The sequence below is a fragment of the Gymnoscopelus microlampas genome (assembly GCF_963454915.1).
Source record: "Gymnoscopelus microlampas genome assembly, chromosome: 15".
Classification (NCBI taxonomy): Eukaryota; Metazoa; Chordata; class Actinopteri; order Myctophiformes; family Myctophidae; genus Gymnoscopelus; species Gymnoscopelus microlampas.
In genome coordinates, this window is record NC_139952.1 from 39,267,099 (window position 1) to 39,411,277 (window position 144,179).

The 144,179-nt window shown below is 41.9% G+C and overlaps 4 protein-coding genes across 5 annotated transcripts in view; 3 read left to right on the plus strand and 1 right to left on the minus strand.

The window, feature by feature from the left end:
• Positions 1-10,565: 10,565 nt before the first annotated feature.
• fam131ba (family with sequence similarity 131 member Ba) lies at positions 10,566-61,524 on the plus strand (the record flags this gene model as incomplete). Its single annotated transcript, XM_084080485.1, has 10 exons — positions 10,566-10,675; positions 35,050-35,087; positions 42,563-42,668; positions 49,365-49,583; positions 50,739-50,879; positions 53,360-53,515; positions 54,330-54,499; positions 57,598-57,732; positions 58,650-58,790; positions 61,240-61,524. The coding sequence occupies exons 1-10, from the start codon at positions 10,648-10,650 to the stop codon at positions 61,522-61,524; spliced, it is 1,419 nt and encodes a 472-aa protein (XP_083936611.1). The 5' UTR covers positions 10,566-10,647.
• A 15,289-nt stretch (positions 61,525-76,813) lies between these two features.
• Positions 76,814-87,001, plus strand: LOC311061264 (glyceraldehyde-3-phosphate dehydrogenase-like). 2 transcript variants are annotated; one of them, XM_084079819.1, is made up of 13 exons: positions 76,814-76,856; positions 77,242-77,289; positions 80,891-80,993; positions 81,445-81,554; positions 81,922-82,012; positions 82,361-82,476; positions 82,670-82,751; positions 82,932-83,083; positions 83,261-83,339; positions 83,582-83,665; positions 84,308-84,405; positions 86,095-86,166; positions 86,702-87,001. In XM_084079819.1, coding segments are annotated over exons 2-13 (1,011 nt in total). In that variant the 5' UTR covers positions 76,814-76,856; positions 77,242-77,266; the 3' UTR covers positions 86,703-87,001. The 2 variants fall into 2 exon arrangements, with proteins under 2 accessions (XP_083935945.1, XP_083935944.1); XM_084079818.1 differs by lacking the exon at positions 86,095-86,166.
• A 1,752-nt stretch (positions 87,002-88,753) lies between these two features.
• iffo1a (intermediate filament family orphan 1a) lies at positions 88,754-117,088 on the plus strand (the record flags this gene model as incomplete). Its single annotated transcript, XM_084080486.1, has 10 exons — positions 88,754-89,161; positions 90,312-90,973; positions 104,668-104,728; positions 109,239-109,334; positions 111,003-111,143; positions 112,335-112,525; positions 113,089-113,209; positions 115,151-115,240; positions 116,653-116,783; positions 116,947-117,088. 10 exons carry the CDS (start codon positions 88,754-88,756, stop codon positions 117,086-117,088), a joined length of 2,043 nt encoding a protein of 680 aa, XP_083936612.1.
• Positions 117,089-141,754: 24,666 nt separating this feature from the next.
• The window catches only part of LOC311062036 (C-type lectin domain family 6 member A-like), a 2,742-nt gene continuing 317 nt past the window's right edge, over positions 141,755-144,179 (minus strand). The window contains exons 2-5 of the mRNA XM_084080795.1: positions 143,715-143,879; positions 143,171-143,322; positions 142,208-142,332; positions 141,755-141,919 (exon numbers count right to left, since the gene is read on the minus strand). Of these exons, the coding sequence (XP_083936921.1) occupies positions 141,769-141,919; positions 142,208-142,332; positions 143,171-143,322; positions 143,715-143,862 (576 nt within the window). The 5' untranslated portion in view covers positions 143,863-143,879 and the 3' untranslated portion in view covers positions 141,755-141,768. The remainder of the gene's footprint in view (positions 141,920-142,207; positions 142,333-143,170; positions 143,323-143,714; positions 143,880-144,179) is intronic.

Consider the following 144,179-nt stretch of genomic DNA (forward strand, 5'->3'; position numbering starts at 1 on the left):
CTGGAGGCAGTTCACATCGCTCCACTTCATAAGTTCCTCATCACAACGTCGTGCAGCCTCATGCAGCCGAGGACGCCAATGTCGTAGTAGAACTTCTGGAGGTATCTTTGAGGTGAACAGGAAGAATGACTGCACAGTGCCCTGGGGAGAACCAGTGTTGCACATCAGACCAACGTCCCTGCAGTCTCACGTATGCGGTTTAACTGTAAGATAGTCCGTGATCCATGCCACCATACTGCGGTCCATCCGCAAGCTTCTCCGCTAGCTGTTGTGATTGGTTGGTGTTGAAGGCACTGGAGAAGTCTAAGAACATGATTCTGACGGCGTTGTTGCCCTTGGTGTCAAGATGGGCGTAGGCCCTTCTTCAGAAGGTAGGTGATTCTCAAATGTCTTCATGACCTGTGATCTAAGAGCGACTGGCCTGTAGTCAATAGGGGCAGAGGGACGACGTTTCGTGGGTATCGGGACAATGCAGCTAGGGCACCTCCCCCAACCTCAGGCAGAGGTTGAAGAGGTCCCTGAAAGGGACAGAGTTAATGTTGTCTGGTCCAGCTGCCTCCCTGGTATTGGTCTGGGCAAGCTGACGCCGCACTTGGTCGGGGGTGAGGATTAGGGATGGAGGAGCTGATGGGTCATCGCTGGTCCCGCTCAGATGTCCGACTCAGCCGTTGAGAGGCAGCCCCCCTGGTCCCGTGGGCATTCGGCACGGCCGCTGCAGATTGGGTCGTCTGCTGAGAGAGAGATGAAGCAGGGATCCCAGCCCACTGTATAAAATTGGGATGCAAATTTAACTTTTTCGTTGATTTCGTAGACGGCTTCATAGACTTGTTGGACAGCACTATCATCAGTGTAAATTAACGCTTTGCTAATGTGTATTTTCATACATGTATCCACCTAAACCCTCAATACTCAAGTAAACTTTTCCCTTTTTTCCCTGTACACCAAATCTCTTTGCCAAAAATAACAGATCTACAAGCTCACAACGCCTCGCGCTTTTAGATCTGCTATTTTTGGCAAATGTACCCCCAGAGCAGGAATGCCATAGCACTGAAGTGGTAAATGTAAAAAAAAGAAAGTTCCTATCACACAAAGACTTGGCGGCCCCCCATGTTGTAACTCTGAGGAACAGTTGCATGATATGACACAGAATGATGAACATGCACGGAGTGCCGAGCCTGCAGTGCACCGTTCTGTGTGCATACAGTATGTGGGATGTCTATGTGTGCGTGTGTGTTTAGACTTCAGAGTGGTAAGATTGTTCATTATTAAAGCATTTAATTAGTTAAGCGAGTGCTCCGGTTTTGTCTTTGGGTTCACTCGTTAAGAAGTGGCCCACACAGACAGATGTGCTTTTAGTAGCCTGCTTTCTGTTTACGCCTCTGTGTTAACAGATGAAACCAGTGTTCATTGGAGCGTTTTTATATGTGACTAATACTTTACGAACAGTCAAATAGTCATTGTGCTCTGCATTAGTTTTTATAACTCACTAGTTACAGGTCTGTGGAGTAGAAGGAGAAGAGGATGCAGAGGAGGGACAGAAGAGGTAGACAGAAAGAGATAGACAGAAACAGCTCATGACAAAAACTAAGCAAACAAGCAAAAGGCCCCCCATGCCCAGAGGATTCTGACACCTGTGATGATAATTTCTCAGTTTACGTTGGCAGTTCCGGGCCCACGAGCCACAAAGCCTGCACCCCAGCCCGGGGCATCCATCAACATTTTCGTGTGACAGTGATTGTCACTTTATGTGACGCTTACCCATTCAGGAACAGTACACACACACACACCCACACACACATACACGCGCGCACGTGTGTGTGTGTGTGTGTGTGTGTGTGTGTGTGTGTGCACACAGAGTATAAATTGGATAGTGTGGATCTTATTTCAGTCAATTACCTCTCATTGTTACATCTATCCCCAGCTAGTGTTACACCTCAGCCCACAGTAGGTTGTAACAGCGAGACTCTTTGTATTTCACATTAACTCACATGATCTGTGATTGTGTAGTAGACATCCAGGGAAGATTTATTATCTAGCACGGGCAACCACAGAGTTACCGATACTTGAACAACAAGTGTTGCCACCATCTCCTGTTTCCCTATATCCACAGTGCGGCAAATGAGTGTTTAATCAATTTCAAATATTCAGAACCGTATTGAAAAACTCTACTCTAACTCTATGATAGCATTAGGCGTCGTTGGGGCTGGGCATCCCAGACTACTAATGTTTTATGAATAGACCTGGATCTTGGAAGAAAACAAAAAAAAACGGTATGTTTTTGTTCTTTTTACATACAAAAAAACCCAAAACAAACTCAAATGAGATTCCTAAAAAAAATAGGAATATATCTAATTCCTCTGTCATTCATATCTAGCATTAAAGCTCTCGAAAAAAAAGTAGGCTACGTTTTGGATCCTCCCTGTGTCATTCAAGCAGCAGATCTACTTCACACTACTTGGCATGCATGCATGTTGTCTTCTGTGAGCAGCACGTAACAGAGAGAGATAGAGAGAGAGACAGAGAGAGAGAGAAACGGTTACAGGGCATTGTCATTTTGTTGTTGGCATCTGGTGGTACAGGGTGTAGCTACTATCGCCGGCTAATTTGCTTAAGCACGACTTCAGGGATGGATATAAGAAGTTATTTCAAAAAGAAAAAGGAGGAAGGCTACGAATGGCATGAGATGCTAGAGGAGGTGGAGGATGAGTTGTACGCTGTAGCAGCAGATGAGTCCAGACGGCAGAGTTCCACTGTCTCATCTCCAAGCTCAGGTTGGTGAAGAAGAAGGGCTTGTTATGTAAGAGCCATATGATGATATTATGTACTTACTGTCTTAGTAGCCCATAGATATGCTCCTCTACTTATGTTAGTACAGTAATTAAGCCATTGAGACCTTACAAATGCCTTCTAAATCTGTAGTTCTCAAACTTTCAAGATTTTTCAAAAAATGTAAGGAAATAGCAGACCAGGCAGCGCGGGCACGAAGTGACGCGCTGTGAGCTTGTAGATCTGCTATTTTTTAATAGCCAACGCAAAAATCTAACATGACACGGATGCTTTCCCTGTTTTAATGGGTTAAGTTAGCATAAAACAAGTGAATCTTGGAAAATGTAGCTCCTGCCTCTGCATAAAACTTATTGCCAACACAGAATGTAAGATTTATGGACAGGTTGTAAAAGGAAAATTGTCACGAGGGACACCATTATGTTTTATTGAAATAAGTATTTCCAAGTCACACCATTACATGTATGTAAATCAGAGGTGGACAAAGCACTCAACCCCAGTCCTTGAGTCAAAGCATACTCCTTTTCAAATATTACACTAAAATATAAGTTGTCAGATTTGTACTTGACTGAAAGCACTGGAGTACTTGCTTTAGATAAATACTTAAGTATTCAAAAGTACAAATTATAAAGTTGTTTTAATATCAATGCATTGCTGTATTAAAATGACATTTTCCCCAAAACATCTAAGCTTTTCCAGTAAATGTATATCAATACTAAAAATAGCAGATATACTAGCTCACAACGGGTCGTGATGTGACGCGCTGTGAGCTTGTAGCTATGCTATTTTCACTATATTTGAAATGGGGCTTAAGTGGGTTAATTCATATAATGTTGAAGCCATTTGACGATTTGCCTTAATGATTTATAATTATTTTTGCTGTGAATTATGCCTGATCATGTGTTGAAATGTCTTATGTTGGGGCTTGTTGTTTTGTTTATTATTTATATGATTATGTTTTTTTGTTTTTTTTGATTGAATTCTTTATTTGTCAGAAATGTTGGTACAGTAAGACATTAAGGCTAAAAGGATAAACACAAGAAAGTCCTGGGGATTTTTTTCAGGGCAGATATGAAAGAAGCCTGTGATACACATCCTTTACTAGATGGTGTCAGGGCAGGGAGTAGTAGAATGAGAATCTTCCCATGTTTGTTCTAAATTTAGGTGGTACCAGATCATGGCCACTCCCTCTAGTTTTGTGGCTGTGGGTGTCACTCACACTGGTAATGATCTGATGTCCAGTAGACGTTATTTATAGAGTAAGTCCTGACATCACTCGATCATCCCCTGGGACACGGAAGTAATTTCTCTGGAGAATAACATCTTAGAATTGTCTAATATAAGAATTGTGGTCCAAAAATAAACAAATTGTCCCGGCGCTATTGTCAGGGAGGTGGCTCTGTATCATTTATGATAGCTAGCGTTTTTTCGCCGTCAGTTGATGCTTTTTATCCATATGAGTCAAACCGCCGTGCTCATTTGTTTATTTTTGGAAAACAGTTCTTATATGAAGCGGTATAGACGGGTTTCCTGTTAGTAAACATGAGAGGAATATGACCGCGCAGAGGAGGGGGAAGCCTATGGGTGCGTTTGGAAATTACGCACCGGAGCACACTCGCCTATTAGTTTGTATTGGCCAGTGCGCTCACTGCCGCTCAGGGCAGTATTTTCGAACGCGCCTTTCACCCGGGCATGCGCAGATTGCGCATTCTGCTCTGTGATGACGTCGCGCGGAAATCCGTCTATTAAACACGTCTCTATATCTGTGGCACTCAGTGAAGAAACACAGGTGAATAGGTGTTCACAAGAGAGCGGTATAGGGCAAACAATGTTCAACCACATAGAATACTATTACTTCATTGTTGTCAGGGAGAAACCTCCATATTCTAACTTTTTGTGTTTTTTCTTAAATTAACGGTCTACTTGATCATACTACAAGTATCAAAAGAAGCAGATATACAAGCTCAAAACACGGCGCGAAAGGGACGCGTTTTGAGCTTGTAGATCTGCTACAAAGAAACAATTTTGGACATCTGAGGTTTCCACCCGACAGAGACGATTTATCACTGTATTTTTTTATTTACCAGGGACAGTGCACACCAGTGAACATTTCAGTTGTCACATCAATGTAAATGTGCGAGTTAGTTAAAAGCAAATTTGTGTAGTCCCTGTGAGCAGGTTGTTAAAATTGGTGATAGCTGTCAATACAAAACAATATAAATACAAACAAATAAAACATATAACATTAAGACAACTAACAACAATGACATTAGGTGATAATTATCCATGATTGCGCAAGTTGGGTTTGGTTTGCTTTAAGCCAACTCTTGAGTTTGAATTTGAAAGTGAAATAATTGGTGCTCTCTCTCGGTCTGGAGACCAAAAATAAACGTGGGAAAGCAGCATTTCTGGATCAAACTCCCAGAAAACTGCAGGTCTGCTGCCACTCTTATTTATTTTAAAACACATCTAAAGACCTTTCTGTTTGCTGCTGCCTTTGATTGTGTTACTTTTATTTTCTGTTCTGCACTGTAATTGTAGGCCTATCTGTTATTTTTTACTTCTTTTGTTTTATGCATCCTAATCCATTGTATAATTGTGTTTCCTTTGCTTGATTCTCTGTGTAAAGGTAAGCACATTGAATTGCCTTGTTGTTGAAATGTGCTACACAAATAAAACTGCCTTGCCTTGCCTAACAGAGAAGACTGTTTGTCCAAACGTACTATGTCTGTATGGTCAGCCTTGATGCCCTTGTCTCCCTGGTAGTTACCCTTGATGTGACAGAGGGGGGACACATTCTCTCTATACTTCATATTTTATTGCACAGTATCTGTTGTGTGGCGAAGGAACTCCTTTTGAACTGCGACAAACTGTAACTTTCAAACAGCGTTAAACTCTGTGTCTTATCTGTCTATCTGACACTCTATACTCTTCTTCACCTCTCCGGTAGCTTTTTGGCATCTTGTTTGTCTGTCGCTGTGCCCCTCTCCTCCTCTACTTCCTGTGTACGGGGTCTTTAATATCACAGTGAGTGCAGGCTAGAACAGTGCTTCACAAACTGTGTGCCCTCACCAGTGGTGCACTGTCACGAAGATCTGTATTACAAAAATAAAAAAAGTTAAAGTGAACGTGGTTAAGTCATCTGTGGGGTTTATAAATATTGAACCAATGAAAAGTATTAACAAGAGGTTGTGACTAAATAAAGTAAGGGTTTTGAACATACGGTACTAGGTTTACACATAGACAGCAAGGTGCCAGGCCATTAAGCTTTTAGATAGATGTTAGAGTAATATGATCTCATATTTGGGGAGTTCTGTGATGATCCAAGGAATTAGGGGGAAAAGTTTTGATTGTATGACCTACGGTTCAAGAGTTATAGGCCAAATCGTGAATCGGCCTGTTATAGCGCCACCATGAGGCCTATTTGAAAATTGTAGGGTGGCATGTCTTCCTCGGCCTAGTGGGAATGTGCATGCAAAGTTTCACGGCAATCGGGTACTGCGTTCATGATATTGTTCAAAACCAGGCCACTCCTGCAAACTTTGGAAGCTAATCTTGGCTAATCAGGATGGCATATGAAAAATCAGACAGATCCGTATTGATCACATGACTATAGAGATATTGTGTACCGATTGGCGTGATGTTTGGACAAAATCTGTAGGAGTAATATAAAAACAAACTTTTAAAGGCTTTTAGATAGATGTTAGACAGCTAGAGTAATAATCTCTTCCCTTACTGCTAGTTAAATTTCTCCCTGCATGGTTGAAGTAGCTGTAATTAGTGGGATGGTTGGGGAGTGAGCGTGCTCAATCACCATGATTGTGTACTCTTTGCTTTTTATTTATTTATTTATTAGTGGGCATGCTGGCAAGTGGCACACTCATGTTCTCTTCTCTTTGTATTTATTATTTATTCCCCCAAATGTATTGCGACTCTTAACTACTTGCCAGTGGTGGACACAGTAACGAAATACATTTACTTGAGTGCTATGTACTTCTTCTGACGACAGTGTTTGTTTGTGTTGTCACAGGAACATTGATCACGGTGTGTACGGAGCCTGGAGAGCCTGAAGGTGGCGCTCTTCTGCATCGGCGACAGAGTGGAGGAAGAGATCAGCTTCAGCTGGAGCCATCACAACACCGCTGTCCTCGTCAAGAGAGACATGTACACAGTGAGTTATACACTTAAATCAACCATTTGAATAGTCAGTCGAAGACCCCTCAGTCGACTGAAATGATTTGATTCGAGCGGTGGGGGTGGGGGTTAGTCTCTGAGTTAGTCTTTCCAATATGTACTACTTACATTAGGTAAAAAAAACCTACAGTATGTTGACTAATCATATTACAGGTTTCCAAACATAACATCATATGCAGTTGTCTTAATGGATTTATTGATTTTAAGTGCTTCTGAATGATCAACTATTTAACTGCCAGAGTTAAAACATTGTCTATAGCTGCCCTTGCCAGCGATTCCGAGCGTTTTAACTAACCTTTGAAAAAGCATAGAAAAGTATTCTTCACAACGATCCACCCGGCGGTCGCCTCAAAAGACGGGGGGAAAAAAGTGTGCTGTCGCGATAATCCATTCCATAGTTATGGTCAGTTGAACGTGGCTTGTTTTCGCCAAAAATCCTATAATACTAAACGAAACCATCTTCATTTTGTTGTGATCGCATGATTTCTGGGTGTACTCATCATCATCATAATCATTCACAGGTTGCGGAAGAGCTCCCTCTATCGTAAACCACTGAAAACACCACATGACGAGAATCTCGTCATTGGCGGTGTGAGCCCTGTGTGAGCCTTGGAGTGAAATGACGAGAAATCTCGTCATTGGCTGTCAATGAGTAAAAAAGAAAAGACTAAGCAAGGGATAATGCATGGGGAGGCAGTCATTATTGAAATTTAAAGCCCGACAGGGCGATGCGCCGAGGTGGTTAATCGCCCTGAAGGGCTTTAAATTTCAATAATGACTGCCTCCCCATGCATTATCCCGCTTATTACACGGCTACTTAATAAATACATAAATAAATTTACCCAAAAGTAACAACAAAACGAAGTATTTCCTTGCTTACGGCAATGAAAGTATTCCATAAGTAGCCTATTGGGCTGGGCGGAGTTTGCCTCGGAAAACAAATGACAAAATAGAAAAAAACTCGCCCCAAAACACACTCGCCCCCCATTCTATATACTGCCGATTTGCCTGTAATACCGCCGGATTTGCCCCGGGGCGACTGTGTTTTGGGGCGAGCGTTTTGGTATTTCCCCCGTAGCCACGATAAACAAGGAAGTGCAGTGGATCAAATAGAATCACTTTTCGGTCATTGCATCGTCTATTTCTCACTTCAAATGTTTTCAAAAACATTCTTGAGAGCAACGTTTAGTTGTAAATGACATTGGTTGTTTGTTTACATGGCTGTCATGTTGGATAAAGCATAAAACAAAGCAGCGGAGGTTGATATGAGCAGGTGTTCTGAGTCTCGGTGTGTAATGTCCTTAACATGGCCTAAATCAGAACTGAAACGCTTGCAAATGTACTACTTTCAAAGAAAGTCTCATGACATCAGCATCTAAACGATGCCCAAATATGGAGATGATTGATGTCAAGGGCCTCCTTGGAAATCTCAAAAGTGTTTGTGGCCCACCCATCTGACCACATGGTGTGGTTTAGTGGTCAGACGGTTGGGACGCGTACATTTTCAGAGTAATGTTTATTTTAATGATCAATCAATTGATTGGGTTCCGGCTTGGATCAATGGAACTAATGTAGTACACTTTAAGTCCCTATTTGTCTGTATCACAAAGACGACTCATTTTTCTAATATTATTTTTTATATTATTAAAGGTCTGTGTAACTTTTAGCCACATTCTTATTATGTATATCAATATTTTAGCCATCATTTCCCTCTATCAGCCTCTAACCAATGAATGCATCAAAGACAGCCACCTGTTTGATGTCTCTCAGAGGGGGAGGGAGTGTGTTTAACAACACACACCTTCCCTGTTTGTACACACACAGACCAGACATCTTGCATAGTTGAGCTTTAAAATTATATTATTAATAAAACCTTAGTGTTTTACCAATTAATTGGGGACCCACTGTAGCAGTGGTCGAGAACCACTGAAGTAGCCATTATCAGAATTCTTTAAGGCTCTAGTAAGGAGCCAGGTGGAACTCCATTATTTTGGACTATAGAGCAGTGGCTCTCAAAGTTTTTCATGTCAAGGACCCCTAAATTGATATGTATTTGGCTGCGGACCCCCCATTTGAAAAGGTTTTACCAGGGACCCCCAGAAGAGAAGATTTATGTGAAAGAAATGACCAAAATTATTCAAATTCTTCCAAACATTTCAATATTAAAAAAAAAAAAATCCAAAAATAGCAGATGTACAAGCTCGCAGTGTGGCATGAAGTGACAGCTTGTAGAATTCAAGCTCAAAGTGCCAAATTGTAAAATAGTAAGAAAGAGGCCAACATTGTAAAAAATAGCTAAAAGCTTGTAGATCGGCTATTTTCACAATTTTTATCTGTGGAACCAATTGTGAGTCAAACTAATTGTAACGCCTACAATTCCAAGTGTTTGTCAGGGTGGGGGGTCCCCAGTTCAAATATTATTATCATGGGGGTCGCGGCCTGAACATTTTGGGAACCCTTACTCACTTACTTACTTACTTTGGGTCACAGTCGACCAATTTTTATGGGCCGTGACTCTGACCAACCTGTAGGAGGCGCTAATGCAGCGACAGAGATCACCCTCCCCGCCCGGCTTCCCATCCCATGTTGGATGTGCACACAGTGTGTGACCCGGCTTCTCACACACACACACACACACACACACACACACACACACACACACACATTGAATCACTGACTGACTGACTGGCTGGGATGCTCTGATATCACTACTGCACTCAGTGTGTGTGTGTGTGTGTGTGTGTGTGTGTGTGTGTGTGTGTGTGTGTGTGTGTGTGTGTGTGTGTGTGTGTGTGTGTGTGTGTGTGTGTGTGTGTGTGTGTGTGTGTGTGTGTGTGTGTGTGTGTGTGTGTGTGCGTGCATGCGTGCGTGCTTGTATTATTATACCTGTGAGGGGAACATTTCCCGACATGTGAGGCCAATTTTCCTGGTCCTCCCAAGACAAATGGTTTATTATTTTGGGTGCTGTTCGTTGCACCCAAAATAGCTGATCTACATGACGCGTTGTGAGCTTGTAGAGCAGCTATTTTGGTTGTGTGACACCAGGTAGCATGCAATTAAACTCAGGCTTTAATGTTACCGTTAAAAATGCCATTTAAAAAAATGTAAAAATGACATTAATAAAATGACTCCTACCAAAAACTTTGATATCCTCACAAGTGTGGTAATACACTGTGTCTGTGTACAGTGTGTGTGTATGTGTGTGTGTGAGAGAGAGAGAGAGAGAGAGAGAGAGAGAGAGATAGTGGCGAGAGGCGGTGACGAGAGGCACGAGAGAGAGGGAGGAAGAGAGAGAGAGAGGGAGAGTGACAAGGCGGTGGAAGCAGTGAGGGAGAAAAGCACACAAGAGAGAGAGAGAGACTGGCTCTGACGACAGTATACTAGCTGCCGAGACGGAGCAGCCAAGCAGCCAAGCGCACACACACACACACACGCGCGCGGACACACGCACACACAGACAGACGGGGCGCGCCACGCACACACACTCTCCTCCTCCCTGTCACACACGGGAGCGACACACAGCAGGACAGGAAAAAACGCCGGCCGCTAGACGAGAAGAAGAGGAGAGGAGAGTAGAGGAGGGGAGAGAAGACACGAGGAGAATGTGTTCTGGAAGAAGGTTGTGGATATTCCCTTCCCCAGCAGAGCCACAGTGAGGAGACAGACACCATGGGCTGTATCGGCTCCCGGGCCATCAGTAAGACAAACCCGTCCTCTTTTTATCTCTTTTTTTTTCTCTTCTAATTTCCCCGCGTCTGTGGCGAGATGAGAGAGAGAGAGAGAGGGAGAGAGAGGGATGGATGAGAGGAGGAAAGGAGGGGTACTCAAAACGCGCGGCGGGGTGTCTCCGGTCTGCGCGCTTCTTCTTCTTCAGCATGTGGCCACGTCAGCGGCTAATATACAGTACTGTCTAGTTGGACCAGTGGTTCTCAAACCTTTTAATTTCCCCCCATATAACTCCGTCAGACGGGTCCATTTGGTTCCATTTCTACACTCACAGAGTTACAGACCTGTGAGCTGCATTTTTGGACCCCACTTTGAGAACCACTGGCTAATATAATGAATGTGAAGTACCAATGACCGCTATGGATATACCAGTTTGAGAACAATGACTATAAGAAAACTGACCCCCAAAAAAACAGAAGATAGGAGCGGAAAATAATACACAGACAAAGTATAGGGAAGCAGATATGTGGAGACAGAGAGAGACAGAGAGAGAGAGATGGAGAGAGAGATGAGGGAAGAGAGGCGGCATGTGACGGAGAGGACAAACAGTGGCAGACAGAGAATTGAATGTGACGGCGGGCTGGAGGTCTGATTTGCACTTGGACGACAGCTATAGGCACTGTGTGTCCCTCGATGAGAGGCAGTGGGTCAACGCGTGCGCGTGTGTGTGTGTGTGTGTGTGTGTGTGTGTGTGTGTGTGTGTGTGTGTGTGTCTCCACTGGCAATCTTGAGGTCACACCGATGATGACAGGTGATGGGGTTGATATATGTGTGTGCGTTGTTATTTCGTGCGAAGGTTGATTTCACGTGTAGAGTGTGTGATGCTTAGTTTGAGTGTGTGTGTGTGTGTGTGTGTGTGTGTGTGTGTGTGTGTGTGTGTGTGTGTGTGTGTGTGTGTGTGTGTGTGTGTGTGTGTGTGTGTGTGTGTGTGTGTGTGTGTGTGTGTGTGTGTGTGTGTGTGTGTTTTGAAACAGACGTACAGGAGTCAAACAAACGGGGTGGGAGGTGAAGGGAGGCTACGGAACAAAACAGAGACGGGGGCGAGAGGAGAGAGGAGAGAGAAAGGGCAGGATGAGAGACCAGAGTCACTCTGTTGCGCGTATAGGCTACTGTGTGAATTGTGATGAGTGAGAGAGAGACCTAAGGGGACTCAAGGGAGAGAGAGGGAGGGAGAGTAACAAAGTACAAAGAGAACAATCGTGTGTGCACGCTGTGTGTGTGTGTGTGTGTGGGGGGGGGGGGGGGGGGAGAGACAGCTAGAGAGAGCTCTCCCTACGTTAACCACACCTCTGCCGTGACAAAAAACTAAGGTCATTGCAAGCTGTGTTTTGGAATATTGCCCCTTCTCTCTCTCTCTCTCTCTCTCTCTCTCTCTCTCTCTCTCTCTATGTGTCTCTGTCTCTCTGTGTGTGTCTCTCTCTCTCTCTCTCTCTCTCTCTCCCCAATGGAGTACGTCATGTGGCGACGCATTAACTTGAAGATGCAGACAGTGCACAGGCACCAGTTTAGCCTGAAGTATGAACACAGGCAGGAGGAGACACAAACACACACTCACACACACATAAATTGCAGGCACGTGCATAGGCTGGCGCCCAGATGCAGAAATAAATGGATGCACATATACTTACACTCTTACACACACACACACACACACACACACACACACACACACACACACACACACACACACACACACACACACACACACACACACATAGCTAGTGTCTTAAGGGGGTGAGTCAGATTTTGGCACAGTGTTAAGGACAGGTAGGGGCCCAACGCAGCAAAGACAAAGTCACGTGCATGTGTGTGACTTATTTGAGAAAGCACACACACACACACACACACACACACACACACACACACACACACACACACACACACACACACACACACACACACACACACACACACACACACAGTCACACGTATACACAACAAGAACACACCTTGAGCGCACTCAAGGTGTACATAGTACATAGTAGTATAGGAACCTACTGACACACATCCACACAAACCTGCAGTGGTTTTCAAACCTTTTCATGTCAAGGACCCCCAAATGACTGTACTATATTTGGCTGTGGACCCCCATCTGAAAAGATGTTGTGCCTGGGACACCCAGAAGAGAAGATTTGTGTAAAAAAATAAAACACATTTCTAAATTATTCTTTTTTGTTTTTTATATTATTTATTATTATTTTAAAGAAATAGCAGATCTACAAGCTCATGACGTATCACACTGTGTCACATCGTGATCTGGTTAAAGCGGTTCAACAAATGCGATGCTGTATAAACTAATTTAGCTGGGAACCCCTTCAAGTAGAACCCCTGGCGGGGGTCCCCGGACCCCACTTTGAGAAGCACTGATCTACAGAGCGTTTTTAAAGATGAAAAGAGTCTGTCATAATGAGAATGACAATCAGTGAAACTCATCTGTTAGCAGCACAAGAATGACCATAATTATATCAGAACCATTGAGCCCTCTGGCATCCATGTATTCTTGAACATTTTCAAATTGTTTTCAAACTTGAAACATTTCCAAAAAAATAGCAGATCAACAATCAACATCGCAAGGCTTTGTCAGCTTGCGTATCAGCTATTTTACGGTTGTTTTCTGTCATTTTCTGACAAGCTCATAACGTGTCACTTTGTGACACGTTGTGAGCTTGTCGGTCTGCTAACTTCTGCCAAAGCTTTCCCCACAATACGGATGCTGGGGTTCAAGTGGTTAACAATAGTTGCACGACAAAGTCTACAGGGTTTAAGTGGCTTAAGTTAGTGGTCTGCAGTCACTAGTGTGTGTGTGCGTGCGTGCAAGCATGCATGCATGCATGCACAAACGTCTTGTGTGCACCTCTGTTGATGTATAACCTACTGATGATGCATGAGTAGGCACAGACAGTGAATGTGTGTCAACTACTGTACTGTATTTATGGCTACGTGCATGACATGTACACATCTGCATCTATGTGACAGCTCTGTCATTAGAATTAACCGACCCCCCCTCTCTTTTCTCTTTTTATAAGCACTCCATCAGACGCACGTCGATGCCTTTATGAAAACAAATGGAGTGTGCCGGTATGATTCAATAAATAACACAGGCAGGGAAAAGAAAAGTTTGACCTTTCCTTGTCATTGAGCCTGGCCGACGCCAAGCATGTGTTGCTAGCAGAGCAGGGGGCCGTTGGATGAAGGCTAGCCAGGCAGAGCAGACACAGACCGTGGTTTAGTGTGTGTGTGTGTGTGTGTGTGTGTGTGTGTGTGTGTGTGTGTGTGTGTGTGTGTGTCACAAGAGAAATGTTTTTTGTACTTTCTTACGTGCCGGTGTCATACAGTACATCTGCTATTATTGGCTTTAGTAATACAAACGTGTGTGTGTGTGTGTGTGTGTGTGTGTGTGTGTGTGTGTGTGTGTGTGTGTGTGTGTGTGTGTGTGTGTGTGTGTGTGTGTGTGTGTGTAAAGGGGAACCACGAGAGGCATGCATACCTACAGTATGTTTTGGCTGGGGTTTGTTCTTTCATTTTGATGGTGTTGTTTACACCCATCAGGCTTCTTCCTGCGCTCAAGGAATGTATAGTTGTGGCTATCGGTCTCATAGTTCACAGTAAACAATCCTTTAACACAGAGGGGGAACAAAAAACATTGAACCAATGCATCCGTAAGGGTCCATTTGGTTACATTTGTATACTCTCAGTAACAAAATGGAAATGGATTTACTGTGTCGTTTCAGTGGGTCTGTTTATTTGTTCTGGCGTCTCTCTCTCTGTCTCTCTCTCTCTCTCTCTCTCTCTCTCGGTTTCCTCGCCTTGTCGTCTCACTTCCTCCCTCTGTTCTTTGCCTCCTCAGAATTAGATCAGATCATGTTAGCCGTTGCTGCTACTGTACGTGGCCGTAAGCAGAACCCATTTTACAGTTTGACATGGTCGTGTGTGGGCGTGTACAGTATACACTACGGCTCCTGAGAGCACAGGCCCCTGAGTTTAATTGTGTTTGACAAAACCATGTTGTGTGGTGGATAATTATATAGGCTATATTAGTGTTTTTTTATGTGAAGGCTGCTGGACCCCCATCTAGCTGAAAATAGTTTGTACCATGCAGGGCATGGCACAAATAATTCCGAGATTTATGTTGTTTCAAAAGTATTCAAAATATGCCAAATGTTTTACACCCATTTATACCGGGAACCCCTGTCCATAGCTATACCTTTCAATCTGGGAACATCTTTTGGGGTAGTTGTTGCTATGTACAGTATTTAGCAACATACATTTTTTTGTTTTAATATAGTTTTAAAGTGGTTGAACTGATTTTGATGCTAATCAACTAATCTTGCTGGGGACCCCCTGGAACCCCCTCAAGGACACGTGGAGGTCCCCGGACCCCACTTTGACAACCTCTGGGTTATATACAGTAGTATGAAAGCTGGGAGGGAGACAGCGTCAGAAGGCCCTGGGGAGACTGACAGCTGGAGTAACGATGGATCCAGAGATCTGTGTTTATCCCTCAGGGGACTTTTTTGTTTCAACTTCACCCAGCAGCTGATGGCTGCTCAGATGGTTATGATGAGTGCTCGGTGGGGGAGTATTTAGGGGATCAGTGTCTTGGACACTTAGTAGTAGTTGTAAATTAATCGTTTTCTAATGGTGATCTTTATTCTGTCAACTTTTCCCCGCTCTTTCGAGTGCCATGACTTGGTATGGAAAATACATGTTGAACTCAGTTCAACATGTAAAGGGGCATTTAGGGGCATCTATTTGGTTCCATTTGTGCACTTTTGAACACTGAGGATTTTACAGTGTAGATTGGGGTTCAAGAGATAAAAACGAAAAAAACATGTTATCAAATGGGGGTCCGTAGCCTAATGCATATCAAACTGGGGGTCCTTGAAATGAAAAAGGTTGAGAATCACAGAACTACACTATACTGGAACCGCAATTTACACTGTAAAATCCTCAGTGTTAATTTAACTGTTACGGACCCCCAAGGGGCCCATTTGGACCCCTGGTGGTCCAAGAACCCGACGTTGAGAAGCAGTGCTCCAACCATAGGTCATGTGGACGTCCTATAATCATAATCTGTGGGGACAGCATTTAGCTGTCAGCCTTTAGACTTAGACCAGAGCCAATAACATTTATCGGAGGACTGTCTTTTCTTCTCTGAGCCGTGTGTGTGTGTGTGTGTGTGTGTGTGTGTGTGTGTGTGTGTGTGTGTGTTAGAGAGAGGGCGCAGCCGGCTATAAATAGACATGGGGTAAAACGGGGAGGTCAGTGGAAGAGAGGGAGAGACTAAATTGGTTTGATAAATATGGGTCAACATCTCTGATGCGCACGCGCTCACGCATGCACGTGCACACACACACATACAGTACTGTATGTGTCACATACTGTACACATGCAGCCATGCAAGCATGGGCATGCAATGTCATGCACACATCCAATTATAATGAACAAGATCCATGCACGCACACACACACACACACACACACACACACACACACACACACACACACACACACACACACACTACTGTACTTGCGAGTACATTATTTTAGGATGGTGATTTTACGAATGCCATTTTGTAAAAACAAAGAAGCCATTTCTAACACTAATTCTAAAGCCGAGTACAGCCTCACATTGTGAGCTTGTAGATCTGCTATTTTCGGTGCATGACACCGACTTGCAACTAATCAGGCGTAACTCCAAACCTCAAACCTAATCTCTAATCTTCTAACCCCTACAGGCTTATATATATATATATATATATATATATTTTTTTTTTTTTACCATAAAACAACCTTTTATTTTGTGAGGACCAAGACAATTGTGGGGACATTTGGTCCTTACAAGTATAGTCTAGTTTTCTAGAATTCAGCCGTAAGAGCATTTTGATCGAGAGCTATATACGATAGCTTACTTTATCCTTTTACCGTTTGAAAGAGGTATTGAGACTAGAGAAGTAGAACAACACTCTCTTGAATCTATTCTGTTTTATCCCGTTATCACAGTTATATTTAAGCTTGTGTTATTATTCCACAGCGTGGCAGCTCTGTTGTTTCGGTGGACTGCTATGTTTTTTTTCCCTCCATGGAGAGTGCCATTAAATTAAAGCATCGCGGCCTGCCATTACAGCCAATTAGCTTCCAGTTACAGTAGAATTGATGTTTAAGGGTCATCATTACTCAGCCAGGCAGTCAGTCATTCAGCCAGCCAACATGCCAGACTGCTGGGCCGGGGAGCAGACCACTTAAAGGGGAAATCCACCCATTTTCAATATTTAACTATGTCATTAATATAGCATAAAGGAGTTGTGTGGAAATAAGAAAAAAGTTCCCCCCTTTCTGTGTTGCCTTGAACTGGAGGATTGATTGTGGGTTTAACATTGCAAATTACGACATGATGACTCATCATAATGACATAGTTAAATATTGAAAATGGGTGGATTTCCCCTTTAACATCAGTAACTTTTTTGTGCCATGGACCGCCATCAGATTTTTAAGACAATATCTTTATACTGTAGTTATACGAATATTGTTTATTGTTTATTAAATGGATGCCACTTCCTAGGGTCCATAGAATATACATGAAAATACGTACATAATATCACATGATTATTTATTTATAATTTTTTGTAACCCATTTTTTCACCCAGTGCCAATTGCCTGAGCTGTAATCCTGGGCGCTGCTCTCCCTCTGCCAGCCTGGGGAGAGCCCCGAAATGAGCTCATGCTTCCTTCAATGCATGAGGAGTGAGCAGGCCGCTTCTTACCGCCTGACAGGGGAGAGTTTCCCCGGCGGGAATCGAACCCATGGACCTTCTAACTGTGAGGCGACCGCGCTACCGACTGCGCCACCGTGCCCCATAATATGACATTATACAAAAAAAAACGAATAGAACATAAGATTAACAGCTGTGTTCCAGGCTCTGATCCAGAGACATGATAGTGCTTGGTTGTGAATGGCCCTTTATCCTGTGCCTGAATTATTCTCATTATAATGAGACGTAAAAGCAATGGTGGTTGGTTTTCATTGTCTGGCACAGCGGCACAGGGTGATGGAAATGCACTGGAACATGGCAAAGAGAGATCTTGTGCCAGAAAAGGCTGCCCACCCCTGGTGTGGTAGATAAAAGGTGAAGACATACACTGGTGTGTTCTACCGTGTTACGCTATATACAGTACATATAGCGTACAGCATACAGCACATTTTAATTCAGTTTTAGTCAGTATTTTGAATACAATTCCATTTAGTTTTAGTCATATTTTTGTCATCTGATGTGTTTTACTTTTAGTCTAGTTTTAGTCGACTAAATATCATAATATTTTAGTCAACTAAATCTACAGTTGATTCAGTCGACTAAAATGTATTTTGGAGGGCCTTGATGACGTCGTAATGGCTGATTTTACACTTGGTTGCAAGCTGAAAATAGCTTGTAGATCTGCTATTTTCAGAGCGCAACACCCGAGCGCAAACAATCATAAAATTATATTTTAGTCTAGTTTTTATTTGTTGACGAAATTGTCAATATGTTTAGTCTTAGTTTTAGTCGTCATAGCTTAGTTTTTATTTAGTTTTTGTCAGTTTAAAAAGGTAGTCGACGAAAATTTTTCGTCATAGTTTTAGTCAGCAAAATCAACACAGGCAGGCAGGCAGGGAGGCAGCTGGACAGGCACATAGTCAGCTACTGTAGAACGGCAAGCAGCAGCAACAGCAGCAGCAGCCAAACTAATCAGCAACCCACTCCAGTGGAGCAGACAGTCAGACTCACAGTCCGTTCCCACTGTCTCCAGAGAGAGAGATGATGAGGAACAGCTGAGTTATGTTGACAAACACAGACGGAACAACACACACATCCCAGAGAGGAAGCCATGCATGTCTGTCCCAGCCATGAAAATACGCTATATATCACAAATTAAGCATTTAAAGCATTTATTTTGTGGCTACTGTAGCCTATATTGTCTCTGTCGGGCAGAAACCTCCCATCTCCATGTTTTTAACTTTTTTAGTTGTTTCTTAAATTAACGCCCTACTTGATCATACAGCGTCACACAAAAGCATCAAAAGTAGCAGATCTTCAAGCACACGTATTAAACAGTCCTTAAATTGTCACTTTAGAAATGTGAAGATGCATACACTTATACTGTATGTTGTTTTGTTTACTGTTGAGTGAGAAAACAATGTTGCACAATTATTAAGCTAATCATCTGGGACCCCCCCAAAATAATTTGGGGACACCCCTGGGGGTCCCGACCTCCAGTCGGAACCAGTGCTCTACTTCAGTGGTTCTCAACCAGTGGTCCTTGGACCACCAGTGGTCCTTGAGGGGATACCAGGGGGTCCCCAGCTAAATTAGTTAACATAGCGTTACAATCATTTTAACCACTTAGCTTTGGCTATTCAAAAATAGCAGATATACAAGCTCATAGCGTGGCTCCGAGTGCCGCGCTATGAGCTTGTATATCAGCTATATTTGAAAAATATTGAAAATGTTTGCAAATCTTTGAATTAGGGGTGTGCCGATATATCGTCCCGCGATATATCGCGATACGTTTTCGCGACGATATGTATCGTTTTGGAAAAAAAAAATATCGTTTTGAAAAAAACACCAATCAAAATAATCAGGCATGCAAACAGCCCCGAGGTGAAAAGGGTGACAACATGTTGTTTTTTTTTCGGGTCAGGTGTCACACTATTGCCCTATTTGGATTCAAAACGGCTGAAAAGCTACAAGTTTGCATGTCTGAATAATGCAAAAACAGAATTATTTGTTTGCATTTCCTTTTTTTTCTCCCCCATTTATTTTCATAATAAAAAAAGTGCGTATCGTATCGTATCGAAATCGTATCGAAGTTGTGAGCCAAATATCGTATCGTATCGTTTCGTGAAATTAGTGTATCGGCACACCCCTACTTTGAATATGTAAATATTTTTTAAAGCGAACATTTTTAACTCAAATCTTTGCTTCTTAGGGTCCCTGGCACAAAACCTTTTCAGATGGGGGTCCGCGTCCAAATGTATATCAATTTAGGGGTCCATGGCATGAAAAAGGTTGAAAACCACTGCTCTACTTGACAGACAGCCACAGTACCCCCCCCCCCCCCCCCCCCCCCCCCCCCCTTAGTCAGTGACTGATGCAACCCTGACAGAGGGCCAGATAATGGAGCTGCACTGTGCACTCAGACAGCCAGGATATGTCATGGTGTCACATTCAGTTCTAAACATTATTGGCCTTTCGTTCCTTCATCAGTCAGAGAATTAGAACGTTGGAAAAATGTCCCCCACTGCCTCGTGTGATTGAATCCTTTGGAATGGACTTGGTAAGAACAGATTACCTGCCGTCTGGCCTCGGCGTAAGACGTGTTGGTCTTGAATTGTGTGTGTGTGTGTGCGTGATAAGGGGAACTACAAGAGACATACATAATGTTTTGGCTGGGGTTTGTGTGTGTTTTTTTCTCCATCCCTCCCTTGTATTGATCGGCAAAGACACGACAATGTCTTTTATTGCAAGGAGCCGGTTTTTCAGCAACCCAGACCCTGTATTTTATGGCAGTATATACGGTAGCTATAAAAAGAACAAGTCAATTCACATCAGCTCTCTCAGTCCTCTGTCTTTCTTAAGTACAGTACATTCAATTTAAGAAGCTGTGTTGACAGGCTACTGTTACAGGTTTGATTTGTCTCTGTCAAAACATTGTATGTGTGTGTGTGTGTGTGTGTGTGTGTGTGTGTGTGTGTGTGTGTGTGCGTGTGCGTGTGCGTGTGTTGTCATAAATGTAGTTAGCTTATTAGATCTGCTATTTTAGCGTCACGTGACACAGCATAAATTAGGCATTATACTCATTTATAATGGCATTATACTCTTTTGCCTCCAATCTTTTGAATGGACTCAAGGATTAGACAAACCAGACGGTCGGAGCATTGGGCACTTATCTACAAATAAAAAGGTGATAGTTCACCATGGCATGTGCCTACGCTCTCTGCCAGCCTCCACACCCACATCTGTCAACTAGTTCACTCACTGCCTGTCCGAGGCCTCTCATTAACTGCCTCACTGCAGGGAGAACAAATATTGGATGTCAACAACACGGCATAAAATGATTGCAGAGAAGTAGACCCACAACTGATGCGATCAGTGGCTAGCTGGAGTGCTGGTGGTGATAATATTTGCTAAAGTTGAGAATGCATTGCATTGTAGATGACTGGACAAAAATGATTACATGTCAGATACATACCTAACAGATACAGGTTTAGACAGACATAGTAGGGAGTAGGGAGATAACACATTTCCCATGGAGACATTTAGAACCTACATCTGATAATGGTAATGTTATATGCTTTATTTTGCTTGATATGCTGAGTACAATGCTGTACTATATTGACTAACCCGCTTGTTGTTTTCATAGATCTGGTTGCTTGTTTCTCTTGCAAAATCTGGCAACACTGTATTCATCATTCAGCACACCTGGGTGAGAGCAGATTTGGTGCATCCGGAGTTGACACCTTTTATCATGTTTTGTTATAAAAATATATATACATTTAAGAGAATGTTGCTGCATGAGGCCCAAAGTCTGTCTGTGCTTGTTATATCATAAACGGGTTGTTGTTTTTGGTCTCTCTAATTCAGTAGTTCTCAAACTCAAGCGACCTTGAGCCACAAGAGGCACCGCGGAGCTAGCTAAAGCGAGCGAGTCGCCGTGCCGAACGTTGCGAAGTTCGCTTGAGCCGACTGTCCGGGACTTGTCAGAATCTATTTGTATGAAAACATCCCTCCTCCCAGTGCCATGGCCACTAGTCTGACAGGTGGCGGTCCTGTTGTAGCGTTTAGCACCCTGCCATGTTTGTTGTTGTCAGGTGTCTGTTTTGACGTATCGCCTTACAGATGAGCGCTCTCCTCCTCCTCCATCCCTCTGTTTTCTCATCCCTCCTTTCACACAAAATATTGATTTCATTAGCCGCCCTGGCAAACACACTGACAGATGTGTGGTGTACTAAACAACAGTGTGTGTGTGTATGTTTGTGAGAAGTACACGTTGGCATTTTGCATGTGCATGCTTGCACGCGCACACACACACACACACACACACACACACACACACACACACACACACACACACACACACACACAAATGACCTAATCTGATTAACAAGTCACAAGGTGATGGATACATGGGGTGAGGTGATTTGGTCGATACTTTGATTGACAAGTGACCGTGAGCCATCCCGACCCGTAATGGAGGACTTCAAAAAGCCAGAGACAGACAGACAGACAGACAGACAGACAGACAGAGTGAGAGATACAAAGAATGACTTGAGAGAGAGAGAGAGAGAGAGAGAGAGACACGCGTAGGCAGGAAGAAAGAGAGAAAGAGATGAGACCAAAGAGGGAGGAATAGAGAGATATGACAGAAGGGACCGATATCTTGTAGATCTGTTATTTTTTGCATACAAGGGGATATAACCACACACGTGAGGACGAGCGACCGTGCCTTTGCTGTGTTGGCACCAATGTCGTGGAACAAACTTCCTTTGAGGATCAAAGCTGTCCCCACCCTATAGGGACGTTTTGTGGGTGTGTGTGTGTGTGTGTGTGTGTGTGTGTGTGTGTGTGTGTGTGTGTGTGTGTGTGTGTGTGTGTGTGTGTGTGTGTGTGTGTGTGTGTGTGTGTGTGTGTGTGTGTGTGTGTGTGTGTGTGTGTGTGTGTGTGTGTTTACTTAGCAGTGGTGGAAAAAGTACTCACATTTTTTACCAAAGTAAAAGTATCAATACTGCAATGTAGAAGTCTGTTACAAGTAAAAGTCCGGAATTCAAAATGTACTTGAGTACATGCAAAAGCATTGGTACCAAAATGTACTTAAAGTACCAAAAGTAATCATTATGCAGGATGTCCCATTTCACAACTTTTCAAATGTACTGTATAAAATGAATACAAATCTTTTGCAAATAGCAGATCCACAAGCTCACAATGTGTCGCATCGCAACGCATTGTGAGCTTATAGATCGGCTTTTTTCAAATGGCCGAAATGTACAGTATATAGCAGGGCTGAAGTGGTTAATGTATGTTTTGTAATAATCATCAAAATCTACAAAATAACTAGTAACTGTTGTTTTCAAATAATCTGGAGTAAAAGTATAATATTTGCCTCTGAGATGTAGTGGAGTAGAAGTAAAAGTACCGAAAATTGGAAATACTCCAGTAAAGTAAAAATACAGTACTTGAGTAAATGTACTTTACACCACTGGCGTTTAGCCTCTACACTCCCTCCTGTTGTGACTGACTGACCGTGTGACTGAGTTCTTTGTTGTCCTAGCCTAGTCTTCTTTGTCTTGTCTTATGTTTTTCTCTTTCTTTCTTCGGGCTGCGCCCCGGGCCAGTGTAACAACTGGATGTGGTGCGCACTACAAATGCCCAACCTATGAACCTACAGCCTCCTTCATGCTCCACAAAAAGAACAGATTTGATGTATTGAAGCATTGAAGTATAAATTAGTGGTTTAGTTCCCAAACTTTTTCATGCCAAGGACCTCCAAATTAATATGTATTAAGCGGCTGCGGACCCCCCCCCCCCCCCATCAGAATATTGTTTGTGCCAGGGACCCCCCATACAAGATTTATATTGTTAAAGTATACACTCTGATGTCCACAACAGAAACGCTAGGGTTCATGTGGTCAAGAAATCATGTTTATTTTTTTCTGTTTATTGAATTGCCGAGAGAGAGACAGAGAGACATACAGAGAGAGAGAGCGAGAGAGCGAGCATGCAGATGGATTAGGAGACGAGCCACGTTAATCCGGATGGAATTCTTCATGGTGGCGAGTGGCGACGGTCTGAGCGTGAAGCCAGATCCTCAACATGATGTTCTGCTTCTATTTATAGGCCCTGGGTATGATGATGATGATGATGATGATGATACTAATTATACCAATGAGGATAATTCACCGTTAATGTGCATGTGTCACATGTATCACCAGGAACCACACATCCTCCTCCTCAGCGTTCCATTAGCTGTACTGTATGGAGGCTATCTGTCACTTTTGGTCCAGATCCTACACTGAAGTGAGAATAAATCAAGATATTATCATTTCTTTCTTTCTGAAATGAATCATTTCTAATTTTAAAACTTTTTTAAAACCGGGAAAGCATCTGTGTCATTTTAGATTTGAGCTATATACAGTATATATATTGTAACATATGTTTTTCAGAAAACTCCTAGGATTTAGAACAGTCGTTTAGAACAGGGGTTCTCCAAAATAGCAGATATACAAGCTAACAGCACGTCGCTTCATGCCGTACTGTGAGCTTGTCCATCTGCCATTTTTGAACAAAAGAGGTTCGGGCCGCGAACCTCTTGTGTTGTGTCTTGTGTCTGCGCGATTCAATGCGTTTTGAGCTTGTAGATCTTCTACTTTTGCCATCTTTGAATCCTGAAAAGTAACAGTTTTGGACATATGAGCTTTCCAACCGACAGAGACAATTATGTAACCCATTATAATTGGAAGAAAACATTGTCGTTGTAATGAATAATCTTTCCTTGGTATTTCTTTTGTCTGGTGGTGGTGATTCATGCTCACGGGGGGACAACTTAATCGGGACTATGGCAATTTGTCAATCTCTGAGGACCTTTGTTATCAAACCAACCAAAGTCTATGTTTTTTGCTTTGTTTGTGAGGGAGGACGTGTTCTGTTAGTCTGGAACATATAAGCCATTAAGGCCCTTTTAGATCCAGGGTGGCTTGCGGTGAGTCAGCAGCCAGGGACTCTAACCACTTAAACCCTGTCTACCCTTTTCTCCACCTGTGTGTGCTGCTGGGACCCAGAGTTACGTCAATGAGGGGGCAGAAACAGCACCAATAGAAGGCTATGTAGAAGACCTGGCCCGATGAAGTGAACGGAGGTGACGCAACTCTCCTTATATGGCTCTGTTGGGACCCTCTGGACCAGGGTGCACTTGAAAATGTATTTTTTTAATTTACTGAATACTTTATTTACAGAAAAACTGTGGGGTTAAATTCTTTTGGAAAGCTAGAAGACTTGTCTAGGTCCAGTTGTAAATTGCAGACAGGTGCTCTTTTATGGCGGTTTTGAAGGAGGGTGTGTTAGATGCTCTGACCACCATGTCACTGAATGACGCAGCGCCGCCCGCCACTGTGCGCTATGGGAAGCTGCTGACCCGGCAGCAGCTGACCTGCAGTTATTATGGAGATCATTATAATTAGCCTGCTATGGGAACAACAGGGATTTTGTCTAAAAGGTGTGTGTACTGATGAGGGCACAAAGCCCAGTTTTTATCGCAAGCACCTGCGTTGAGCAATAAGGCACTCAACGCAGGTGTGGGGGGAGACCGGACTGACTCAGCGTTTTGCTCTTACCATGGGAGCCATTAGTATGTGCTGTGTCAAAAATGGAGTGCATGTTGTAGTCTGTGTTGAAGTTACAGTTACATTAACCAGTCCAGATCATAGAGATTCATAATGCAAGCACTGCAACGCTGCAACTAGTGTACTGCTGTTGCTCTGCTGTGTCCAACAGGAAGTATTTGGAGAGTTCCAATTTCCTAAACATTAGTTACAATAGAATTCCTTTTGTAATGTTTCTTTCTTATCGAGAAAAGTGCACCCTGTGTTTTGTTACATCCCATATCGTCTGTCAGGTGGAAGCCTCATATGTCCAAAACAAAAATAGCAAAAGTAGCAGATCTACATGCTCAAAACGTGTCACTTTACACTGCGTTTCGAGCTTGTGGCAGATCTACTTTTGATGCTTTTGTGTGACACTGTAGTATTATCAAGTAGGGCGTTAATTTACGAAAGAACACGACACGTTAGAATATGGAGATAAGGTTAGGTGTCATTTCATTATGGCCCCCATTATAACCCTAACCCTATAACAACACTAAGCTCACACTAATCTCTCAAGAACAGATTCAGAGCTGCGCTAAATGCAAAAGTGAAAAAACGCTGGGGGTGCTGTTTTTCCTTTTTTTTTACCTGGGATCCCAGATTGACCTCACACTAACCTAATGGTCGGAATAATGGGATGTTGGAATTATGAGCGGACCCCGGAGATGAGAGGTTTCTGCCCGACAGTAACAATGTACAGTACAGGTGTACTTTGGTTTCAGTTCCTCAACATTGCAGCAAGTAGACAAAAAAAATAACAAGAAGGTAACAATAGTAATAACAGTAATGAAATAATAATACAGTAACCTATAATCTATGTAAGCAGTCAAAACAAGTGTATTTTAATTGTGTTAAAAACCAGAACAGTTTGGTAGTGAATGTTGAAAACCAGGTCATGTTTGCGTTTTAGAGATATTTGTCTCTGGACTCTGGACACCCAGCTTTGAAACCAGGACAACCCTGGCCAAAACCAGGACTTCTGGTGACCGTAGGCAAAGAGAGAGAAGCAAAGGGAGAGGGAGAGAGGGAGAAAGGAGAGAGAGAGACTATTTCAACCACTCAATAACCCGGCCAATGCAGGGTACCAGACAGTGTTGCTACGTCCGCCTGCTTATTATAAGTGACTTTGGGCTTGTTTTTCTGTAAAGTCTCTTGTAAATATTGTGAGTTGGTTTGTTTGGGGCTCAAGTGTAGTTGCCTATTTGGGTTTGTTTCCTAATGTTGTTTAAACCAGTGGTTCTCAAACACGGACGCCCCCATCAAAAAATATGTTGTGCCAGGGACCTCTCTACCAGATTTGTGTAAAAAAAATATATTTTTTCAAATAGCCAATGTATATTGGTTTAAAGTGCTCTTTGGGGCTTGTTTTCAGAGACCTGGTTGCTTATTTCTCTCGCACCAGAACCTGACCACATGGATCGTCGCTTTGTGAAACGTCAGCGCAATAAGTGTGTGTGTGTGTGTGTGTGTGTGTGTGTGTGTGTGTGTGTGTGTGTGTGTGTGTGTGTGTGTGTGTGTGTGTGTGTGTGTGTGTGTGTGTGTGTGTGTGTGTGTGTGTGTGTGTGTGTGTGTGTGTGTGTGCGTGCGTGTGCACGTGTGTGTGTGTGGGCTCACAAAAGCTCGCTCTGAATCAGCGGTGAATCACAACTTGCACTTTTCACTTTGGATCACAGTCACAGAGCTGCGTGTCACTGCATGTCACCTCACTCACACACAAATACACGTGTACACACCGCAGACACACGTAACGGTAGGAACACACACGCACACACACACACACAGGCAAAAAATAACAGGCACGTGCTTAAGCTGGCACCCAGATGCAGAAGCACACACACACACACACACACACACACACACACACACACACACAGATTGCCCCGAGTGCCACAGAGAGCTGTCAGAACTGATCCTATAGTACCAAAGAACAATGCCCCCTTCCTAGTGTGTGTGTGTGTGTGTGTGTGTGTGTGTGTGTGTGTGCGTGTGTGTGTGTGCGTGTGTGTGTGCGTGTGTGTGTGTGTGTGTGTGTGTGCTTGTGCACACATGTTCTATATGTGTACAGATTAGTGCTTGTGCCTACATGCTACAGGTCCACATACTGTACACGTCCACACATGTAGGTATGTGCGAGTGTACAATCCTGTGTGCCTAAGACTGTGTGTGTGTGTGTGTGTGTGTGTGTGTGTGTGTGTGTGTGTGTGTGTGTGTGTTCTGCTCGTCTCTTGCGTCACACTGTAACATCTTGTGGATGTCGTCTCCTGTCTTCCGCATGACTGACCACCGTAAAGTACCCTCTACACAGTCAAATCCACAGTCTTAAAGGGCAACTTTGCAGAGTTTGCATCCAAACCCTATATTAATTAAGTTGAGGACATAATAAACATGATGTTGGAGTGTTTTGTTTTGTTTTGTGTTTTTTCTGTATTTTGATATTTTGAACATGATTTTGACACAATACAAATGGCTATTTACCTAATACAGGTTAAAACAAATGCATAAAGAAATAAAGACAAAAGACAAACCAACAAAAACATACCATCTTCCCATACCACTTGGTACAGTCTGACTAGGTGTTTGACATCAGCTGGAGGAGAAGGTCTGACTGGAACTAGCTGTATAGGAAACATGGGCTGTATTCTATTGTAGTCCAGGAAGAACTGACATTCTGTACGATGATGTCACAATCTCCAAAGTCATGTTCAAAATATCAAAACACAAAAAAACACAAAACTCACTCCAACATCATGTTTATTATGTCCTCAACTTCATTAAAATAGAGGTTGGGGGCAAAATCAGCAACGTTGCCCTTTAATTTAGATTTGAGTGTTTTGCCCTTTAATTTAACTCTGAGTGTGTACAATTTACATGTACAGTTTAGGCATTTTAGAAGACGCTCTTATCCAGAGCATCTTACAATAAGCAAGGCAAATAATCACATAAATAGATTGCAGAAAAGAACAGTGTAAGTGCCTCAAAGAAACTATAGGTTACCAGGTAATGTAAACCATGAACCTAGCATCTGTCTAGAGTAGACAACATGCTACCTATAACTGAATGCCAGTTAAACAATGAACCTGACAAATGTAACCAAATGGACCCTTAATTAGCTTCAGCTGTCTCCTTTCGCTCAATAAGTGGATTTTCCCCCTGATACCCGTTGTAAAAACGAATCTGGCTAAATAATAGTTGTATTTAAACAACTTTCACCTACCGGTAGTTAACTTTTCCTCAGTCATCTTCTGTCATCCCCTGTCAGATGTCTTCTCTCTCTCCACCACTCAGAGGCCGTCTCGGTTCAGTGAGCCTTATACGCCTGATTTATAAATGAGTTGTGCATCGTTTTACGTGCCTAAAATAGCAGATCTACAAGCTCACAACGCGTCACAGCATGATGCCTTGTGAGATTGTTTGTAGCTTGTGCTGTTTTAGGTGCTTGATACTGGTGCACAACTAAGTACAAATCAGGCCTTAAATTAACAGCCCCAGTTGGTTATGTGCCATGTCAGTGAGCGCTTCTCGCTTTGTACAGTACTTTGAAGTGGCAGAGGCACGGCCGTAGGACCTTCTGCCTGAGCACCATCAAGATGAGGACCTACTGGAGCTACTCCAGAGGCCTATTGTAGCTCTTGTCCCAGTGTTATGCATATCAAAGCGAACCACGACCCCCAGGGTTTCACAGTCAGATGGAGCGGAGGTCTTTCCAGGCCACTATAACAGAGGCAGACCATGCTCAGACCAGGTCAACTGTAACCTAACAAAGACCATGTTAACTTTGTTTGATTGTCTCCACCAGGCCGAAGCCGTGGCCGAGACTATGTTTTGCCCCCTGTCCGTCTGACCGTGTGTCAGTCCGTCTGTGGTACCGTTGGCCCAATCGACGTGAAACTGTGCACTCACAGTCCCTAGAGGCCAAGGAAAACCTCTGCCCTGCATGTTTCATATCGGCCTGTTATAGCGCCACCAGGAGGCCGATTTTTGCACACAAAAAATGTGGATATTACTCCTGCAGATTTTGTCCAAACATCACGCAAATCGATACACATTATCTTTATGTCTATATTTTTCATATTCCACCCTGATTGGCTAAGAATGGCATCTAAAGTTTGCTGGAGTGGCTTGTTTTGAACAAAATGCCTCAAATCATGAACGCACCATCCGATTGCCGTGAAAGTTCACACACGCCTGTTTTAGCGCTGTGTTTGTGCAATAACTTTATCAACATTAATCCCTCAACTTCTATAGATTCCACTCACCTCTATAATGACTGAATTCCGAACATTGCTGGCCCACAATAACTTACCTGGCCTGGTGGAGACCTGTGCTCTGAGGAGCACTTTTTCTAGTTTACTTCTTTTTCACTCTCCAATATCAACTACATCAATGGTTCTCATATTGGGGTCCAGGGACCCCCCTCCTTGAGGGAGTTCCAGGGGTTCCCCAGCTAAATAATTGATTTTTAAGATCCAAATAGACCCTTACGGGTCTGTAACTCTGAGAGCGTACTGTACACCCTTATGGTTAAATGTTTACACTATCAGAGTTATGGGGCTCTGTGACATAATGAATTCTAAACTAGGGGTCCTTGAAATGAAAACATTTGAAGACCAATGAACTGCATCATTTGTTGTTTGCCAGCGGAGCATATAGAAGCTTTGGCTGAAGTGGCAAGGGGGGGATTTCCCCTTGGTCTGAGCGGTAGATATTTTCTTTCCTGTGCGATAGAGCGGGGGTTCAAATCCATGTGGTTACACTGCGGCTTTTGTTTATGCTCCGTATCATGTGAGGAAATTTGGTCTTGATGCGTGCACAACCTCGGAAAAAAACACAAAAATGTTTTTGTTAAAGGTCAGCTGAGACACACATACGTATCGTTGCTGTTGGGAGGAAGCCTCTTATCTCAATATTTAAACTTTTTGTGTTTTTTGGAAAATGAATGCCCTAGTTACTACATACTACAGCTTCACAGAAAAGCATCAAAAGTAGCAGACCCACAAGCTTGAAACGCGACCCGAAGCGACACGTTTTGAGACTGTAGATCTGCTACTTTTGAATTTGAACCCTGAAAAGTAACAGTTTTGGACATATGAGGTTTCCACCCGACAGAGACGACATACTGTATAAATACCCAGAGCAGCTGGCAAAATCCGGGCGAGGAGAACGACTATGCAACACTTCATCCTCCCCCAGGAAGCGCTAATGTGATGCCCTTGGGCAAGGCACTTTAAACCGCAATTGCTCCCACAGAGCTTCTCAGTGAGTCCCAGCAGAAGGCTATGGTTGTAGTGGGCAGCTCCCAGGTGTGAATATGTGTAACTATAATTATGAAACACAGGGGGTGCATGCGGATAAAGAACGTGCCTGCTCAGCAAAAATCCTTCTCTGCATAAACAAAGGTTAAATGTGTAATAATGAGACCTACGGATCAATGATTTAGCCTGTGTACTACCAATTAAGTCTTAACCCTGTGAACCATACTGTAGTGTCCCTATTGTTCTGGGGGCGAACATTTGACGCGTTGCGACCAACACACACTCATTCCCCAAACAGCCTATCGTGACTTCTTGGGACAAATGTGACCAAACGTCAAACTTTTGACTCCAGTCATCTGGTGCCGTCCCGGGCACTTCCTCGCTCCAGGAATGCGGAAGGGCCGTTCACAAACCCAAGACGTAAAAGGGTGAAAAACTGTTAAAACGACAGAGGCGAGTTTAAAGCAGACTTTATCCACGAGAGGCACCACAGAGTGAGTCGTCAGGCGAGTGAGTCGCCGGGCCGTGCCCTGAGAAGTCCGCTTCAGCCGACTCAGCGTAAATAAAGTACACAACTGAAAATAAAGTGCACAACTGAAAATAAAGTACACAAATGAAAATAAAGTACACAACTGTAAATAAAGTACACTACTGTAAATAAAGTACACTACTAACTAAAGTACACTACTGTAAATAAAGTCCACTACTGTAAATAAAGTACACTACTAACTAAAGTACACTACTGTAAATACAGTACACTACTGTAACTAAAGTACACTACTGTAAATAAAGTACACTACTGTAACTAAAGTAGAAATGTCTCGGTGAGGGACAGAGAAGGAGGTAAGATGATTCTCGGGGTACATTTGGTCATTACAGCGGCAGCAGTAACAGTATCCGCACACAGTACAGACCCAGCTGCAAAAGAAGGAGGAGGATTTTAGCCGCAAACTATAAGGTTATATGTCTCAAAAATAAAGCTCAAAATGTCTAAAAATAGAGGAAAGTAAAAGTATGTATATAGGAAATTCTTGAGGATTGAAACAGCAGTTGTGCAAGGCCCGGGGACAAGGACTCACAGCAGGGGGTTTGGGCACAATATGGAGTCACAGTATGTAGGCAAAATGTTGCAAACAGGTTATGATCCATCATGCAGCCTTATGGTTTGAAACCCATTAAGACCTGAGGCCGATTCTATACCTATGCCTTCTAAATCAGCAGTTCTCAAACTTTTTCATGCCAAGGACCCCCCAAATTGATATGTATTTGGCCGCGGACCACCATCTGAAAATGTTTTGTGCCAGTGACCCCCCAGAAGAGAAGATTTGCGTAAAAAAGTGTACAGCATTTATTCAACATTTTCCAAATGTTTTCGATATTTTTCAAAAAAATCTAAAATAGCAGATCTACAGTACAACCTTGCAGTGAGCTTGTACCCTGGGGAACCGCCGGTAAACAAAGTACTGTATGTAACGTTTAAGTGCATAAAAGTGAATACTCAGTCCATATCATTTGACTCAATAGTCTCGCTGGCAACTGCTCGACAGACAAAAAATGTAATAAATGTAATTGAATATACTGTAATATAAAGTAATATAACAGAGAGAGGCAGGGAACAGAGGGAGAAACGGAGGATTTAACATAATCATGTGAAATTGGTCAATGGATCAAAAGAAAAGAGCCTTTTAACCTCTTCAGGTTTTCTTACTAGTACTACGCAACTCTATATATCGTCTCTGTCCATTTGGTTCCATTTGTACACTCTCAGAGTTACACACGCACGCACGCACGCACGCACGCACAGAGAGAGGTGACTAATACACCTACTGTACACAGACCTCATTAACACCAGTCTCTGTGGGTGTGCTTTTGTAGTCATAAAGTATTTTGAAAGATAAAAATCCTGCAAAGTGAGGACATTTTGCTTATGCTCACATTACAAGGGGCTATTCTTAGCTGTGCCCACACAGTTACAGTATGTAGTGTAGAGTAAACCCCTCTATTGGTCAGTGTGTCTGTTGGACCACAATGTTCAGGCACAAACCCAGAGCTTAGTCGCAAACTTCACAGATTAACGTTGCTTGTTAAGGTTATGGTTTGGCCAGAAAGGGTTAACCACTTAAACCCTCAGGGCTCTATACAAGTATCTTTTCTGTTTGCTTGTTATTGTGGGGAAAGCTTTGACTGAAAATAGCTGATGACAACGCATCGCATCGTTGTGAGCTTGTCGATCTGATATTTTCTGTCAAAGCCTTCCCCACAATACGGATTCTGGGGTTTAAGTGGTTTTGGCCAAAATCACTGGAAGCACTCATTAGTGTGTGTGTGGGTGTGTGTGTGTGTGTGTGTGTGTGTGTGTGTGTGTGTGTGTGTGTGTGTGTGTGTGTGTGTGTGTGTGTGTGTGTGTGCGACACATTAACAAATCTTCAGCAGTGTGTATTGATTGCCCAGGGGTGTGTGTGGGAGCTGTCATTTTCTGTCCTTTCAGATCAACCATGATAGCGACTTGTGGGCCGTGAGGACATTGGAAGTTGGCCCCCAAATAATTGGCTATCGGCTATTTTCACAATTTTCAACAATATGGTTTCAGCACTGTACATGGGGTATGAAAGCCAGACTGGAATTGCTCAAGAATTGCTATTTCTGCATCTAATGCTCGTTTAATTGAGTAGCTTTTCAAGCATTCTGCTGAGAAACGTAGAATTGATGATAAGTGGGGCTGTAACGGTTGATACGAGTGCAAGAACAGAGTGCTCTTCTTGTGAAGAGGATTGTACTTTGGCAGTCAAAAGGGAACGCTTTACATTACAACTCCTCCTCAGACGGGCAAATAAAAACACTTACGATGCTGAGAATGGAAGCACTTGCTGAAAGCGCCACACAACAGAGGATATTTTGTGTTTGCAGCTAAGCTACAACATAATCAGGGGTGTGCTGGGGGTGGGGCGCGGTGGAGCATAGAATAACATTCGATATATACTGTGGGTTAATAAATAGGCCTACATATTAAAGAGGTTATTTCAATCGGCGATCGCAAACGTGCGTGTGTACGCGCGGCATAGCGCTTCACTAGTAAAAGAATCCCCAGTACACTGAACATAATGCTTTCTCCCTTGTTTTACGGTGTGGCTCCGCGAGAGTCTAGCTGCTTAGAACAGGGGTCTTCAGGCCAAGGACCCCTTAGCTGAGAGAGAAATGAAGCAGGGAGCCCATATTGTAATTTGTAGAGATTTCACACATTTATAGTAGGAGAATAAAATGAGTCCAGTCCACAACCATGTGCCTTGCTGAGTCATCCTGGTTGTTTCCTGTGTGTTCCAAGGCTCGGCCTGATGGGTAATTAGTCTAATTTTAGCTCGCCGTCAGAGTGTCGGCACAAAATAGCGGACAGCGATGTCATTTTCCACTCAGCTAGCCTGTTGCAGGCAGCATCAGCTTTGACATAATGTTGCCTGTTTCTCTTTGCGTGGATCCTTCACCGTTTCTGTCTGTCTCTCTCTCTCTCTGCCTTGCTTTGTCACTCTTTCTTTGCTGTTAGGCAGAAACCTTATATCTCTTTATTTCAACTTTTTATGTTGTTGTTCTTTTTGTTAATTATTGCCCTACTTCGTCATCCTACAGTGTCACACAAAAGTAGCGAAAATAGCACATCTAGATGTGAAAGAGTGTCTGTGGGTTTGACCCGATGAAAGGTATTAACAAGAGCTTGAGACTAAATAATAACTAAATTGGATCCATTGTAACAGAGGTTCTTTATTTCCATCTCATGAAAAGTAACGGTCTTGGAGATGCAGTAGGTTTCCACCTGACAGCAACGCTATGCATGTTCAATCTCTCACTTTCCATCTCCCTGGCTGCCCTAACCACTTAAACCCCACGCAGCATCCTTATTGTGGGGAAGGCTTTCGCAGAGAATAGCAGATAGACTAACCCTAGCCCTAACCCAACTGAAAATACACTAGTATAGAGCCCTGAGGGATTCCGGTCAACCATATAAAGATTTATACTTTGTGTCGTGTCACGATGATCTGTGAGTTTGTCTATTTTTGGCGAAGTGATGGAGTATAAACCAACGTTTTGCTTTTTTTGAAAGATCTTAGCTTTAGTTTAGGTTCCATTAGCTTTAGTGTTACTATCAGTTTTATTTAGACACATTATGAAAATAACTGATCTACATGTTCCACCGCCCCGAGGTGCTGAGCTTGTAGAAGATCCTGCGTTGACGCCATACTTTAGGAAGAGTTGTCAGCCTGATCCGACCAGCCTTTGACTTTCATTATGAAATTAAAGCGAAATATATATAAAACCTGTGAAATTACAATGTGTGGAGGTGGTTCTTTTAAAGGATTAGCCCCGGACACTTTGACGAGTAGATGGGAAAGCCGTAGGTATTTTCTTTATATTATTTTTTATTTTGTATTAAAAAAAGGAACAGTTTTGGATATATACGGTTAACACCGGACAGCGACGATATATACTATACTGTATTTCGTCTCTGTTGGGTGGAAACCTCATATGTCCAAAACTGTTGCTATTCAGGATTCAAATAAAAAAATTGCAAAAGTAAGCAAGCATCTGCAAGCTCGAAGCTTGTGGATCTACAACTTTTGATGCTTTTATTAAATAAAATAACTAATAATGTCACTCTGTCTTTTCCTTCGTCTCTCTCCCTCTCTCTCTCTCTCTTCACCCTCTTGTTCAGCGGCGGATGCTGTGCCGGTGCGGAAAGATGGGGATCAGGTAACATAAAACAACTCTTCTTTTTTTCTCTCTTACTTCCATTTTACACCTTCAATTCCCTCTCCTTCCCTCTCTCCGCTAATGCATTTTTCTATTCTCCCGCCCGCCCCAAAAGCCACTATAATAGAACCTGAATCCTCTGGAGGCCAGCCATGTCCTCATGTGTCCTCTGTGTCACCCGATAGCCCCCCCCCCCCCTTCCATATCTGATAACACCTCTGGCCACAAAGGGTGGGGGTGTAAAGTGGCCTTTCGTGTAGTTTTTGTTTAGGCTTTTGGCAAACGTTTTAGAGGTGAGAAACAGAGGCCCTGAGCGCTGTTGTACCCGACCGACCAGAGCCCTTCCCCATGCGCTGGCACATCCTCTGTATACAGTGATGGACTACATACTCAACCCCACTAACTGAGTATCAAAGTATAGATGCTCCCTGGTCAAAGTTTAAGTGAAAGTTGCTTTGAATGATCTATTGAGTTCTTCAGAAATGTAAACAGCACGTGGTACAGTGAGACATTAAGGCTAAAAGGATAACACAAACAAGTCCCGGGGACTTGTTCCCATTGTGGTCCTATGTATTCAATTAATCAAATATAGCATATCAAATTTACACAATAATACATCAACAAATACAAAACACTTTATGTCAGAAAAAGGAAAAACGGCGGCAGTGAATGACACCTCCTTTCGATGGGAATTTACATTTACCTCCCCTTGTGGTCTCCTGATAGATGTTTTTTCAGGCCATTTAGAAACCAGTGATTCACATCTTTTAATGGTATATATCAAATATGTACTTGAGTTAAAGTACTGGAGTACTTGCTTTAAAAAGAATACTGAGTATTCAAAAGTACAAAGTACATTTTTAATATTGATGCATTTCTGTATCAAAATGTTGACATTATCCCCCAAAAAGATTTTCCAGACATTAAACAATTTCTGGAAAAAAGAAATTCCCTACATTTGAAAATACGGCTTAAGTGGTTAATTCATAATGTACTTTTTTTACCTTCCTAGAAATGTAGTGGAGCCGAAAGTACAATATTTGTCTTTGAAATATAATGCAGTGAGAGTCAGAAGTGTCCAAAGAATCTACAGATACTCAAGTAAAGTATACTAAAAAAATAATGATTTTGTTACTGTCTAGTCTACCACTGGTGTTAATTTAATCCAGAGCAGTGTATAAATGTAGCCAAATGGACCCGTACATTTGAACCCTTCTCTTGGGTTACAAATGGATACATGAACACAGAGGATTTCACTATGTAGGCGGAACGGGCAACAAAGGTCGCCTGGATTGAAACGTTGACAAAATTATGAGAACAAAAAGTGCCAAGATGAAAAATGGGTGAGGAGTTTTTATTAATATGTGTGTTCTGACTTTATGAATATGTGTGTGTGTGTGTGTGTGTGTGTGTGTGTGTGTGTGTGTGTGTGTGTGTGTGTGTGTGTGTGTGTGTGTGTCTTTGCAACGGTGCATGCTCCAAGGGCCCTATCTTGCGTGTCGCCTTACCCCTTATGCTTAAACTTTGTAGACATTTTTTTTTACAATTCTGAAAAACATGTTTAAATGTTTCAAATAGCCGATCTACAAGCTCACAACGTGTCAATGTAGATCGCCTATTTTCACTATTTTAAAATGTTTTTCAAAATAGTGTGCATGCCCAAATGTCATAAACACACATACCCGGTAAGAGATTGTCTATGCGCAGTGGTGGATAGTAACTAAGCACTCATTTACTTGAGTGATCCTCTACATTTCAAAGACAAAAATTGTTCTTCGAATCCCCTACTAATTAATTAATACATTATAAATTAAATATTTAAGCCGGTGTGCCGATATATCGTCTCGCGATATATCGCGATACGTTTTCGTGACGATATGTATCGTTTTGGAAAAACGTTTTGAAAAAAAAAAAAAAAAAAGTTTAATTTTTTTTTTTTTTTTTTTTACAATCATAATAATCAGGCATGCAAACAGCCCCGAGGTGAAAAGGGTGACAACATGTTGGGTTTTTTTCCCGGTTAGGTGTCACACTATTGCCCTATTTGGATTCAAAACGGCTATTGTAGCTGAAAAGCTACAAGTTTGCATGTCTGAATAATGCAAAAACAGAATTATTTGTTTGCATTTGCTTTTTTTCTCCCCCATATATTTTCATAATAAAAAAAGTGCGTATCGTATCGAAATCGTATCGAAGTTGTGAGCCCAATATCGTATCGTATCGTTTCGTGAAATTCGTGTATCGGCATACCCCTATTTAAGCCCTATTTCAAATATAGTGAAAATAGCTGATCTATAAGCTCACAATGTGGTACTTTTAAAAGCAAGTACCGACAGTACTTTAATTCAAGTACAAATTTGACAAAGCAACTTTCTCTTGTAGTTAAGTAATATTTGACCCGGTATCTATACTTTGACTCAAGTACAGGGGTTAACTTTGTCCACCACTGCCTATGCATGACAGCATGTGCGTGTGTGCGTGTGTGTGTGTGTGTGTGTGTGTGTGTGTGTTTGTGCACACCTGTTTATACTCATTCATGTGTCTTTGTGCTCACTTGTGCGTGGCCATGTGTGTGTTTGTCAGTGTTTTTTTGTGTGTGCCTCTGTAAATCCTTATTTATTTGTCTCCATGCTTACCTGTGTGTGTGTGTGTGTGTGTGTGTGTGTGTGTGTGTGTGTGTGTGTGTGTGTGTGTGTGTGTGTGTGTGTGTGTGTGTGTGTGTGTGTGTGTGTGTGTGTGTGTGGTTTTGTGAGCGCTTGTCTGTGTTTTCCTCAGCATTTGTGGGTCTGCAGTCAGTGCACAGCTGTATTTTTGTGCTGCTGCGTGCATGTGCATACGAGTATATGCGTGTGTGCGTGCGTGCGTACGTACGTGTGTGTCCGCGTGTGTGTGTATGCGTGCGAGCATATGCATGTGCGTGTGTGCGTGTGTGTGTATGTGTGTGTGTGTGTGTGTGTGTGTTCACACAGAGCCTCACACTAAAGACAGAGTGAGAGTTGCTGTCCCGATGGCTTTCACTGTTACTGAGCCATGCATCATCAGAAAGAGAGAGAGAGAGAGAGAGAGAGAGACACACATCGATCAACTGTCTTACTGTTTTAACACCTATGACTGGTGATGGTCTTTACTGTGCACGCGTGTGTGCGTGTGTGCGTGTGTGCGTGTGTGCGTGTGTGCGTGTGTGTGCGTGTGTGTGTGTGTGTGTGTGTGTGTGTGTGTGTGTGTGTGTGTGTGTGTGTAAGGAGTGGGTGGTAGTATATTATTCTTACCTCTCGTTTAAGTTTTTGTGCAAATATAGCATTAGCAAACAGACAGTAGCCTACTACATACATATCATAGCGGCTCCACTCCGCCAGGTTGCTGACTGAATTAATTTGTTCAGTCAATAAGCTCCCCAGGTCTAAATGATCTACAGTGTAAACCAGCAGTAGTCTGGCTCCCCCAAGGAGAGGAGGAGAAGACCCACTGGCCTGAGATCAACTAGATAAAGTCATCCAAGCATTGACACAAAATAACACAAAAAAACAGGTTGCTTGAATTTGTGTTGTTTTTAAACGTATTCAAACTGAAAAGAGTTGGAAGGACAGAGGGGGTGAGAGAAGGGGGTTGTCGGGCTGCTGATTGGTCAGCTGCCGTATGTTCCCTTGGGATAATATGGCAGCTGACCAATCACGACAAGCTAAAGCTGTATTCCCATGGGAGGATACGCCGCAATCTAAGGTGCCACCTTACATGGTCAACTGTGGCTGTGAGTGACCTTGAAGTCACTGTGTCAAACATGGATGAAACTCATCAGCCAAACACTTTGCTGCAGTAACTGTCCATGGTAGTGAAGCTGTGGGCCTTAGAGCTGTAGTATCTGTCCATGGTGCTGAAGTAGCTGTCCCTAGTGCGTGATTTGGGAACGTACGGGACCGGTTGGCAAACCCGTTAGTGACAGGACACTGTTACTAAAAAAACACAATATAAAAAACAGCTTTTGTGCATTTGTGCAGTAGGAGAGGCGTTCTCACATGTAACTGTCTATGGCGCTGAAGTTTCTACCCCTAGTGCTGCAGTCACTGTCTGTGGTGCTGAAGTTCTTCCTTATGCTGGCTTCTGTACTTAGACTCGCAGCAACACACTTTACTGGGAACCACTGCTATAGAAAAACATGAACCAAACACCAAAGTCAAAGTTATATGATCTGGACCTCATGAAATGAACACCATCTGACCGTCTGATAAAATGAATATCAAATATCTATACTGAATCAAGCAACTGTCTGGGGTGCACACAAAAGCCTGAGTAGACGTTAAAATGACCCCAAACATGTTTGAAAATGAATTATCCCTTTAAGAACAGTACTTGAGTAAATGTACTTTCCCAAATCCATGCAACCACTCCACCACGCTGACACTGACAAATATAAAATATATATTATCATTTTTGGGGCGGTGTAGCCGCCCCCTATAAGTGAGTTTTGGACACCGACCAAAAAATTTGTGTACCCCCTAACCCTTCCATTGTTAATGCAAATCGATACTTTTTTCATATCAGCCAATCACATTACAGCTAGTGTCATCACCACTAACTGTAATGTGATTGGCTGACTTTGCAAATTCAGGACTGTGATTGGCTAGCGAAACACATGACACATGTGCAGCCCTATGAATAGCAGTATGGACTTTAAAAAAGTAATTTATCCTTTTTTTAAAGTGAGTCATGTTGTGATGACCACACACCGCCCACTTCACACTGGGTGTGATTTTTTAAGTATTTTGCCTGCAATGCCATTGAAGTTATCGTGGTTAAAGGAGCACCTCACCAATTTTCAATATTATCTTCATGTAATTGGTTCTCACTAATGCACATTATAACTAACTACTATGGAAGTAACATATTGCACTGTAAGTTGCTATTTCTCGGATCACTAAATGATATATATATATATATCTTTTAAATGTTATATTATCATTAAAATTGTAGTGTTTTACCAATTATCTGGGGACCCACCTGCAATATCCTCACGGTCCACCACTGGGCCGGGGACCAGTGGTGGTCCTAGAGTCTACGTCCAATACACAAACCAAGGTCTGTATCGCAGGTAGACACAATCATGCATACATACAGTAGACACACGCACACCCCCCACCCCCCCACACACACACACACACACACACACACACACACACACACACACACACACACACACACACACACACACACTGATGCAGCCATACACACGTTCCAAGGACAGTGATGACGTCATTTACTGCTTCTTGCTTTATCACATCTGACCATGATAAATAACCCGTAGAACCTCTGTCTCGTGTACGTACGCGCGCGCACACACACACACACACACACACACACACACACACACACACACACACACACACACACACACACACACACACACACACACGTCTTAATAATAACCTGTACTGCAGTGCAGAGGACATTTGTGGTTGTCGGACTGAAGCTCAGTATCTCCATATTTCAACTTTTAACCACTTAAACCCCATATGGTTGACTGGAGTCCCTCAGGGCTCTATACCGAGTTTTCTGTTATTGTGGAGAAAGCTTTCGCTGAAAATAGCTGATGGACAAGCTGGTCGATCGGCTATTTTCTGCGAAAGCTTTCCCCACAATAAGGATGCTGGGGTTTAAGTGGTTAATGTTGCGCCGCCTTGTGAGCTTGTAGATCGGTTATGTTTGGTATTTCTTTTCAAAGAAAAATGAAGTGAAGGTGAAAGTTGTTAAGTCGATTTTATAAATATTGAACCAATAATGAAAAGTATTAACAAGAGGTTGCGACTAAAATAATAACTACATTTTTCCCCCCATTTTATTTAAAGTAAAAAGGTAACAGTTTAAGACATGAAAGGTTTCCTCCCAACAGTGACGTCACATTTGTGAGGAGACATTGAGGTTCACATGACCACTCCACTGTCCATCAAGACACTGTGTCCTGTCAACACGTCCTTGAACAAGGGACAGTGTGTGTGTGTGTGTGTGTGTGTGTGTGTGTGTGTGTGTGTGTGTCTGTGTGTGTGTGTGTGTGTGTGTGTGTGTGTGTGTGCTCGTGCACGTGCACGTGTTGGATGCCACCCATCAGTCTCCGCTGTTGCCACTGGCAACAGGGTCACACCGTGCTGTATCCGTTGGTTACCTACTCCTCCGGCATGGAAGAGAATAAAAAAATAACACACACACGCACGCACGCACGCACACACGCACGCACGCACACACACACAGTCACACACACACACACACACACACACACACACACACACACACACACACACACACACACACACACACACACACACACACCAATTGTCAAGCTTACTCTGCCTATATCTTCGCTATATATCTTCTCTCTTCCTCCTCTGCTCCCCTCCTCTCCTGTCTCCTCTCTTCCACACCCATCTCCTCTCCTCTCTTCTCTTTTCCTCTCCTCTCACATTGCCCCTCCCCCTCTCCTCACACTCAGCATGGCCGTGTCGAGTTTTCCTGGGAAGGAATCAATGTAAGTCTCCTTCGTTAAGCTCTCTCTTGCTCACCTCCCCGTCTGTCAAAATCCCTTCTTCAACTTTCAAGTTCAGCTTCAAGTTGAAGTGCCCCATGCTCGCAGCCCCCCCAACCCCCCCACCTGCCCCGCCCGGCGGCTGCCACCTGCATTTAGCCTCTCGGGAGACGGGTCAGAATTCTTTAGGTGTCTGCCACTCTCTCTCTCTATCTATCTCTCTCTCCACAGCACTCTTTCCCAGCCACTCTTTCTCTTCCCCTCTTTCTCAGTCTCTCCATCTTTCTTTGCACCCGTGTCTTTCATTCCCTTCCCTCCTCCTCCTTGTCTTGTTCTGTTGTGGCTGTGTGTCCTGTGAGCTGGGCCCCGACCCACAGGTTGGGAGTCACTGACATACAGTCATGCCTTTTGTTTACATTTTCTCCACCACTTAAACCCCCAGCATCCGTTTTGTGGGTAAAGCTTCCGCAGAAAATAGCAGATCAATAAGCTCACAACTTGTCCATCGGCTATTTTCAGCGAAAGCTTTCCCCACAATAACAGAGAAAACTGAAAATACACAGGACACTAGTATGGAGCCCTGAGAGACTCCGGTCAACCATACAGGGTTTAAGTGGTTAAATCCAAACTTGAATAATTCAGTCAATAACTGAGTCTAAACATCATTGCACGATTAACCAGTCATTTGAATTTGGTTGGGTTGGGTTATTATCATGCACGTGTTCCCATGCGCATGTGTTTCCAAGCACGACGCGGCGTTATGTGGCGCATTGTGAGCTTGCAGAAGGGTTATTATTTTCTCTATTTTTCCAACAGATTAATTCGTACAGACGAATGAAAGCGATTCTGATGATAATGCAAAACAAATACAATTGCGATTATCTGTAATTTGTGATCAGGCGATTCTATAATAATTGTGAAAGGCCTAACTACTCACACCCTGACCTCTCCCTCCCTCCCCCAGCTCTCCGTGGAGGACACCACGTCCATGCTGCCGCGGTTGAAGAAGAACCAGGCCAACACCTACGGCATCGGAGCGCTGGCTAAGTCCTCTCTGTCAGGTGTGTCAGGTGTGTGTCTGTTGCTGCTGCAGTAGAGCCGGTAAAAAACAAACAAAACGACACACTCTCACTTCCCAAATGGCCTATATCGTGATTTCTTGTGAGACAAATGTGACCAAACGTCAAACGTTTGACTCGAAGGTGGGGGGTTGACCCTTCCGGTCAAACGGTGCCGTCCCGGGCACTTTCCGCACTCCAGGAATGCGGAAAGTGCTGTTCTCAAACCCAAAGGTTTCATGACATACATTTTTTGGGGGGGTTTTCTGACCTCTATTACACCCAAAAAAACTTTGAATATTCAGTAGATTTACTGTGGTCTGGGGTTTTCGGAATAATTAGGCTCAGAAAAGTGCTGTGATTGGCCCGTAGACTGTGATGTCACAGATGTCCCCCACTCTTCCCCGCCCCTCCCCTCCTTTATACTTCTCCTTTGGGGGGGAAGAGCAGAGGCGATGACTGACAGGCAAAATCCATCAGCAGCGACACCCGCAGGCAAATAGGGTTTTTTTTCATTGCAGCTGAAAAGGCCTCAGAACACGGAGAGAAAAAAACCTGCCATGGCTCACTGGAGTGGATTTTTCAGTTAAAACCTTTTAATACACGTTTGAAGGACCATGATAAAGACTTCAATGTTTTGTAAAACCAGAACGTCATGAAACCTTTAACGTTTGGTCAAAACCGTCCCAAGAAGTCACCCGTTTTCCATCTTGAGATGGTGAGAATGCGTTGAACGAAAGCAAAAAAAACACATACAAGCCCCCATGTTGTCTCCTCCACATGCTCCGTGATGGGGTCATATGGGTCACTGTTGTCCACAGGCAAACAGGATAATAATCCCTGTTTTGTTTTGTTTTGGTCTCTTGGTGATGGTTTGGTTCCGTAGGTTCTTTGGCGCGAGACAGTCATATACTGTAGGGTTGCCAACCGTACCTTTGAAATAAAGAATCGTCCCTTATTTGTAAATGGAAACTAAAAGACGTGTCCCTTGTTGAACCGATAAGGGACACACTTTTTTCCTTATGTTTTGGGAATCAGTCAATGACACAGATCTTACAGTTAAACAGCCTCATACATATATGTACTGTATACATACTATAATACAGGTTGTAACCACTTAAATAGTTCATCCCAAAAAAAATGTTTTTCTATCGATTAGTCACCCCATGGAGACTTGAATTAATGGGTATTTTTGTTTTTGTCGTATTCCCAAGCCAATAATTTGATGACCAGCGGATCGGGCAGCGGTTCCGGTAGGAGACAAAAAGGAGGCTCTTTTTTTTTTTCTTTTATATCCATGAATTCAAGTCTCCATGGAGTGAATGAAGTGAAAAAAGTCATTTTGGGGGTGAACTATCCCTTTAAAGCCTCTAGACTTAGTAACCGACAGAGACGATAAGCTACTTCTCTTCAGTAGTACACATGCCCAACACTTACTGATATACTGTACACTTCACCAGGTGGGTCACCTGAATTCTTATTATTTCTTTGTTACAGATGGATAAAGTAACCGAGAATTTGACTGTGTATGACACTCATAATTAACTTTTTATAAAATTATAATTAATAAATACTGTGGCCATAATTTGAACAGATCTTTGTCCTACCATTCATTAAGCATTAATGCTGGCCAAAACATTTGTGGCTTTTTGTCTGGGTATTACCAGGAAACAAATGACTGTAGATTTGTGTTTTCATTTGGGTCTGTGTCAAGACTTATTCTCTGCTCTCGGGCCAAACCGCCATCTGGTTATCATCAGGGGGAAAAACCAAACAAACAAAACAAAATGAAATAACAAGAAATTATCCTTTTGACATTAGCCATTGCTGGGGGGGATTTGGAAAGCCATCTCCTCCTGTCACATCTACCATATGTTTCTATGGACAACTTCACCCATCATGAGAAGAAGGAGGAGGAGCTCGGAGCCAACATGGCCGCCCCCTGTGGGTTCCCTCTAGCTTTTTTCTATATCACTTCATTAGTTTGCCCTCTCTTCTCCATTTTAATATCAATGACAAGTCGTCAATGGTGAGCACATTCCGCTCATATAGCCATTGACAGGGAATGAACAATCGGACACCTTGTTTTGACTTTGAGAGACAGTGCGTTTAACTGGATGCATGTCCACCGGCGTGTTGGGAGACGCAGTGCGTGGTTCTGTAAGGTGGATGTGGTAGCGCTGGTTGTTGCCTTCCGTATTTGTGAGCCAGTGATGGTTTTAGCAGTGGTTTTCAACCTTTTTCGCGTCAAGGACCCCCAAATTGACACATATTAGCCCACGGACCCCCATTCGAAAAGATGTGCCAGGTACTCAACCATTCTGATTTATTGGGGGGTCCCAATCTACACTGTATCATCATCATTAATGTTCATTTAACTCTGAGAGTGTACAAATGGGACCAAATGGACCCGTTAGGGTCTATTTGGTCCCATCTGTACACTCTCAGAGTTAGAGACACATAAGGGTCAATTTGGTTCCTAACTACTGTATTAGTTTGGCTGGGGACTCCCTGGAACCCCCTCAAGGACCACTGGTGGTCCCCAGACCACTGGTTGAGAACCACTGGTTTTAGGGCTGCAATTATTGAAGAAAAAAAAATAGCAATTGTCCCATCAATTACTTTTTTGAAAACAGTTTGAAAATAGCAGCTCTACCTATTTTCACTATTTTTGAATATTTTGTGAAAAGTATTTACATTTTTTTGTCTATAATGACATGCCCAGAATATGAATCGATTATTAATCAATTATTTTATAAATGATCATATTATCAATTATAATGTTTTATAATCAATTAAATGGATTGTTGCAGTCCTAGGTGGTTTTATGAAATGTGTTGACTACAGAATGTGTGTTGGCTTCGCTCCCTGCAGTGTGTGTGTGTGTGTGTGTGTGTGTGTGTGTGTGTGTGTGTGTGTGTGTGTGTGTCACAGTGCAGTGTTGTGTGCGTCGTCGTGCAGCAGCTTTATTCTGCTTGTGCTTGTCTGTGAAGTGCGTCTGCTATTTTCCAAGAATATTCTGAAAATGTTGTTTATTTTTAAATATTGCACTGCGTTATTGTTATTTAATTTAATTTAATTTAATTTAATTTAATTTCTATAAACGGTATGATACACAGTATGATACATATACTGTAATAATATATGTATTTTATTCTGTTGATATAATCAAAAGTTAATACCCCCAAACAGCTTCCTCATCGCCCATCCTCAGCGCTCTCATTTCCCTCTACTCCTCCAGTAAGGCCCATGGGGATTGGTTGTTTTTCAGCGTGGTCCATGGGGATTGGTCCTCCAGTAAGGTCCATGGGGATTGGTCCCCCAGTAAGGTCCATGGGGATTGGTTGTTTTTCTAACAAGGTTTGACGTCGTCCGCAAGGAGACCTTTTTTCTTCTCCTTCTATTTGTACCCATGTGGTCCCCACGCTGTGGGAGCAATGTTCTAGTGGTCCCTGTAGTCAGTGCGTACTTACTACTGCTGTACTTACCCATTTGATTTACTTGCACTGTTAGTCAATGTTAGGCCCAGGGACCACCAGGGAGTGCAAAGTGGACCCTTACAAGTCTGTAGAGCGGATAAATGGAACCAAATGTACCTTTAAGGTTCCATTTGGTTCCATTTGTCCACTCTCAATGACCGTGTGGCTGGTCAGTACAGGAGACTCAATAGGCTCTATGCACAGCAGCCATATTGGAAAAAGATTGGGCCTCTTCTTACTTCCTTCACAGGTGTTACCAATGATACTAATGAAGCTTCTGTTCCGTTCTGGTCAAACAGAGTCAGGGTGCTGATATTGTGCATGTTGGCTCACTGGAAACACTCTGCTACACCATTGGGTCTCACATTGGGGTCCAGGGACCATCATGGTTCCTTCAGGGGGTTCCAAATGGCCCCTTAGGGGTGTGTAAAGTTGCGGGGGACGGGGGTCCTTGAAATTAAAAAGTTTGAGAACCACGTTGCTACACAAAATGGAACAGAGCCTTCATTAGTATCATTGGTAACACCTGTGAAGGAAGTAAGGAAGAGGCGCAAATTCCTTCCAATAAGGATGCTGTGCATAGAGCCTATTGAGTCTCCTACTGGAGACTCAAATATCCGTCATCAAATTATTGACTCAGGAATGCGACAAAAACAAAAACATCTCCATGAATTCAAGGCTTTGTGGGGTGTGTAATTGATAGAAAATAAGTATTTTTTTGGGTGAACTACTCCTTTAAGGTTCCATTTTGTTCCATTTGTCAGAGTTAAATGAACAGTCTTTCAGTGTAGATCGGGGTCCCAGTACTCTACGAACATGTTTCTAATTACTGATGAGTCGTGTTTCCTCGGTCTGTCCGTCCCGTGAGTAATGGATCTAATGATTAATGTGGATTTGTCGGCGGTTTTGTGCTGTCGTCACCTCCCTGTGATCAGCGGGGGAAAGTAACTAAGTATTGTACTCGTACTTAATAAGTAACATTTTTAGGTCCTTTCACTTTTCTTGAGCGTTTCCATTTTTATGCTTCTACTCCACTACATCTCAGAGGCAAATAACATTGTTTACTCCACAAAAAATATTTGAAAACTTTACTTACTGGTTACTTTGTAGATTTAGATTATTATTATAATATAGAACATACATTAAACAGCCCTATCTGTCTTATGGGACAGATACAGTTGGGATCTGCTTGTCCATAGAGGCCAACTTTGCCTTGAGCTCATATTTTACATCGACACTCCTAGCCTGGCAAACCGTGCCGGTCACGTGAATTCACATTATTATTATATATTATGTGTCTTCTGCAGACCGGTCTCTCCACCGCCACACGACCGCCCAAGCGCTGGGCGGGCGTTTTTTGCAGAAACCAAAAAGTGGAAGAGCCAATCAATCTGCGTCTGTCAATCACATGGGCCCTGAGCGCTTGGGGTCAGACTGGTCTGACACATGATAATGTGAATTCATGCAACCGGCATCATGGTTTACCACCAGGCTACAACACCTCCTAACCAGAGGAATATATGAGTGAGCATGAAGGGGTCTCAGTGTCTTTTTCTCAAGGACACTTCAACAGGATACGTGTCAGCGATGGGGATTGAACCTGGGACCTTTAATTACAGGAGGATTATTACATCCGCTAAGCCACGCTGTCACGCCTATAAAGCTACAATCAGATGTAGCAGCTTCCCCACAGTTTTTACATGCTTAAACAACGCACAGGCTGCTGCACCCGCTGCTCTTTACCACCCTCTAGAGGAAACTCACGCAATAGCAAACAGTAAAAGGTTTTCTTTTTTTATTATTATTTATTATTATTATTATTATTATGATTTTTAAGTGAAAGTAAGAATACCACAATATAAAAGTACTTTACTTGCACAAAAGTATTGCCATCAAAATATATTATAATAAAGTTTCAAAGTATGTGAAACTTTTTAGAAAATAGCCTACAAGCCTACAAGTGTCACATTGTGAGCCTGCTATTTTTGCTGTTTTTGAATAGCCTAAGTATTAAATAGGGTTTTGTAAACCAAAGCTGTCAAAGAAATGTAGTGGAGTACAGTATTTGCCTGTTGTGGAGTAGAAGTATAAAGTCTTGAAAAAATGGAAATACACAAGTAAAGTAAAAATACCTAAACAAAAGTACAGTACTTGAGTAAATGTACTTAGTTACTTTTCAGCATTAATACTACTACTACTACAACTACTATTGCTGTTATTATTCTGTCTTAACTCTGTTACTCTAGTAACACAGGTTCAGTGGTGGGTGAGCATTATGTGGTGGTATCATTTACCTCATATTCATTCACAACACCAGAGTATCAATACAATGCATGTTATACCATCATCACACCCTCCATAAGCATTCTCAGTCATCATGTATCAATTCTGTCACGTTTTCATCATGCTATGCCACAAATCACTCACATACAGTATACCTACACAGTAAAATCCTGAATCTTAATTCAAAGGAGAGTGCCGGTCATTTTAGGTTGTATGTTTGATGTGTCGCTAATCACTCACCAACATACAAAGGAACGTTGAATATTTCCAGATCTGCCCCTGTTGTCCATTCTGCAGACCCCTTACAGCGGCATAATAGGAGACGTGTGTAAGAGTGAAAATCATCTATTATAACCGATGCAAAGTAGTTGTTTTTTCTACTACTGCTCATCGTGGAGTCTCATGATACTCAAACATGCGCTGAATGTCCCGCGCAAGCTACCGTTCGTGCAGAACGACATGACGCTGGTTGCTTGTTTCTCTCACAGAACCTGGCGTCTGTGACACATCGGTTATAATAGACGAGTTTCACTCTTACACACGTCTCCAATTATGCCGCTGTAAGGGGTCTGCAGAATGGACAACAGGGGCAGATCTGGAAAAATTCAGCGTTCCTTTGTATGTTGGTGAGTGATTAGCGACACATCAAACACACAACCTAAAATGACCGGCACTCTCCTTTAACTTTGAGAGGGTACATTTTTAGTTTTTTATAAAATGGACCCATTTCATTTATACAGTTGTGTCCTAAATAATTAACATTCAGGATTTTACAGTGTAACCATACAAACATTTTTACTCAAATCATTCCATTTTCCCTCATGTGCTTCAAGAGGAGGCATGGCCAACAAAAGAAAAATAACGACCCTAGCTTTGACACTGTGTGTGTGTGTTCGTGTCTGTGTGTGTGTGTGTGTGTGTGTGTGTTTTTACCATACCTGTCCAGGTGTGAGCCGTTCCATGAAGGACAAGGTGACCAAGCCCACAGCCATGGCACAGGGCAAAGTGGCACACATGATAGAATGGCAGAGCTGGTCCACGCCGACGGCGGGTCCCGAGGGGGGGCCCGGCCGCTCCAACCTGCAGCGGGAGAAGGAGCGCAGGCTGGAGAACGACATCTACAGTGACCTCAGCGATGGCGAGAAGGAGGCTCGCTTTGCTGCAGGTATAGGATGATCATCTCAAATGGTTCTCAAACTGTTTCATCTCAAGGACCCCCGAAATGATATTGTTCACTTATGAAGCCCTGCATGATGAAGCCCTTCATGGGCGAAACTAGGGTGACCACCTTCAAACAGACCCATTGAGGGACAGACATACCCGTTCCGCGGGACATCGCAGGACGCGCGTGCATGAGGACCTCCTTTTTTTGCGCGGTTCTGGGCGGATTGGGTTCGTTTTTTTCCAGTTTTTGGTTTCTTTATTTCGGTTTTAGGGTTAAAATTAGGGTTAGGTTAGGGTTATGTTATTGAATTCTTATTTTTGCCTGATTTTACCGATTTATTATCAAAAAAATATCTTCTTTTTTTTTTCATATCTTTTTCGATTTTCGGGACATTGCTCTGCTTGTGCGGGACGCGGGACAGAGGGTCCAATTTCGGGACTGTCCCGCGAATTTCGGGACGGGTGGTCACCTTAGGCGAAACGTTGTTGTTTGGTTAAAATAATAAAGAAAACACAGGAGAGCAACCTATCGTGTGTGCGGACATTTCCTTTTTCCTCACTTGATTCTGCCCAGCTCCCAACATTCAGTTGAGCAGTTTTGTGATGTCAGGAGTGGAGAAGAAGTCCAACCTGGTAAACTCACCCAAACTCCCTGTAAACAAATTCAAGGATACTTACCGTATATCATCAATATACATTTAATTTAACCTTTTACAGTAGAGGGACTGGGAGGCTCCCATACAGTAGCATTGTAAAAATATCTGGTTTTGGATGCTAGACATTTACAATGTTAATTTATAGACCAATATTCTACTGGCAAGTCCTGGCAATACAGTGTAAATGTAGCAGATTCCTCCACTGGTGATGAGATCACCGTGCAGTTCCATTCTGCTGTGAAATCACTTTTTCAAAACTTCTCATTTGAAGTCATGTCCATATAATGATATACAAAAATAATAAACTGATATTGTTGTTTAGATGTGGACTAGTATTTAAATATCATAGGTTGTCCCTGATCTGTTGCCCTACCTTTTAGTTGTGTGAGTGAGTGTGAATCAGGGCTCACTTGAAATCTCAATGTGACATGGTTAAACGAATGGGTTTCCCAGATTACTATACAACTTCACTACAGTACTCTTTCTGTGCGTCCTGGCAGGCATCATGCAGCAGTTTGCCATCTCGGAGGCCACTCTGTTCGGCTGGAACTCCCTGGATGGGGACAGCATGGGGGCGGGGTCCAACCAGGGCAGCGTGGCGCACCTCAGTGAGGTCAACCAGGAGAGCATCACCAGCAGAGGTACTAATACTGGACTACAAACATGGCCGCTGTACTGTCTGTCGTTGCTGCCAGGCAGAAACCTCTTATATTTTAACTTTTTTGTGTTTTTTTCCTAAATTAACGCCCTACTTGATCATACTAGAGTGTCACACAAGAGCATCAAAAGTAGCAGATCTGCTTGTAGATCTCATATCATATCAGCTACTTTTGCTATTTTAGAATTTGAATCCTGAAAAGTAACAGTTTTGGACATATGAGGTTTCCAGGCCAAAGAGACGATGTTAAACCATGAGTGTTATTATCTCTCCAGCTCTTTAGTAAACAGAAATGCATTTTCAGATCGGCATTCCAATTTCATACAATCAGGAGAGAGAACTCACACTGGATACAGATTAAACCAGTGAAATTGAAAGTGATGACATAAAGAAATGAGCAGACAAAATGCAACTGGAACACTATAAAATTGGAGCTGATAAATGGGTACTCTCTCCTGATTTTCTTAGTTATTCTTGGGCCTTTTTTTTCTAAGCCCTGAGTTTACCTAGTTTTTAAAATGAAAATAAATGAAAAATGAATAAATACAATTTATTGATTGGCTGAAATCAGCAACCCACCTGAAAATACATGTTCTGTTTATTAAAGAGCTGGAGAGAGAGGGAGATCTCTGTAACTCTATAGCAATGGTTACTCTCAGAATATAGAGCTTTAACCTTTTGACAAAAATGGGAAAAAATCATTTACACTTATTTTAAAGACATGCCCTTTAACTTTTGATTACTCAGCTGTGTTATGCAGTTCAGCAGACTACATGGTGTCTTTAGATCGTGATTAGACTCAGCTGTGTTGTGCAGTTCAGCAGACTGCCATGTTTTCTATGCTCTGGCTGGTGTTGAGCAAAGCACAACCGTGTTCAAACCCCCCGAGGGATCCTGTAGGTTAATGCAAGGACTCTCATTAACCGCGACATATGGGATATGCTCTCTCTCACACACACACACACACACACACACACACACACACACACACACACACACACACACACACACACACACACACACACACACACACACACACGCGCCAAGTGTGAAGACAGCCCTATGTACTGTAACTGTATCCATTTACAAACAACATTCTATAGTGATGCACTCATAGTCACGTATACCCCAAACAATGGTTTGGGACCCATTTTTGGGTTATGCAACCATTGTTATGGGTTGTGAGTAAATATCCCATTATTTTACCTATTTCCTATGCTAAAAAATGTTAAACAAGAAAAACATTATTCAAAATCATTTCAAAAAGAAAAAACTAGAAAATAGCAGATCTACAAGCTCACAACACATTGCAATGCGACCCGTTGTGAGCCTGTAGGTACAGGGCTTATGTTATCAATTAATTGTGTACTTTTGTAAGTTTACTTTTGTAAAGATTCCTTTACACCAAATTATCAATTTGGGTCTCAGCTGAAAAGGTTTGAAAACGCCTGACGTATGCAACTAGAAAGATTGCACTCAGCAGAGACCTCTACCAATGATATGTAATGTCATTACAACACTGGATAGTTCAGCACTGTGTTACTGTGTTAGTGGCCATAAATGAGCTCTCCAAGCTCCAAAAAAAGGGAGTTCCGCACACTGTCTTCATTTACAAAAATGTATTAATAGGGAAACAACATTTCAGTCACTCAGACCTTCATCTGGCAATGATGAATGCCTCTTCAAGTTCATTAATCCGACACACCTGTCCGTCTCTGTAGGTGTGCAAAAGGACGTTTTCTTCTGTCTTTAATAGGCCAATAATATAATAACACTTGCGTTCTGAAGTTCTGTGCCTTTTCGGGAGAAGCCAGATTTAGTTAAAGTTATTTCACAGATTTAGTTAAAGTGTGATGCGTTGTTTTAAAGGATTCTCAAACGTGCATTCTTCTTTTTAGTGCTTATTTACTTATTTAGTAGTATCAGTTTCAATTCGAGGACGGTGAAACTTTGCACTCATTCAGCATGTCAGTCAATTTACGAACCAAGATAAGCAACTCTGTGGGTCACTTCTCTAATCAGTACAGGTCCAGTACAGGTGGTGTCTTTAGCTTGCATTGTATTTCAAGTTTAGCATAAATGCAACCAGCTTACCTGATAAATTAAGTAAATAACTTATAGCTTTGTGTTTACCTTTGAATGAACTACTGGATCTCTTCTCCACGAGTCCGTCCCTAACATCTTCATCTATGTGCCAATATATTTAGTCATAGTTTTTTGTCATCATTGCTTAGTTTTTGTTTAGTTTTTATTCTGCTATTTTTTAACATTTAAAAAAAATCTAACACAACACAAATTTAACACAACTCTTCTCTTCTGGGGGTCCCTGGCACAAAACATTTTCAGATGGGGGGGTCCGCGCCCAAATATATACAGTATCAATTTGGGGGTTGTAGCCCATGGCAGGAAAAAGTTTGAGAACTACTGCAATTAAGGTCTATCTATATATCTCTGTCTATTCAGACCAGATGCTGCACCAGTCCTCTGCAGACGTGTGGCCCCACACCTACGTCTCCCAGGGTCTGTACTGCCTGTCGTCGTCTGACGCCTGGGACCCCATCACCAGCCAACCCTCTGGCATGGCCTCGCCCGCCGCTGGGTCATACATCATGGCCACTGGTGAGCAGTGTTGATTTCGTCGACTACAACTATGGCGAAAAAACTAAAACTATGACTAAATATACTGACAATGTTGACAACAAATAAGAACTAGACTAAAATGTTAGGGAGGGACTATACAACTAAGATATGTCATTTTATGTTTGGTTGCGCTCGGGTGTTGCGCTCTGAAAATAGCAGATCTACAAGCTCAGCGCGACGCGTTGTGAGCTTGAAGATCGGCTATTTTCAGCATGCAACCAAGTGTAAAATCAACCATTAAGACGCCACCAAGGCCCGCCACAATACATTTAAGTCAACTAAATCAGCTTTAGATTTAGTCGACTAAAATCTTATGATATTTAGTCAACTAAAACTAGACTAAAACTTTTCAGATGACTAAAATATGACTAAAACTAAATGGAATTTTGTTCAAAAGACTATGACTAAAACTAAATCAAAATTCGCTGTCAAAATCAACACTACTGGTGAGGCTGGAAACTGCTGCCTATCCAATGGTGGAACAAATCAACACTGTCTCTCTCCCCAAACGCCAACACGTGACCTGAAAGGGGGGGGGGGCATATGTTTCACGTCTCATGCAGACTTGAGCCACAGGCGGCACCGCCGAGCGAGCCAAAGCGAGCGAGTCGCCGTGCCGAGCATTGTGAAGTCCACTTTGAGCCGACTCAGCGCCATCCGAGTTATGATAGGCACAGAATCGTAAATCATATATTCCCCGAAACCCAGCATATAGCAGAAAATATGTTTTAAATAATCGACTGAATCTATTAGTTGGATGAAGTGTTGCACCCCTATGTGTGACTGTTTGCAGGCGGTAGCAGTGGTGCGGGAGGAACCCCAGGAGGAGAGGGCTTCGAGGGCACCGTGGGGGGCTACCTCCAGCAGCACCAGGCACAGCTGGTCCTCCAGCATCAAAACCAACTCCAGCAACTCCAGCAAATACAACAGTATCAGCAGCAGCAGCTCATGCAGTTCCAGACGGTTAGTTCCGTTTATTTTATTTGACCTTTATTTTTTACTAGGCGGTCTCATTGAGATCACAAATCTCTTTTACAAGAGAGTCCTGACATGGCCAAGATAGCAGCCATAAAAACAACTGAAATCACAACCGGTGGTGGAAAAAGTACTCAAATGTTTTACTTAAGTATCAATACTGCAATGTAGAAATACTCTGTAAACAAGTAAAAGTACGGAATAAAAAATGTACTTGAGTAAAAGTACAAGTACCAGTACAAGTATTGGTATCAAAGTGTACTTAACTCATTTTCTGCCAATAACGCATATATGCGTTCTATAGAATCCATCACTTGCCTGCCAATAACGCATATATGCGTCTTTAGAAAAACAAATTGACCCAAAGACCAAGGAGATATGATTTTCCGAAGATCTAGACTCCTATCCACTTCCTTGTTAACTTAAAACTTAAAAATTCTGTATCTCGGCTCCTGAGTACTTTTTTAATTTCAATGAAAAATCTCTGGCAGACAACTGCAAAAAATCTGAAATAACTCAGGCAGGTTAAGTGTTAAAGTACCAAAAGTAGAAAGTACTCATTATGCAGAATGTCCCATTTCACAAGTTTTCAAATGCATAAAAATCTGTTGAAATAGCAGCTCTACAAGCTCACGATGGAGCTTGTAGATCGTCTATTTTCAAATGGCTGAAATGTATATAGGGCTGAAGTGGTTAATATATTATAGTTTTAACCTTTCTTTTTAACTAGTTTGTTTTAATAAAGTTGTTTTTATATCTGCTCTGTAAAGCGACTTTGAGTACCTAGAAAAGCGCTATATAAATTGCATGTATTATTATTATTATTATTATTATTATTATTATTATTATTATTATTATTATTATTATTATTATATGATTTGCATTAATAATCAAAATCTATAAAGTAACTAGTAACTAAAGTTTTCAAATAATTGTAGTGGAATAAAAGTACAATATTTGCCTCTGAGATGTAGTGGAGTAAGCAAAGTAAGCAAAAAAGTAAGCAAAAAAAAACAATAAAACCTTCACTGCTTGTCATATTCATAATGCGAAGGTGAGTAATCTAAAAGGAAATGAAAAGCACTTTCCAAAACCTCCAAATAGTGTGGCGTGTCATAAATCAGGCAGAAGTTGACAGCTTAATTGTACAATAATTAATTGATGGTGCACATAATTGTATCCATTAATCACAGTGCAGGTAATCTATCTGTCCGTATAAAAATGATTAATTTGTGAGTGTGACTAACAACTTTAGTGTGAACATTGGCTTGGATTTGTGTGAGTATGACTCACCTGTTGGCTATCGTCGGGCAGAAACTGTGTACAGTATCTCCATATTTCAACTTTTTATGTTTTTTTTTGGTAATTTTATGTCCTACTTCAGGAGTCTTCAACGTTTTTCAGGTCAAGGACCCCTTAGCTGAGAGAGAGATAAAGCAAACCCTCACTATATTTTGGATTCATGTTAAATATGTTAAGTATCTTCTGACATTTTAACAATACCCTCAATACTTTGTAAACGTTACCTTTGGCTCGGTACTTGGTCAGCTCTTTTTTCTCTCTACACCGAACCCTAAATAATGTGAATTTTAACTACTCTGTTTCCATTGGAACGCAGGTTCTTTCTTCCATTTCCTGGAACGTCACGGTTTTAGAGATATAAGGTTTTCAGTGATGCCATCAGAGTGCGTGTCACAGGGAGGAGGATTTATGCAGATGAGTCTAAAACACACTTTCTCTGCTTCGGTCGGTGCTCTTGACCCGGCAGCTCTCTGAACCAATTAAAGCCAGGGTTATGGAAACAATCAGCTCAGTGGTTAGAGTGTCCTTCCTGAGACTGGGAGGTCGGGGTTCAATTCCCTGGCTGAGTCATACCAAAGACTATCAAAACTGGTACCCAATGCCTCTCTGCTTGGCACTCAGCATCAATGGATGGAATACTTGGTCTGCTCTTTTTTCCCTCTACACCTTGCTATACCTCTTTGCCAAAAATAGCCGAGGCGTTGTGAGCTTGTAGATCGGCTAATGTAAAAAAAAAAAAGGTTCTTATCACACAAACATTTAGCGGACCCCCTAGAGTAGCTCTGAGGACCCCCTAGGGGTCCCGGACCCCAAGTTGAAGTTCCCCTGCCCCTATGGGCCAAGTGGCTCGGGAACCGTTGGTCCCCAAAGGCTACTTACTTGACTTATTGTACTTGTGGAAACCAGAGGAAGTCATGGATGTCAGGGGTTTTGTTGGTGGAGTGTCTGAGAGCAGCGTGGTCTGATCTGAGGAGCAGATACAGTAGACTCTGCTTTATCACTTCTAATCTAACTGCTCTGTATCCGTTTGCACTCTCCTCTCCTCCTCTCTCTACTCCTCTTTCTTCGTTCTTCTCCTCTGTCCATCAAGGTCATAGTATAGTTTTGCATTTCGTTCGTTTTTATTATTGTTTTGACTTTTTGTTTTCAATTTAAGTTTTAGTGTTTTTTTTGTGATAGGTAATTCTATTTTTTTATCCGCAAGCTTGTAGATCTGTATAGATCTTGATCTAGATGTTTGACAATTTGAATTTTCACAACAGGGCTTAAAACTGGCACAGATAAAACGTGCATTTATGGTGCATTTATATAGCGCTTCTATCCGAAGCGCTTTACATTGATTGTGCCATTAACCCATTCACACACACATTCATACACCGATGGCGGAGGAAACCATGCAAGGCACCAACCTGCTCATCGGGAGCAATTAGGGGTTAAGCGTCTTGCTCAAGGACACTTCGACACTAACTCTCGGGGAGCGCCCCAGCCCGGGATCGAACTGGGAACCTTGTGGTTTTCCAGTTCACTCTACCCGGCCACTCTACCCCTGAGCCACTGCCGCCCCAATTCTGGTTTTCGTTACTCTAGTAACCCTGCTGTCCTCTCCCATTTCTTCTCTTCTCTTCTCTTCTCTTCTCTTCTCTTCTCTTCTCTTCTCTTCTCTTCTCTTCTCTTCTCTTCTCTTCTCTTCTCTTCTCTTCTCTTCTCTTCTCTTCTCTTCTCTTCTCTTCTCTTCTCTTCTCTCCTCTCCTCTCCTCTCCTCTCCTCTCCTCTCCTCTCCTCAGCCAATAGAACACAGGCTCCACAGTGCGTCTCACTCCCTCCAGGCCACGCCCAACAGCACCATCCACAGCCTGGGTCCTCCCACTCACCCGCGCCTGGCTGACCTGTGGGGGTCCGCCCAGATGGAAGCCCACCAGGTACACAACAGAAAAGCACAGACAGATAAATACAGCCAAAGACAGCATCTTCAATAGACTGTGCATAACTGTAGTCCCAAGTTACCTGTTAACCTGTTCCGGTTCATCTTCCCACTAGGGCATTAACAGAATAATCGAATATTCGAATATTCGACTATCAAACCGACTATTCGACTATCAAACCACTATTCGATTATTCGATAAAAAAAAAAAAAAAAAAAAAAAGTTTTTTTTTTTTTTTTTTTTTTAGATTTTTTTTTTTTTGTGGCTTTTCTGCAGCAGACACGCAGCTGTGAGCTCTGGTGTGACGTCAACTCGCATTCCTTGAGTCCAGTCATCAATGTCATTGAAAAAAAAAAAAAAAAAAAAACTTTTAATTTTTTTTATTTTTTATTTTTTTTATTATTTTATTTTTTATAATCAAATCGATTAATCGAATATTCGAATACTTATAGGTCGAATAATTCGAATACTAAAAATCACTATTCGTGAATGCCCTACTTCCCACAGCTTCATTTGATTGGCTCTGCCGCAGGTTTGAACCCGAAACACACAATCAAAGATGGTTGATTTAGAAAGATATACCATCCCAATTGGAGCCACTAGAGGCGAAATGGTACACAACTCCTACAAATGACGGCAGATCTCACAAACGTCCAGTACTTTTACTTTTGGTACTTTTAAGTACATTTTGATGCCAATACTTCTGTATTTTTACTCAAGTAAATTTAGAATTCCGGACTTTTACTTGTAACAGAGTACTTCTACAGTGCAGTATTGATACTTCTACTTAAGTAAAACATTTGAGTACTTTTTCCACCACTGCGAACGTCCTAAGCAAAGCTATGGGGAAATTAACAGGAACAGAAATGGGTTATGCCACCTTCTGACCACTTCTTCCCCCCCACTGCCACCAGGTGGAGCTAGCAGGACAGCTGGGTGGGCTGATGGCCGACATGGTAGGTGGCGTGGTGGTGGAGACGGTGGGGGAGGAGCCAGAGCTGGAGTCTGAAGGAACCTCGGAGCAGCCCGAGGAGGAAGAGGAGGAGCTGACGAGGGTGAGCTACGGCAGGGGTTCTCAAAGTGCGGCCCGGGGACCCCCAGGGGTCTGTGGGGGGGTGGTTCCAGAGAATCATTGAGCTACACAAAGTTCTGTGACACAGGACTCAGTATTGTTGCTGTCGGGCAGATGCCTCCTATCTCCATATTCTAACTTTTTGTGTTTTTTCGTAAATTAACGCCATTACTTGATCATACTAGCGTCACAAAAAAAAGCATCAACAGTAGAAGATCCACAGGCTCGAAAAGCTGCGTGAAGTGACGCATTTTGAGCTTGTAGATCTGCTACTTTTGATATTTTTGAATTTGAATCCTGAACGGTTTTGGACAACAGGTTTCCACCCGACAGAGATGATACTGTAATAGCAGTATACACATACAGTATTATAGTTTCTCGTATTTTATGTAAAGCGACGTTGGGTACTTAGAAAAGTGCAATATAAATCTGACCTATTATTAGTATGTAATAGCAGTATACAGTATTATAGTATGTAATAGCAGTACTGTATTAGAATTTGTGCATATACTGTAGCAATATATACAATATTATAATAATACATACAGTATTCATGCATCTGCTGGAGAGGAAGCACAACTTCAAGTGCAGAAATGACTGTGTCTTGGCTACACATTTCTTTCTACTTCAGGTCTGGTTTTGTGGTGAAAGTGCCTGATTGATGTGAAGCACAGTGCTCTGTTCAGGCAAAGCTAATCGCCACCTGCACCTGGTGCTTAACATTTGAAAATTAAAAATAGGCTGTTTACGCCCACTCTGTGCATGTGTGAGAAAATATGAGTGTTCGCAGAATTAACAGGTAAGATATGCTCGATAGAGGCTATGATGAAGCCATGAAATAAGAATCAGCCATGGTTTCATTAATTACAGTTGTTTATGGAAATCATGTGTTATCATGTGTCTGATCAGCACGTCTGAAACAAGTGGATTGCAAAGTGGTTTTGTTGATTACAAAGTTGTGAACGGCAACGGCAGCATTGTTTATGAGCTCATTGGCTTGTGTAGAGAATGGGTCTTCAACAGGGTGTCCGGGACCCCTAGGGGGTCATCAGAGTTACTACAGATCTTTGTGTGATAGGATAATGTTTTTACATTAACCACTTGAACCCTAGCATATCCCTATTCTGAGGAGAACTTTAGCCAAAAATAGCAGATCTACAAGCTCACAACAAAAGGTCCATCGCCTTTTGAAGGTGTGATAGGGCTATGTGGAACATCCATATCAGTAAACTCAATCTAAAAATAAATAATTGTTCTCTTCATTGATTTGTACCATATTTTTTACCCGTAACCAAAAGGCCTGCAGGTAAAACTCAGAATTGAAGGTACATTTGGGGCCTGCACATCACTAGTCCATGTGGCGTGGTGCTGAAGTGAAAATAAAACCCTGATTGACAAAAACTTGAGATGAGTTTTAGTCAACAGTTCCAACAGATGTTGGCTCTGGACAAATCTTTAGATTTATCTAAGAAAATCAAACTTTACAATTACAATTTAGGCATTTAGCAGACGCTCTTAATCCAGAGCGATTTACAGTAAGCAAGGTAAACACGAGGTAATGCATCAAGTGCATAGAAATAGTCAGTATAATATCAACAACAACAAAAGATCTGTACATTAAAACTATACAAACTCTCCCAGGTCAGCCAATGAACCTGACATCTGTCTACATAACATAAATTACATTACATTATTTTTGCTTGGGTCTCAGATGCATGTAAAATATGAAGAGATGCATTTCCATTACTTTACAATGTCCACAAATCGTTTTGACTATTAATGCATTTAGCAGGCGCTCGTAATACCAAATGTTGACCAAGTGAAATGTAGAATTTGGATGTGTCCTGTTTCCTAGACTGTCGATATTGCAAGCATCCGAGAACAAGTGGTGTACAAGGTCACAAGCAAGACTGCTCAGGAGATGTTCCTGTGATCTCAGAGGATCAGATAAGCTGGAAGTGGCAGTAATAGGGACAGGAGCTGAGAGAAGAGGTGGAGGGGGTTTCTTTTCATCCACACAAGACTCAATTAGAGTTACCAGAGGAGGAAGAAATGATGTGGAAGATCTGATTGGAGCAGAGAGGGATATACTGCTAAGGTCGCTTTTTTGAAGAGAGGGCTTTTTTACTGCGTGGCTGTTGGTCGAACCATAGAACAGTATTCTACTGTATCTAACTATAAATTATGTCAAATCTCTCCGTGCAAGTGAGTGAGTGTATCTGTCCTTCACGTATCTCGAGAACCGTCTGACCGATCGACCGAAACTTGCCGCGTGAGTCGCTGAGGACCTTAGGGAGTGTGGTTCCCGGCGTCAAGTTGGTCGGAAAAAGGCGCTTTGTCGAGAACCGCCGATCCGACCGATGCATACGTTTGATGAATTGTTGCACCCCTTTCTATCCTGCTCATTCTGACTTCCTGTTTCTCTTCGACAGCTAGATGAGGTGACGTTAACGCTGGAGCCCGAGCGCTGCTCTTTAACCCCATCCCCCCTGAGGGAGGTGGGCACCGTGGCAACGGCCGGAGGGGCGGGGCAGCTGCAGCAGCAGACTTCCGCGGAACTCGGCGAGCGGACGTCGAGTGACGTCACGTGCTACATCGTCCAATCGACGGCGGAGAAGAAGAAGGGTGAGGAGGCGGAAACGACCACGGTGGCGGCAGTGACGGGAATGATGGCGACAGCAGAGGATGGTTCGGTCGTTGTCATGGCAACCAACTGAGAGGGGGAGGGCGGGGTGGGTTGGTGTTCACCCATCGGGGCGGGGCCTAAAGTCACGGAAAACCAGGAATTAAATGCTCCCAGTAATCAACTAATCAAAGATCTTATAATCCCTATACCCTCCCAACCCCCACACCCAGCTCCGCCTAGGGCTGGGCCATATGACTTCAAATCAAGATTCACCATTATTTTTCAAACGTTTCCCTCAATTGCGATTAATGAACGCTATTTTCATACGCCACCATTACAGTACAAATAAGTACTATACAGGATTAAGTGGTTAATCAGGCTAATCGATTTAGTCAATTATTTAATAAATCAATCTATTACATTTTTTTCACAAGGAATTAAAAAATATATCGTCCCTGTTGGGTAGAAACCTCATATGCCCAAAAATGTTACTTTTCAGGATTCAAATTCAAAATTGCAAAAGTAGCAGATCTACAAGCTCGAAACATATCTCTTCGCGTCGCGTTTCAAGCTTGTAGATCTGCTACTTTTAATGCATTTGGGTGCCACTGTAGTATGATCAAGTAGGACGTTAATTTACGAAAAAACAAGAAAAGTTATAATATGGAGATAAGAGGTTTCTGCCCGACAGCAACGATAATATATTTTAAAAAAACTGCTTCTCAGTATGGGATTAACCTACATGAGCAAGAATAAGTCGCTTATTGGTTCTAAATGTGGGTTTCAATATATTTTCAGTGAATTGCCCAGCCCTAGCTCCGCCCCTACTATTAGTCACTTTGAGATGAAGGAGTTGAGGGAAGACTTTCTCAGAAAACATGAGCTAACAGAGGACCAATCAGAAAATGTGGACAATACGGGAGGTCACGAGAGGACCAATCAGAAAACGTGGACATTATGTGAGCTCACAGATTACCAATCAGAAAACGTGGACATTACGTGAGCTCACGAGAGGACCAATCAGAAAACGTGGACATTACGTGACCTAACGAGAGGACCAATCAGAAAACGTGGACATTACGTGAGCTCACGAGAGGACCAATCAGAGAACGTGGACATTACGTGAGCTCACGAGAGGACCAATCAGAAAACATGGACATTATGTAGCCTCACAGAGGACCAATGGCAGCAGGAGGTAATAAGGCCCATGAAAAACTGAAAGAAGAATCATGGGATATTAACATACTAAACCTTGCGTCACCAGTCTTTCCACGCGGTGGAAACAAAGCCTGGTTTTCATTCCGATAACTGACCAGTTTGATCCGGTCTAGGCCACCATGCCTACTCTACAGAATTGAACAAAGTGGTTTTCCGGTTGTGGTTTCGGGTTGCCGCTGCTTTGTTTTTGTTTCCCCACCTGAACGCTGAAACGAGTACCTTGTCTAGGCTTTGCCAGTCGCTAACGAGCTGGAATAAAACATGTTTATACCAGACAACGTGTTCCAACGTGTTGGAGGAGAATGGCAGTGCCGGCAGCCGCTCTGCACCGAATCATAAAACTGCAAAAAGGAGTTGATCCCAGGCTAATTACATGCTATTATGTGACAATGGAACAATCAAATACAAGGGCACAGACTCACGAAACTTAAATTGCTCACTGACTGCTGAAAAACTAGGATGTTCACAAGGTTTGGACCAATCACACTCAATTACCCATCATGTCACTGTCACACTGAAAGGAAAACTACAATGGAGGTTGTGGTCTAGAGGTTTGGGTCGCTTCTCTTTTGGTTAAATGGGCATTTAAAATTACTTTTCTCATTTTTTCCAACATCATCTCAATGGGTCTTCAGTAGTGCTCACCAAAAGCCATTTCTGTCTACGTGCTCTGTGTCTCAGAGGTGGACTGTGAGTAATTGCAGACAGATTCAGTTTAGTTTATTTTAGTTTATTTACAAAGAACAGTACATGGTAATTGAAGACTTCACATCATTTCAAAACTTTTCAATAAATTGTTTGATGCAACAACAGTGTGTTCTATTTCAGTGTGTTAAAGCTGCACTATGTAACTGTCCTCTTCCACCCCGGATTTGAACCCGGTTAAAAAAAAAAATACCATTGAGCTAATAACGGCTGCCCGCTTGCTCAGGGCATAAATTTAATGTTGACCATCAGGTCAAAATTCGTGTCAGATCCTGTGTCTAGGTGAGACATGACCTTTGAGACGATATAAATGTCTCAATAGAAGAGCACGGAGACAAAATACAACCACCCCAATTGTATAAGTTATTAACATACTCTACCATACAGATTGGGCAAAATTACATGTAATTCATTAAAAAGGTTACATACTGTCGCTTTAACTTTCCAGCACTGTAGTATACAGTAGTCTTTGGAATCCCCACCAATGTCATTCATTTTGTAGGCAAAGTTCCAAACTATCCACACCTCTGAGACACAGACCGACTGGAGACAGAAATGGTGGCATCTTATAATGAGCATTAGTGTGGTGGACCAATTATTATTGTCTCTTTCGGATGGAAACCTTATATGTCCAAAGCTGTTACTTTTCAGAAGTCAAATTCAAAAATAGCAAAAGTAGCAGATCTACAAGCTGAAAACGCTTCGCGCCGCGTTTTGAGCTTGTAGATCTGCTACTTTCGATTTTGTACGACGCTGTAGTATGATCAAGTAGGGGCGTTAATTTACAAAAAAAACACAAAAAGTTAGAATATGGAGATAAGAGGTTTCTGCCCGACAGCAACGATATGAAAGATGAGGTTGAAAATAGGTGGAGTGTTCCTTTAACACCATGGCTGCTGGATGAAAGATTCAGTGCAACGCAACGAACCTGGAGACAACCGCACTTAAAGCTGCACTCTGTAACTTTCAAGTTCTACCCCCGGATTCGAACCCTAGCTGGTCTCCTGCGCAAGTGCGGACATTTTTACCATCTGATCTAATAGAGCCTGCCTGCTTGCTCAATGGGAAAATGGACAGAGTTTTGACCTTCAGGCACTACTACCACTTGTCAACCAATTGTGTCAAACCAGACACAGGATATACTGTATACGTGTCTCAATAGAAGGGTAGGGAGACCAAATACAACCACCCCAATTGTATGAAGTTATATTGTATTAACATACTCTACCATGACACAGATTGGACACAAATAACATCGTATTCACACACAAAAAGTGACATGGTACAGATGTAATGTCAAATAGTATTTGCAATAAAAAAAGAAGAAAGCAATCCTGGTGGTGTTGGCGGATCACGTTGAGAACCAGTGATCTAAAATGCAGTGGTTCTCAAACTTTTTCATGTCAAGGACCCCCTTCATTAATATGTATTTGGCTGCGGACCCCCATCTGAAAATATTTTGTACTAGGGACCCCAAAAAACAAGATGTGTGATCTTGTTTTTTTCCGCATTTTGCACATATTCCACATTCTTTTCGAGATTTTTTTTTTAAATGGCCATTTCATAAAGAAGTGCACCCATCTGGTGCTCTTCTTATGGATTTCTTAGGGATATTTCACTTTCGAAAAGTCTCCTCGCGCATTAGAAGGACAATATCACCAGAACCAAGGACAAGTGTTTTCAATGAATCTAACATGGTTATAATGGAGTTTGAAGTTACAATGGGTTTGTATAGGCAGGGGGGTGTCTGATAAAATGAATATCAAATATCTAAATACTGAATCAAGGAACTTAAAAACTGTCTGGGGTGTTCACAAAAGCCAGAGTAGACCTTAAAATGACCCCAAACATGTTTGAAAGTGAAATACCCCTTTAACTACTTAAACCGGGGTTTTGCAGAAAATAGCAGATCGACAAACTCACAACGCTTGTCGAACTGCTATTTTCTGCTAAAGCTTTCCCCACAATACGGACACTGGTGTTAAAGTGGTTAAGCAGTGTCAAACTAACACAGAATGATTTGCCAATACTACTTGAAATAGGTTGGGTGTACTACAACAACAACAACAACAACAACAACAACAACAATAAAAGGTGCATGCTATTAAACAGTGACCTAGCCCAACAATTATAACAATATACCACAGCATACAAAGTAGTTATAATATATCCTCCTTTTTTATATTAAACAAAAGTAAAAAAAACTAAAAAAACAATACTATTTGTATGAAAGTTAAGGAATGTATGTATAGTGTGTATGTGCATTTGTATGAGTGTAGCCGTTTGTGCGTTCAAATATATATTCTGGGAAAAAGATCCTCCTTGTTCTGTTCTGTTCTGACCCTTATAGCAGGAGTGAGCACGCACCCATGTGCACACGCACGCACGCGCGCGCGCACACACACACGTTTGTATTACTATAGTTGTGAGGACATCAACATTTTATATCAAATAAATGACTTAACTGTGTGTGTGTGTGTGTGTGTGTGTGTTAGGGCATTCACGAATAGTGATTTTTAGTATTCGAATTATTCGACCTATAAGTATTCGAATATTCGATTAATCGATTTGATTATAAAAAATAAAATCATAAAAAAATAAAAAATAAAAAAAATAAAAAGTTTTTTTTTTTTTTTTTTTTTCAATGACATTGATGACTGGACTCAAGGAATGCGAGTTGACGTCACACCAGAGCTCACAGCTGCGTGTCTGCTGCAGAAAAGCCACTAAAAAAAAAAAAAAATCAAAAAAAAAAAAAAAAAAAAAACTTAATTTTTTTTATTTTTTTTTTATCGAATAATCGAATAGTGGTTTGATAGTCGAATAGTCGGTTTGATAGTCGAATATTCGATTATTCTGTTAATGCCCTAGTGTGTGTGTGTGTGTGTGTGTGTGTGTGTGTGTGTGTGTGTGTGTGTGTGTGTGTGTGCGTGCGTGCGTGCGTGCGTGCGTGCGTGCGTGCGTGCGTGCGTGCGTGTGTGTGTGTGTGTGTGTGTGTGTGTGTGTGTGTGTGTACGGAGAGGACTTGCAGTACAGTACAGTACACACACACTTGGGTGCATGGGACTTGGAACACAATTCTTACAGTTATTGAGAGTTGTCACTAGAGGGCAGCAGTGCAGCATTATATGAATTCTTCATAGTTGTATTGGCTGATGGGACATCACATCTTCATGTCTGTGCAGCACTCCATTCTGGCTTGACAATCAACTCCTTAACCACTTAAACCCCATATGGGTAACTGGAGTCCCTCACGGCTCAATACTAGTGTCTTTTCTGTTTTCTGTTGATATTATTGCTTTCCCCACAATAACGATGCTGGGGTTTAAGTCACTTATGCTCTATTCATAAATTACAAATAACAATCTACAAGCTCATGCGTTGTGTGCTTGTAGACCAGCTATTTTTGGAGAAAAAAAAATATGATTAACATTTCTGGAGGAAAAAAAAAAAGTTTTTGTCTCTCAAGACATATTTTGCTAACAGCAGAACCTGTCTGCACCACTGCCTTAAACATGTTATGTTGTTGTTATTAGGAATAAACACAGAAGCACCCGTGAGGAAGTGGACTAAGAAAGGGGAGGAGCCAAATCCAAGTTCCTGTTTTACACAAAAAGGAGGTTTCTTTCTTTTTTTTTACCGAATGGGTTCCCAGATTGGGGTCGTAACTGAAACATTCACCTTACTAATGACAGCTCAATTTAAGTCTCAACACTAGTCTTAACACTCACTCACTGTCAGTATGTCAGTCAGTCACACACGCATGTACTGTAACTCTCAGTCAGTATCAGATGTTCATAGATCACTACTTTTCCTAGATTGGATTGTAAGCACATATCAATCCCTGGTGGCTCAGCAGGTGGCTACCATACCCAGCAGCCACTTGCTGGCTCACCATGATTTTACAATCTGTCTTGTGACCCATTGTCACATTTCTGAATGATCCGCATCAGAAATTAGATTGATCTTTATAAAAAACTGTTAAACATTATCTAGTTGGAAGTTCACTCTCCTTTTAATGTTAGCTTACCTAATCCCTATTTACTTTTCAAGTACAGACCCGAGTCTGTACTTGATCTCCTCCTTTTGTGACACGTTTTGAGCTTGTAGATCATCCATTTTTGCCAAGTGTTCGCCTATTATGACATGACAGGTTCCTTGTGCATGACAGAATGCTGAGTGGGAGACAGCAGGCGAGACACAGAAGAGAATCTGATGATTTGATTTGATCGGGGGACCTGTGGTTTCAGGAGCATCTTAGACAATTAGTAATGAATGACTACTGAAAATGACCTTGTACTTAATTATACCTAATCAAAAGACAGCATTTCTACGCAGCATTGTAGTAATGAGTGAGTAAAAGTTAAATTGAAACTTTTGCAAAAGGTAGATTTCTTTTTTACATTCTAAAAGTTTAATTGACACTCACACACTGGATTTTGCAGTGTATGAAAAGAGAATTTATAAGTCTAAGACAAGTTCTTGTTTGTCTTCATTTCTGTCATTTGGTTTGTTGGGAGGTGAGATGTATTTTTTAAGCCTCATTTTATCTTATGTACCTTTCATCATGTGATCCAATCAACACGTATAGCCTACTTTTAAATTAATTCATTCATCATTGCTTTATTATGCTTTAATTATTCATATACCGGTAGTTTAGTTACATATTATCTAAAGCTATAAAGCTTTGCATTTGTAGCCATCTTATATTGAACCACAAACTTCAGGTAATGCTTCCCAAATTAGCCGTGTGGTATCTTGTATTACAAGTTTTTATGTTGCCCCAGGATGGGGAAGGTGTGAAGGTATCTACTATTATGAAGTTCAAGTTGTCTGTCTGTGTGGCCAGGTTATGGCAAAATGTAGACATGCAACCAAGTGCAAAATTAGCATTGTTTGGACCCCATCTGTCCCTTGAGTATGAACGTCGTCTACTCTATGAGTACAGTTTCTGGGTCTCTCATCATGTGGTACAAACACCAGCTGCATATAATGTTTCTCAGGCCTGAGGTTAGTGTCTGTCTGTGGTCAGCTGTGGTTTCCAGTCACGCCACTATAGCTGTCCACATGAACGTCATAAGTCACAGCCAAATGTCACTTAATCACTAAAATAAAATGTGTGTAGCTATACTATGTCTTCTCCTCATCAGCTCCACTTCTACGAGCATCTCTCAACAAGTGAGACAGAAGCATCAAGATTCCACACTGGGGACTGAATATTGTGTTGAGTATTAGGTGAGAATCCAATGTATTTAATAACACTACTATACACTGGGGTGCGCGCACCCAAACTATGTGCAGACATGATATTTGCACTGGCACGACAGATCCTATACCCTGAGGCAAAAAGTATTTTCAGGAGGAGAAAAATGCATGAGAACGGCCACGTAATCCTTATATATAAATTGCCAAGAGGATGGGTCAACCGTTGACGTCACAAACGTAACATCTGGAATTGCAAGGCACACCGTTGAGCCAATCCACACAGCACCAAACTTGGCACAAACACTGTCCAGGAGTCTGCCATGACAATAGTCACACCAGGGGCCCCTGGTGATAACTAAAACTAACACTAGAACTAATAAAAACTAAACCAAAACCTTTTCAAAAACTAAACTAGCAAATCCACTTTAAAAACAAATTAAAGCTAAACTCAAATTTGAAACAAAGTCAAAATGAAATAAAACTAAAAATCTAAACTATAACAACCTTGCTGTGTATCCTATGTATTTCCTAGATGTCAACGTATTTCTGTGTGTTCGTTTCAGTGTCCCGAGTGTCACCTCAGTCCACAGTCTTGTGGCCCCCAAACAAAATGTCACAGCCTTTGGCATATTGGACGTACGTACATTGGAAAGCTCTCTGACCATCCCGGTGTGTACTGTATGTATACATGTATGTACGCTGTATGTATATCTGGGCTTGTAACAGAGTGGGAGAAGGTCACCTATCATATTTTTAGTTTGACCTTTACTTTACCCTATCCCTGCTTGACTCCCTGACTTTATGTTGGGACAGCCTGGTGGCTTTGTGGGTCAGGGTCACATACCAGGTACACTGAACCCCTCTCATGACCTGGGGGCATGTTGTCCCCTCTTTGCTTTTTGGCTGCTTTTTCCATGTCTCTTGTTGTTGTTGTCCAGTGAAGGATAAAGCTTTTCATATATTTTATTTGACTGAAGCATGGGTCTTTAACTGGGGGTCCAGGACCTGTAGGGGGGCTGCCATAGGAACTTATTTTTTTTACATTTTTTACATTAACCACTTGAACCCTATAGCATCCCTATTCATCCCTGTCGAGAATAGCAGCTTACAACTGCGACACGTTGTGAGCTTGATGAAGAGATTTGGTTTAGAGGGGCAAAAAAGAGCAGACCATGAAGTTCAGAGCCAAAGGTCAAGTTAACTAAGTATTGAGGGTTTAAGTGGTTAAATGGAATACCAAAACGCTCGCCCCAAAACACAGTCGCCCCGGGGCAAATCCGGTGGTATTCACCTGGTACTCCTAAACTTAACCTCAGTAAAACGGTGCCAAAACCTAACCTTATTCCTAAACTTAACCTCAGTCAAACTATGCCTAACCCTAAACTTATTTCTAACCTTATCCTCAGTAAAACAAATACAAGAACCGCTGGTCCGCGAAACAAATGGGGGTGAGCGTGTTTAGGGGCGAGTCTTCCGGTTACCGTTAAATGTCTGAACATACACATTCTCTGATGAAAGTGCTGTCAAGCAAGTCTATGAAGCTATCAATGAAAATGTTTAATCTGCAACATAATTGCATGCAATATGTTGTCGGGGTGCCTGCTTTCTCTCTCAGGAAAGGGGTCCTTGGCCTGTAAAACGTTGAAGACCCCTGAGTTAGGGTTTTACGTTGTGTAGTGGTTATTTTGATGAAAAGGTCACAGGTTCAGCCATACATGTCACATGTGTCCTATAACAGGATCTCCCTGCTCATCCTCCCAAAGGTTGTCAGATAAGTACCTGAAAATGACATTCAGATACTGTTTCAATGAAAGTTCAAAATACTGACCACGCTCACATAAAGGCCACACACCCTTAAAGCGGCACGCACAGACCCCCTAAAGCGGCATGCAAAGCCTACGCCAAAACCCAGGCCTCACTCCCCCAAAACGCCATGTCACGCCCATGAAACAACAGCCCAAACATGGCATGTCAGCTACATGCCGAGGCCACAGCGTGAGATGAATGAATGAGCGCCATCTCCCAGACTACATGTAAACAAAAACATTGCTTTGTCTTTATTTAAGCACTTAAACCCCATATGGGTAACATTGAGTCCCTCAGGGCTCATTACTAGTGTATTTTCTGTTTTCTGTTATTGTGGCAATAACAGAAAGCTTTAGCTGGAAATAGACGATCGACGTGTAGCTCAAAATGCAACGCAGCACGTCACGTTGTGAGCTTGAGCTATTTTCAGGGAAAGCTTTCCCCACAATACTGATACTGGGGTTTAAGTAGTTTAAGTAGTTAAGTAATGTACCCGGGCTATGCTGGGTACATTGCAAACATATTGTTGCTGTCGGGCAGAAACCTCCTCCAAAAAATCTCAGAAAAATCTCCATTAACTTTTTGTGTTTTTTGTGTTTTTCACAAAAACATCAAAAGTTGGGCACAAGTTGGGCACATGGGTGCGTGCTCACTCCTGCTATAAGCAGATCTACAAGCTCGAAACGCAGTGCGAAGCGTGTCAAGTGACGCGTTTTGAGCTTGTCGATCTGCTACTTTTGCTATTTTGGAATTTAAATTCTGAAAAGTAACAGTTTTGGACATTTCCATCCGTTTTTGGAGGTTTCCACCCGACAGAGACGATATGGTCTGTTACATTTTGTGTTTCGCTAGAGGTTACCAACCTTTTCTGGATCAGGGCCCACATGGAAATTTCAAAAGCATTCGTGGCCCACCCATCTTACCACTTAACACGTGATAAGTGGTCAGATGGGTGGGCTGCGTGCATTTTCAGAATGTTTATTTAAAAAAAAAACAATACCATGACATTATTTTTAAAATATTGTGTTTTGCCAATAATTTGGGGGCCCAATTACAATATCCTCATGGCCCAGCAGTGGTCCCACAGATTGGGAATCACTGCTGTTGGATATCCAAGGTTTGCTTGTCTGTTGAGGTTTCCATTGATCAGTGGAATGACTGAGAATATCTGGGAGGAAACACTGAACGACTATGCCTCCGACCTCTCCAAAGACGCTGATCTGTGATTGGACCAGTGACATAAGCACACATGCGTGATGGCAGGGGAGTGGCTAAAGGACACGTCAAAGTTCAACAAAGTTGAACTGCACACACAATGTCACGCGATTAACGTCACGATGCTTTGCAGCTGGAAGCTCCACCCCCTCGCTCGCATAGAACGGGACCCGTTCGGGAGTAGTCGTGCATGTGTGAACGTACCCTAGGGGCATGGAGACCTTAAGGCAGTGGTTCCCAACCTTTTTTTATTGGGAACCCCCCTCCTAAGTAAGTAAGTAAGCCTTGCCGAGCCATGAGGCCCATAGGGCAGGAGCCTATCTCCTGTTTCTGTAGCGTGAGGCAGCTTGACGTACAAGTACACCCCCTGGACATGACGCTAGTATGTTGCAGGGACTTACCCCCAATCCAACCCTTGATGCTGAGTGCCAAGCAGGCAGGCATTGGGTCCCATTTGTATAGTCTGTGTCAAACCCCGACCTCCCAATCTCAGGGTGGACACTCTTAACCACTGAGCTGGTCAGCCCCCCCCCCCCCTCTTACTTCTGATAAAAGCTGAGACACCCCTCACACATGTGTCCACGCACAAACTTGTGTTTTTTCAGACACGTCAACCACTTTTAAGCCCTATAAACTTCTCGTTCAACGAATAGCGAAAATTGCACATCTACAAGCTCACATCGTTTTTGAGAGGGGGAAATGACATATAATGACATGTCCAAAATATGGATGCCAGGTTCAAAGTGGTTAAATTATTTTAACAAAGTTATTACAATGGTGTTGCGGATGTGGGAGTAAGCTATGTCAGAGTTACAGGATAACATGATTTTGTGATGACAAGTTGGACTGATGGCACATTGAGAACATACTGTACAGGCAGGATGAATACGTAATGAAAGCAAGTTAAGTTTAACCCATTAAGACCTGAGGCCAATTCTACAAAATGCCTTCTAAATCCTAACCGTTTTCTGAAAAACTGAATCGTTGCTGTCGGGCAGAAACCTCTTATCTCCATATTCTAACTTTTTGTGTTTTATCGTAAATTAACGCCCTAGTTGATCATACAACGTCACACAAAAGTGTCAAAAGTAGCAGATCCACAAGCTCATTTTGAGCTTGTGGATCTGCTACTTTTGATGCTTTTGAATATGAATCCTGAAAAGTAACAGTTTTAGACACGATATATAGCTAAAATCTAAAATGACACAGATGCTTTCCCGGTTTTAATGGGCTAAAAGGTGAACAAGTTCGACATGCCCAGAATAGGGACACTTCAAGGAACACCTCAAGTGTTCAAGTGGTTAATCGGTTCTTCCAGCTCTATATCTCAAACATGCTTCCAAGCTCTATCTCAAACATGCCACCTCTAGTTTTGCCCTGGTCATTGTCTGTAGTTGCTGTCTGGCTGGTGTCTTCTCTGTGTGATCCGTGTCTCCATTGCAGGAGTGCCAGCCGAGAGCCGGGAGTGGCAGCAGAGGCATTGACGGACCATGGAGAACAGCTGTGGACAAGCCTGCAAAAGCTCTGTGGAGCTGTGGAGCTTACTCTCTCTCATCCTTCGTGGGCCTGTTACAATTGTGACACAATCGTACATTGTGTACATTTTCTTTTTTTAATATCAATGCATTGCTGTATACAATTTATTTTCTGGAAAAAAAAAGATTTTCCATAAATTCAAAACAATATATTATCAATATAGTGAAAGTAGCTCACATGTCGCATCGCAACACATCGTGAGCTTGTAGATCGGTTATTTCCCTTTTATTTGAAATTGGGCTTAAGTGATTAATTCATAAAGTACTTTTTCCCTTCCTGGAAATGCAGTGGAGTCGGTAGTACAATATTTGTTTTTGAAATGTAGTGGAGTGAAAGTAATAAGTATCCAAAAATACAAACACTCAAGTACAGATACTGTAGGCCTACAAACAAAATGTACTTAAGTACAGTATACTTGAGTGTACTTCATCACTGTCCATCCTAAACTTAACCTCAGTAAAACGGTGCCAAAACCTGGAAAGTGGCTGTGGCTTTGGCTGTGACTTATTGCTGCTGGTCTGGTGCATAGCCAGTATGATGACATATAATGGGTTCAGTAAGATGACAGGTACCATTGGGTTAAAGAAACTGTTCTCGTGCATATAAAAGGCTTGCTCAGTGTAACTGTAACCTCATCGGACTCAATGAATGTTGCTAATGAGTGGCTTACTAATGTGCTGACAGTATAAACTATCCTGAGTTGTGATCTGCAGAGTTGTGCTTGAGGCAGGGTCAACACTGGACCAACTAGAAATAGTCTGATAGATGGGACACCACCATCACCACGGCTACCAAAACATTTCCCCTGGTTGCACTGCACTGCAGGGGTGTACCTACAAAATACAGAACTGCTTAACAGTATTTTCTATATGGCGCTAAATTCTAAGACAGCCAAGGAGAGGGGACGTGCTTTTGATGACAACATAAATATTGGCAGCCATCAGTCTGCTGCAGGTGTGAATGCTATACTGTAGGTGCTGTGTGTTGCACTAGATACAAGCCAGTATGGCTTAGTACAACCCTTGCTATACTGTACGTGCTATACTTCACATTGTGTGAATTGCATGAGTTAAGTCTTTGATCCTGAAAAGCAGGACACCAGGATCCCCCCTTTCACCCCTCCTCTAACACACACACACTCGCACATGCTCACACACACACACACACACACACACACACACACACACACACACACACACACACACACACACACACACACACACACACACACACACACACACACACACACACACACACACACACACACACGTACAGTACGTTCTAATTCCAGAAGCTGCTGCCCTTCTCCCTTCTCTGTTCCATGCTATGGTTCACGTATGATATCACATGCACAGACATTCAGTGAACATGAGACAGACCATGTGACCACTGCAGGAACTTTGTGTGTGTGTGTTTTAAATGTCAAAGGTCATGACTACGGTCTAGATTTCATATAAACAAAAAAAAAACAACTGAAAATGCATTACTATGGAAGCCCATTCTGCCCCTGAATCAAATTAAAAAGCAGAAATTCAGTTGCAGAAATGTACTGACAACTGATCAACATTTATTTTATTTGTATTATTAGTATACTTAAATCCTACCTGTAGTAGTCGGGCTGTTACAGAGACCAGGTGCAGGCTACAGTGTAGCAGAGATACAATGTTTTATTAACTTTCACTTCATGTTCTGTTATGTTTCATGTGCCTTGTGTGATTTTCAATCTCCGAAAGGTGAAATGACTTGCATGAGCAAATTTCAACGTGAAAGATAAACGTGATTTTGAGTCTGAATGTGATTCTGAATACCAAGTAGTCCATTAACACTTTCATCATTTTGTTTCACTGCTCACCCTGTCTTTTCACAAATTAGTGCAGGGTGCTGATGCTACCAAGGTGAGAGGTACTGGCAGCACCCAGGCTTCCTTTTCATCTCAACAAAGTGATGAGGTTGTAGCATGCCAGTAGTAGGTGACAGGAAATCTCCACAATGTCCCCAGTTTGATTCTGTCTGGAGGCCTGTGTTGCATGCATGTCATTCCCTCTCTGTCCTTCCAGCCTTTCCTACTATTCTATCAAAGCAAATTAGAAACCGACGAAAATAAATGATGTTAAAGTAGATAGATCACTTTAAACCAGTGGTTCTCAAACATTATTCATATCAAGGATCACCAAATGTATATGTGTTTGGTCGCCGACCCCCATTTCAAAATATTTAGTGCTAGGAATCCCCATAAGAGAAGATTGGTGTTCAACTTTTTTCGAAAATAGCCGAAGTATAACATAGGCTTAAAGTGGTTAAACTACTACATTGATACATTTGTTTGGGACCCCCTGGAACACGCTCAAGGACCCTTGGGGGTCCCCGGACCTCTTCACTAAACATTTGACTATAATATTATTATTCATAGGGCAGCTATTACAGCTCTTACAGTACATCATACTTGGGGGGGTGGGGGAGGGCGGATTTCCCACACTCTCTGTGTATGACATAAGAGCAAAATGGCAACCGTGAATATGGTAATGTGCTACTAGTATCCACTCATAGATGATATACGTTTCAGGCTCCGTACGTCACAGACTCTGTATGTTAGACTCTGGTCTGGGGATCAACTGGAACTAAGAATACTGTACCTATATCGAGGAAAGTTTAAAAGGAAAATAGGAAAGGTTTCTTCAGCCCACCGGGCCCCCACTGAACTTTCTTTTTTCTTTGAAAGTATTGAGTTTCAAAGCAACTTGCCAATATCTGGCCACAAAGACAAATGTTTTTCATTGAGGTAAATTTACCAAGAACTTTTACATAAAATGATGAAATACACTCTAAATGTATTGTAGCCTACAAGGTGTCTCCCCGACTCTCCAGCTCTTTAATAAGCAGAAAATACATTTTCAGGTGGGTCACCAATTTCATCCAATCAGGAGAAAGAACCAATATTTATCGGCTTACATTTTACAGTATTACAGTTCCAATTTTGTCCGCTATTGTTGTGTTTCCTCAATTCCAATCTCACTTGTTTATGTTGTGTCCTGTATAAGTTCTCCTCTCTCCTGATTGGATGAAATGTATCCCAACCTGAAAATGTTTTCTGATTAATAAAGAGCTGGAGAGTCGGGTGACTCCTGTTACTGAACAAACACTCTATACAGTAGCAATGATTACTCACTAAATATTAACAAAACAAAAATCACTTAAAGCACCTTTTTGTTGGACTGTTTTCTTTTTTTCCCTTTTCTTTTTAATCAAGCTGGTGCTGTACAGTAAGCCACATGAGTAAACATAATGCGGGAATGTTTCAATAGAGAAAACATTATGACCAGCTGGTCAGACAATACTACAACACTAGGTACATTATGTACTTTGTGTATATAAATAATCACATATAGATTATGTATTTTATTATGTACATTATGTATTTCCGCACTCAACTATAATAGTCTATCTGGCCTAAACTACATGCATTAACTGTCCATTTACATGCATGTAACAGATACAACTGTAGGCCTGCCTGTCCCATAAACTAGCCTGTCTGGACTGACAGCCACAATGACCTTGACATTCTCAGGGGGGCGTGTTTGCGTCGCAGGGTGCCCACACGTGGGCATGTCCAAGTCACAGACACGCCCACACGTGGGTGTGTCCGGCAGTCCTCGGACAGGATAAATTGCCGTGGCACCTTTGCTCGTCACCCCTCACTAGCTCCTTCTAGGACAAAGACTGAGGACTTCCACACAACCGGTACTAGCCTACTTCTACTGTATTTCTGATGGCTTGGAGTTGCGATTTAGCCTCTATGGTGCCGAGATGTTGCCTTGTTTTGTGTGCATTTTACGCACAGCTTTTGACGCATGGCTAAAGGACCGGTAGAACACAACATGACCAAATATGTGTTTGGTAATTTGGGGAAGTTTAAGTTTAATACATTTATATAGACTAACCTGCAGAATCCTGGACTATAGCTACTTGCTTCAGTGTGGTATGGTACTTGTAGGTTCATGGGTGGGGGGGGGGGGGGGTGTACTGTAATTGTCACTTCCATTGCTTGGTGTTCTGCAACACTGTTTTCTCTGTGTGACAACAATGTGATCAAATGTTAATTAACTCATTGTTTTTTCCCTTCCAGTGAGGAACTGACCTATTCTGGCAAAATGGTTAAGATTGGAATCAACGGGTGAGTTTGATTTGACTTCTGCCTTCTTCTGTCACTTAATTCTTTGGTCCAGTGGTGGAAGAAATACTAAGAATGTGTTTTTTACTTGAGTAAAGGAGCAATACCACAATATAGAATTGCTACAAGTATGAGCACAAAAGTATTGGATCCAAAATATACTCCAGTAATAAATATTAAAGTAATCATTATGCTGGATGTCCTGTTTCACAATCATATTATTGGACTGTAGCAATAATGCCTTAATAACAGCTGGTAAATGTGGAGGTGGTTTTAATTACTGTGTGTGCTGCTGGTTAGCACAAACCTGTACAATTTAAACTTAAAATCATAATTTATCAGCAAATTAATTAACAATCTATATCTACAACATAACTAATAGTTAATAAAGCTGCTAAATAATTGCAGTGGAGTAAAAAGTACAACATGTGCCTCTGAGATCTGGTGGAGTAGAACACTTTCAAACACTGCATTGGCCTCATGTATCTTAAACTTTGAAGTGTGATGAACTGTCCACGGAAGGTTGTAAAGTGTTCTAGCAACCATTTGAAACGCTAAAATTGACCAATTTGAATACAGCTATTTGTACAAATGGGTGATATTATGCATGGTGGAGTAGGCATATAGGTTTAGTTTAGAACAAACTCATCATTTTCTGAGAACCTGGTTATTTCTTGCAGTGGAGTATAGTGCAGTGGAGTAGTGTACAGTTTAATGACAGTGAAGTCATACATCATAGACGTGTCATAAAAGACTGATGTACAGTAACGGGCTGGCCACGCTGTTTGTATGATCCACATCCATAGTTATTTAAAAAACTATATACCGGTACATGTTATTATTGTTTAAAATCCTTTCAGAGTGTAGCATTGTATCTGTCTTGGTTGACACTGTGCCTTCTATCATAAATGCTCAGGGGCTTAACAGTTGATTGAGGGAATGCCTCTTTGATGGGTGTTAACGGTGGGGTATATATACTATATGGAGAGATGGCACCTGAATCACTCCATTGGGGAGCAGAACCAAAACCCTTAACTCAGAGTAAGCTCTGTCGGTTCCAAGTCAGTCAGCCAGAGCCTTTTGAACTGGCGAGCGTTCTGCATAGCAGTAATCCCCAGCATTACTTTAAAAGTGGCAGTCACACAGTGGCAGGTTGACTAACTGCCACGGCAGATGGCTGACGGCTACAGAGAAAGTAAGGAGGGTAAACAACAATGCTAGCCCTCGACTTCCCTTCCCTGTGTCAACACTGTCGCCATAAATTAAGCATTTCTGCTTTACCAAGACTGCATGCCTTGAAATCTGTGTGAGGAAAGGCCTGCTTGCTTCGATAATTTAAAACCCAATAGGCTAGTGTCTCCTCTTCACTCCCAGCCAGAGTTCCCCCATTTTGGGTGTCCACGCACCCAAACATGAAGTGAAACAAAAAATATATATATTTGTTGAACCAGTGCACCTTACATTAAGCAATTAGCAGGTCTGTCTATGTGTGTGTTTTATAATACCTCAAATTTTTATAGCACTTTTCTAAGTACTCAAAGTCGCTTGTATACTTACTGTATGTGTCGGTGCACCTAAATGATATGCTGATCCATCTATATAGAAAAAGTGAGGCACACAGGTGCAACCAACTAAAAGGTTAGTCTGGATCCCTGCCAGCCCGTATCTCTGTCATATCACTACTCTGTCACTCCCAGCCCTTCTCTCCGTTGTATCACTCCTCTCCTCACAGCTGTCACATTCCTCTATTCTCCCTTTGTCTATTTTTATCCCCCTATACATTTTAGACAAAATCCAACACCCAGACAGACTGTCAGGTCTGAGAGCCAGACAAGACCAATATATCGTCCACCTCATGTGTTTTTTTACCTTTCTCTCTCAAAAATAGTTGGTAGACTACTCCCTTTCATATTTTCCCCCCTCCAATATAAGTTGTCATGGTACTTTGGGGAAGAGAATTTCACATGGCATAATACTGTATTGGGCTATTTAATGGATACCTGCTTTCATGTCTTGACTTGACTAAGACACAGCAGCATACAGCCAACATTGTAGTTATTAGCCTAATGGAAGTGATTAGGGTAATTAACTGTAATTAATTAGTTTTTTTCCACAATTATTTTTCTTTAATTATTCAGTTAATATTTATGCCATGAAATAAGGAAATGAAGTAGAAAATTATGGTAAAAGCTGTTCACAATTTATCTGAACCCAAACAGACATTGTGAAATTGTTTAATAATGTATGTTTAACCATCAGTAAAAAACATAACTTTATGCTTTTGTTTTGGTGAAGTTGTACTGTACATGGCACATATTAGGCCTTTTGACCTGACACATCACTAAACGGACTATTAAATTATTAAAACTAAATTATATTTATTGTCTGTTGATGGATTAGCCAATTATTTGTATTAATCCTTACACCCCTAAAAGTAAAAACATTCTGCTTGTAAATGTTAAACTTGATAACAAAGCTGCTGTGTCTCTGAATTACTGATGCTTTTTTTTTTGCCCCTGTGCTTATCTGTGCACTTGACCTTTACGTATAGAATGGGTCTCTTATTTTAGTGCAGGGTGAGTGTGTCCCTCTGGGCACTGCTTTAAACGGACACATGCCACCACTGGGTACATAACCATGTAATATGACACCTGTCTATACTGAAGGCACACACAGTTACATAACGGGTTATTCATGCTGTCGAGCTGTGCCACACATTGTAAGTCTAAATCTTAGCAATGCCTATAATGCATGGCAACAGTGTCTCTGGGCGTGGTATTAATGGCACTTAATCATTCTACAGCATCACACAAAAGCATCAAAATTAGCAGATACAAGCTTGAGCTTGTCCATCTGCAACTTTTGCTATTTTTTCATTTGAAAAAAAAAAGCTATGGCTCGTGGCTCTGGGCATTTATATTCAATGCATCAGCTCACTGACAATTGTCCTGTGTCCATGGCCAGAACGCCTGTCAACCAGTCAAAGCTGTGAGACATTAATAACGTGGTGTGTGAGCCTCTAGAAATTCCAGGAGGTATGAGCCAAGTGGCTCACAGTCTGTGTGATGTTCCAAAATGATGTCCACGAGCCAAAGCCTATTGCTCATAGGACTTGTCTTACACACTATAAATTAGGCTTTAATGATTCTGAGTGTCAGGCATGTGGGTTTTGTTAATGGGTATTTTGATTGAGGGATTCCCATAATCTCTTCCATCTGTTCACCACAACACTTCTCTTTGTGCTCAGACTTCATGCAAACCTCAATCCCTGGTATGAAAGGGGCTGTGTTACAACTGTAGGTGCCTCCTTTTGCATTGACAATGGTCTTATTAGGTGTCAACAGATGCTTTGGGGTGTCTCAGTTATCTCATCTGGTCCCAGTTGTCTGATAAGGCCCTTTTGGTGGGGTTGTACTGACACCTCTTGGATGTAAGGAGTACTACACCACTTTGGCAGTAATTCCTCTGTAATGCAGAGATGAAGTTGTACTCTACTACAGGGAATTCTCTCTAGACCTGTGTTTAAAGACATAACTTGACCAACAATATGTGCTTGTGATGCTGAACCAAGTGAACTGAACGGTGTGCTTGTTGTGTGTTTCAGATTTGGACGTATCGGTCGCCTGGTGACCCGCGCCGCCCTCAATGGAGGTGGCAAGGTCGAAATTGTGGCCATCAATGACCCATTCATTGATGTGGACTACATGGTGAGAGGACCGCTTGTCAACTTGTCAGTGGTGGAAGAAGTACTCAGATGTATTACTTAGCAAAAGTAGCAAGACCACAATGTAGGAATACTCTGTTACAAGTAAAATACATGCATTTAAGATTGTACTTGAATCAAATAACAAAAGTACTGGTATCAAAAGATACTTAACGTACCAAAAGTATGGCTATTATTCATGCACATGTTTTTTTTCCAAATTTGTCAAAATGTGTCAAAATCCAAAAAGATCTGATGTACAAGCTCACACATTTCGATGCAACACGTTGTGAGCTTGTAGATAACCTATCTTCAAATAGACAATGTATAAAACTGAGATGTAGTGGAGATTAGTAGGGCATTCATTTACGAAAGAAACACAAAAAGTGAAAATATGGAGATGGAGGTTACTGACAGCAACGACATACAGACTGACTGAAGCTGTTTCTCTGCAGGTGTACATGTTCAAGTATGATTCCACCCACGGCGTGTGGAAGCACGGTGATGTGAGGGCCGAGGATGGCCATCTGTGCATTGGCAACATGAAGATTCAGGTCTTCCACGAGTGCGTCCTTCTCATTTTCTTTATTTTGCATTCATCCCTGTGCAATTAAGGGAACACGTTTGTTTTTCTATGCACATTTTTCAGTGGTTCTGAAACTTTCTCATGTTCAGGGACCCCCAAATTGATATGTATTTGGCCCACGGACCCCCATCTGAAAATATTTTGTGCTAAGCACCCCCATATTGATTCATGTTGTTAAAATGAAAACGTACTTATAGTAACAGTACAATTAAAAACAGAAAATGTTTTTTTAGTCCCTATAGGTACTTGTCAGGCATATTTCTTGCAGTGGAGTTATGTAATGTAATATGCTATGCAATGTTTATTATGTCTATGCTCTAATCACCTTCCATACTGTGTTATACAGGAGGAACCCCGCTGACATCCCATGGGAGAAGGCTGGAGCCTTCTACGTTGTTGAGTCTACTGGTGTGTTCACAACCATCGAGAAGTGCGCAGTAAGTGTACTACAGTACCTGTTGGGGAGGGAGGGAAAAAACGTTAATTCAACCTGTTGATAGCAGTGGAATATATTCAGACAGCATCAAATGGTTGAAGGAACAATTCAGACTGCATTGAAAACAACTCAGACTCTTACCCTACACTGTCACATTTTTCATCTGTATTTTTTCATGTTCTGAAATATACATTTGTTACATATTTTGTCTTTAATGGTAAATCTGATTTTAAATCTTGGCAGTGTGTACTGCAAGCTGCTTGGAGACAAAAGTGATCACATTTCAAGAGTTTGTTGACTGCTAAAGCACTATGACGTCTGACAATTTGAACCTTGGCTCTACCAATAGGCTCACTTCAAGGGTGGTGCCAAGAGGGTGCTGATCTCCGCCCCCAGTGCCGACGCCCCCATGTTCGTTATGGGAGTCAACCACGACAAGTACGACCCATCCATGACCGTTGTCAGGTACGAAAAAAACAGTTTGTTGTGGCTTTTTTTTACATTCTGTATTAGTAGATATTAGAAAGTGAACTATGCTCATTTTTTTTGTTCAAATCCACTGCGGTGCATCCGGCTTGTATAACGATTGAATTGGGAGGAAAAATGTTAAAGAAGAAAAAAGTGAACTCAATGTTTTTTTTGTTCTTCTGATCTATAGCAACGCTTCTTGCACCACCAACTGCCTGGCTCCTCTGGCCAAGATCGTCAACGACAACTTCGGCATCATTGAGGGTCTCATGGTAAGGAACCTAGGCTTTCCGCCTATAATGACTTGCCAATAATAGGGAAGCCGGGGTTTAAGTGGTCAAGAGTATTAAGTATATTCCTCAGTAAATGTGTAAGGAGGGAAGGTCCGATTAAAAAAATGTTTTTTTCATCTTCCTACCTGTCCGTCCATCTTGTGTCATGTTTACCACCAGACCACCGTCCATGCTGTGACTGCCACCCAGAAGACCGTTGATGGTCCCTCCGGCAAGCTGTGGAGGGATGGACGTGGCGCTGCCCAGAACATTATCCCTGCCTCCACCGGAGCCGCCAAGGCTGTGGGCAAAGTGGTGCCCGAGCTCAACGGGTAAGATGCACCAACAAAATGTATCAGTCAGTCAATTATATAGACGTCCTGATTTGATCAAAATGTGAGGTAACTTAATATGTACGTATACAATAGATGCAATCAAGGCAACATATTTTTTCTTCCCCCCTGATCTGTCTTTGGTTTAACTTGTCTCTGTCTCTCATTGCCTCGCAGCAAGCTGACTGGTATGGCTTTCCGTGTCCCCACTCCCAATGTCTCTGTTGTTGACCTGACTGTCCGCCTGGAGAAGGCCGTAAGTACAGTGGCTAGTTCAGTTTACTTGCAAAAATAATAAAAACCCATCCACAGCCAAAAAGTCACAGTTATGCTGGTGAGATTTTATTAAAAAACAAATAGGCCTGTAATAAAGGGGAGGTTCTAAAAAAAAGTTCCAAGTTCTGTTTTTAACAGAATTTCATTCCTGATGGGTTTAATTTTTTTCCCCAAGATTTCCCTCTACTCCAACTTAAAGCTTAATTTTACTTCCCCCTCCAGGCCAAGATGGAGGACATCAGGAGGCTTGTCAAGGCTGCAGCTGATGGACCCATGCATGGAGTTCTGGGATACACAGAGGACCAGGTATAAAACACCTGTTCAAACATGCAGACATCTCCTCCAGCAGGCCTGCATGTGTCTCCATTTGGAATGAATTACCTGAAATTCAGTATTTCCAGAAAGAAAGACCCAAGCATTGATTACTTTCAAAAAGACCAAACTTTGACCCATGTTGTCATGCTCAAGATGTAGTGTACACGTGTAGCCACTAGATGGTAACACATCTCTGGTTACTGTTGGCTTAGGACTCAGGAGATCCTATAAGTTGAATGTGTTCAGTTTTAGATATGAGCTGATATTTTACATCAGTTGGCACAGAGTGGCCCCAGAAGTTTATTTGTTTTGTTTCTTAGCTTTGTTTTTTTTCTTGACCACACATATTAAGAATTCAATTTAGATGTTTAGACAGATGCCAGGTTATTTAACTGGCATCCTAGTTTCTTGAGGTACCATACTGTTCTCTCTGCATTCTATGTAGCCTATTACCTGTATGTGATTATTTACCTTGCTGATTCTAAGTCGCTCTGGATAAGAGCGTCTGCTAAATACCTAAATTGTAACTGAACCACTGAAATGTTGTCATATCGGTGCAGAACACTGACCAGTAATTACGGTAACATTGAGGCGACAACGATTTAACCGTCTTTCCCTTGTCCATCTCCTCAGGTTGTGTCCACAGACTTCAACAGCGATACCCGCTCCAGCATCTTTGATGCCAACGCTTGCATTGCCCTGAACGATCACTTCGTCAAGCTGGTGTCCTGGTATGTAAACATTTACACGCTCAGAGGGAGTCTGGCTTATAGCTGCTCTCAGCTCCTGTGGCTTTGATACATTATTAACCCATATTAAGCACATCTTGCTCAACCTCTCATGAGTCATGTGCTTAAATCGTTGGTCATTAACCACTTTCAGCCTTGCATCCCTATTTTGGGTATGTCATTATAGGTGACAATTGCTTAAAATGTCTAAATATTTAATATCTAATTATATATATTTTTTAAATTGCTATGTGGTGCGTTGTGAGCTTGTTTTCAGTATATAGAGCTTAAGTGGTTAATAATCAAAAGTAGGCCAAGGTGTTGCTTTTAGCTGGTGTATTGGAGTATACAGTATTTTGGCAGGTCACTCTCTAGTGACGTTTGAAAATTCACTCTAAGGTTGGAAACTTCATGTTGCAAATCATGATACACTGAAAAAATATATATATTTGGGGTGAAGGGCAAACATTGTGGAAGGTCCAAAACATCTGGGGTAGCCTATATATTATTTGACAGAACAATTGACAGACCCAGTGGCCGACATCTTATTTATAGAACTACTACTGCAATAATACAGTTCATTCTATGAGATGAGAGTTTTCCTGCAACACCAGCTGACAGTGCGACCTTTCTGTTCTCCTGAACGCCTTCCTTACACTACCTTAGTCTGCTTGCCTCATTTACGATGTGAGAGTACGGACTAGCCAACACCAACTCCTGAATGGCTGCCCTCCACACTCTCCTATCTAGCGTCAGGGTCTTGAGCTCTGAAGTGTTGTTAGCTCCGCTGTCGCACCGCAGTTTGTCTACGTAGGTGGTGTGCCTCTTTTCCTTACTAGCTGTGCCTTGGGTTGGCTCCCACAGCGTCAGTTTGCTTGCCACCAGTTCCGGGTGCCTGGCGCACCGTGACGCAGTGCCCAGTCAGCCTAATCCTTCTCTCTCTGACATTGTCTGTGACCCATAGAGGATGTCCATGTTTCTGATGTGGTCCTCTCATCTGACACCTAGTGCCATTCGCAGCATTCATGCGTAGACTAGACGCCATCCAGGGCCTTTTCCTGCTGTACTGAAAAATGTCCTTCCTTGTTCTTCTATTGTGCCCAAGTCTATTGGTGCAAGTATAATCCTCTAACCAAAACCTAACCTTAAACCTAACCTCACAAGCATTACCTGCTTCCCTGTAAATAGCTACATAAACTGTAACTATTCAGGGAATCAGGCTTCCTAACTTAACCTCACAAAAACTATGCCTGAACCTAACCTTAACCTCACAAAATAACTATGCCTAAACCCAATCTTAATCCTAACCTTAACCTGACATACACCTGTCGGGGTAAACCTAACCTTAACATCATAAAAAAGAAAGCCTTTCTTTTAGAAAGCCTTTCTATCAGAAAGGTTTTCTGTCAGAAAGCGTTTAACAAACACACACAAAAAAGGCATACCTGCAGATATCTGAACCCATAATGTTGAGATTGTGGGCCTAGCATCCTTATCCGCTAGACCACCAAGTTTGCTGTTTTTGCTGCAAATAGCATGCAAACATTTTGCTTGCTATTTGAACCTCCTTTCCGTCTGATATGTCTGAAAGGACCTCTTTCTGTCAGAAAAGCTGGAGGGAAGACTTCTTCCTTCTACACACAAGGCCCGCCCCAAACTTCTCCCTCTCTCTCCCTCTCTCACTAACTCTAGGTACGACAATGAGTACGGCTACAGCCACCGTGTGTGCGACCTCATCCTGCACATGTACAGCAAGGAGCATTAGTAAGGACCATAATTGATATTATGAAAATAAGGTTGAAAATGGGTGATGTGCTCCTGATGTGCTGCTCAATTTTATGTCTGGGAGGGCTAAGCTTGCAATCTGGATCACAAGAAAGAATATAAGATAAAAGGGTCTGGGTCCAGTGCAGGCTTTTAACAGGGCTGGCAGCTGCCTGACTTGAGTTGAGCATGACTACTGCACCTTAACTAACAATTTAAGAGTTGTTGTTTTTTTTTCCATCTGGGCTGCTGGGGTGGGGAGGGGGGGTGCTTGCCACAGGAAGAGGGGGAGTTGATGCTTTGCTTCTAACGGAAAGTTATACTTATATTTTATATTTTTGTTTTGTGTACCGTAGTTGTATGGTCTTGGTTGGTTTTGTGATCATCTGAGTTGACTAATTGTCCTATGGGTTGATTGTTCCAATAATATGGGCTGAATTGGAAATATTTGGTTTTAATTGCTTAAGTGCTTCTAAAAATCAAAAATTCTCTCTCTTGCCACCCTCTCTCCCTGTGTCTCTTTCTCTCTAACTAGGTACGACAACGAGTACGCCTACAGCCACCGTGTGATCGACCTGCTCCTGCACATGCAGAACAAGGAAGTCGTGTAGATGTTCCTGGACCCTCTTTAACTTGACTTGTCATCTTTCTGTTCATCCTCATGGGAGCAAACCCCCCTTTCCTTTTCCCTCTATAGGAGAACACTTAGTTTACATTTCCTTTTTGTACAATAAACTAACCTCTGTTCCATCTGTGGACTAATCATAGGTATATTACCTATCTACACAATTATTACAGTTTTTCCATCACTGAACTGTATTGCCTAATGGATGGTCTTGAACATCAATAAAAGTCCTCCATTTGTACCATATCTGCTTTTCTCTGTTCTGTGTAACGAAAGAAATGGTGTGGCTGAAAGTGGGGCATGATGGATATACCACCGTGTCAAGGTTTGCATTTTATGCATTAAGGCAGTGGTTCTCAAACATTTACATTTCAAGGACCCCCATAACTCTGAGAGTTGCCAACTTGTAACGGTTCATTTAGAACCCCTTCATTGAACCCTGAGGGTTCAAAATATATTAGTTTACACAACACTGATGATAATGTTGTCAAACAAGTCTATGAAGCTATTTATGAAAAACGTGTAATCTGCAACACAATTTTAAACATTGTGTTGTAGTGGGGGTCACTGCTTCATCTCTCTCCCAGCTAAGGGGTCCTTGGCTTGAAAAATGTGGAAGACCCCTGCTCCAGAGTAAACATGATTGAGCTGGATTTGGTGTTTCACTTAATTACTTTGAACCTGGCATCATCCTGTACTACTGAAAAACAAAGTGTGAAATACTGCAGGGTTTAAATAGTGATTAAAGCCACTTGGCCTGTAATATAGGGGATCAAACCTTTGACCACAGACACTACAGGCACAGATAATTGTTTGGAATAACTGAAGATCACAGCCTACTATATCACCCCAATGATAAACATACATATTTCTTCTTTTACAACGGGAAAGCCTTATGAGTCACATAAGTGACTCACTAAGTGAGTCAAGTTTGTGACATGTCATTGAAAGTTATTGACATCAGCTTGAATGCAGTAATGGGTTATATTTATAGATAACCTGTTCCTGGGACTTTGTCTTAACAATCTTGGCGAATTGCACACTATGAAATAGAAAAAGATTGCTGTACATGAAAATGCATATTTTCAAAAAAACTGCAGCCAAGTTTATGAACTTGTGTATTGCATCTCTCAGCACTCCCTCCCTCCCACCACAAAGACTTTACACTGCGCCTCTATTCCAGCCTCTACGGTAGCCAAAAGCCGCAGTCATTCACTTGTTTATTAGTGCTGCGCTGTGCAGGCTGCAGTGTTGCCATGTCCACTTATTATAAGCCACTTTTGGCTGGGTTTGGGCTCGTTTCCTAATGTCGTTTAAACCAGTGGTTCTCAAACATTTTCATGTCAAGGACCCCCCAAATTAATATTGTCTGTGGACTTGAAAATATTTCGTGCCAGGGACCGTGTACCAGATTTGTGTTGTTAAAATATTCCACATTTTGTCAATTATTTCCTAGATTATTTTGAAAATAGCAGATCTACAAGCTCACAATGAGCTTATAGATCTGCTATTTTCAAATAGCCAATATATATAGGTTTAAATAGCCCTGAAACATGACATGACTGTCATATCATGAGCGTCATGTGAGGTTTAAAGTGCTCATAATGGCCTAGTGCCCTAGTAATGCCTCTCTTGGGCTTGTTTTCATAGACATGGTTGCTTCACTTGCTTGTTTCTCTCAAATCATCTGGCAACACTGGCAAGTTGCCCCTCTCCTCCTCTAGGACGCAGTTCAGTAGCTGGTGTACAGCTGCTGTTAGGTTTGTTATTGTAACATCGTCTCGGCCTGTCTATATTCTGATAGCACTATTTACCAAAGCCCACCGCCCCATCACACCGCAGGTGCGCAGCAGGTTTTTAATCGCAGGGGGAGGAGGTACACGCAGGCTTGTGTTGCCTTTCTTTTCATTTTTTTCATTTTTAACCTGATAGACTGCATTAGGAGGAATTAAAGAAGTGTTCATGCCGGATTTCGAGCATTTCAGATTTTCTTACTCAAGCATGAATCCGTTCCTGGGGGAGAGCGCATATCTGGCCCAGCACCAGAGCGCCTATCTGGCCCAGAACCAGAGCGCATACCTGGCCCAGCACCAGATAACGGGCCCGGCGGAGGACTCTGGCCCGGCGGACTCGTCGTACGGCGGCTCGTCGGACCCGGGTTCCTCCTTCATCGGGGACAACGACGGGTTCTCCGGCCTGGACTTGGTGGGCTCCCTGCCCTCCTACCTGCACCTGAACAACCCGTTCCTGCACCACCGGGCCCCGCCGCCGCCACCGCCGCCGGCCGCCATGGCCCTGCGCAACGACCTGGGCTCCAACATCAGCGTCCTGAAGACGCTCAACCTGCGGTTCCGCTGCTTTCTGGCCAAGGTAAAGCAAGATATACTAATTCTTTCTACTGCTATGCCACCAAAATGTGGAATGCCCTACCAACAGTCATACAAAAGTGTGAATCCTTACTCTCTTTCAAAACTGCTCTAAAAGAGCACTTTTTACAGGTGGCTGCAATTCGGAACTGGCCCGTATAAAAAGTCCAAGCCTATCACCAGAAATGCCCCCCCCCTCCCCCCAACTGTTTACTGTACATATTTTTGGTTTAGATTACTGCTCGTTTATATCATGATTTTTTTGCATAGTATTGTATATGTGTCTGTCATTAAATGTTTGGATGAATTGAATACACAGGACCCCAATGGAAATAGTGCTTTCTTGGGTTTACAGGGATAGTTCACCCCCAAAATGACTTTTTTTCTATTCATTTGTCACCCCATGGAGACTTGAATTCATGGATATTTTAATAATTTGCCAATAATTTGATGACCGACAGCGGTTCTGGTAGGAGACACGAAGGAGACTCTTTGTGTCTCCTACCGGAACCGCTGCCTATCGGTCTGCTGGTCATCAAATTATTGGCTTAGGCAGGGACGGATTAACCCACGCACAAGCCCCTGGGTTCTTTTTGTAAAAAATTTGGAGAAAGAAAAAAAAATGTTTTTTTGGGGGGGGCTAGTGAAAGTTACAGCCAGGTATGGTGTGTATGATATGAAATCATATTCCAACATATATGGAAGGGCCCCAGGAGCCCTTGGAGCCCAGGAGCCCTTGAAGTGCCCCAGGAGCCCTTGGAGCCCAGGAGCCCTTGACAGGGCCTCAAACCTAGCAAGAATCACTGCTGTAAATACAGAGGAGGGGCCCACACATTTGATATTTGATTAACCTATACATTTAATTTTAGTAAATTGTCGATGGCCGCGTGGCCCAGTTCCCCCGAAGGGCCCCTGAGAGCCAAGGGCCCCTGGGCCACGGCCCCGGCGGCCCAATGGCTGATACAGCCAGGGCTTAGGAATGTGACCAAAACAAAAAAAATATCCATGAATTCAACTCCATGGGGTGACTAATCGATAGAAGACATTTATTTTTGGGGTGAACTATCCCTTTAATCCCTTTTAGCATCCTTTTGTATAGAACTTTCTGTTTTTGGGCAAACTGTTAATAATGTATTCATTCAATCAATCAAAAGGTGCACGAACTGGAGCGGCGGAACAAGGCGCTGGAGAAGCAGCTCCAGCAGGCGCTGCATGATCAGAACGAGGAGAGCGGGGAGGTTCACCTGAAAAAGGGCTTGACCCGAGACATCGGCGTCCAGACCGGTTTCGTGGGGACCATCCCGGTGAGGCCCGGCTCCATCGCGCTCCAGAACGCCAACAACAACCCCTACCTGTCCGGGGGAGGCCACCTCCTCCTCTCCCCGACCCTCACCCCCTCGCTGGGGTTCGATCCCAACCGGACGTCGTCGCTGCTCGCCAACAATTTGAACCCCACCACGATCGGCACGGATTCGAACTCCAACCCGTGCAGCTACTCCGTCAGCCCCGCACTCACCCCGACCGACCCGAGCAGAACGTTCAGTACCAACAACATCAACGAGAAGTATGTCAGCACCGGCACTGGCATGTCCACCGCCAACAACCCGCCTCCCCGGTTCCTGCCTGGGACCATCTGGTCCTACAACCACACCCGGAGGGGAGTCGCGGGGAGGGAGTCACGCGTAACGGGCCCCGCGGTGTCCATGAATCACCCGGACGGCGTCGGGGTGCAGATCGACACCATCACCCCGGAGATAAGGGCCCTGTACAACGTCCTGGCCAAAGTGAAGAGGGAGAGAGACGAGTACAAGAGGAGGTAAGATTATGTAACTCTTCAGACTGGAGTTAGTTGGCATTTAGGTGTTTATAAGGGTCTATGAGAGACACGACCTCCACTGTAGACACAAAGGATATTTAGTCTATTTGTTTTCCTTCTTACGACCAAAAATTAGTAGCCTAGGAGGCTATCTAAAACAATGGTTCTCAAAGTCCGTGGACCCCCAGGGGTGCTTGAGGGGGATTCCAGGGGGTCCCTATAGCTAAATGGTTGATAAATAGGAAACAAATTGACCCTTATGGGAGTGTACAAATGGAACCAAAAATGGACCCTTACGGGTGCATCTGGTTCCATTTGTACCCTCTCAGAGTTATGGTGGTCTGTGGTTCTCAATGTGGCGTCGGTCCTTGAGTGGGTGACAGGGGGGTCCCCAGCTAAATTAGTTACTGCCATTTTTAACAACACAAATCTTGTATGGGGTCCTTGGCACAAAATATTTTCAGATGGGGGTCCACGGCCAAATACACATTAATTTAGGGTTCCTTGACATGAAACAGTTTGAGAACTACTACTAATCTAAACTAAGCCAGCTTTGTTCACCTCTCTGTAATCTAATTTGTCTCTGTCTAACAAAGAAGAACTTTAAAAGTGCAATACTGTGATATATAATAGGTTTATATTGCTTACCATGTGTGTAGCAATATCTTGCTGCACACTGATATTGTTTGCTGCATCAGGCCTACTGCAAGAAAACATATGATTTAGGCTATATTTAATCAATACGGTTTCCTCTGACCATCTGATGAATTATTACATTCTCGATAGCCTATGCTGTATGTATACTGTACATAAGCAGTGGTACACAAGTGGCCATGGTATATCGTGATTAGGCTATATCGCAGCTCTACTGTAGAGCTTGTTGGCACAATGCAAAATGGAGTGCTTTAAACCAGTAGTTTTCAAACTCTTTCATGTGAAGGACCCCCAAAATGATACATATTTGGCTGCGGACCCCCATCTCATATTTTGTGACAGTGACCCCCAGAAACAAAGATTTGACTTAAACAAGTGTGTGGTCACAGTGGTCATCACAGTGATGGAAGTGGTTCACTTAAAAAAAAACATAGAAATGTTTTTTTTTAAGTGTGCGTGCGTATTTATAGGGCTATGCACATATGTCATGTGTTTCTAGCCAATCACAGTCCTGAATAGAGTCATGGTGGCCAATCACGGTGCAGGGTTAGGGGGGTACACTGGTGGCCAATCACAGCGCAGGGTTGGGGGGGTGCAATTTGGATCGATGTCCAAACCTCACATACACGTATAGGGGCGGTTGCACCGCCCAAAAATATATAAATATATATTCAAAGATTTGCACCGATTTTCACGACTGTTCAAAAATAGTAGATCTACAAGCTCATAGGTGCCGCGCTATGAGCTTGTAGATCTGCTATTTTTGAATAGCCAAAGTATAACACATGGTTAAAGTGGTTAAAATGTGATTAACATATGACGTTTCCACCTGTTGATATATAGGCTATATATCGGCTGACTAAAGCATAGCGTAGCAGTTTGTCATCATGATTATACAACAGTGAACTTCAACGGGGATTTCCAATCAATGTGATAATATACAATACATTCTCCATCTTATTCCATGCGTACTGTACTTAACTGTTGACAATGCAATTCTGTAGTTTTCCCATCATCGGCCAATGAGCATGATTGTGTCACTGCTGCTCGAGAATATCTCCTGCTATTTTTGGTACATGAGTTAATGCAGATGTAAGTCAAACAATGACACACGGTTTGTTGAGGTGGTGTCAGAGAGACAGGGCAGCGGTGTATTAGACAGGACAGTTTGACTCATGGCGGTGGTGTGTATTATATATCCATCTACAGTGTACAGACTCATATTACAGGTGTGTTGTGAAAAGTGAGCAGCAGACCACAGCAGGGCAGGCCCCACACTAAACCTCACATTTACTGTGAATAATATGCAGGATATGTCTGGATTCCCCTGTTATCTATCTGCTGAAGCTGGGATTTCAGAACAGGGAATAGGGATATAATGAGCAACTAGGTTCACTGTATAATACTCTATTATGTTCTTTCTTAAAGGACGACTTCACCCATTTTCAACCTATTTTACATATAATTGGTCCTCACTTCTCACTAATGCTTATTATAATATGGTACCATTTTTGTCTCAGAGGAGGGCTGTGGACACTTCACCAGTGACATCATCGATGGGGAATCCAAGCTAATAGAAACTTCCGGCTTTCTATTCCTGGAAAGTTAGCATGCTATAATGAGAGCCATTGTTCTCACGTTAATACAAATGGTACCATACTTTAATGAGCATTAGTGAGGACCAATTATATGAAGATAGGTTGAACATGGGTGAAGTCATCCTTTAAACACCTATTTTATTTGTCATCATACAATGGTGTCACACGCCAGAAATAGCTACGAGCTCATAACGTGTCCCAATGCGACGTTTTGTGAGCTTGTAGATCGACTATTTTAGTTATTTTTTATTTAAAAAATCACACCCTGTGTGAAGGTAGCGGCGCCTTTGATACATTTAGTCATCGATATGTGTTTATAATGTGTTTATAGCCATGTGTCACGTGAAGCTTGACCAATCACTTTGTTGACGGGTCTGACCAATCAGAACGTTGACGGGTCTGACCAATCAGAACGTTGACGGTGAACACGGACAAAGTCAGGTATAGAGCAGGATCCGCTCTATACCTAAAGGTATAGAGCGGCTAGCGCCGCTAAAAAAATAATAATTACGTTTAGCCTATGCCCCAAACTAGAGATGCCAGATTTAAAGTGGTTAATGCTGATTCTCTCTAACACAAACACTTACATCACCCTGATCATGTTACCTAATAGCTCATTTCCATTTCAGAAACCTGCCTACCAGTGGCATCATTGGTTAGGCAGGTTTGATCATTTCAAGCAAGATTTACAAAAATATTTGTTAATTATTATTGTCGCAAGAACAATGGCTTCCATTTCAGCATGCTAACCTTCCAGGAAGAGAGAGGCTGTAGTTTCTAATAGCTTGGAATCCCCAATGATGTCATTGGTAGGCAGGTTTATCGGAACTGTCCATAACCCATCAATGAGACACAGAGTGAGTGGACAGATATTGTGCCATGTTATATTGAGCATTAGGGTTGTACGAAGATACGGTTTAAAATGGCTGAGGTGCTACTTTAATGGTTCATTCTGGTCAGATGACAGTTGGTGTACAGGTCTACAGGACATTATTTATGTACTGAAAATAACATGAGAACCGGTTGCTTAGTAAAACGATTGTCAGCAACATGCCACCATTAATGTTAAAATGTCAAATTCAACAGTCTTGTTTAAGAGATTAACAGAAATGGGGGCGGGTATGTGAATCACAAGCCAGCTACTTCTTGGACGAGGGCTGGAAAGATAGCAAGGATAAGACCATAACATCATAAACCACCGGTGGTGTGTGTAACCTGTAGTTTTATGGGGCTCTGATGAAGTGGCTTTGAGGTTCAACACCCCCATGTCTAGAGATGACATCACTAGTTGTGACATCACTGACAAAACAAATCCTTGATATCTTATTCTAACCGCGCTGTTTCCCAGGCTTTGTCCGCTGCCTAAAAACAAGAATTAAACAGAATTAAATCATGTGATTCGATCTAGCTTCATAATGGCATGAATTGAATGGCGGCGTGGTGCGAGTGAAGGCCTTACTGCCCACTGCTTGTTTCACTGAGGACAGCACTGACTGTGCAAAGAGCCAAGCAACTGGCTGGTGATCAAGCATTCCCCCAATGATTAAAGGTGATGAGGCAAAGTACTGCCTCTAGTCTGCACCAACTTACCTATAGCTGCAGTCGCTATCCATGGTGCTGAAGTTGATGTACACAATGCTGCAGTCGCTGTCCGTGGTGCTGAAGCTCTTCCTTATGCTGGCTTCTCTACACCAGTGGTTCTCAAAATGGGGTCTGGGGACCCCCAGGGGTCCTTGGGGGGGGGGGGGGGGGGGGTTGCAGGGGGTCCCCAGCAAAATTTGTGATTTGTGACATGCTGCGAGCTTGTACCTCTGCTATTTTTTTAAATGTTTGGAAGATTTTTTCTTAATGTTTTTAACATAAATCTTCTCTTCTGGGGGTCCCTGTTACAAATTATTTTCAGATGGGGGGGGGGGGTCCGCAGCCAATACCTTGACATGAAAAAGTTTGAGAACCACTGCTCTACACAGACTCACAGCAACACTTTACATGTGCTGGTGGAGTATGAGAAAGGATGCCAAATAGATGAATCACTTTAGGGCTTTGGGAAAACAAGTATTTGCATATCGTTGCTGTTGGGCAGAAACTTTGTATATCCATATTTCATCTTTTTAAGTTTTTCATAAATGAATACCCTGTTTTATACTTTGCCGTATGCCAGTGTCTCGCAAAAAGTAACGATAATAGACGATCTAGCTCACGATGCATAGCCATGTGACGCATTTTGAGCTTGTAGATCGGCTATTTTAGCAATCGTTTAACAATCTTTGAAAACATTTGACAATCTTTTTTTTTAAATAAAAAATAGAGAGAGGTCTGTGGGTTTCATAAATATTTTACCAATGAAAAATATTAACAAGAGCTTGTGACTAAATAGTACATTGGATCCATTGAAACATCTTTTTTTTCCAATTTCCTGAAAATGTTCGGTTTGGGAAATACAGGGTTTCCGTCCAACAGCGATGATATGAAATGCCTCACGGTTGCTGTTGATTTTAGTTAGTCATAGTTGTGTCAGATTGAGAGCGTGACATTGAGCAACAAATATGTTTCTTCATCTTTTGAACCATTTTATCTAGGGAGCGATTTTTGCTGAGCATGCATGGTTTTCAGCACTGTCTTGATTCATGCATTTATGCACTGTCACACCTGTGGGCTGTCACCTTACAACCACTGCCTGAGGCCAAGCCATCTAGAACAGGATTTGTCTCCACGGCCTTGGCAGGGCCTTGGCAAATGCAGTATGAACAGTCTGCACAACCAGTATCTATATCAGTGGTTCTCAACCAGTGGTCTTGGGACCACCAGTGGTCCTTGAGGAGTTTCCAGGTGGTCCCCAGCTAAATGATGGAGAGTTGGTAACCAAATGGACCCTTATAGATCTTTAACTCTTGAGAGAGTAAAATGAACCAAAGAGTGAATGAACCAAATGAACCAAAGAGTAAAATGCTCTCAAGAGTTAAATTATTGTTAAACATCTGCATTACTTAACTTACAAGAAGTCTACACAATTAGAGACTGTAGAAGAATTGTTATTTTGACAATCTTATCCAATGATAACAAAATATTCAAAGTTTTGGGTCTGAGAGGCTAAATCTCATCAAACGGCTCAAATGCCGAATAAATAATGGGCCTAAAGGTTGAAAACCACTGATCTTTATCAATATTGTAGCTATATTGTGGGGATGATTGTTGATGAATATTCTTTTTTTATGACATTTTTTATTAATATCATCAGTAATACCTACATAATAACCATGTGGGTAAAGGCAAATAACATCTCTTTAAATGTCAAATGGACTGCTTTTATATAGCGCCTAACACACATTCACACAGCAATGGCGGTGGAAACCATGCAAGGCACCAACCTGCTCTTCTGCAGCAGTTAGGGGTTCAGTGTCTTGCTCAAGGACACACGGCCAGGTGGAGCCGGGAATTGAACCGGGGACCATCCGATTCCAAGGCGTACCGCTCTACCTCCTGAGCTAATGCCTAATGCCTTTACTGGAATGCAGCTTTTAAAACAAGCAAAAGACAACACAATATTATCCAAAAATCGATATTATGATATCCAATGTCATGTCACGATATCAATATAATATCCATACGCACAGAAAAATGGAAGGTGCCAACTGGAACTGAAAGTGGTTCTTCAGAGTGATAGAAGAACCAATTTTGCGTCCAGAAAGATCCTTTCAGAGATCCTTTCAAGGTTCTTTTAAATAACTATTTTAGTAGTTCTATTATATAGAACCCATAACCACTTAAACCCTTCATCGACTGGTGTCTCCCAGGGGTTTACAGTATGCTTGGCCCGCTCCTTTTGTCTTTGTCTTTATCACATCTCTGTTGAAAATAGCTGCGAATGTTCACCCGTTAAGACGTGTCCAAAATTGTGACGCTAGTGGTTAAAGGTGCCTCAAAGAACCTTGTTTTCATTGTTTGAGGAACCAGGGCCTTGACAAAAAAAAGGGTTGTCTACTCTAGAAGAACCATATGTGAATCTCTAAGTCAGGGGTCTTCAATGTTTTCACCCACTAAATGAGAAAGAGATGAAGCAGGGACCCCTACTACATTGTGTTGCATATTAAACTTTTTCATAGATAGCTCCGTGTATTTTCACGAGGTTGACCACTTAAACCCTCAATAGTTGGAAAACTTGGTCTTACAAGCTCACAACGCCTCCCAGCGCGAGGCGTTGTAAGATCAGCTATTTTCGGCCAATGTTCCCCCCAGAATAGGGATGCTAGGGTGGTTAATGAAAAAAAAGTTCCTATCACACAAAGAATTGGCGGCCACCCTGTAGTAACTCTTGAGGACCCCCTAGGGATCCCGGACCCCCTGTTGAAGACCGCTGTTCTAAGTTACACCAACGTCGCTCTTGTGAAGCACTGCTTCACTAGTCTTTTCTCTTTGGCCAAAGGAGATCGTAGACCGTCATCACCACACTTGTCGACATGCCCACAAGCAGCCACTGTCTATAGAGAGTATGCACATGCATCACTTTTCCACTGGGACACATCCCCCTCATCTAGACAAAACATTGAGCAGCATGGATGGAGCATTGGAGTTTGGAAGTGCTCGTTGAAACTCACTCAACGGTCCTGCGTACCACCTGTTTCTAAATTGCACATAATGCAGGAGGCAGCAGGATGTTACGTTATTGAAAACGAGGGCTTCCAAACTCTGACACCTGCGCGGAATATATTGACAGAAAGTAGCTCATAACATGTCTACGGTGGATTTTTATGAAACAAAAACATTGCAGATAGAAAGAGGATAATTCAAGCTTTCCGTACAGCTGCCATGTTGATGAGTTAAACGTTTAATACAATCAAATAGGACTTTTCTGTTTGGATGTATGGGCTGTCAAGGCCAGAAAGTAGTTTTTTTGCCACTCAGTAGGCGTTCCCGCATAACTTCTGGGTAAGATGATGTCACACGCTTAGCCTCTATACAGTGACGATGGCATCCAGATTTCTTTAGCTGCATAGTGCAGCATCTCCACTGGACACTGACCGCACTGGGATTAGTGCAGCTTCCATCACAAGTAACTTGCTGTCGATAGCTAAAGATCGGACAGGGAGGTCACACCGTTATGTCTTCTTGAACCCAAGAGAGAGGGAGTGCCAATGATGTCATCTTTTGAACTGAAGAGCGAGAGAGAGAGACACCTTGTTCTGGGTTAATCACCTTAATTTACAATCAAGGCATTTAGCAGACGCTCTTAATCCAGAGCGATTTACGTTAACCCTTAAACCCTGGTAATTCACTACTTTCATAAAAAGAGAGAAACTGGCAGATCTGCAAACTCGCAACTTATTGCACCATGACGTGTTGTGAGCTGTTAGACCTGCTATTTTTGCTGTTTGTCATACTACAGGGGTTAGGGTTAGTATATCGTCTCTGTCGGGTGGAAACCTCATATGTCCAAAACTGTTATTTTCTCAGTATTCAAATTCAAAAGTAGCAGATCTATAAGCTCAAAGCAAGCTTCGAGTTTGTGTATCTGCTACTTTTGATACTTTTGTGTGACGCTGTAGTATGATCAAGTAGGGCATTCATTTATGAAAAAAAACACAAAAAAATAAAATGAATATGAAGATAAGAGGTTTCTGCCCGACAGCGACGACATAGGGCTTACGTGGTTAATTTCTCCACCCGCAAAGCAGACCGTAAGAATAGAGAATGATGACACATCCTTGTGCTGCATGGCTTTGAGCGTCATCATCCTCTGCAGGCGATCCCTGAAGACTTAATTCAATATGAAGTGCAAACACGGCGAGGCTGCCAATACGAAGCACTTAAGTCTTTGGCCTGTGTGTTTTACTGTATGTAGTCCTGGCTTAACAGCACCATGGATCGGATGGTTAATCGGCCTGATTAAAAATCCTTCCCGAATCTCTCAATTCAGATTTGAAAACTAGGCTGGGGTGGAAGTTAAAGTACTGCCTGCCTGCCTAACGATGATGTCACTGGCAGGCGTGGGTTTCTGAACTCTCCACAGTCCTCCTATGAGACACAGACTGAGTAGACACAAATTATACCATTTTATCATGAGCATTATCATGGTCCAATTATATGAATATAGGTTGAAAATTATTTATCTCTCTCACATGTATTCCCTTATGTTTGTTTATTTATTATTTATAAACATCTTGACAGGCCTGGGAGGGCCAGGCCTGTCAAAATGTTTTCATAATCAGCTGGTCTGGCATTACAAATATTTACGATAATTATTTGTAATTATTTTGCATTATAATCTGAATCTGTATGCATGCATCTGCTCTAAAATTAATACATTTTCAAAAAAGTATGGCCTATTTTGGCCAAAGTACATTATTTATTTTGATTGTTACTGGTCATTTCTTTGTATATTTTATTTATTCTTGTTTAAAACGCCTAAAAGGCAAACAGAAATGACATTTCATTTATGTGTTCCAATGCCAAAAAACACTAATCAAGTCATTAATCATAAATATTACAACAATTAATCGTCTACTAACATTTCATGATCGCGTGACAACCCCTAACCCTCCTCCTCCTCCTCCTCCTCCCTGAGTCCCATTTGTTTTCTGTTACATCTATCCATTCCTCTCTCTCTCTCTCTCTGTGTCTCGCCCCTTACAGTTACAATCTCACCCCTCCTCCCTGCTCCCTCTGTCCTCTCTTCACCCATCTCTCTCTCTCTCTCTCTCTCTCTCTCTCTTGCTCTCTCTGTCAGTGTTGCCAGATTTTGCGAGAGAAATAAGCAGCCAGGTCTATGAAAACAAGCCCAAAAGAAGATCACAAATCTTGTATGGGGGGTCCCTGGCACAAAATATTTTCAGAAGGGGGAGGGGGGGCTGCGACAAACACATAGTCAGTTGGGGGGGGGGGGGGGGTCCTTGACAAGTTTGACAATGTTTGAGAACCACTGTTTTAAACAACATTAGGAAACGAGGCCAAATAAGCAACTACACTTTAGAGACAAGCCCAGACATGGCAACACTGCTCTCTCTCTCTCTCTCTCTCTCTCTCTCTCTCTCTCACTCTCGCTCTCTCTTATCGCTCTCTCTCTCTCTCTCTCTCTCTCTCTCTCTCTCTCTCTCTCTCTCTCTCTCTGTCTCTGTCTCTCTGTCTCTCTCTCTCTGTGACTCTCTCCCCCTCCCTCCCTCCCTCCCTCCCTCCCTCTAGTGTGTGTGTTTGTGCCAGCAGCACCTGCAATGCAGCACTGCATAGAGAGCTGTGACCGCTAGTGTGGTGTGATGCCCCCCCCAGGACGTCATGTCTACTTTCTCTCTCTCTCTCTCTCTATCTCTATCTCTATCTCTATCTCTATCTCTCTCTCTCTCTGTCTCTGTCTCTCGCTCTCTCTCTCTCTGTATTGTCGGCCCCTCGTCTGACAGTTCCAAAGCTTTATGGGCACGATAAAGACTGCTCTCCTACCGCCAAAGCATCCATTTAAAACCCAGCACCCATATATCAACTTATCTAATCTATCCAATCTATTATCTACCTCTCTCTCCCTCCCTCTCTCTCTCTCTTACTCTCTCCCTCCCTCGGTCCCTCAGTCCCTAATTCCCTGACATTTTGTTGTTGTCGGGCAGAAACCTCCTGTCTCCATAATTTGTGTTTTTTTTTTGTTGTAAATGAACGCCCTACGTGATCACACTACAGCACTACACAAAAAGTATTAAAAGTAGCAGATCTGCAAGCTTGTTGGTCTGCTACTTTTGCTGTGTTTGAATTTGAATCCTGAAAGGTTTTGGACATAATGGGTTTCCACCCGACAGAGATGATTTCTTCGCAACCACTTTAGACCTCCCTTCTCCACAACACATGTGCACACACAGCATGCACTGCACACGCACGCACACGCACGCACACACGCACGCATACGCATGCAGTGGTGGAAGAAGTCGTTTTTCTTTACTTAAAGAAATATTTCATCCAAAAAAATTACTTTTGTTCTATCGATTGGTCACCCCATGGAGACTTGAATTCATGGATATTTTTTTGTTTTTGTCGCCTAAGCCAAAAATGTAATGACCAGCAGACCGGTAGGCAGCGGTTCCGGTAGGAGACACAATGGAGACTCTTTGTGTCTCCTACCGGAACCGCTGCCCGTCATCAAATCATTGGCTTAGGAATGCGTCAAAAACAATAGATAAATATCCATGAATTCAAGTGTTCATGGGGTGACCAATCGATAGAAAAAAAGTCATTTTGGGGGTGAACTATCCCTTTAAGAAAAAGTAATACAATCAATACAATATACAAATACAAGGCCTGTGTTCAAAACTTGAGTAAAAGTGCAAACAAGGATTAGCATTAAAATATATTTAAGTTCTCGATGTGACGCATGGCGATGCATTGTAAGCTTATACATATGTAGATTGGTTATTTTGGAATAGCCAAAGTATAAAATGGAGCTTAAAAACTAACCAGTAACTAAAGATATCAAATACAGTGAAAAGCCCAATATTTGCCTCTGCCAAAAACATGGAAATACTCAAGCAAGGCAATTTTATTTGTACAGCACATTTCAACAACGAGTCAATTCAATGTGCTTTACACAGAACAACAGGAAAGGAAACACAATTCTACAATGACATTTTGGATGCATACAACAAAATAAGTAAAAGATAACGGATACATTTACAGTGCAGAAGAGAAAGGAAAAGAACAAAAAGAAGTAACTCAATCAAAGGCAGCGGAAAGCGGAAAGGTCTTTAGTTGTGTTTTAAAAGAAATAAGAGTGGCAGCAGACCTGCTGTTTTCTGGGAGTTTGTTGCAGATATGTGGTGCATAAAAACTAAATGCTGCTTCCCCCCGTTTATTTTTGCTTTTAGGGACAGAAAGCAGACCTTTCCCCCGATGTCCTGAGAGATCTGGAAGGTTCATGATATGGCACAAGATCAGAAATGTATTTTGGCCCTAAACCAAAGCTTTATAGAACAATATTTTGAAATCAATTCTTTGACACACATGGAGCCAGTGTAAGGATTTAAGAACTGTAACGATATGCTCCTCTTCCTTTAGTAAAGTAAATGTACCTCAAAATCGTACTTAGCAATAGGCACAGTACTTGAGTAAATGTATTGAACATACGCACACCAGCACCCTGTACGCCCGGCCGTCTCAGCTGTCAGCTTCATGCAGAGTCAGTGAGCTGCTGCTGACATCATCATTGCCAAGACAACACACATCGGTTACCTTCACTCCACAGGGACCCTATGGATTTATCCATCTGTCTCCCTCTCTACCATCTCTCTCTCTCTCTCTCTCTCTCTCTCTCTCTCTCTGAATCCCTCTCTAGTGGTGTCTCTATCTGTCTGTCTCCCTCTCTACCCATCTCTCTCTCTCTGTATCCTTCTCTGACTGTCTCTGTCTCTGTCTCAGGTCTCCAGGTCTCTGTCTGTCACTCTAGTCTGTGTGTCCCTCCATGTCTCTTCTTGACTGAAATGATAGACAACATGCCCTTAGTTTTAGTTTTTGTCAATTTATTTATAAGCTATATAATGATATAATGCAAATCCGCTCTGGAAACAAGTTAAAACTAACTGAAGTCACAAAGTGATGCGCTGCGAGCTTGTACATCTGCTATCATTTTTGAAACATTTTGAAAGCGTTGAATAATTGTGAAAAAAAAAAAATCTTCTGGGGGTCCCTGGCACAAAACATTTTCAGATAGGCGGGTCCATGGCCAAATACATTTTTTGGGGTCCTTCCTTGGCATTGGATTTAGAAGGCATTTTGTAGAGTGGGCCTCAGATCTTAATGGGTTAAACAGACACTGAGGATATTCCTCAGTGTGTGTGCATGCTGCTAGTCACGGAAGAGAAGTTGTACTTATTATTATTTATTCATATACTGCACTGAAGAACATCGAGCACAGTGCACCCCGCTGTTTTTAAGCCCCATTTTATCTGGTGTTTTGCTACTGGCTGCTGCTGGTGGAGGACCAAATTTCCCTTGCACGGTTATTCCCTATATTACGGTAGCAGCTCACTGTTGGCCCATGTGTCAGAGCTGAGGGGTGGGTCTGGCCTCTGTCTGCAACACCTGTCTGTCTGTCTGTCTGTCTGTCTGTCTGTCTGTCTGTCTGTCTGTCTGTCTGTTTGATGGGGGAATATTGGTGTCATTTATCATTAAAATCTCAGTGTTTTGCCAATTATTCAGGAGCCAACTTGCTCTATATCCTCATGGCCCACGGGTTGGGAGGGACTCACTGCTCTAGAGCAGTGATTCTCAAACCTTTCAGGTCGGTCCGGGGACCCCCAGGGGTCTTTCAGGGGGTTCTAGGGGGTTCCCAGCTAAATGTGTTTATACAGCATCACAACAATTTGGGGGCACGAAAAGAGAATGAGAACCACTGCTCTAGAGGACTATGGGTGCATATCTACCTCGCTGGGTGTGACTCAGGACTTGGCCTCTCCTCCGTAGTGCTCTACGTAATGCATACTTCATGGTCTGCTCTTACATAATTGCTGCTGAGTAGTATCTCTGCTATCCTGCACACTGCATTCAGCACGACAAGTAGGTTGCTCTGGTAACCATCCAATACGTTGTTTCCACGACCGTGCTGAGGTCAAACGAGTTTCAACAAAATCTGGGAAAAAAAGATCTGCTATATTCGCTCTTTTTGTGTGTGGGGGGGTGGGGGGTCTTAATTGGTTAAACCTGAGCCTTTTGAATAACAATTATTCTGTGTGTGTGTGTGTGTGTGTGTGTGTGTGTGTGTGTGTCACTGATTTCAAGGCAGCACTGTGTTTTATTGGTGCAAGCTTTCATTTAGATGCACTCCATTATTCAGTCTCCTCTGCAGATCCCCATCTGAAGAAAATGTTTCAAATATATTACAACTATTTCACTTCTTCTTTTCAAGATTTTGTTGAAAATAGCAGATCTAGCTCACAACGTGGTGAGCTTGTAGATCTGCTATTAAAGTTAGGTTTAAAGTGCTCATGTAGCTTAGTCGCTTCTTTTGAGCTTGTTTTTTAATAGACCTTGCTGCTTATTTCGCTCACAAAATCTGGCAACAGTCAGTGCATGAAACTACTTCTCAGTGAAACAATGATGAATGCAGAAGTAACGTTAGGCCAACAAAAGCTGTCAGCTTTGTGCATTGCACCCCAGGCAATGTTTGAATACATTTCTCTTCCATTTTCTTTAAGCCTACAAATAGATAGATATTCTGCAACATTGCACCAGTCAGACCCAGTGAATGCTATAGCAGTCACTGCCAGTGAATGCTATCCACACTGTATCTCCATAAAATCACCTTTTCTCCAAACGTTTGGGCTTTGACCATTCATTGGTCCTCCCCGTGTTTACTATGGGCATGAATAATAACTGTGTGTGTGTGTGTGTGTGTGTGTGTGTGTGTGTGTGTGTGTGTGTGTGTGTGTGTGTGTGCGTGTGCGCGTGTGTGTGCGTGTGTGTGTGTCTGTGTTTCAGATGGGAGGAGGAGTACACAGCCAGAGTGGACCTACAGGACAAAGTGGCCGAATTGGAGGAGGTGCAGTAGATCTTTAGAACCTCACTGGATTTCAGAACAGCCAGAGACACAGACCCATAGAAGAGTGTCTAAACTGTATATCGTTGCTGTCGGGCAGAAACCTCTTATCTCCATATTCTAACCTTTTTTGTGTTATTTTGTAAATTAACGCCCCTACTTGATCATACTACAGCGTCACACAAAAGCAGCAAAAGTAGCAGATCTACAAGCTCGAAACGCGGCGCGAAGCGGCGCGTAGATCTGCTACTTTTGCTGCTTTCCGAATTTGAATCCTGAGAAAGTTTTGGACATATAAGGTTTCCACCCGACAGAGACTATATCTTCCACATACATACCAGCAGCAGAGAACAGAAGATGAACTGTGAAGTAATTTCACAGTATATACGTTTCATTATTATGAAAGAATAGGTCTTATAATGTACCTGTTTGTCTGTAGTACGACAGTAATGTAGAAGAACTGCACAGTAATATACTGTATATCTGACCATTTAGTTATAATGAATTCCATTCATTTTGTAGAAATGGCATTAATGTAGTACTAGGAATTTCTCATAATTAATATTATAGACCCCAATAGGCTGTTTGTGTGTACTGTACCGATTGTTCTGCAAATGTACTCACAGGACAAGGCAGGTTAAAAGGTCAACTGAACAGAGCACTGAGATCACGTCCAGTGGGTCCACTTCTCTGGGCTTATTCCATTGCACGTTGCATATATTGGTCTCCATTCGGCAGAGAGAGAGAGCTGTTCCTTTATAGCAAGTTCATATAGCAAGAATGGTCTTTAGAATCTCTTCGGTTATCAAATTTATAGGAACAATTATTACATAATCGCAATTATTTGATCTTATCAGATCTTCAAGCTCAAAACCTGTCACGATGTGACGCGCTTTGAGCTTGTAGATCTGCTATTTTTAGGATAAAGTTATTAAATTATGCAAGTTATTTGTGATATCTGCCCCATGCAACTTTTGTTTAAGAAGCCTAAAAGCCTCAACAGAAATTTATGTTCACAATGTCTCGATGTTCAACGACAGAAATGGCAATTCAATTATTAATTAATTAATGAATTAAGCGTCAATTAATCATCATGTAAAATATCATAATGGTGACAGCCCTACCCTCGTGAGAGCACATTGACACTGATTGTGTTTCTGTTCTCTCCATGGTGCTGAAAAAGCACATTGCCAGGTTCCAGTTAAACATATAGCCTAGTACATGTTATGTACAGTATGATATCTCCAAGTTAGAATGCAGACAATGAAGAAATCATAGTCACCTGCATTAAACTAGGTTTCATCTTTAGTTTGTGCTTTTCAGGTGGTTGGTCTATATTAAGCTGCTCGTGTGTTGTGATTGAATGTCAATTTTAATACTTGGTGTGCTGGAAAGTCAGTTCAACATGTTTCATAATTCTGAAGAAGGCATTAACTAAAGAATCATTTATGCAACAGAACTTAAATTAATTAAAAGCCCCCCCCCCCCTTAACTGCAGAAAATGATCCAGGCCTACACCCCTTCCCACACACGATCTGCAAACACAGATAGAATGTCTGTCTGTCCATTCCGTCCCTGCAACACCCTGGCCGTCACTCCAAGCGTCCTAGACTTTGTTAACCAATTAAGACCTCTAATTTATTTAGAATGCCTTCTAAATCAGTAGTTCTTCTCAGACTTTCAAGATTTTTCAAAAATGTTCAAAAATAGCAGATGTACAAGCTTGCAGCGTGGCACGAAGTTGAGCACTGTGAGCTTGTTGCGAACGCGGAAGGCGCGCCTCCGCCCAAGTGGAGCTTACTATGAAACTCTGCTCGTGTGTGTGTGTGTGTGTGTGTGTGTGTGTGTGTGTGTGTGTGTGTGTGTGTGTGTGTGTGTCTGTGTGCAGTGCACTGCCTGGCTGCGGCCGACAGAGTGCGCCAGAGTGCAGCTACAGTCAAAACACACACACACACACACACACACACACACACACACACACACACACACACACACACACACACACACACACACACACACACACACACACACACAAAGTCCGTAAATGCACAATATTTTCGAGCTGCGTTCGCTTCCAGCGTTCACGCGTCTTACTTGTAGATCTGCTATGTTTGAATAGCCAATCTAAAATGACAGATGCTTTCCCCTTTTTTTTAGACTGCAGGCATATCTGATTTATATCTGAAATATGGTCTTTAGGACTGAATGTCCACACTGTTATCTGCAAGTGATCAGATCGAATGTGTGTACTGTATTCAGACATCGTCGACCTCCATTGGTTACTGTGGTAACGACATAGATGTTAGTAATGCATAATTTATACTCTGTCATACACCGGTGTCACTCGCCAAAAATAGATGATTTACAAGCTCAGACCATCCGCAGTCCATCTATCTCCTCCTTGGATTGAACAATTGATCTGTTAGGGCACATCATTGTGCAATAACATTTGAGCGTCGGCATATGCAGTGACCGACAAAGCCTATTTTCTCAGACAGGGACTGATGAAGACGATTAAAAATGTTGAACTCTGTCACTCAATTAAAACACTGTCCGTCCTCATCCATCCTCATCCATCATTCTCCACAGTGGGTTGACCAATCGATCTGAAATTACACATGACATTGACATGGGTATTGACCATTGGCACACATGCAGGGACTGAAAAAAGCTGATTTGTCAATTGTCTCCTATACATTTACACTGTTTATTAGCATTTTGCCAAGTCTGCACAGAGTTGTGCCAAACATGCACAATTCGTGCATCCCTAGAAGTCTGCATGTAGTTGGCCTCAGTCACCCATCACCGGGTATGGACTAGCTATTAGTCCATCCCAGAGTCACTAGTCACCACATCTATGCTGTTTGCTTGTCCACAAATGTTACGGTTTGATGTTTACCTGGTATTGTACTTACTTTATTTATTTGGACGGGACAATGAACAATACAATATTACATACATGATGATGTAATGTAAATATACTGGATTTAGCAAGAATGCAAATGTCCATCCATAGTATCCTAGTTAATTTGTAGTGCTTTGATTTAATTAAGGATTCCTATTAGCTGGTGCCATACAGTAGCAACCAGCTAATCTTCCTGGGGTCCATATAAACACATTTTAAAAATCATAAATTGAAAATACTCCACCCACAATACATGATAAACCAACTAACATAGAGAAAAGAAAAAGGAAATTGAAAGAGTGTCAACATAAGGTTTCTAAGGGATGATCATGACGGTCTCTCTTGGTTAGGTTTCTACTTCCACAATAAGACGTGTATAGAAATAGGTTGTCTCTGCTACCTTCTTGCCGATATTTTCTATACATGTACACCCATGTGTCAGCACTACGTAATGCAGGACACGGTGTACCGCGGGGTGCTGAGATTTGTCACCAACTATGAATCTCAATCCCATCATTGTACCCTCTATATGGGAGCAGGCTGGCCCTCCTTAACTTTGCACAGGCTGAGTCACTGGTATCTATTCATTTATAAGGTCATACGGACACAGCTGCCATCAGATTCATGTACAGTACATCCATTACCCTGCAGTACAGTAACACATTCATTACCCTGCAGTCAGTGGTGTAAAGTAAGTAAGTACATTTACTCAAGTACTGTACTTAAAGAACATTTTGAGGCATTTTTACTTTACTTGAGTAATTCAAAATTTCAACACTTTTACTTCTACTCCACTACATTTCAGAGGCAAATATTGTACTTTTACTCCACTACAATTATTATTACATTAATATTACAAAACATACATTGCCTAGTTCAGCCCTACAGTATACTGTATACATTCCGGCCATTTGAAAATGGCAGATCTACAAGCTCACAATGTTACGCATTGTGAGCTTGTAGATCTGCTATTTTATACATTTTAAAAATTGTGAAATGGCACCTTCTTAATAATAATGAGTACTTTCTACTTTTGGTACTTTAAGTACATTTTGATACTAATACTTTTGTACTTTTACTTTTTTGGGGTGAACTATCCCTTGAAGTGGTTAAGTGGTAATATTGTCAGAAATAATCTTTCCCTGACTTTGGTGTGTAACTTGGCATTTATTTTTTAATCTTTAATTGTTAGAAGGTTACAATCTACAGTATACTGACACGACGTACAATGGTGTAACTTTGTGCTGTGACCTACCTGGCTAATTAAAGTGAAATAAAATAATAAATATGTGCACGTCAACGGGTGGGGCTCGTGCCAGCCAGCCCAGGTCGGACGGTCACAGGTCGGAAATAACCTGACTAATGCATCACTGCTGCAGACATACTATAAAATGCAGACACACTTTAATATTTAACACCTATTCATCTATGAATAATTGATATCTTCATGATTTGTGTGTGTGTGTGTGTGTGTGTGTGTGTGTGTGTGTGTGTGTGTGTGTGTGTGTGTGTGTGTGTGTGTGTGTGTGTGTGTGTGTGTGTGTGTGTGTGTGTGTGTGTGTGTGTGTGTGTGTGTGTGTGTGTGTGTGTGCGCGTGTGCGTGTGCAGGACCTCCAGGAGAGTGAGGTGTGCCAGGATGAGCTGGCTCTGAGAGTCAAACAGCTGAAGGCAGAGCTGGTCCTCTTCAAGGGTCTCATGAGTAATGTGAGTATACAGAGACCCCTGAGTTACTGTACATCGATGTACAGCATGTTCAGTTATGGATGGACAGAGACACAGTTCTCATGGGCCCCAAGTCAATGACACATCTCAGATAGAAAGTGTCCTCTCATTGATTACCTCAAGCACATGAACCGGGGGGGGGCCTTCGGGGCCAACCACGCCCACCCCCTCCACATGGAGATTGAAAATCGAGTGACCGATAGGAAGGACTTATTCCTTTACCCCGTGGGTCTTCAACAGGGGGTCCTCAGAGTTACTACAGGGGGTCCGCCGAATCTTTGTGTGCTGGGGAACATTAGCTGAAAATAGCACAACGCCTCGCGCTGCAAGGCTGTTTTCGGAGAGTCTGTGTAGAGGGAAAAAGAGCAGACCAAGTACAACTATCTGAAAATACACATTAACATGAATCCAGCTATCTATGAAATCTATGAAAAAGTTTAATCTGCAACACAATTTTATACAATATGTAGTGGTGGGGTCCCTGCTTCATCTCTCTCTCAGCTAGGGGGTCCTAGGCCTGAAAAACGTTGAAGACCCCTGCTTTACCCTGTGATGATAGTCAGTCATTTGTGCCGTTTGCTATGAGAATGTATAAACAGTAACGCAATGGGGCAACGGTAGTTGACTCTCTGTGGCTCAGTAGCATTATGCTGTTGTGTGACTATTGTAAAATCCACCCTGTTATGTCAGTGGATTGGGCTGATGTCATACTATAGGCTTACCTTGCTACTCGTTTCCTCCCCAGTTCAAAATTGTTCTCTGCGCCCTTGCATGGCACCCTCCTTTTTCCCTGTCAGATCTACAAGCTCACAAGCTTGTGAACTTGTACTGGAAAACGTGTTTGTGTGTAGACTGCAAGTTCCAGGGTCTATCCTACTATCTTATCTCATACTATAGAATTGAGAACTCCGTTTGTCTGTCCGTGTGTGTGTCCATCCATTTTGAATTAAATAAACTCTGGCTGTCTGTCTGCTTGTCTGTCTGTGTCCATCCATTTGGAATTAAATAAACTCTTGTCTTTCTGTCGGCATCATTTTCCTCCTTAACTCTTTAACTGCCAGAGTATATACACAATCTACCCCCTTCCCTGCCAGAGAATAACATTGCAAAAATAGGTAAGATGTGAATTTTGTCTCCGTTTATTTTTTAACATTGAAGTGAATTGAGCAGAAAATCTTCGCATCGCGTTATCTCCTGCTTCCTTTGTGATAAACAAAAAATGTAAAAAGCCAAAAAAAAAAAAAAAGATTTTTACATTTTTTCAAAAATCTCGTCAATCTCGTCGACGGCTGGCTGAGCCATGCGGAGAAAAACGAGAAATCTAGTCAATGGCAGGTAAAGAGTTAATGGTTTGGCCAATCAATCTGAAATTGCACATGGGGTTTGGCCTATGCCCTATGCAATGACTGATAAAGCAGATTTGTTTTGTTTCCCCAAATTTAAGCTGTTTATTAGCTTATTTTTGTCAAGTCTGAACATAGTTGGGGTGTGCGCATCCCTGCATATTTATTGACTAGTAATGTAATAAACCAATAAAGCCTGCATGTTTAGCTGTGTGTGGGCGCGTACGTGTGCGTGCATGTGTGTGGCTGCACATCAAATCACAATAAATATGGATTGTATCCGTCTCTCTAATATTGTGGCCACCAGAACCTGTCTGAGTTGGACAGTAAGATTCAAGAGAAGGCTATGAAAGTGGACATGGACATCTGCCGTCGTATTGACATCACCGCCCGGCTCTGTGACGTGGCCCAGCAGAGGAACTGTGAGGACATGATCCACATCTTCCAGGTACACATGTCCTCACCACCACCACTGTCTGTCTGTGTCACGCATTATGTCCCCTCCCGCCGCCCAGGCCAAGTACCGTACCTGGGGGGGACAGGGCTTTCTCTGTTGCTGCCCCCTCCCTCTGGAATGACGAATAGCAGATCGAAAAACTTGTAGATTGGCTATTTTTTGCATTTTTTGTTCAGATAATTTAATACAAAATGGCTGCAGATAATTTACTTCATGCTCCCTTTGGAGCATTGACAACCCATGTGGTCCACTCCTGCAAAACGAAGGTCCTAATCTTCCTCCTTTGTTTTCTCGAGGCAAAACATTCAGCTGACGTAAGTCAACCTCCTTCTTCAAGCTATCGCACCATCTGACAAGGTGGATAATCTCAAATTGACCCTTTTTCCCCCCGTTGCACGATAAGACGTGAAAGTATTTAGACAGACAAAACGCTAAATTCACAGTCTGTAGGGCTGTGTAGAGACATAAGCATCAACCTTGCCATTTAAGGGTGATGCGTATATAGATACAAAATATATGAAAATGAAAAAGAAAAGAAGACATCCACACTTGTGAAATAATCATTTTTATTTTTTTGTTGAGAATTCAAAATAAATGATTAGCTTGTTTACCTCTTGGATAGCTGTCATTATGCAATTTTATTTGGCCAAGGTACCTTTTTTCCTAAATATATTCTATTTTTTGCAGACCTTATGATTACAAGCTTTTGCTGCCTGAGGTGCCAGGGGAAATAACAAACGTTATTTAATAATAATATCTGGAATGTATATAGCGCTTTTCTAAGTACTCAAAGGACAATATCTTGTGGCTGAATGTTGTCTAGTGGTTCTCATACCTTCAAAATGAATATGTATTTGGCCGCTGACTCCCATTTAGTAATATTGTGTGCCAGGGACCCCACATACAAGATTTGAGCTGTTAAAATGTTTTAAAAACATTTAAAAAAGATATATGATTTTTTTTAAATAGCATATCATACCTACAGGCTCACAATGTGTGGCGTTCCCCCCGTCTCAGCTAATCACAAAGCCAAGTCCTCACTCCTCATTGCCTATTTTCAAGTGGTTAAACTGATTTTGATGCTATATTAACTCATTTTGCCGGGGACCACCTGGAACCCCTCAAGGACCGCTAGGGGTTTGAGAACGTCTCTCTCTCTCTCACTCTCGCTCTTTATTTCAGCAGGTGGCCACGCCCCCGTCCACTCTGACCCGTCGACCCAGGAAGCACAGCGGCCCGCTGGTGAAGGGCGCCGACGGCGACGATCCGGGCAGCATGTCCGAGAGCGAGGGGGGCGGAGCTAAGGATGAGGACTCGTGCAGCACGTCAGCCAATCAGATCAACGAGGAGATGCAGAGGATGCTAAACCAGCTGTAAGCAAATTTTTTTCTCCACTTTTTCACTTTTTTCTAGAAGGAAAAGTGAATAGGGCCGGTAGGGGACGGAATGGAGGTGAACGGAATTGTATATGTGTTTTTTATTATTTTTATTGCACTGCTCGTATATTGTTCTTATTGAACTTTGAATGTATGCTATCTAATGACCTCTTCCATTAAGGAAAGGATTCCAAATAAGCCTGTTGGTTTCTTCCTTTTCTTGCACAATAGTTTCCTTTTGATATGTATTGTTTCTATTTTATAGTACAACGTGCTAATAAACTAAACCTATCTCGTGAAGCAAAACAAGCGCTCCCTTCTCTCTGTCTCAGCCAATCACGAGCTGAGTCCTCACTTTTCCTCCTACGAAAGCTGTAGGTACCTTGTTTGTTAACTGTTAAAATGTCTCCACTTCTGTGCACTCATTTGTGTGTGTGTGTGTGTGTGTGTGTGTGTGTGTGTGTGTGTGTGTGTGTGTGTGTGTGTGTGTGTGTGTGTGTGTGTGTGTGTGTGTGTGTGTGTGTGTGTGTGTGTGTGTGTGTGTGTGTGTGTGTGTGTAGTCGTGAGTGTGAGTTTGAGGACGATTGTGACAGTCTGGCATGGGAGGAGACAGAGGAGACATTGCTGTTGTGGGAGGATTTCCCTGGATACACACTGAGCAGCATGGACACACAGGGAGAGGTACATGCACACACACACACACACACACACACACACACACACACACACACACACACACACACACACACACACACACACACACACACACACACACACACACACACACACACACAGTTGTGCACTAAACCAGTGCACAACTAAGTGTAAATCAGGCATAACTGAACTCTAATCCCTAAACCTTCTAATGTATAAATCCTAAGCCTAACACACCCGCCTAAACTTCTCTTCCCGGTTGCTACCCCTGTAACAGCATCTCCATCCATCCAATCCAATAGATTTCCTCTCTGGTCTTTCCTCTGCTGTGTCTACAGCAGTGGTTTTCAAACCTTTTCATGTCAAGGACCCCTAAATTGCTATGTATTTGGTCGCGGACCCCCATCTGAAAATGTTTTGTGCCAGGCACCCCCAGAAGAGAATATTTGTGCAAAAAAACAAAAGTAAATTATTCAAAATGTTCCAATACTTTCAAGATTTCCTTTTTAAATGTTCAGAAATAGCAGATGTACAAGCTTGAATAGCCAACACATACATGAATAAAGAGGTTAAAATGATTGTGATCCTGTGTTAACACATTTTGCTGGGAACCCCCTGGAACCCCGAAATGATTAAACACAGAAATGTGGGTTCAAATGAAGCTATTTGATATGGGACAAATGAGTGCCTTGTTAGCATCTCTGTCAAGTTATTAAGACAAGTATCACCACTTACAGTATGTAAATAAATGAACAATGTTAGATGTTCGTGAAAATGTATTTTTTTCTACTGATAAACAGGAACTTCATGTTAGCTCCATTGATCGAAGTCGGAACACAAATAAACATGGTCTGAAAATGCATGCGGCCCACCCATCTGACCACTTAACACAGCCATTGACGTCCATAGAAGTTATTTCAAATCCAAAGCTTGACTGCATTGACTTCTATAGACGTCATTTGGTGTTTTAAGTGATTACGATAGAGGGCGCTCTTCCACAACCTGTGACTGATCTGTTACAATTAAAAAGTTACAATTAAAACATTTCAGATGATAGAAGAGACCCCCCCCCCCCCCCCCCCCCAGACATATGTTGTTAACATCTTGTTTGGAAAACAATTATCTGTGGGTCTCGGAATATTAGTAAAAACTCTGGCAGATGAATTCATTAATTACTTTCTGTGTTCCTGTGTTGCTAAGCTCCTAAAAAACATTATGTATATAAAACAATGCAATGCGAAGCTGTTCCATTGTTTACCTTGACTGATGATGAATGTTGGAATGAGGTCCATTTCTTGCAACTCACTTCATTTTGTGGTAAATGCAAAAAAAGAGTGTTTCTTTTTTATGACTATGTTTTGGCAAAGCTCATCTGGGCTTTTGGGACAAAGTGACATCAACCGAAACCCTGCGCAATAAAAACCTGATGTTTAGACAAAGGGAAAGCCAGCCAATCTCTTCAGACTTAATGCATTTTCTTCTTTTTTTTCTTTTCTTTTTTTTCTTTGCATTTTATGCTTTCTGAGGGAGTGCGGTGTCTGGTGTGAAGTTGATCAGATCAACAGTTCTCCAAACATTTATCTGCAAATCATATATGGATATCCCACAGTACATAACTGGGCTCCAAATATGGATATCAATCCTTCTATAAATTACACAAATCTCTGCGCATCTTGAGAATCGGACCCAAACGGTGCTGTCTGTTTGGTTACATTTGCACAGTATCTGAGTTATAAGGATTTTACAATATAGACAGAGTTTTGGTGTCTAAACATGTTCTAATTCATAATGACTTAATGTGATAATACTGTATTCTGTCTGCTTCTCTCTCTCCTACATCACACACACACACACACACACACACACACACACACACACACACACACACACACACACACACACACACACACACACACACACACACACACACACACACACACACACACACACACACACATCAAACAGCAGGAGGAGTCTATAGAGAAGGTGATCAATGACACGGAGTGTCTGTTTAAATCCAGAGAGAGGGAATACCAGGACACCATCGGCCAGATAGAGGTGAGACACAACCTCTGTTTGTGGGTGTGGGTGGTATACGTATCCTTGTGGCTACCCACAATCCCCACAAGGATAGTGATATCAGTCAAACCTGAACCTGTGGGGATGTTCTTCGAGTCCCCTTGAGGGAAAGGGTCATTTTCATGCGTAAGGAAGACTTTTATAGCTACGGTTAAGTTGTTTGATTTAGTCCAGTTTCCGTTCGCTCCACACTTGCCCCTCCAAAAGGTCACATGGCTTTGCAACATGTTTTGCAGATTAGTCCTTTCTCACTCAAGAAAGGAGAAGAAAGAAAGACAAAGAAAAAATGTCTGTTTGCACAAACTTCACCAGCATTTCCATCTTGAAAGAACTGCATTTGTTTTGCCTGCTGACTCTTATGATGAATCATTGGATAGCTACAGTATGTGTGCTAAGAGCTCTGTGTTTAGACTGTGTGTGATGACGCAGGTTAAGATCTATACTATAGGTCTTTACATGCGTCACGTCATCATCGCACACTATAGGTCCTATTGTCTTCAGAGCAGGGGAGCGACAGAGTAATACAAAAGAGTCAAACAAGCTGCCAGGCACCAGCGGGTGGCAGCCTGAGTTATCAATTTAACATAATAGAGCCTTTTACGGGAGAAATCTACCTACTGCGCTGCAGCGATTTGTTGTGCGTGAGTCATTCCGGAGGGGTGCATGAGGAGGGAACATCGATAATTCCCGCTATGTGTATAGTCCCGTCACTGTTTATGCTACAGTCGGTCATGTCTCCTCCGATACCGACCACTTCTTTTCACCTGACAGTGAGGAGTTTCATCGGTGGGATTTTTTTGGGCCGTTGATCCGCTTTGCAAAAGCCAGTGACCTTGTGTTTTATCTATCTTAAGGCCAATGGTCATGTTACCAAATATTTTTTTATTAATTTTGTGAACTTGAATCAAATGAATATGTCCAATAATGGAAGATGCTTAAATGTACAACTTAAGCAATGTATTGTATTGCTAGTTTGACATGGTATAATACTGAAATCAGTCGTGGTGACTGATAACTTTAAACCATTAAGACCTGAGGCCAATTCTATAAATGCCTTCTAAATCCGTAGTTCTCACACTTTTAAGAAAAAAAAAATAGCAGATCTACAAGCTCGCAGCATGGCACGAAGTGATGCGCTGTGAGCTTGTATATCTGCAATTTTTTAAATAGCCAACGTACAACATAGCAAAAATGGCCAGTCTACAACGTGCCGTGAGCCTGTAGATTTTCACTGTTTTTGAAATTCTATGACTGTGTCTCATCTATAATTACATCCCCAAAATAGAGACACCAGGTTGAAAGGGATTAATAAACCAGAATGTGGCAACGGTCAAGGAACGCAATTAATTATTACGTTTCTTTGATTACGATGACTGTGATTATCCTTCCAGTTGGAGCTGGCTACAGCTAAGAGTGATATGAACCGTCACCTGCATGAGTACATGGAGATGTGTTCTATGAAGAGAGGACTGGACGTTCAGATGGAGACCTGCAGGAGACTCATCACACAGAGTGGAGACAAGTATGCATGCGCACACATTGGATACAATAATCTGTCTATTGCTCTCTCTCTCTCTCTCTCCCTTCACTCGCTTATTCTGTCTGTCTGTCTGTCTGTCTGTCTGTCTGTCTGTCTGTCTGTCTGTCTGTCTGTCTGTCTGTCTGTCTGTCTATGTATCTAACAGGAAGTCCAGTTCTCTGATCACTCTGACAGTGGAGGACAGTGACGGTGAGGACAGAGAGAGGATGAAGCCAGCCCTGCCTGACTGCGAGGGCTCTGATACCTACTGTGACAACATCCCTACATTACCCTGGAGGAAACCTTAACACACACACACACACACACACACACACACACACACACACACACACACACACACACACACACACACACACACACACACACACACACACACACACACACACACACACACACACACACACACACACACCACACACCACCAATACCTTGTTGACATGCAGGCGTAGGCACACCTCTGATATCAAATGCATATACAGTACATACAGCAGAATCCTGAGTATTAACTTAAGCATTTTCAACCTGGCGTCCCTGTTTTTTTAAACGTACTGTATTCAAAAACTGCAAAAGAGACATACAGTATAATGTGACGTTTAGGGATAATTGACGAGCCGGTTATTATTGAGAAATAAACCCTGACCGGGTGATTAGTAGGTTTTCATCACCCCGAAGGGGTTTATTTCTCAACAATGACCGGCTATTCTTGAGAGTAATGTTTAGCTGTAAATGACATTGAGCGTTTGTTTACATGGCTGCCATGTTGGATACTGCAAAAATCAAGCAGCGCAGCAGGTGCTCTGAGTCTTTGATTAGACAGCAGTCTGTTATTGAGCTTAGCGGTAATGATTAGCGGTAATTATTCAAAAATAACACGGCTGAATTCAGTGATTGACCAATCATAATCAAACATTCAACCGTCAGCCGTGTAATAAGACCAGATATTAAATGCACACTCAGGATTTTGCTGTGTACTCACAACTCTGGTACTACTCTAAGCGTTGGTACTCTTAGTACTATGAAGTACCCACACACTTACACACAGTGTACACACACTGACACAAACACAGGCACATGCAATAGATAAAAACAAACACACACACACACACACACACACACACACACACACACACACACACACACACACACACACACACACACACACACACACACACACACACACACACACACACACACACACACACACGTTAAATCCTCATTGTTCTGATAAGGCTGACATTTTGTCTTCCAGTGCTGTTTTACGTTGTTGGGTACTAAAATGATATGCAGAAACAAGGGTTACAGTATGTACAGTAAATCACTGTTTTTCATCACCAGGGGTCAAGATGGACACTTAGGGGTCCATTTGACATGTGACATATAAGCCAGATTTGAAACCCAGTGCTGTCTGACTCTCTCTAGCTGTTCTAGTGTCTGTATATACGGCCCAGCCTAGGGTAAACCTAAGGCTACCAAGAACCACCAGTTCAAGGATTTGCAGCCCCCTGCAAATCATTGCAGTTTTCACAAGTTTTCAAATAAATCTTTTGAAAATGGCAGATCTACAAGCTCACAATGCGTCGCATCGAGACGCATTGTAGATCGGCTATTTTCAAATTGCCAAAATGTGTATAGGGCTGAAGTGGTTACTGTATGTTTTGTAATAATAATCTAAATCCACAAAGTAACTAGTAACAAGTTTTCAAATAATTGTAGTGGATTACAAGTATAATATTTGCCTCTGAGATGTAGTGGAGTAGAAGTAAAAGTACAGTACTTGAGTAAATGTACTTAGTTACTTTACACCACTGGTATTAGCCCAGCAGTTGAAATTCCGCACTCGCACAGCCGGACTGGGGTTTGAATCTGACATGAAAGTCATAGGAGCACTTCGCCCATTTTCAACCTGGTCTTCATATAATTGATCCTCACTAATGTTCATCATAAGAAAGCACAATTTCTGTCTACTTGCTCTGCGTCTCATTGGTGGGCTCTGGACAGTTCAGCAACCTGCCTACCAATGACATCATCGAAGGGGATTCGGAGCTAGAAACTACAGCCTTTCTTCTCCTGGAAAGTTGGCACGCTGAAATAGAAGCCAATGTTCTTACATCGATTAAAAATATGAAGAATAATCTTGTTTGTAATTACCAAACATGCCTACCGATGATGTCACTGGTTGGCAGGTTTCTGAAATGCCCACAGCCCTCCTCTGAGACACCATCTTTTAATGAGCATTAGTGAGGACCAATTAATAATATAATAATAATACATACAATTTATATAGGCTTGCGCTTTTCTAAATACTCAAATTCGCTTTACAGAAACAAAATAAAAACGTTCTTAGGAGAAACTAGGTTTAAAAAGGTTTAAAACTAGGTTCTAGGTTTAAAAACTAAGAACACAAAAGAAAATAATTTAGAAATAAAAGGCAGAAAAGGGGGATTAGAATTAGGTAGGCAATGCGAGTCTGAAAAGGTGGATTTAGAGTGTGGTTTTAAATGAAGTGGTCCTTATATTGATTGAAATGAGCATATGGTATAATTTAGCATAAAATCTAAGAACATTTGTAGACCTGAGGCTGTCTATCAGTTGGCAGTAATCTGACTCTTTTTCCTCTGTGAACCACTGTTTCCTAGAACTGGAGTGACTTTGCTTACATTATGTATCACCACTGCCCTCCTGTGGTTGTAAGTTGTCATTACACCTCATTGAGGGTTATGTGACAGCATTATACAATGAATCTTGTCAAGTCAAGTCAATTGTATTTTTAAAGCACACACTAAACGTGTAAACATCCAGCTTGACCAAAGCGCTGTACAACATTATAAAACAACCTCAAGTGTAAACAAACAATAAACATCATTTAAAACGACAAAATTATACTATGACAGACCATAAGCTGAGAGTATGGGGGGTGAAGGCTAGATGGAAAGAGTCTAGGGTGATTCAAATGCTAGGGAGAAGGGGTGTGATTTGAAGGTGTCCAGGGAGGGGGTTTTGGACCCACCACGCGTAAAAAGCTTGGTCACCCTTGGCTTTTGCTTTAACCGGGTGTGTTGCACTTTGAGAAGCCTCTGGTCAGAGGATCTCAGTGGCCTGGTGGTGTTTGGGGGGGGCGTAGTAGTTCAGCGATGTAGGGTGGTGCTTGTCCATTTAGTGCTTTAAAAACAAATGCAAGGATTTGTGACATACTGTAACCTAACCCTAAAAGACAAGTGTATGCAGTGTATTCACTCTAATCAAATGCTACACCAGCTGATTTTATCATATAGTTCCCCCCTCTGGTTGAATGAAGTCTGGTGTAGAGTTTGTAATAAATCTTGCATACTTTTTCTTCTCTGTAACTCATGGTCAGACACCACTGTTGTGTGACAAACAAACGAAACATCGCTTCTGGAAGACAAATTCAGCTGTTTATTCACCAATGACCTTCTAGAGGAACACATCTAGAGGAATAACACTTTCCATTATTTGGCACATCTGTCTTGGTTTTTATAGCTAACGCTAATTATCTGCACAATATATGTAATAATGCCTTGAGGTTTGATTTTGGGGATGGTAAGCCAACATAAAGTTCACACATAGAAATGGAGTAGAAACTAAAGCTTTGGGCACCTGATAAATCGTTTAGTATAGTTGTAGGGTTTAGTGTAGTTGTAGTGAAATTATTTTATTTGTGATTATTACCAATGTAGGGCATTTATCAAAGTGCTGAATGTAAAAAAGAAGTTTAATTTATATTTCTACATGAAATAATGGTCAGTTTTTTTTAAATTGCAGCTAACACAAAACAAGGCCAATGCCTCGCACCTTTAGTATCCAAAACCATTGGCTGCAAGGTGCTCTTTTTGAATGAAATGTTTCAAAACCCAACATTAGAATAATCAATTACTATAAGTGTAACATGCACACATCCATTAGTGCAGTCAGACCAAGTGACCAAACCCCTAATCAGACTTGATAGATACACTTAAAAAAGGAGGCTCAAATCAGACAAAAACAACTCTGGTCAACTTCAAATCAATGTAAAAAAATATAATATTTTACGTATTTTTTTAATTAGGTGATTTGCTGAAACTTGCATGCAAAACACAAAGCCGTGAAGTTTAATCTTTACTGTAACATTTAAAACGAAAGTTTCAGGATTTTTAAAATCACTTATGAAGTCACCTCTTTAGACACAATTTTTTACACTGGGTATATCTTTTTTTTCTGTCAAATTAGCACCAGCCACCTGTTGATATGTGTTACCCATGCTTGTCAATGGAATGCAAGTCAATGGAAACTGATACCATTACTTTTTACTTTAAACTGATTACACATACTTCACTATCCCATTACAGGCCACTCCATATACTTACATAGAAATCCCATTGTTTTTCTTCTCTGCTATCTACTTTTCCGTGCATGGTAAAGACACCTTTTTGACATTTACTCAACTGTAGGTTTGATTTTTATCAAAGTTTCTGTGGATCATTATTGGACCAAGCTTATCTGAAACCGAAACTGAGAAGCTTGTTGATATCTTATTTAATTTTGAAGATGGACACAATGAACTTCAAAAGGGCATGGCTCAACACATAAATAGACCTAAGTCAACAACCGTTGGGCTAGTCATTGTATAATTAGCAGGATATGTCTACATAAATACCTACAACATACCCTGAACGTTTCATTGAAATCAACCCCTAGGCCTAGGGGATGCTACAAATGGCCTGGAACAAATGTGGCTAAATTGACAACCATTTGCCCAAGCATAACCAAACTAGGTGATATTTCTTTATTAAGCTGTTGAAATATGTCCCCAAAATGTTATAGAAATTGACCAGTTTGATATTGCATAATAAGTACACGGCCTGGAACACGTTTGGCATTAAATGAATGAGTGTCCAATCATGAAAATACTGTACATAGTTTTTACCACGGGTGTCGGAAAGTGTCAAAGATCTGGGCCCCTCACAGCTTTCAACTTCTTAGAGTCTATGTTGGCTTGAACCCTGAAACGCTGCTTTGTGGCTATATTTGTTAGTTATATTTATATTTGGAAGTACTTGTAAGTGATTTTGAAACAGCTGACATCAATAAAAATATAGAAAGATATGTAAGATACTACTACAGTAGGATTTAGCTTTTTTTTGTTTACAAAGTTGAAAAGCCTATTTTAAGAAATATTTTGCCTCAAACATGTACAGTTTGTAAAGATTAATATAGAAACGCTACAAAATATTATCCTATGTACACAATATAAAGCCTGTATACAATGCCAAGCTTACTAGTGCTTAAAGCGGACAGCAAAGAGTTACTTGCTGTCCTTGAGTTGGGTCGAATAACTTTCAATTCTTTTAATTTAAAATGTAACTATTCACATCGTAAGCATACTGTTAATGTGTGTAGTACAGAAGATGGCTATACAAATGATGTTCCATTAATATTATTGTTAATGTTATTAATAATGTTATAGCAGCAGTAGGCAGACATAGTATTATTGAAATATCGTCTTTTACTGAATTGTCTGAATTGAAGGTGAACTGATCCCAGCCTATACATTCTGTACCGTGTCCTGGATGATTGGACCAGCATCACAACTGGTCTTTACACTGGGAGCTGAATTTGCACTGTAAATAATAACACTATAACCCTGTAGAAGAGCGATCCTTTGTCTGCAAACCATATTTGGATCCCCGACCCACAGGTTGAGAACCGTTGGCAATAAACGGCATGCTGTCCTCTGTGAGAGTTTTACAGCTTATAAGGAAGGGAAGCCATGTTAAAGTGTATCGACTGCATTTGAAATCAGCAGATACACTGTGAAGCCAAATGATTGTACGGCAGGTATGCATGTAGTATAATGTAGGTGAACAGGCGCTTCTGTCTGTCTGTCTGTTTGTCACAAGGTCAAAGAAATAGGGTTTTTAATATACTTACTACACAGTCAAATCCTTCTTGCCAATTTAACTCTTTAGAGATATAGAACCATTTAGAACCATTATTGTTTAAAACCATCTGTTGGAACATTTTTCTCTGCACCCAGATTTACTCTTTTTTTTTTTTTAGAGCAAACAGAGATGTGTTAAAATTAACACTTGAGTATTTTACTGTGTATTAGGTTTATTATTGACACTTATTCAGGAACACCAATTTTATTAAATGAATGTCTGCATATTTAATAGCTCCAATAGATCATAATATGGAAAAATACAAAGCAATCAAATGAAAGATGTATGAAGCCATCCTCATTCATCAATGTACAGAAGCTGCTCCAAGTAAACGTTTGAAAAGCAATATTATCCAAGTGTAAATAGTATAGCTGTGTGAAATATTTCACCAACTGTCGCACACGGAAGGTGAAGTTTGGTGAGGAAATTATTTGTGACGTGGAATAAAATAAGACTTAAAGACCCCTTGATACAGAAAAGTGGATGTCCACTCTTAAAACGGAACACAGAACAACAGAATTGCTGTTCTGTTGTCCTGATCTGTTGCTTGACGCTGAAAAGTTTGCTTCCTGTGATGTTGAATATTGGGGTTGGCACAGAAGTGGATATTGTGTAGGTAACTTGCAATTATGGATGTACTCCTATAAAATATAAACCTGATGACCTGGAGTCCCTATTTTGGGCATGTGTTATAGTTGTGTTGCGATGTGACACTTGAGCTACAAGCTCAAGTGTCACATCGCAACACGTTGAGAGCTTGTAGATCAGCAATTTTCACTAATTGCCATATGACAAAGTATATCAGGCTTAACTGGTTGAAAACGGGTCAAAAGCACTTATGTTTTTTTGCTTTAAGGCAGAAAACCAATGTAGGGGATATGTATTAATATCACAGTCTCCTGTGTCACTTCCCTGGGATACTGTATGTTATAGCTAGCCACATGACTTATCCACATCAAACACACGTTTTCTTTTCACGGGGTCTTTAATGTTTCTTTTTTTTTTCAGTCTCAGATTTAAGCTATATATACTGTCTTGCTCAGACATTGATCCATTCGACCTTGCTGGCCTTGGTGCTGTAGCGTTTCATTTGACACTGCAGTCACAATGTGTTTGAGCAGAAAGTGAACCGATGCACAGAATAAATGATAATCAAAACGTCTCTGTGTGTCCGTGTGACTTTGTAGGTTTCTCTACATTAACATCAGTGGTGGAAGAAGTTTGATCTTTTACTTATAGGGCATGGGTCTTCAACAAGGGGTCTGGGATCCCTAGGGGGTCCTCAGACTGACTACAGGGGGGCCACCAAAGTAAAAATAAATAAATAATACATTAACCCTCTGAACCCCCCGAATATCCCTATTCTGGGGGTTATTGTATTTTTTTTTTTACATTCACCGAAAATGTATTCTTTTTTTACATTCACCGAAAATAGCACAATGCGACACATTGTGAGCTTGTAGATCAGCTATTTTCGAAAGACTTTAATGCATTTTATACATTTGAAAACTTTGCAAAATGGGACATAAGGAGTACTTTCTACTTTTGGTACTCTAAGTACATTTTGATACCAATACGTTTGTACTTTTACTCAAGTACATTTTGAATTCTGGACTTTTACTTGTAACAGAGTATTGCTACAATGCAGTATTGATACTTTTACTTAAGTAAAACAATTGAGTACTGTTTCCACCACTGGTGGTCGGACCTTGAAACTGTAACCTTCAGCTCATTAGGCAGTCACTCTATCCATTCACTTCCACACTGTCTCTTTGGTCTGGAGATCAAGGCAGACTATACTAAATTGTAAGGAAAAAAGGACAGACTAAGTCAGAGTCAAGTTTTACAAAATGTGCTAAAGTACAGTGAATGTCTGCGCGGTTTGTCTCCATCACTGAAAATAACATAAATGTAAACATTTGTGAACTATCCCTTTTAACATGAATCCAACATATTGATAGAAAACATGATACTGTCATACTGACTCAAGGGAGGCAAACAGACTCTCAAAGCTCCTGCACTGTGCAGCTAGGGGGAATAAAATGGACCATTGCAACATCACACCCCCACCCTTCTAATAATAATTCAAATTTGATCCCACAGGGCAAATTCAGTTTTACCCAGCTGTTTGCTACCCACAGAGGAGCAGTTAAGAGCTCAGTGTCTTTCACATTGCCTAGCCCTAGCTCAGGATTTGAACCCAGGACTTTCTGTTTCTTAGGCAGGCTCTCTACCCATTCAGCTATGGCTACTCTTTTGACCAACACAGTGGTTTTCAAACTCCTTCACATCAAGGACCCCAAAATTTGATATGTATTTTGCAGAGCCCTCATCTGAACAGATTGTATGCCAGGGGGCCCCAAATTCAAATCTTCCTGCTCCTTTACTCTGAAGCATTTTTTGAAGACTAACATCCAGGAACTACAGTTAAAAGCCCTAAAAGAAACATGTGTAAATGTGTGGAGGTGCTGTAGGGCAGCGAATAGTCAGTAGACACCGCTGTGGTCTCTTTTAACAGTAAAAAAAAAGTCCAGCCTAGGCACTGAAGTCAATACTCATCGATGTACAGTTAGGTCGGATAGTTCACCCCCAAAATGTTTTTTTTCCTATTAATTACACACCCCATGGAGACTTGAATTCATGGAGATTTTTTTGTTTTGTCGCATTCCTAAACCAATAATTTGAAGACTGATGGCAGCTCCGGTAGGAGACACAAAAAGAGTCTCCTTTGAGTCTCCTACCAGAGACATTAGCATATTTCCGCTGGTCATCAAATTGTTGCCTTAAGAATGCAACAAAACGTGTGTGTTTCTGGGGTGCTGCTGTCTGCTGGCCACTGTTCTTCTCTAACTAAGCGTGTGTCTTCACACTTGTGATTTATTAAATATTGCTACCCATGGTTAAATATTGGAATGCTGTATCATCATCAATCATCATCAGATCTTCAATCAACAATTAGTGTTGATTGAAATCAAACTGGGATCCATCACTCCAGACTGGATGTGAGCAGTGCTTATTAGATATAAATAGAAGGCAGGTGAGTGATGCCAGGGAGGATCACTTCAGAATGGAACCTGTCCCCTCTGCTGCAGGTAAATACAAACTGTTTGAATGATATGACAATTTTTGCCTGAATATTTAACAGTATTGTTTAAGAATTGGGTTTGTAGCCTAAACTAAACCATAGCCTACAACTAAACTACAACTACTAAAACCAACCCAATCAGTTGTTTTCAAAACGTTTCCATATCAAGGACTCTCATCTGACAGGGAACCCATAAGGCTACAAGATTTGTGTTGTATTCCAAACAATTGCAGATGTGTGTGTGTGTGTGTGTGTGTGTGTGTGTGTGTGTGTGTGTGTGTGTGTGTGTGTGTGTGTGTGTGTGTGTGTGTGTGTGTGTGTGTGTGTGTGTGTGTGTGTGTGTGTGTGTGTGTGTGTGTGTGTGTGTGTGTGTGTGTGTGTGTGTGTGTGTGTGTGTGTGTGTGTGTGTGTGTGTGTGTGTGTGTGTGTGTGTGTGTGTGTGTGTGTAAATATTTACACCGCAAATCTTGTACGTTGGTCCCTGGCACATGTTTTCAGATGGGGTCTGTGGCCAAATATAATTTAATTTGTGGGTCCTTGACATGTTAATGTTTGAGAACCACTAGCTGTCTTTAGTTGTGGATTTCTGATGTCTGAAAGACCATAAGCATGGTAGTGAAGGCTTCCAAAATGTGACCCTGTAGCCCTACAACTGTGGTTCTCAAACTTTAGGCCTACACCTGTGGTTCTCAAACGTTTTCATGTGAAGGACTCTCAAAATGATATGTATTTGGCCCCCTCTCATATATTTGGTTCCAGGGACCCCCAGAAGCAAAGCTTTGAGTTAAGCTATGAGCTTGTAGATCTGCTATTTTTGAATAGCCAAAGTGTAAAAGGTTAAAGTGGTTAAAATGATTGTGATGCTGTATTAAGCCATTTTGCTGGGGACCCCCTGGAACCCCTTGGGGGTCCCTGGACCCTACTTTAAGAAACAATGGCCTACACAACTGAACTGTTTTGTCTTTCTTTCCAGAATCTGAAGTTGACCAAAAGAAGACATCTTGAGGACATGCAGGTGGCTGGAGTGACAGAGGAAGATGCAGATGGAAACGGATGATCCGCTGTGACCTAGATCTAGGTTTCTATATCTATGGCTGTTGCTGCAGCGTGTGCAGTGAAGATGGCAGAAAGGTAGGAACTATGATGCTGTTGCTGCAGCGTGTGCAGTGAAGATGGCAGAAAGGTAGGAACTATTATGCTGCTGTTGCTGCAGCGTGTGCAGTGAAGATTGCTGGAAGGTAGGAACTTATTTAAATTCTTTGCTGCTGCTGGTTAGGGTTAGGGAGGTCACTTGTGTTGCGCCATTCGCGTCATAAAATGTGCCATTCGCAAAAGAAATGCGCCAGCGCAAAAAAACAAAAAGAAAACGATGGCTTACACAATTAAACTCTTTTGTCTTTCTTTCCAGAATCTGAAGTTGACCAGAAGACATCTTGAGGACATGCAGGTGGCTCGAGTGACAGAGGAAGACGCAGATGGAAACGGATGATCCGCTGTGACGATCTAGGTTTCTATATCTATGGCTGTTGCTGCAGCGTGTGCAGTGAAGATGGCAGAAAGGTAGGAACTATGATGCTGTTGCTGCAGCGTGTGCAGTGAAGATGGCTGGAAGGTAGGAACTTTTTTAAATTCTTGACTGCTGCTGGTTAGGGTGCTGCTGGTTAGGGAGGTCACTTGCGTTGCGCCATTCGCGTCATAAAATGCGCCATTCGCGTCATAAAAAAAACAAACGCAAAAAAAAACAAAAAAAGGCGCTGGTCTGGTTCTCCTGGTTTTACTAGGACAGGGTTCGATTCCCTGTGGCGCCCTGCTCATGGTTTGCGTTGCATTTACATTTCCCTAGTTTATTAGCACTTGATTGGTTACATTGTTAGGGGGGGGGGCAGCAGTGTTAAAATGTGTCCTATAGGAGGGGTGAGGTACAGGTTAAAATGAATACATTACTGCATGCATTTCATTTTTTTTCTAATCTTCAGTTCACCAATCCTCTCCCATCAACTGCAAGAAATGCACTGCACCTTCCATCACCATGTCCTGAGACACTTGTTCAGACCTAAAGTCTATTCTGTGTTCAGAATGTTCAGTTCTTTTACATGCAATCATGGGGTCCTTAACACGTGCAGTCATTTTATGTTAAGTACACTAGGTTAGAGGGGAGTGCCACCCCCTGTACTTTTGTCCCTGTTGGCTTTTGTGACTCGGGATGCATTCATGCTATAAATGAAACTCTGAATTCACCAGTGGTGTAAAATAACTAAGTAAATGTGAGGTACTTCCAATTGTCTATACTTTTACTTGTACTCTACTACATCTCAGAGGCAAACTACAATTATTTGAAAACTTTAGTTACTTTGCAGGTATAAAGTATTTATTACTTTATAAAACATAAATTAACCACTTTAGCCCTATTTTATACCTAGGCTATTTGAAAATGGCAGATCTACAAGCTCACAGACCCGCGACGCGTTGTGAGCTTGTATATCTGCTATTTTCAAACATTTTAGTACTTTTACTTTTGGTACTTTAAGCACATTTCATACCAATACTTTTGCACTTTTACTCAAGTAAACTTCTGCATTGCAGTATTGATACTTTTACTTAAGTAAAACATTTGAGTACTTTTTCCACCTCTGGAATTAACCCTATTTAAATGGATTTATGCCTGATTCAAACTTACTTTATACAGAATAGATTTTAAGATTTTATTGTTAACTTTTAAAGCTCTTAATGGCCTGGCACCACAATATTTAACTGACCTGCTACAACCCCATGTGCCTGTCCGCCGCCTAAGGTCCTCCGATGCAGCCCTACTAGATCTTCCTATGTCTAGGCTGGTGACCAAGGGTGATCGGGCCTTTGCCGTCAGGGCCCCTACACTCTGGAACAGAACGAAATTAAAGACTCATTTTTATAGAAAGGCTTTCTTAACCTCCTAAACAGCAGACATTTGGTGCGTCTATACTCACTGACACTGTTATGTGTTATTTTTTATTGTTGTAATTATCTATGATCTTCGATGCACTGTTTGATTTTATGTTGTTAAGCACTTTGTAACATTGTTTAAAAAGGTGCTATATAAATAAAGTTTATTATTATTATTTATACATAGTAACTAAGTTAACTAAGGCTACTAGGTGTAAACATTTACTTTCTACAACATCAATATGTTAGTCTTTTAATGTACTGTATAGCTCAAAGCCATCTGCAACAGTGCAGCTGCATCTAAAGTCCCTTTCCCCACACTTTCTCGGAGGAAATGACACTCAGACGTGTTACTGGGGTGGGACTTGAACCTGTGACTTTCTGCTTAGCAGGTAGCCACTCTACCCATTCAGCTATGGCTGTCTCTTTAGTCAGAGGTTCAGGTCTTCATAAAAAGGACCCCCAAATTGATATATATATATATATGGCCGTGGCCACCCATGTCAAAAGATGTAGTGCCAGGACCCCCCATAAGAAAGATTTATATATATTACTTGGAGGGAAAAAAAGAGTGTTCCAAAATCAAATTTGCCAAGATGTTGGGTACACCTTAATACACTGTCAGAACCTGGACTTGAACTTGCAACCTCCCGTATGATAGGCAGGCGCCATTACTCAGTGAGCCACTGAGCTTTGGTTCAATCTATTAAGACCGAAGAGATTTATTTAATTTTTACAGTTCTTTAGGCTATTCAAAAATAGCAGATCTACAAGCTCATAGCGCGGCACCTGCTATTTTTGTAAAATCGTGACAATCTGTGCAAATCTTTGAATATATATATATATATATATATATATATATATATATATATATATACTTCTTTTTTTTTTAAGCGTTAGGATTTAGAAAACATTTTTTTAATCGGCTAGAACAGCCAAATAGAATAGATTCATCACAAAAAAGACAGAGGATTTTGTATCCATAAACATTGAAACATCTAAGCTAAACTAAATCATTTTAACTGCATATTTTGATATGTATTTTGTTGCAGTAATTAAGGAAGTGAAGGGACAGTGGAAGTTACAGTGGTTCTTCTTTAATCTGAAGCATGTTTTAAACACCACACTTAAAAGCACTAAAGAAACATGTGGAAATGTGTGGAGGTGCCATAGGCAAGCGAGTTCTGACGTGGATACCTAGGCGACCTTGTAAAAAGGCCAAAGCAGGTTCAAGTCCCGCCTAGGCACTGAAGCACATACTCATCGATGTACTCTGTTACCCCCGGTGTACGGGGATGCAGTACAGTGGGGCCGGGGAGCGGTTTAGCTCCCCGGTGTTTCCACACAGTAAAACTAGGCGGTTATGGCAAAATAAATCACACCTATCTGAACTTTTATGTAACCAAGGTAACAATGACAATTAGGTGAGGTCACTTCCTGAACTGCACTCCTCCCACCTCACTGTACTCCTCTCACCTCACTTGATGTTTGATGTCTGTGCTGCTGCCCTGTCTGCTGACAGCTGAGCTTTTCTCTAACTAAGCTTGTTTATTCACATTGTGATTTATTGAATATTGCTACCCACTGTTAAATATTGGAATGCAGTAGATGGCGCTCACGCACTGTCTTTGGGTTTTCTAGGGTTACATTCAGCTCAGTGATGTTGGTTTGTTACAACGAAGTCAAGTCTGATACTTTTACTCAAGTAAGAAATGTGAGTACTTTCCAACCACTTGCACACAACCTATCACTACTCATGTGTGGAGATAGTGATGTGTGTGGGCCGGGGGGAACAGTTTAGGTGACGGACTATTCATTCACAGCATCTGAAGCTACTGAAAGGACACATACTCTAGTCTGTATACACATTAATAGAGTTATTAAACACATAATTACACAGAGGCCTTGAAGAATGGGTACAACGGTTTGTTGAAAACAAAAACAGACGGTTATTATTATGCTGCAGTAGCCTTAGCCTTAGCCTTAGCCTTAGCCTTAGCCCTAGCAACAGCATTAGCATTAGCAGCAGCAGCAGCAGCAGCAGCAGCAGCAGCAGCAGAATCATCATCATCCAGGTAAAGTGCCTTTCATTTTCCACAGAAACGCCACTAAATCATGTAACATTTGTTTTAGATCGACCTGGGATTGTATAATTGTGTACTGGGCTGTCTGTAACCTGCAGCTTGGGCTTAAAGCTAACAACAGTCCATCTTAGACAATTGTAATGATTCATAAACATATATGGTTATTCATATCTTTTCATTCATTTTAATGCAAGTATGCAATATGGTGTCAACATGGCAAACAAGCGCTGGTAGTCGGTACACCTGGTTTCTGCTGGGAACAGGGTTCGATTCCCTGCAGCGCTGTGCTTACTGTTTCACCTTTGTCCTGTTGTGTATGTTTACATTAAATGTTAGCACTCAATTCATTGATTCATAATACCTGAATGCACTTTTTATGCAAAGCTGTTCATGTGAAAGATGGTTGCATACTGAGCAACACTAGAATATTCACCATATGCTGACTGCATGTTTTAATTTCATTGTGGTTCAAGCATAGGCATAGGATGTTGCTGTGCATTTGATCACTTGGATCTGGGTGTGCATGCTTTCTTTATTATATATTTTTATTTATTTATCATGTACAATTATTTCATTTCATTTAGACCTATTTGTGTTTGCTATTAGCCTACATATATTATTATGTGTGCAGTGTTCTTTTTGCAAACTGAAAAATGAAATGATGAGAAATGTGCGTCAACAGAAGTAGCTATTGCATGCAATACTCCCCCTTCTTAGAAACGCTCTAAACTTTCTAAAATATTTTGTTGTCAAGGACCCCCCGAATTGACTATTAGACTACTAGTATTTGGCAGTGGACCTCAATGTGAAAAGATGTAGTGTCAGGGCCCCCCATGAAAAAGATTTATATTTAAAACTTAAAAAGAATCTATATATTTATTCCAAATGTCTTTATTTTCACACAATTTCAGGATTAAGAATCGAGCTCACAACCTTCTGTTTCTCAGGCAGGCTTTTAATCCAGTGGGCCACTGTGCCATGCCTAAATTTGAAGGCCAAATAAATAATGACAGCAATCCCAAAGGCTTGTTTCCATTGGGGTTCATTAACATTGAAACATCTAGAGAGGTAACAGCACAGCAAACCATAGACAAAGTAATATGCTGTAAAGCACAAAGAGACATGTCTAGAATGAAAGTACTGTTGTGTGTTGTTCCACAAAGAGGAATGAAGACCTTTCATAGCAAGGCAGCTGGTAGCAGAGTGGGTAAAGTCTAAAGGTTGGACTCTCAGCACAGAGGTTCCATGTTCAAAACCCAGTCGTCACATACATCAGTGTTGTTGTACTTTGACATTTTCAAGGCCAAAATACAAAAGAGCAAGACAAAACCACAAAGAGACCTGTTTGGCATGGCGGAGAGATGGAGAAGTGGTGTAAAGGTTGGACTCTCAGCACAGAGGTTCCATGTTCAAATCCCAGTCGTCACATACTTCAGTGTTGTTGTACTTTGAAATTTTCAAGGCCAAAATACAAAAAAGCAAGTCAAAACCACGAAGACACCTGTTTGGTATGGTGGAGAGATGGAGTAGTGGTCTAAAGGTTGGACTCTCAGCACAGAGGTTCCATGTTCAAATCCCAGTCGTCACATACTTCAGTGTTGTTGTACTTTGAAATTTTCAAGGCCAAAATACAAAAAAGCAAGTCAAAACCACGAAGAGACCTGTTTGGTATGGCGGAGAGATGGAGTAGTGGTCTAAAGGTTGGACTCTCAGCACAGAGGTTCCATGTTCAAATCCCAGTCGTCACTTACTTCAGTGTTGTTGTACTTTGAAATTTTCAAGGCCAAAATACGAAAGAGCGAGACAAAACCACGAAGAGACCTGTTCGGTATGGTGGAGAGATGGAGTAGTGGTCTAAAGGTTGGACTCTCAGCACAGAGGTTCCATGTTCAAATCCCACTCGTCACATACTTCAGTGTTGTTGTACTTTGAAATTTTCAAGGCCAAAATACAAAAAAGCAAGTCAAAACCACGAAGAGACCTGTTTGGTATGGCGGAGAGATGGAGTAGTGGTCTAAAGGTTGGACTCTCAGCACAGAGGTTCCATGTTCAAATCCCACTCGTCACATACATTAGTGTTGTTGGTTTGGACTTAAAATTTTCAAGGCCAAAATACCGGGGACACTTGACTCGAGTGGGAATCGAACCCACTCAAGTCAAGCCAAGTCATGTTATTGGACAGACGCTCTACCAGTTGAGCTATGCTGTTGGCTGAGAGTTACAGGTTTCCTGGTGGTTTTAACTTGTTTTTCTAGAAGTTAGTCTGCAAAGGGAAGCATCACTAAGGATATCAGTCAATTTATCCGTTGCCCCAAGTTACCGGGGACACTTGACTCGAGTGGGAATCGAACCCACTCAAGTCAAGTCAAGTCAAGTCAAGTCAAGTCATGTTATTGGACAGACGCTCTACCAGTTGAGCTATGCTGTTGGCTGCGAGTTACAGGTTTCCTGGTGGATTTAACTTGTTTTTCTAGAAGTTAGTCTGCAAAGGGAAGCATCACTAAGGATATCAGTCAATTTATCCGTTGCCCCAAGTTACCGGGGATGAACTGGACACCATATTCTCAGTAGCCTACTGTACACTATTTAATGGGAAACTGCAACTCAGTAACTGTTGTTTACACACAAACATTGACTGTATTGACCTCAGAGATGACTTCTGTGTACTTATACTGTATCTTATTCAACTCATCATGAGCAGAGCTTTCATTAGAGCCTAATAAGAAGGCTCTGTGACGATTTTGAAAGAAAAACCTTTTGGAGCTCATAATTGGCAGCCATCTTGCATTTGAAGGTCAACAATAGGTCAAATCATTATATAAACACCAAATATGTATTCCTTGACCAAAATAAGCTCTGAAACCATGTATTGTGCATCTTTGTAGGTCAAACCATTAAAAAGTTCATTTTCACGGTCGCCATTTTGGATTTTGGTCTCTCAAAAATTTTCCCCGCCCCTTTTAAAAATACACCCCGGCTAAATTTGTTTAATAACCCTCCTAGATGACAAATCCATTGAGAAACGGACCTTCGCTCTCCACGGTCACGGAAGTGCCACAGATGACCCAACTATGTAGTTGTCCATCTATTGTACCTCTCTCCACCCTTCCCTCTCTGTATTTTGGCCTCAACACTTAGTGATTTTTTCGGATTTAACTTGTGTCACTACCGAAACGAAAAAAAAAGTGTTCCCCCAAAAACCTGTTAGGAGTACGTTTCAGGCAATTTAAAGTTGATTGGTAGTACTTTGTCGTGACTTTTTTTTTGGTCCCTAACATTCATCGAGCTCTGGACTTAGTCATTTTTTTTTCGTTTCGGTATTGTGTCACTACCGAAACGAAAAAAAAATTGTTCCCCCAAAAACCTGTTAGGAGTACGTTTCAGGCAATTTAAAGTTGATTGGTAGTACTTTGTAGTGACTTTTTTTTTGGTCCCTAACATTCATCGAGCTCTGGACTTTGTAATTTTTTTTTCGTTTCGGTATTGTGTCACTACCGAAACGAAAAAAAAATTGTTCCCCCAAAAACCTGTTAGGAGTACGTTTCAGGCAATTTAAAGTTGATTGGTAGTACTTTGTCGTGACTTTTTTTTTGGTCCCTAACATTCATCGAGCTCTGGACTTCGTCATTTTTTTTTCGTTTCGGTATTGTGTCACTACCGAAACGAAAAAAAAAATGTTCCCCCAAAACCCTGTTAGGAGTACGTTTCAGGCAATTTAAAGTTGATTGGTAGTACTTTGTCGTGACTTTTTTTTTGGTCCCTAACATTCATCGAGCTCTGGACTCAGTCATTTTTTTTTCGTTTCGGTATCGTGTCACTACCGAAACGAAAAAAAAATTGTTCCCCCAAAAACCTGTTAGGAGTACGTTTCAGGCAATTTAAAGTTGATTGGTAGTACTTTGTCGTGACTTTTTTTTGGTCCCTAACATTCATCGAGCTCTGGACTTTGTAATTTGTTTTTTCGTTTCGGTATTGTGTCACTACCGAAACGGAAAAAAAAATTGTTCCCCCAAAAACCTGTTAGGAGTACGTTTAAGGCAATTTAAAGTTGATTGGTAGTACTTTGTCGTGACTTTTTTTTGGTCCCTAACATTCATCGAGCTCTGGACTTTGTAATTTGTTTTTTCGTTTCGGTATTGTGTCACTACCGAAACGGAAAAAAAAATTGTTCCCCCAAAAACCTGTTAGGAGTACGTTTCAGGCAATTTAAAGTTGATTGGTAGTGACTTTTTTTTTGGTCCCTAACATTCATCGAGCTCTGGACTTAATAATTTTTTTTTCATTTTGGTATTGTGTCACTACCGAAACGAAAAAAAAAATGTTCCCCCAAAAACCTGTTAGGAGTACGTTTCATGCAATTTAAAGTTGATTGGTAGTACTTTGTCGTGACTTTTTTTTTGGTCCCTAACATTCATCGAGCTCTGGACTTAGTAATTTCTTTTTCGTTTCGCTGCTGCTGCTGCTGCTGCTGCTGCTGCTAATGCTGTTGCTAGGGCTAAGGCTAAGGCTAAGGCTAAGGCTACAGCTAATGCTGTGACCACTGCAGCATAATAATAACCGTCTGTTTTAGTTTTCAACAAACCGTTGTACCCATTCTTCAAGGCCTCTGTGTAATTATGTGTTTAATAACTCTATTAATGTGTATACAGACTAGAGTATGTGTCCTTTCAGTAGCTTCAGATGCTGTGAATGAATTGTCCGTCACCTAAACTGTTCCCCCCGGCCCACACACATCACTATCTCCAGACATGAGGTAGTGATAGGTTGTGTGCCAGTGGTTGGAAAGTACTCACATTTCTTACTTGAGTAAAAGTATCAGACTTGACTTCGTTGTAACAAACACAACATCACTGAGCTGAATGTAACCCTAGAAAACCCAAAGACAGTGCGTGAGCCCCATCTACTGCATTCCAATATTTAACAGTGGGTAGCAATATTCAATAAATCACAATGTGAATAAACAAGCTTAGTTAGAGAAAAGCTCAGCTGTCAGCAGACAGGGCAGCAGCACAGACATCAAACATCAAGTGAGGTGAGAGGAGTACAGTGAGGTGGGAGGAGTGCAGTTCAGGAAGTGACCTCACCTAATTGTCATTGTTACCTTGGTTACATAAAAGTTCAGATAGGTGTGATTTCTTTTGCCATAACCGCTTAGTTTTACTGTGTGGAAACACCGGGGAGCTAAACCGCTCCCCGGCCCCACTGTACTGCATCCCCGTAAACCGGGGGTAACAGAGTACATCGATGAGTATGTGCTTCAGTGCCTAGGCGGGACTTGAACCTGCTTTGGCCTTTTACAAGGTCGCCTAGGTATCCACGTCAGAACTCGCTTGCCTATGGCACCTCCACACATTTCCACATGTTTCTTTAGTGCTTTTAAGTGTGGTGTTTAAAACATGCTTCAGATTAAAGAAGAACCACTGTAACTTCCACTGTCCCTTCACTTCCTTAATTACTGCAACAAAATACATATCAAAATATGCAGTTAAAATGATTTAGTTTAGCTTAGATGTTTCAATGTTTATGGAAAAAATCCTGTCTTTTTTGTGATGAATCTATTCTATTTGGCTGTTCTAGCCGATTAAAAAAATGTTTTCTAAATCCTAACGCTTTAAAAAAAAAATATATATATATATATATTCAAAGATTTGCACAGATTTGCACAGATTTTCACGATTTTACAAAAATAGCAGATCTACTCTGAGCTCGTAGCGCGGCACTCTGTGCCGCGCTATGAGCTTGTAGATCTGCTATTTTTGAATAGCCTAAAGAACTGTAAAAATGAAACAGATGTCTTCGTTCTTAATGGGTTAAACAAATGCTCAGTGGCTCACTGAGTAATGGCGCCTGCCTATGATACGGGAGGTTGCAAGTTCAGGTTCTGACAATGTATCAAGGTGTACCCAACATCTTGCCAAATTTGGAACACTCTTTTTTCCCCTCCAAGTAATATATATAAATCTTTCTTATGGGGGGTCCTGGCACTACATCTTTTGACATGGGTGTCCACGGCCATATATATATATATATATATATATATATATATATATATATATATATGTATGTGTATGTGTATGTGTATGTGTATGTGTATGTGTATATGTATGTGTATATGTATATGTATATGTATATATATATATATATATACCCGCCCCCGCGGGGGCGGGGGCGGGCTATGTTAGTGCAGCGAGTGGCAGTTCAATGGGGCAAACCATAGAGGGGCAAATGCAGTCCCCACAACATCATTTACGATTCTGTCCCTATCGGTACATAACTCGAACGGCGCTGATTCGAATCAGCAGACAATCGGCTGGTCGTCGCGGGCACTCGCGCCTGGAGGCGCTCGGGCGCGACTTCCTCAGCCTCAAGGTCTGCTGATTCGGCGCACCTCCGTCATGGTCCAAAACTATACTTTATCGGCGAAAAAATGTAGTCCGCGGTTGTTTGAAAAAGTAATGTCCCAAGCGGCAGTCAAACCCAGACTTCCACTGGTAGTGGATGGGGAGTCTAATGATTATCGAAGTGCGCCACTGAAGCTGGTATGTATGTACATCCATGTTGTCCTCGTCGCCGTCCTCCTGGCATCGCAGCCCCGCACCGAGCCTAAAAACAAGCGCTCCACTTCCATTCTACCTGGAATGCCAATCTACCTGTGACATATATATATACATCTCAATTTGGGGGTCCTTGTCATGAAGACTTGAACCTGTGACTAAAGAGACAGCCATAGCTGAATGGGTAGAGTGGCTACCTGTCATTTCCTCCGAGAAGGTGTGGGGAAAGGGACTTTAGATGCAGCTGCACTGTTGCAGATGGCTTTGAACTATACAATACATTAAAAGACTAACATATTGATGTTGTAGAAAGTAAATGTTTACACCTAGTAGCCAATTTAGTTAGCCTACTATGTATAAAGTAAGTTTGAATCAGGCATAAATTCATTTACATAAAGTGAATTCCAGTGGTGGAAAAAGTACTCAAATGTTTTACTTAAGTAAAAGTATCAATACTGCAATGTAGAAGTTTACTTGAGTAAAATGTGCTTAAAGTACCAAAAGTAAAAGTACTAAAATGTTTGAAAATAGCAGATCTACAAGCTCACAACGCTTTGCGCTGTGAGCTTGTAGATCTGTTATTTTCAAATAGCCTAGGTATAAAATAGGGCTAAAGTGGTTAATTTATGTTTTATAAAGTAATAAATACTTTATACCTGCAAAGTAACTAAAGTTTTCAAATAATTGTAGTTTGTGCTAATAGTAATAAACTAGGGAAATGTAAATGCAACGCAAACCATGAGCAGGGCGCCACAGGGAATCGAACCCTGTCCTAGTAAAACCAGGAGAACCAGACCAGCGCCTTTTTTTTGTTTTTTTTGCGTTTGTTTTTTTATGACGCAAACGGCGCATTTTATGACGCGAATGGCGCAACGCAAGTGACCTCCCTAACCCTAACCAGCAGCAGCAAAGAATTAAAAAAAGTTCCTACCTTCCAGCCATCTTCACTGCACACGCTGCAGCAACAGCATCATAGTTCCTACCTTTCTGCCATCTTCACTGCACACGCTGCAGCAAAACAGCCATAGAAACCTAGATCGTCACAGCGGATCATCCGTTTCCATCTTCCTCTGTCACTCCAGCCACCTGCATGTCCTCAAGATGTCTTCTTCTGGTCAACTTCAGATTCTGGAAAGAAAGACAACAGTTCAGTTGTGTAGGCCATTGGTTCTCAAAGTGGGGTCCCGGGACCCCCAGGGGGTTCCAGGTGTACCCCAGTAAAATGGGTTAATATAGTATCACAAAACTTTTAACCACTTTAACCTTTCATACTTTGGCTATTTTTTTTAATTCGTGAAAGTGTGCAAACCTTTATATATATATATATATATATATATATATATATATATATATATATATATATATATATATATATATATATATATATATATATATATATATATATATATATATATATATATATATATATATATATATATATATATATATATATATATATATATATATATATATATATATATATATATATATATATATATATACTAGAAGTTCGGGCCGCGTCTAGCGTGACGCGTCGTTCACTTTGCAGTGCCACCTTACAGGCACCTCACAGTGTGAGAGAGAGTTTTGTGCTCTCCTAAATCCACGGCAGGCTTTGAAAGTACCCACTTCAGAAAGAGGTGACGTGCATCACCTCTCCAATGACCAAAACCCACTATGGAAGGCGTCGAACTGGTGCGATCTGACGGCATCCTAGAATTTATAGGTAGGATGTGATGTCATGCGTGATGTCATGCTGTCGTGAGATTACGTCACACTGGCGTGATGTCAGATTACGTCACACTGGCTACATACATACATACATACAGACAACCGACATGGCGCAGGATTCAAATTATATAGATAGATAGATAGATAGATAGATAGATAGATAGATAGATAGATAGATAGATAGATAGATATAAAAAACATTTGTAACTCAAAGCTTTGCTCCTGGGGGTCCCTGGGACCAAATATTTGACGGCCCACATCCAAATACATATCATTTTGGGAGTCCTTGACATGAAAACGTTTTGAGAACCACAGGTGCATTTTGGAAGCCTTCATTACCATGCTTATAGTCTTTCATGCAGTTTCATAAATACACAACTAAAGACAGCTAGTGGTTCCATTTTCTATATTTGGCCACAGACCCCATCTGAAAACATGTGCCAGGGACCCACATACAAGATTTGTGTTGTAAATATCTTTTGAAAATAGCAAATCTACATGAGAGCACAAACTTGTGGAATTGTTTGGAATACAATACAAATCTTGTAGCCTTATGGGGTCCCTGTCAAAGGAGAGTTCTTGCTACGGAAACGTTTTCAAAACAACTGATTGAGTTGGTTTTCAGTTGTAGTTTAGTTGTAGGCTATAGTTTAGGCTATAGTTTAGGCTATAAACCCAATTCTTAAACAATAATGTTAAATGTTCAGGCTAAAAAAGATGTAATTTTCATATAATTTTAACAGTTTGTATTTACCTGCAGCAGAGGGGACAGGTTCCATTCTGAAGTGATCCACCCTGGCATCTCTCACCTGCCTTCTATTTATATCTAATAAGCACTGCTCACATCCAATCTGGAGTGAATGGATCCCAGTTTGCTTTCAATCAACACTAATGAGTGTGTGTGCGTGCATGCATGTGTGTGTGTGTGTGTGTGTGTGTGTGTGTGTGTGTGTGTGTGCGTGCGTGCGTGCGTGCGTGCGTGCGTGCGTGCGTGCGTGCGTGCGTGCGTGTGCGTGTGCGTGTGCGTGTGTGCGTGTGTGCGTGTGTGTGTGTGTGTGCGTGCGTGTGTGTGTGTGCGTGCGTGTGTGCGTGCGTGTGCGTAATTAAATTCAGATTCAGCAGTCCAACAGCAAACATCTGCACCATGGTGGCAGTCATATATTCATTGCTTTTTTTAATAGACTGTAAATCTTTAACCCAGAAGGCCTGTTGATACAGTACATACTTTTCATTTTCATATTCACTGTTGATAGTCTTTACATACTGTATATCCATTGATATATTATTTGGTGATAGATGTACAGTATATTCATTCATATATTAATTGGTGATGACAGTATATTTAATCTATGTAATTACAACAACCTTGGCTATATGTTGGATGTGATTAATGCCTGAGGCTGCTGCTTACTGTTCTTCCTGTAACAGTGGTTCCCAACCTTTTCTGGATCAGGGCCCACTTGAAAATCTTCAATGTGTTTGCAGCCCACCCATCTGACCACTTCAGATGGGTGGGCCACATGCATTTTCAGAGCATGTTAATTTTGTGTTCCAACTCAGTTCAATGGAAAGAACGTATTATACTTAAGTTCCTATTTATCTGTATCACAATGAAAACAAAAATGTCAAGGTTTTAAAGAAAAAAACTTTTTTTTCTCCATACATTTTTCAATTTTAGTTTTTTGCCAATTCAATTATTTAGGGGCCCATTTGAAATATTCTGATGGCCCACCAATGGGTCCCGGCCCACAGGTTTGGAATCGCTGTCCTATTCATTTCAGACACTGTACACCACTATCTCCTTACCAGGGCTGACCTACAGTATTAATTCTTCCAGACATGAAGATTGAGGAAAAAACAGGGTCATCTTAAACCTTGACTATAACCCCCACAGGGGAGAAACAGGACAAAGTTTTGTAGTAGCCTATTTGCATTTTGCGCTTTAATACAGCCTTTTGAAGTTTTGAATATGTATGTCATATAATTTTGTACATCTCCAATACATGTACAACAGTTTGCGTCATGCTGCATTGTAATACACTTTACTATGCATTACTGTAAACACAAAAGGCTTTCTGGATGGAATTTAGCGAGGACTAAATATACAGTTGAGTTGGTTGCAGTGCATCCTAAAGGATAGACAAACATGGTTGTCCAATGAGTTATATTATGCTTCGAATATATTTTTGGTGTCATTGTTAGGACCCGGCCTAGGGGTCACCAGGTGTTACATAAAATATAGACTCCCTCCTTTCCAGTCAACACAGCCAACCAACACCAGTTTAAAATCCAAAAGACGGGATTTATTAAAGAATTGACAAACATGGAGAAACTACCCCAGGGAGGGGACTCCTAAACTCCTAATCAACATAAAATCCTGTGCTTACCTATATTATAAAGTAAAATAAAAGTACAAGATCTTCCCTAATTATAATTAAAGAAAAACGTGAACAAACCAGTAACCGAAAAAGACATGCCACCCACCCTTACAGTACCAAGGCTGCACACTCACCCATGTTAACACAAATCTAAAATGCTGACAAGCACTGATGGTGTGGTCAGAGCCATAAAGAGAGTTCTGACACTAGCCATAGCGTTAGGAGTTCTCCTAACGCTATGGACCAGAGCTAGGTGTCCTCCATCTTCCTCTGTCCATCACTGCAGGGTTCCCTGGGGTCTCTGGCAGATGCTCCTCAGATGGTTGGTGCACCTGGATGTGTACCAGCTCATCTGGTAGCTGTCTCCTGGGGACAGACGGCCACACATCTCCTTGTTTCTTTCTTCATCTGGGACATGGAACCAAAACCTGGAAGGACAAAGGAGAATGCTGAATGTTGTCCGGCGATTCCCAGCCCGTTGATTGATCATTAAAATAAACATGCACTGAAAATGCACACGACCCACCCAACTGACCACTTATCACGTGTTAAGTGGTCAGATGGGTGGGCCGCGGACGCTTTTGAGATTTTCAAGTGGGCCCTGATCCAGAAAAGGAACCGGAGAACCGCTGCCCTATATTATACAACCTAGGCCACCCTGTGAAAAAGTGTTTCCATCAGTGGTCTTAACATTCAGCTTGCAGTTCTGGCCTTACTGTGGGCTCTTGTCTATGGGGGTGGAGTCGGCCCACTGCCAGGTCCCATCAGCAACGCTGCTCCTCAGGCCCAGCCAGTAGGAATCTCCCTGGCTCAGGCTCTGGGCCTGTTTCCACAGGAACATCTGAGAGTAAACAACAAAAACACTATGCTCAAATACCAACCAATGATGATGATGATGATGCAAGAGTGCAGACACCAATAGCATCAGGGTCTTGAGCTCTGCAGTGTAGCTTCGCTGTCACACCGCAGTGTGTCTACGTAGGTGGTGTGTCTCTTTCCCTTCCTAGCTGAGCCTTGACAACCACAGAGTCAGTTTGCTCGCCACCAGTTCCGGGTGCCTGACACAGTGTCCAGCCAGGCTCATCCTTCTCTCTCTGACCTCTATCTGGCCTTGTCAATAATCACTTTCAACCTGGAGTCGCTATTTTGTACTTGGCATTATAGGCAAATATTTCCAAAATAGTGACAGATAGTGGCAGATCAGAGGAGTTCTGAGCTTATTGATTGGCTGGCTATTTTTGCATGACATCATTGCATGACAAAGTACAGGGCTTAAGTGTATTAAGTCAGTGTCACATGAAGGTCAGAGCAGGGGAAAAAACAGCAATAAATAGAGTTGTGATGCAGTTTCGTGGTGTGTGTGCCAGGGGCTGGGGCACAATGAGAATGAATAGAGATGATAATACATAACAGAACTACATGAAAGGTGTGTGCTTTCTATGACACAGATTAAATGTCTTTGGAAGTTGCTAAAAAAGAGAGAGAGAGAGAGAGAGAGAGAGAGAGAGAGAGAGAGAGAGAGAGAGAGAGAGAGAGAGAGAGAGAGAGAGAGAGAGCAGCATAGAGAAACAACAATATACAGTAGTTAGACACAGAGAGGGGGAGAGTACAGAGAGAATGAGAGAGTGACAGACACAGAGCAGAGAGAGAAAGAGAGAGAGCAATGAGAGAGAATTCACCTGCTCCTCCTGTGTTCTGATCATGACTAGAGTGCCCCCTAGTGTCATACAGTGGTATTGACTGCTGATCCAGTCAGCTCGGTCCTTGCTGAACAGATAGCACCTCTCACCTAGAGACAGCCATCCTTCAGGGCAAGGCTCACACTTACGCTCTGGGAAGAAAGAAGGAAAAAAAAGATAATAATAATAGATACTTATGGTAGAATAATACATTTTCTGTTCAACAGAAATGTTTGAGACAAACTTGAGCAGGTTGAATGCTAATGTGAAGCACTTGCTCAGTTTGAATAAAATGACCTTCTTTCCGCTGACATGGAACTTGCTTTGTAAACCTGAGATTTGTGTTCTTAAAATGTTCTCATTTTTATTTCCACAATTTTTTTAATAGCCAATGTATTTAGAGAATACTTTGAGACCCACTGATATCCATTGGTGATATTGTAGATGTATGCATGCATGCATTGGAGATGTATATGTATTGACAGAATATTCAGTCAGACACAGTGCAGATGTCTAGTGTCAGATTCTCAGTGTATTTACCCACCCTGGCTGGTACTGTTGGTGAGAGGACAGTAGAGGTTGAGGGCAGGGTACTTGGAGAACAGCAGCTGGTAGGCCTGCTGCACAGAGTCCAGTCTGTGTGTCAGCTCTGTCAGTCTGGACTGCTGCAAGCTAGACTGGGACTGGAACATCAAGGTGACACTCACTACTGCAGTGTGTGTGTGTGTGCGCGCACACACACACACACACACACACACACACACACACAAACACACACACACACACACACACACACACACACACACACACACACACACACACACACACACACACACACACACACACACACACACACACACACACACACACACACACACACACACACACACACACACACACACACACAGACAAATAGAAAGAGGTCAAAAACAACAACCAACAAACAGAGACCATTCAGATATCTTACTCTACAACCTCCTGATTGTGAATTTGACTGATTGACCATCCT

Coding starts and splice junctions, on each gene's coding strand:
- LOC311061264 (XM_084079818.1), top strand. CDS start 77,267: ATGGTTAAGATTGGAATCAACGG. Junction 81,555..81,921: donor AAGATTCAGGTCTTCCACGA/GTGCGTCCTTCT, acceptor TGTGTTATACAG/GAGGAACCCCGCTGACATCC. Junction 82,013..82,360: donor CAACCATCGAGAAGTGCGCA/GTAAGTGTACTA, acceptor CTCTACCAATAG/GCTCACTTCAAGGGTGGTGC.